Here is a 144,179-nt window from a genome sequence, read left to right as displayed (position 1 = left end):
GCACGAAGGCAAGGCTGAGCTGCTACAAAATGTTCAGGGCACAACTGTACTAGAATTATGATCTCCCCATTACTGAGGGGATCTTACGTAGACCCAGGGCAGATTTGTAATTTCAGATAGGGCTGCAGTGAGTTTCTTTAAAGTCCTTTCTTTTGTGGTGATAAGTTTAGCTGGATTTTGAATGGTGCTGCTCTTTTGCTCATCCTCCTTCTCCAAAATCCACTGCTCATCCCAAAGCAAAGAACCCTCTTCCCTTTGCTGATCCAGAGACAGTGGACACAACCCCCTCAGTCGGATGAACAGGGAAAGCATGCAAGAGTCAACTAGGTGCTCTTTGCTTGTTTCCTATGTTTAATTGGAAACACCTTCATGAATATTTAAAGTACACTGCAAAGTGCTGATTCATTTTTAAACAGTCCATGAGATGTGCAAATGGAAGGAAAACAGGAACTTGGACATTAGACGAGAGACAATGGACAAGTCTCTAAAGGATTCCAGCCCTGAGTTTGGTGGGGTTAAGTCAGTCTTTTAAACTCAGTTACACAATATCAGTGAAGCAAAGAGCTCTGCCAGGTCTCAAAAAGGATTAGATACTTAGATGGATAAGGATAGCTTTTACCATAGCTGCAGATGCTATCAATCCCATGCTTCAGGGCATGAATGGGTGAACAGCAGGGGCAGGAGGACATTTTCTCTATGATGTAGTGGCATTGTGCAGTGCTGCATTGGATGGAGGAGGAATTTGGGGCATAGTACCATCTAGTGGAGCCTTCTGATATTGAATAGGAAGTATTCTAGGGAGAAACACAGAAGTAGATAGAGTGAAGGGGTTTCTCTGAGTACTGTACTCAATCCAGTTACATCTATCCTGCTGTTGATGTAACAGTGAATCTAAAGTGCCTCACCAATATCAAAGACTCCCTGCTGTCTTGAGACCACAACATAGTGTAGGGTCACCTCCAAAGTGTCTGGCTTAGTGGCTGTCAGAGCAGGACACAAGACTGGACAGACCAATGGGGGTGGGGGAAGGATAGCTCAGTGGTTAGAGTGGTGGCCTGCTAAACCCAGGGTTCTGAGTTCAATCTTTGAGGGGGCCATTTAGGGATATGGGGCAAAAATCTGTTGGATGATTTAATTGGGGATTGGTCCTGCTTTGATCAGGGGGTTGGACTAGATGATCTCAAGGTCCCTTCCAACCCTGATATTCTATGAATAGTCCTAAACATTTCAGGGGAAGGGCAAAGCAGAAGGAGCTCACCCTGGCCTTGAGTTGTGATCTGCTATTGTAGTGGGTGGAACTGTGTCCACCCATGAGCCGGACCTATCATGAGGAAATGAAGAGGGAGGAATAAAGAATGGGGAAATTGTGCTATCCTAGCTCTGCAGCCTGTCTGGCTGCCAAAATAAATGGCTTGCAAATACCACCTGCACTCACATGTAACAAGCCAAGCATCGTGGCAGGCAATTACACACCAAAGGAGTCCATGCAAAGTCCTATAATGACTGGGGGAATCTCAGTGCCTGACATAGATTCTGGCTACACCTGGATCCAGCATCCACCTGTGAGGAATCTAGGGTGCAAATTCTTGAGACAGCCTGGCAGTCGTCCAGTCCAGAAGGGCAGTGGGACAGAATTCACTTAGCCACCCCAGCCTTTGGCTTCTGAAGGGAACTGGAGACATATGAAGGCTTATGATTATGGATAGGCTGCAGCCACACTGCTGTGCTAGGGTTGCCAGGTGTCTGGTTTTGGACCAGAACACCTGGTTAAAAAGAGACTTCAGCAGCTCCTGTCAGCACCGCTGACCGGGCTGTTAAAAGTCTGGTTAGCGCAGGGCTGGCTGGCTCCTTGAGGCTTCCTGGAAGTGGTGACATGTCATAAAATCATAGAATATTACAGTTGGAAGAGACCTCAGTAAGTCATCTAGTCCAATCCCCTGCTCAAAGCAGGACCAACACTAACTAAATCATCCCAGCCATGGTTTTGTCAAGCTGGGCCTTAAAAACCTCCAAGGATGGAGATTCCACCACCTCCCTAAATAACCCATACCAGTGCTTCACCACCCTCCTAGTGAAATAGTGTTTCCTAATATCAAACCTAAACCTTGTGAAAGTAGAATGAATTATATTGTAAAAATAAGAATGGATTAAAGAAATGTTGTATGTACCTTTAAGCAGAAATAAGAAATGTTGAAATACAGGTGCCAGGAAAAGAAACATTAGGCATAAACAATGGTGCTAATGGCGAAACATTAACAGAAGATGGGTAATAGTTAGTAAGGAAATAAGATATGCATGCCTAGCCCAGGTAAACTTATCTGATTCTGCTTCCTTTGTTATCTTAAGTTCTCACCCTTTATCTGTATAAATAAGATAGTTTGTGTCTTGCATGGTGCTCACATTATCTGGGTGTTATTAGCAGAGCGCTGTGCTAATAAAACAGAGTGGTCTGACAAACTGTGAGTCCTGAGTCTAACTTTGACAACCTCCCCCACTGTAACTTGAGACCATTGCTTCCTGTTCTGTCATCTGCCACCACTGAGAACAGCCTAGATCCATCCTCCTTGGAACCCCCCCCCCTTTCAGGTAGTTGAAGGCTGCTATCAAATCCCCTCTCATTCTTCTCTTCTGCAGACTAAATAACCCCAGTTCCCTCAGTCTCTCCTCGTAAGTCATGTGCCCCAGACCCCTAATCATTTTTGTTACCCTCTGATGGACTCTCTCCAATTTGTCCACATCCCTTCTGTAGTGTGGGGGCCAAAACTGGACACAATACTCCTGGTGTGGCCTCACCAATGTTGAATAGAGGGGAATAATCACTTCCCTTGATCTGCTGGCAATGCTCCTACTAATACAGCCCAATATGCCTCTGGCCGCCTTGGCAACAAGGGCACACTGTTGATGCATATCCAGCTTCTCATCCACTGTAACCCCCAGGTCCTTTTCTGCAGAACTGCTGCTTAGCCAGTCGGTCCCCAGCTTGTAGCGATGCATGGGATTCTTCCTTCCTAAGTGCAGGACTCTGCACTTGTCCTTGTTGAACCTCATCAGATTTCTTTTGGCCCAATCCTCCAGTTTGTCTAGGTCACTCGGGACCCTATCCCTACATCACTCCCTCATGCACCCTACAACCCCCTGTCCCTTAAAAACAATGAGGAGTCCCTTAGCTTCTAGGTGGAGGGGTGGCCAGGGGGGCTCCGCACGCTGCCCCTACCCCGAGCTGAGGGGGTGGCACCTGAGGGTGAAGGCAGCACGCAGAGCTCCTTGGCCATGCTTCTTCCTAGGAGCCAAGGGACATGTTGCTGCTTCTGGGGAGCTGACTGAGATAAGCGCCGCCCAGAACCTGCACCCCGCACACCCTCCTGTATCCCAACCCCCGTTCCAACCCTGAGCCCCATCCCGCACCCAGACTCCCTTCTGGAGCCTGCACCCCAATGCCCTGCCCCAGCTCATAGCCCCTTTCCACACCTAAACTCCCTCCTGGAGCCCACACTCCCTTCTGCACCCCTACCCCAGCCCTGTGCCCCCTCATGCACCTCAACTTCCTCCTGGAGCCTCCACCCTGTACCCCTTCCCACACTCCAACCCCCTGCCCCAGCCCTGAGCCCCCTCCTGTACCCAAAATCCCTCCTGGAGCCTGAACCCCCTCCTGCACCCCAACCCTGGCCCCAGCTCGGAACCCCCTCCTACATGCCAAACCCCTCAGCTACAGCCTAGAGCCCCTTCCTGTACCCCAACCCCCTCATCCTTGGCCTTACCCAAGAGCCCGTACTCCCAGTCAGAGCCCTCACCCTGCCTGCACCCCAAGCCCCTTCCACACTCTGAACCCCTCATTTATGGCCTCACTCCAGAGCCTCCACCCCAGCGCAGACCCTCCCATACTCCAAGCCCCTGCCTCAGTCTGGAGCCCCCTTCCACACTCCAAACTCCTCGGCCCCAGCCTGGAGTTCCCTCCTGCACCCCCAAACCCCTCATCCCTGGCCCCATCCCAGAGCGCTCACCCTCTCATGCACCCCAACCCCCTGCCCCAGACCAGACCCCCCTCTTGAACCCTTAACCCCTCATTTCTGTCCCCATCCCAGAGTCAGCATCCCCAACCAGAGCCCTCCCTCCCTCACGCACCCCAACCCCCTGCCCCTGCCGAGAGAGTGAGGGTGGGAAGAGCAAGTGACAGAAGGAGGGGGGATGGAATGAGCAGGGGGCAGGGTCTTGAGGAAGGGAAGCAAAGGGAAAGGGGCCCAGGCAAGGGTGTTTTGTTGTGTGCGATTAGAAAGTTGGCAACACTATTTTGTGCCCAAGAGCTCCAAACTTTGGGCAAGTTCAGAGCTTGGTCTCAGAGATGAGGCACTTAGACCCATCTGTAACAGGATGTTCAAAAGTGAAGTCTCTTTTCTGAGACAACTCCCCCCCTTCATTGACATGTATGCTGGCATGCTATTGTAGGGTAGTTCATGGGTCCTTGGCTGCACACACCAGTTTGTTATTGTAGGGTTACTAGTGAGCACTTACTGCATGTTGCTTTATTCCCGTGGCAGCTCTCTGGACATGAAGCTGTTCCTAGGAAGCCTTTATTATGAGAAAGAAAGACATCCAGAGTTTTACGTGGACTTTACGTCTCAGAAAAAATAAACCCAGTGTCACAGTTTGGGGGACACAGACACCATGCTGAGGCTAGGAGATAACGTAGTGATGGGTGACGAGCCAGAAAATTGTGGTACCGAATATCTGATAACCTCCACCGCCAAACAGAGATTAATTACTCTCCAGAACTCACAGCTAATGCTGCAGCTAGTCCTGGCTAACACTAGTGCTTGCGACATTGCAAAAGCAAAGAAGCTGCAGGAGAAAGTGCTGCCCAGGGAAGCCAGGGAGCAAAACTTATTTAAATAATTAATATAACTAATTACCCTTGATAACGCCAATTGCAATCACTTCCTATTCATTGTTCTGTCTTTGTGGGAGCCAGGAGGTTAGATCTCCAACCAGCTCAGTGCTTCTATATCGTGATGCCAACTTTTCCCAATCTAGCGCTAAACATTTCCCAAAACTGGTGAAAAATTCCCAGATAAAGTTTTTTATTTCAAAATCTCAAGGGAATGTAATATGTGTTTTTTAATAGCTATATAATATATATTATATCTAAATTATTCTTATTCATTCAAGATTTCACATTTATTATAATTTTTATATGTATAGACATGTTTTTCAATTTTCAATTTATGTTACTTATACAGTAAATAAAATATTTAACACATGATGAGTAGGATTGAAATTATAGAAAACAAATTTGTATTTTACACAAATTTCACTATATAGTATTACTAGGGCCAGCTCTAACTTTTTTGCCACCCCAAGCAAAAAAGAAGAGTGCCGCTCCACCCTACCCGCCCCCCCCCCGGAGCGCCGCCCGAAGCCCCACCCCCTCAGAACACTGCGCTGCTCTAAGCCCCCCCCGGCACCGTGCCAAGCCCCCGCCCTCCCTCCGAGCGCCACACTGTTCTAAGGCCCTGCCCCCCCTCTGATCAACATGCCAAGCCCCCGCCCCCCTCCAAGCGCCGCGCTGCTCTAAGCCCCGCCCCCCATGAGTGCCGCGCCAAGCCCCCGCCCCCCCTCCGAGCGACGCACCAAGCCCCTGCCCCTCCGGGTGCCGTGCCAAGCCCCCGCCCCCTGAAGCCCTGTCCCCCCAAGTGCCCCATGCTGCCCAAGTGCCGCCCTGCCCGAAGCCCCACCCCCCCTGAGCACCGGCAGCAGAAACAAAAAAAAAACCCTCCAGCGCTGCCCTGAGGAACCAACAAAAAACCCCGAGCGCCACCCTGCCCCAAGGTGCCACCCCAAGCACATGCTTGGTCAGCTGGTGCCTGGAGCCGGCCCTGAGTATTACAATACAAAAGTATTAATAAGTACAGCATGTGCCCTGCAGTGTACTGTATATTAAAGTTACTTTGAAAAAAATAAAACGTAAACATATGATTATAAAATAAGATTAAAAAAAGCAAACAGAACAAATAACACTCTTTTTTTATATAATTCTCCTTGTTATAATCTCTGGGTTTTACTCTGGCAGGAATGCTCTCCCGTTGTTTTTGTTTCGACGTGGACGGATCTTTGTCTACACCTGCAGTCCTCTTCCTCTTCTCACCAGCCTTACCGGTCTCTTTATTCATTTTTTACGTTAGCTAAAAAATGGAAAGAGATCTCTGAAATAATGGAATGCAATAATTAGTATAACGTATATTTCAATTTATATTTAAATCAAAGAAGGGAACATATTATATATTATTACCTAACACAGTAGGTATTTAATATTTGCCTGTAGGAAGGTGCTGTTACAAATTTATGAACAGCCGAATGCTCTGGTCCACATTCTCTGTGCAACTGCAAGCACAAAAGACAAAATTTTAGAGATTTAATGACAGATCAAGAAACTAATCATAATCAGTAAATATTGCAATATATTTAATTATTGGAAGAAACCTTACCTAGAAGATAAATTTGATAACCATCTCCTCATTAACCGCCAGCCAGCTGTTGCTGAGGTTGGTTTGTTGTGAGTGCATGTGCGCACTTGTCACTTCACTTGTGCCATCATGATATAGTACGTTGAAGCACCACCAATAGGAGAACGGCACAACCCAATTATGAAAATCACGTGACAAATATTCACCAATGGAAGAATGCATTTTGAGGGAAATTTAAAAGAAGTGCAAATATTTTACTTTTTATGAAAACTTCCCAGGATTTTTGAGATTTGGAAAGTCTTTTACTTTTTATGAAATTTTCCAAGGATTATTTAGGTTTTGAATGAAAATTCCCAATTTCCCAAATTGAAACATTTCACTCAAAAATTCCCAGATTTTGGGAAATTTCCCAGGATAAAGAAGCACTGCACCAGCTGCTTGGTGAGTTGGCTAAGGGAAGCCCAAAGGAATTCAATTAACAAGCAGTCCCTGATTGGATTTTCCATCCTGGCAATCACTCCAGAAGCCAATGAAGAGGAAAACATGCTTGACCCCGGCCCCGCCCTCATTCCACACCTTCCCCCAAGATCCTACCCCTGTCCTGCCTGTTTCTGACCCCACCCCACCTCTTCTGGCCCCTACTTCACCTTGCCTCTTCCCACTTTGTTCCACCCCCTTCCATGAGTGCACCACACTCTCACTCTCGCTCCTCCCTCCTCACCCCCAGAGTCTCCTGCAAGCTGAGAAACAGCAGAGGGAAGGGAAGGCGCTGATAGGGCTGGTGGGTACTCAATGCCCACCATTTTTCCCAGCCCCATAGCACCCCCAGAGTCGGCACCTATGATGTTATCATCAATCATGTTTATTACGGTAGCGCCAAGGGAGCAACCATGAGTCTGGGTCTCCAATGCGGTAGGCACTGTACAGCTTGTTTGCAATGTGCAGCCAAGCTCGCCTGGGCAATGCTGCCTGGCAGAGCTGAACCTGACCCCCACAGGATTCCAGTCAAGGAAAGCACACACTAAACAATCCAACAAATAGCTGTGAATTGGCTATTGCAAAGCCTGGACTACCTCTTCCCCCCCCGCCCCCCCCCGGAACTACATTTAGCCCTTGAGAGTCCTGAAATGCCATCCTTGGAATCATTTCTCAATAGAAAAGCCTGGCACTTAGGAGGGTGTGGTGCCATAGCATTGGTTGCCTCACCGTTGTTTATCCTTGGGTGTACAAATGCCTGTTCATGTCACTAGCTTCCTCCAGGGTTTGTTATTTCAGCGCTGTTCTTCCCATATGCCAGTAGATGGCACACTTGAGGCAAAGTGGAGCTTTTCTGCTATTATTAAGATGCAAGACGGTGCTGCCTTGTTGGATGTTAAGCAAAGAAGAGTTAGGCCCCACTAAGTTTAGTGGCTTCTTCAAAACCAACATCATCTACCTGGTGGAAGGAAGGCCACACACCCTGTCCAGTGCACAGGACTGGATTTGCAATCATCCCCCAGGGCAAACAAACTGAGGGGCCTCCAATAGTGGTTTTCACTCAGGATCCTGCGCAGTACCATAGGCATGTAAAAAGCACATAGGCCTCTCATCCGATTCCTTGTCCAGACTCCTTCCCAGACATTTTGCTGTGTATCCTGCAGGCTGCACTTACAGCAATGAGGGAGATGAATTAATGAGCAAGGCAAAGTGGATAATTACATGTTTTAAACTTGTTGTCTGTAACATACGTTTCTGGAGTGCCTTATTTATAGGGAATGGCTACAACCTTCTAAATAAAGCTTGGAACTCTGGAGTTATTCTGAGGAGGACACAGATTTGCTGTCTGTGAGAGGCTGGATCGTTCCCAACTGGCACAGCACTGAGCAGAAGCTAAGCATTCTTCCAATGCATTAAAGTCACACACTGGGCTAAGGTGACTGTGCGCCTTTGCTGTCTGCTGGACAGAATCAGATCTGCTCATTTGTGTGCCATAGGCCCCATCCTTTTTACACCGACTGGAGAGTCACCTTTAGCTCAAATGTTTGCTTTGGGAGCAGGAGGATTTGAGTAGCACTAAGAGACCCTAAACAAGCCCAAACACTTCTGGCCTGGGATCAGAAATCGGGTGCTTCTACTGCCTCCCCTGACAGAGAGACAAAGGGGGGGAGGTAAGGTGCACTAATCACAAGGCTGCCATGCCCTGCAAGCCCCTATCACAACTATCTAGATACAGAGTATATATGTGCCTACCTTAACAAACCTATGGCAGGGCCGCCCAGAGGATTCCAGGGGCCAGGGGTCTTCGGCGGCGGGGGGCCTTTCCATTCCGGGACCCGCTGCCGAAGTGCCCCGAAGACCCGCAGTGGGGCCCCCCCCCCCGCCACCGAATTACCGCCGAAGCGGGACCCGCCACCGAAGTGCAGCCCGGTCTTCGGCAGTAATTCAGCGGCGGGGGGGCCCCGCCGCGGGTCTTCGGGGCACTTCGGTGGCGGGTCCCGGAACGGAAGGGCCCCCCGCCGCCGAATTACCGCCGAAGACCGAGCTGAACTTCGGCGGCGGGTGCCGCTCCGTCTTCGGCGGTAATTCGCCAGCGGGGGGTCGTTCCGCGCCGGAGCGGAAGGACCCCCCGCCGGTGAAGACCGGAAGCGAAGAAGCTCCTGCGCCCGGCCCCGCAAGAGTTTTCCGGGCCCCCCGGAGCGAGTGAGGGACCCCGCTCCAGGGGCCCCGAAAAACTCTCGTGGGGGCCCCTGTGGGGCTCGGGGCCTGGGGCAAATTGCCCCTCTTGCCCCCCCTCTCTGGGCAGCCCTGACCTATGGTCTAAATCGACAAAGAGGAGTAGGGAAAATAGAAATACAGAGGGGGTAAGTGACTTTGCCCAATGTCACACAGCAAGTCAGTGGCAGAGATGGGAACAGAGCCCAGCTCTCCTGAGTCCCAGTCCCATCATTATTCCTATCTCTGCATGGCCACTATGTACAGCAGCATGACAACTGTGCAGTCTTCATAGATTCCAAGGCCAGAAGGGACCACTGTGATCGTCTGGTCTGACCTCCTATACAGCAAAGGCCAGAGACCTGCCCAAAACAATCCCAAGATCCAATCTGTTAGCAAAACAGCCCATCTTGATTTAAAAATTGCCAGTGATGGAGACTCCACCACGACCCTTTTTCCAATAGTTAATCACTCCCCCTAGTAAAAATGTACACATTATATCCAGTCTCAATGTGTCTAGCGTCAACTTCCAGCCAGCAGATCATGTTATGCTATTCTCTGCTAGATTAAAGAGCCCATTATTAAACATTTATACCCTTTAAGCTTCTGTTTGTTACGCTAAATAGACTGAGCTCCTTGAATCTATCACAATAAGGCAGGTTTTCTAATCCTTGACTCACTCTCGGGGCTCTTCTCTGATCCCGCTCCAATTTATCACCATCCTTCTTGAGCTGTGGGCACCAGAACTGGACACAGGATTCCAGAAGCAGTTGCACCCATGCCAAATACAGAGATAAAATAACCTCTCTGCTCCTACTCAAGATTCCCTTGTTTATGCATCCCAGAATTGGTTTAACAATTTTGGCTACAGAGTCACACTAGGAGCTCATGTTTATCTGATTACCCACAATGACCCCCACAATTGAATCTATTTCCCTATGTTAAGTTCTCCTCACACCTTCTATGGGCCATCTTAATTATCACTTCAAAAAGTTTTTTTTCCTCCTACTGATGATAGCTCATCTCAATTGATTAGACTCTTCCTGTTGGTATGCATACTTCCACCTTTTCATGTTCTCTGTATGTATAAATATCTCCTGTCTGTGTGTTCCATTCTATGCATCCGAAGAAGTGAGCTGCAGCTCACGAAAGCTCATGCTAAAATAAATTTGTTAGTCTTTAAGGTGCCACAAGTACTCCTGTTCTTTTTGCAGATACAGACTAACACGGCTGCTACTCTGAAACCTATCTTTTTCAGAGTCACTTAGGTCTCTTAGATTTGTTCCTTCTATGGTATCAGTACACATGCCAATCTTGTATGATCTAAAGTATGCTAAGATTATTCAAGCAACATGATGCAGTGGGGGGAAGAGAGAGTTTTATTCATTCGCAGTGAATGTTGAGGGCTGAGTGCCATCATTACAAATGAGGGCAAAGTGCAACACATGCTCGCTAAGTCTGATCATGGTTGCGAGCTTCAGCCACAAAGACACAGCCCCAGAGCAGGCCTTAAGAACCAGTCCTGCAGATATCTCCTGTGAACATAGGCCTAGAATACAGGGAGCAGCAATTAATTAATTACAGGATGACCAGTTCTTTATGCACCTATCTATAATGTGTAGGAAGAAAAGCTGCATGATCATGGGGAACTTCAATTTGAGTGACACACACTGCAGGTCTCATGCTGCTAGAACTAAAACATCCTTGGAATTTCTAGATATTATAGACAACAATTTCCTAACTCAGTAAGTGTTGCAACCAACAAGGGTGAATCCTGTACTGGACCTCGTCTTGGTAGACAAAGAGGAGCTGATCACAAAACTAAAAGTTGAGGGTAGCTTAGGTACAAATTATCATGACTTAATCACATTTATAATGTGCAACCAGAATAAAGTTCAAACCAAATGATATATATGTGTTTGATGCTTTGAGAAGACTAATTTCACAATGCTGAAAACAATTATGTGCCAAATCAGCTGGGAGGAAGTACTTAATCAGAAAAATGTGAATGATAATGGAGAATTGCTTAAGAACACTATACTAGATGCCCCAAAAGCCACAATCCCATAACTGAGAAAGAAGGCTTTATTGGTTAAAAAGCAATCTGGTTTAGAGGGGAAGTGAAGGCAGCTATACAAATATATATGTAACAAATGAAAGAAAGGGGAATTGATAGTAATGAGTATAAATCAGAAGCTAGCAATTGTACCAAATTGATCAGGGAATCCCAGGACACAAGGAAAAATGTGTGGCCAGCAGAGTTAAGGACAATATGAGTTTTTTAAAGTACATTAGGAACAAAAAGAATCCTAAAAATTGTATTGGTCCGTTACTAGATGGAATTAGTAGAATTATCAATAATAATGCAGAAAAGGCAGAGATGTTCAATAAATATTTCTGTTCTGTATTTGTGAAAAAACAGATGATGTAGTCATCTCATATGATGACAACACTCTTTCTATTCCACTAGTATCTCAGGATGATGTTAAAACAGCAGCTACTAAAGTGAGACATTTTTAAATCTGGAAAATTGACATCCAAAATTTTTAAAGAGCTGGCTGAGGAGCTTGATGGACCATTAATGTTGATTTTTAATAATTCTTGGAGTAATGGAGAAGTTCCAGAAGACTGGAAGAAAGCTACTATTGTGCCAATATTTAAAAAGGGTAAACGGGATGACCCAATAATTATAGGCCTGTCAGTCTGACATTGGTCCCAGAAAAGATAATGGAGCGGCTAATGTGGGATCCAAATAATAAAGCATTAAAGGAAGGTAATATAATTAATGTTAATCAACAATGAATTATGGAAACTAGATCTTGTCAAACTATTTGATATCTTTTTTGATGAGATTACAAGTGTAGTTGATAAAACTCACAGTGCTGACTTAGATTTATGTAAGGTATTTGACTTGGTACTGCAAAACATTTTGATTAAAAACTAGAAAGATATAAAATTAACATGGCATATATTAAGTGGATTAAAAGCTGGCTAACTGATAAGTCTCAAAATGTAATTGTAAATGGGGATTCATCATTGAGTGGGTGTGTTTCCAGTTGGAACCCCACAGGATCGGTTCTTAGCCCTATGCTATTTAACATTTTTATTAGTGACCTGGAAGAAAACCTAAAATCATCAATGATAAAGTTTGCAGATGACACAAAAATGTAGGGAGCGGTAAATAATGAAGAGGACTGGTCACTGATGCAGAGTGATCTGGATTGCATGGTAAATTGGGCTCAGGAAAACAACATAAGAACAGCCATACTGGGTGTGATGCTCTGTACCTTGGGGGAACACCCTACACTCCCATATTCACCCTTATAATATGATTGTGCAGTATCTAATGCAAAGTTTCTCATGTCGTGTGTCTTCGGAAGGCTCATGATGCACTGAGCATTGTTGTTATAGTATTGTTATAGTAATTGTTGTTATAGTAATGCTATAGTAATGTTATAGGTTGTAATTTTATGTATATAGTTATGAGGCAGAAAATGTGTCCTCATGGCTTAAAACAAGCCCAGGCAAAAACTCTCCAAGAGCACAGGGGCAGTTCACACCTCATCAGGGCATGTATGGGACAAACCCAGCCCAGCCTCACAGGAACAAAGGACACTGGCCTAAGCAGCAACAAACGATCTGTTGGACTCTCGTGTCAGTTACCCCCCCTTCCTTTGGTCAGTTTGGGTCTATGATGAGGTAATGCTCACCTGACTCCGGGGGGGGGGGGGGAGCAAAGCCAAGAGGGAAGAAAGAACATGATAAAAAGGAGAGACATTTGCCATGCTCTTCCTCCCTCTCTCTTCCAACATCATCTACAGACACCACCACCAAGTGACTGAATCACTGATCAAAGGTTAGAGCCTGGCTGAAGGGCAACCAGCCAGCCTGTGGTGAGAAGCATCTAAGTTTGTAAGGGCATTGAAAGTGTTAAGATCAGCTTAGAATGCATTTTGCTTTTATTTCATTTGACCAAATCTGACTTTTTGTGCTTTGACTTATAATCACTTAAAATCTATCTTTGTAGTTAGTACATTTGTTTGTTTGTTCTACCCGAAGCAATACATTTGGTTTGAAGTGTGTCAGAGACTGCCCTGGTACATATCAATTTCTTTGTTAAATTGACGAACTCATATAAGCTTGCAATGTTCAGCGGGCATAACTGGACACTGCAAGATGGAAGTTCCTAGGGTTGTGTCTGAGGCCAGAGATATTGGCTAGTGTCATTTGATTGCACAATCCAAGGAGCAGCTTACCTGCTAGAGGCTGTGTGTGAACAGCCCAGGAGTGGGGGTTCTCACAGCGGAGCAGGGTAAGGCTGGTTCCCAGAGTCAAGGATTGGGGTGACCTAGCAGATTACCGGTCCAGATAACATCAGACTGGAATGTCACATTGGGTCAGACCAAAGGTCCATCCAGCCCAGTATTCTGTCTTCCGACAGTGGACAATGCCAGGTGCTTCAGAGAGAATGATCAGAAGAGGTAATCATCAAGTGATCCATCCCCTGTCACCCATTCTCAGCTTCTGACAAACAGAGGCTAGGGACACTTCAGAGCATGGTTTTGCATCCCTGCTCATCCTGGCTAATAGCCATTGAAAGACCCACATTCCACAAGCTTATCTAGTCCTTTTTTGAACACTGTTATAGTCTTAACCTTCACAACATCCTCTGGCAAAAAGTTGCACAGGTTGGCTGTGCATTGTGTGAAGAAATACTTCCTTTTGTTTGTTTTAAACCTGCTGCCTATTGATGCCATTTGGGGACACCTAGTTTCAGTGCTATGAGAAGGAGTAAATAACACTTCCTTATTTACTTTCTCCACACCAGTCATGATTTTATAGACCTCTATCATATCCCCCCTTTGTCATCCCTTTTCCAAGCTGAAAAGTCCCAGTCTTATTAGTCTCTCCTCATATGGAAGCCGTTCCATACCCCTAACCATTTTTGTTGCCCTTTTCTAAAGCTTGAGTAGTTTTGTATCATCTGCAATTTTGCCATTTCACTGTTTACCTCTTTTTCCAGATCATTTATGAATACGTTGAACAGTACTGGTCCCAATACAGATTCCTGGGGAGTCTCCATTCTGAAAACTGACCATTTATTCTTATCCTTTGTTTACTATAAGAACATAAGAATGGCCATACTGGGTCAGACCAAAGGTCCATCTAGCCCAGTATCCTGTCTTCTGACAATGGCCAATGCCAGGTGCCCCACAGAGAATGAACAGAACAGATAATCATCAAGTGATCCATCCCTTGTTGCCCATTCCCAGCTTCTTTTAAACAGTTACTGCTCCATGAGAGGACCTTCCCTCTTAACCCAGGACAGCTTACTTTGCTTAAGAGCCTTTGGAGAGGGACCTTGTCAAAGGCTTTCTGAAAATCTAAGTACACCATATCCACTAGATCCCCCTTGTCCACATACTTGTTGACCCCCTCAAAGAATTCTAGTAGATTGGTGAGGCATGATTTCCCTTTACAAAAACTATGTTGACCCTTCCCCAACAAATCATGTTCATCTATGTGTCTGATAATTCTGTACTTTACTATATGCATTTTAATATAATGTATGCAGTTAGGAACAAAGAATGTTGGCCATATTTACATGATGGGGGACACTGTGCTGGAAAGCAGTGACTCTGAAAAAGATCTGGGAGTCATGCTGGATAATCAGCTGAACACAAGCTTCCAGTGAAATGCTGTGGCCGGAGGGGCTAATGTGATGCTGTGATTCTGGGCAGCATAAACAGGGGAATCTGGAATAGGAGCACAGAGGTTATTTTACCTCTGTATTTTGCGCTGGTGCGACTGCCACTGGAATCCTGTACCCAGTTCTGGTGCCCACAACTCAAGAAGAATGTTGATAAATTGGAGAGGGTTCAGAGAAGAACCATTAAAATGGTTAAAAAATTAAAAACATGCTTTATAGTGATAGACTTAAGGAGCTCAGTATATTTAGTTTAACTAAGAGAAAGTTAAGGGGTGGCAATCACAGTCTAAGGCCTGGTCCACACTACAGAGTTAGGTCAACATAAGGCAGCGTACATTGACCTAACTCTGTAAGTGTCTACACTAGAATGGTGCTCCCACCTACGTAACTTGTCCACTACACAGACTAAATAACTCTACTCCACGAGAGGCATAGCTCTAAAGTTGATGTAGTTAGGTCAATGCAGTGTTAGTGTAGACACTGCACTGCTTACATTAACTGTTGCTGTCTTTCAGAACCCATCACACCAGGGCCGGATTTACACTTTCAGTGCCCCTAGGCACAGCATCTTCTGTGCCCCTGCCTACAGCTGAGCTCCTTGTTGCACACAATTTTAGAAAGGTAAGGTGCTCCTAGAATGCTGATGCCCCTAGGCATGTCCCTAGTGTGTCTATTTGGATATCCGGCCCTGCGTCCCACAATGCTCCACACTGGCAGTTAAATCATTGAAAGCGTTCCTAGTAAGGATGCTCACCGCTGACAGGAGGAGTGTCGTGTGGACATGTAAAACTGATTCAATTACTGTGGTGGCTATAAGCCTATGTTTCTTAGGTCGATTTAATTTTGTAATGTAGACTTGCCTGAAGTATCTACATGAGGAGAAAATATTTAATAACAGGCACTTCCATCTGGCAGAGAAAGGTATAGCACAATCCAATGGCTGGAAGTTGAAGCTAGACAACTTCAGACTGGAAATAAGTTATACATTTGTAACAGTGTGAGTAATGAACCATTGGAACAATTACCAAGGGTTGTGGTGTGTTCTCCATCACTGGTCATTTTTAAATCAAGATGTGCTGTTTTGCTAAAAGATTGGCTCTAGGGCTTTTTTGGGGGCTGTTCTCTGGCCAGTGCTATACAGGAGGTCAGACTAGATTATCAAAATGGTCCCTTCTGGTCTTGGAATTGATGAATCTGTGAATTAAGCTCTCCAGACCCTGCTGACCATGCATCAGCCATCAGCAGCACTCCTCATCTGCTTGTGGATGAAACACCTAGCATTGCTGAGTCTGCGCTGGCACTGCTCACCCACACAAACTGAGATTGGTTGCCCCTCTACCTCTATACTGCCCAAATCCAACCTCTGAGGGGCAGGCTTGGGGAGACAGGCACACTGCCTCCATCCTCCATACATTGCTATTTTAAACACACAAAGGTTTCCACACTGAGCTCCTGAGGTGAGTGGGAATGGAGCTACATTTGATCCATCCATGTCACCTGGGTTTATCACCCCAGCCCCCTCCCACCATCCTCATCTATTTTTATCTTGACTTGGTAGAAGAGGGAGAGCTGGAGGTTTGGACAGATGGCCCTTTGGGAAGGCCTGGGAGAGAATCCTGGATTTGGGTAAGAGGGCAGGTGCCGAGGGTCCTGGCATTGGGGAGGGGACATATCGCTAGAAGGTGGGCAGAGGGGCGTGGAGGTGGAAATTCTTTGTTTCACTCTATGTCCGACTCTCAGCTGATGTAAATCGGCATGGATCACCTAAAGCCAGTGGAAGTGACAATGATTTACACCTGCTGTGGATCTGGCCATGGTATAACACTGTAACACGGTGGGAGAACAATACATCAGTGCACAGACAATCCAGGAAGTTTTTGGAAAGTGTAGGGGACAATTTCCTGGTGCAAGTGCTGGAGGAACCAACTAGGAACAGGGCCAGCACTTCCATTAGGCTACCCTAGGCGGTCACCTAGGGTGCCAGGATTCAGGGGGCGGCATTTTGTTCGCTCCCATGGGGCGCACGGGAGCTTCCGGTTCTGCTCCTGTCGCGCCGCCGAAGGACCTTCTGCCGACGTGCCGCGGAAAACAGCGGCAGGCAATTGAGCAGCTCAATGATTGCTGCTGTTGCCTGCGGCATTTTGGCGGAGGGTCCTTCTTTGGCGGCACGATGGGAGTGGAACCGGAAGCTCCAGCGTGCCCCGTGGGGAGTGCACAAAATGCTGCCCCCCGAATTCTGCTTAGGGCACCGTTTCTGGTGCCGCTTCTGACTAGGAGCAGAGCTCTTCTTGACCTGCTGCTCACAAACAGGGAAGAATTAGTAGGGGAAGCAAAAGTGGATGGGAACCTGGGAGGAAGTGACCATGAGATTGTAGAGTTCAGGATCCTGACACAAGGAAGAAAGGAGAGCAGCAGAATATGGACCCTGGGCTTCAGAAAAGCAGACTTTGACTCCCAGGGAACTGATGGGTGGGATCCCCTGGGAGAATAACATGATGGGGAAAGGAGTCCAGGAGAGCTGGCTGTATTTTAAAGAATCCTTATTGAAGTTGCAGGAACAAACCATCCTGAGGTGTAGAAAGAATAGTAAATATGACAGGCGACCATCTTGGCTTAACAGTGAAATCCTTGCTGATCTTAAACAGAAAAAAGAAGCTTACAAGAAGTGGAAGATTGGACAAATGACCAGGGAGGAGTATAAAAATATTGCTCAGGCATGCAGGAGTGGAATCAGGAAGGCCAAATCACACTTGGAGTTGCAGCTAGCAAGGGATGTTAAGAGTAACAAGAAGGGTTTCTTCAGGTCTGTTAGCAACAAGAAGAAGGTCAAGGAAAGTGTGGGCCCCTTACTGAATGAGGGAGGCAACCTAGTGACAGATGATGTGGGAAAAGCTAATGTACTCAATGATTTTTTTGCCTCTGTCTTCACAAACAAGGTCACTCCCAGACTACTGCACTGGGCAGCACAGTATGGGGAGGAGGTGACCAGCCCTCTGTGGAGAAAGAAGTGGTTCAGGACTATTTAGAAAAGCTGTCCGAGCACAAGTCCATGAGGCCAGATGCCCTGCATCTGACGTGCTAAAGGAGTTGGCGGATGTGATTGCAGAGCCATTGGCCATTATCTATGAAAACTCATGGCAATCGGGGGAGGTCCCGGATGACTGGAAAAAGACTAATGTGGTGCCCATCTTTATAAAAGGGAAGAAGGAGGATCAGGGGAACTACAGGCCAGTCAGCCTCACCTGGAAAAATCATGGAGCAAGTTCTCAAGGAATCAATTCTGAAGCACTTAGAGGAGAGGAAAGTGATCAGGAATAGTCAGCATGGATTCACCAAGGGCAAGTCATGCCTGACTAACCTAATTGCCTTCTATGATTAGATAACTGGCACTGTGGATAAGGGGAAAGCAGTGGACATATTATTCCTTGACTTTTGATACGGTCTCCCACAGTATTCTTGCCAGCAAGTTAAAGAAGTATGGGCTGGATGAATGGACTATAAGGTGGATAGAAAGCTGGCTAGATCATTGGGCTCAACGGGTAGTGATAAATGGCTCCATGTCTAGTTGGCAGCCAGTATCAAGCGGAGTACCTCAAAGGTTGGTCCTGGGGCCGGTTTTGTTAAATATCTTCATTAATGATCTGGAGGATGGCATGGATTGCACCCTCACCAATTTTCAGATGACACTAAACTTGGAGGAGTGGTTGATATGCTGGAGGGTAGGGATAGGACACAGATGTACCTAGACAAATTAGAGGAATAGGCCAAAAGAAATCTGATGAGGTTCAACAAGAACAAGTGCAGAGTCCTACACTTAGGATGGAAGAATCCCATGCACTGCTACAGACTAGGGACCGAGTGGCTAGGCAGCAGTTTTGCAGAAAAGGACCTAGGGGTTATAGTGGACAAGAAACTGGATATGAGTCAACAGTGTGCCCTTGTTGCCAAGAAGGCTAATGGCATTTTGGGCTATATAAGTGGGAGCATTGCCAGCATACCTGGGGATATGATCATTCCTCTCTATTCGGCATTGGTGAGGGCTCATCTGGAGTACTGTGTCCAGTTTTGGGCCCCACAGTACAAGAAGGATGTGGAAAAATTGGAAAAAGTCCAGCAGAGAGCAACAAAAATGATTAGGGGGCTGGAGCACATGACTTATGAGGAGAGGCTGAGGGAACTGGGATTGTTTAGTCTGCAGAAGAGAAGAATGAGGGGGGATTTGATAGCTGCTTTCAACTACCTGAAAGGGGGTTCCAAAGAGGATGGATCTAGATTGTTCTCAGTGATAGCACATGACAGAACAAGGAGTAATGGTCTCAAGTTGCAGTGTGTTGGAAATATTTTGCTAGCTTGGCAGCTGGTAGTGTGGGAAGCTAAGATGTTTAGGTTTTTAGGAGATAGTGTGGGAAACCTAAGATGTTTAGGTTTTCAGGTTAGGTTACTTAAGTTGTGAGTTTTGTTATGAGAAGTTGGCCTTGGCTAACTTCTCTCTAGCAGGCATAATAGGATAATAAATTAGAAGCTGCCTAGGATGATGTTATCCTATGAAGTTATAGCAGTGCTTGTGTGTATTTTGTTAACCAATTAGCAACTGCTTGCTTGCCTGCTTCAAGAGTATAAAGATGTATGCTGGAGAGAAATAAATGACTCTGCTTCCAATCACATTGACTGCTGAGCTTTGTCCACGTCCGCCATGCGACACAACAGCAGTGGGGGAGGTTTAGGTTGGATATTAGGAAAAACTTTCACTAGGAGGGTGGTGAAGCACTGGAATGGGCTACCTAGGGAGGTGGTGGAATCTCCTTCCTTGGAGGTTTTTAAGGCCAGGCTTTGCAAAGCTCTGGCTGGGATGATTTAGTTGGGGATTGGTCCTGCTTTGAGCAGGGGTTAGACTAGATGACCTCCTGAGGTCCCTTCCATCCCTGATATTCTATGATTCTATGAACACATATTTGAAAATGAATGGCCTTCATTCAGCTTGGGCATAAACACAGGAAAAATGGCAGCTGCACTTGTTTAGACCAGGGCTGATTGCACTCAGTGTTCCATTCAGTCTGGTGTAACGTTAGCTCCAAGATCAATCAAACACCATTTGCAGGGAGGGGCGAGGGGATTACAACCATAGGCAAATGTGAGATGGAAATGAAATAAAAGCTTGAGGCTGCAATGCCTGCGCTAGATCCCAGCCAGTGCTGGGAATATCTGCAGTTGCAGGGTGTCAATAGAGTAGGACAATGAGAACATTAAACAGTCACCCCGTTTGGGATCTCCCTAACAAATTCTGAGCACACTGCTTCCAAGGTGCTGCAGGGGCATAGAAATCCATATCTGGGATTTAAGGTGATCTGGGAAGAGAGATATTACATCTTGCTCCTGGGAACTTATCAGGGGACATCCAGGATTTGCAATGTCCCACGGATTGCCAGATTTACAAAGCACAGCAATGCAAAGCACAGAATTGAGTGGATGCCCACCAGACTCACAAGAACCGAGTTCACTGCATCAGGCCAGGGCCAGGGCTGTCCTTACCATGAGATGAACTGAGGCAGCCGCCTCAAGTGCCAGACTGTGGGGGGGCACCACTAGGACCCAGAGTGTAGAAAATTGTGTCTGCTGCTGGTGCATATGTATTCTCTCTGCTCTAGATGCACAGAGATGGTGGAGTGCTGCGCTGGAGGAAGGAGGGCACAAGAGACATAACAGGGAGGCATGAGAAAAGGTGAGAGGGAATAACAGAAAGCAGCAAGAGCTGCAGGGAGAGAGAGGAGGAGAAGCGTCTTATGCAGGGCCGGCTCTAACTTTTTTGCCTCCCCAAGCAAAAAAAAAAAAAAAAAAAGCGCTGCCCGCGGTAACCCCCCTGCAAGCACCATGCCGCAGAACCCCCCCCCCCGCGAGCGCCGCCCAAGCCCCTGGCCCCCAAGTGCTGTGCCGCTCAAGCCCCCTGCCCCTCCCGAGCACCGCGCCGTGCCACCCAAGCCTCCGCTTCCCTGAGTGCCACACCCTGCTGCCCTGCCCAAGTCCCCGCCCGCCCCGAGTGCCACCCCGCCGAAGCCCCCCTGAGCGCCGCACTTCCCAAGTTCCCATGCCACCGAAGCCCCTGGCCCCCGCGAGTGCCACACCGCACCGCCCAAGTCCCCGCCCCCAGAGGGCTGCCCGGCTGAAACAAAAACAAACAAACCAAAAAAAACCAACCCTCCAGCACCGCCCGGCCGAACCAAAAAAAAAAAAAAAAACTAAAACAAAACCTGAGCGCCGCCCCAACCCAAGATGCCGCCCCAAGCACGTGCTTGGTCGGCTGGTGCCTGGAGCCGGCCCCGCTCTTATGTACCTCTCTAGCACCCCCAGGAGCCTGGACTGATTAACACCAGCTTCTCAGGGAGCTTTCTGTTCCCTGCTGTTTCCCTGAACCCACTTGAGGAGAACAGGCAGTCAACTGAAGTAGTAGGAGCCAGTTAGGCCCTTAAGACGCTGATATCTTCCCTCACTCACGCCCTGCTATCAGACTGCTTATTTGTCTTCTTCAACTGAGTGTTGAGAGCCACTATAGCTGGCACAGAGCAGCAGTCATGAGTGAAAGAAGAAAACGTCCCTCTGGGGCAGCATTCAGAAAAAGAAAGAAAGCAAAGGAAGCTTTTCTATCTAAGCAGGAAGGCGCTCTTCTGAGATACAGACACAAATGTTCACGGTGAGCCTTCCCGCCCCAGTGAGGATGTGAATGGTGAGGAGATGCCTGATCTTCCAGTTAGTCAGAGTGCAGGTGATGTGGCAGCTACTGCAGCATCCATATCTCCATCTCAAATGGATGTAACCATGCACATTCCTGAAGAAAAGTGTAGATCAGAGAAGAGTGTGCTGGAGGTGCAAGAAACAGCTGCTGCTGAGTTTAATTCCTTAAGTCTAGATGTATGGTATCCTCCTTCACTTCCCATCCTAAATGGCCTAGTGTTACCACATGATGTTAAACAGCTGCTGTGCTCCAGATAGCTACATTTCAGTGTATATAGTTAATTTCCAAAGCACACTGAGATCCTTCAAGAGAACAGGAAAGATGTGTAGGGACAGTAAATGATTGTTGGGATTACTCACAGAGGAAAATGACTCTCAGGTACCAAGGTTTGCCAGCAATCAAAACAACAACTTTTTTTCCTCGTTTCAACAAAATCTGACACTGGCAGCTGTGGATCCGTACCAGTCTCCAGATTTCTCTGCAACTCCCAAGTTCCATGTTTTGTATATTACATCTCTGAATGCCATGTCCCTGGGGCATCAGGATTTGTGTTGATCAGAAGTGTCACAGGATAGCTTTACCTTTCTGAAGTCTGCTCTGAAGCTATTTCCAAGTCAAATTGGGAGGATCAACCTTCCATCCTAGTGATCAAGAAAGACACAGAATGTCAGAAGAGTTTTGGAAATCCATGCCCAGGACCTTGGGCGCAAACAGATGCAATGAGATCAGAGCAAAACCCTCTGGAAAAGTTCCCCTCCTGTAATAGGTTTAAGGTTACAATAATAATAATAATGACAGCTGGAGTGCTTTGGTAAGCAGGTGATAAGAGCATGGTAAATGATGTGGCAAAAAGTCAATCTAAAGAGTATATTGCTCAGGAGGGAGGGAGGCAGGCAGGCAGGCAGGCAGGGGTGGGTGGGAAATAAGATTTCAGAAGCTGAGAGTCTGAATTAGCTGATGGAATACAAAAGCTGCTTAAGTGGTAACTATTATAGTTTGCCCTCAGGAAAACCAAAGAATATTTAATAGCAATGTCATGGGGATAGTGCACTGGACTGGGATTCAGGTGACCCTAGCTTCTGTTTGCCAGAAGCTGGAGTGGACAATAGGGGATAGATCACTCAATGATTGCCTGTTTTGTTCAGTCCCTCTGAAGCATCTGGCAGTGGCCACTGTTGGAAGACAGGCTTCTGAGCTAGATAGACCATTGGTTTGACCCACTGTTGCGGTTCTTATGACCTGGGTTCTGTTCCCAGCTGTGCTATGGGACCTTGGGCAAATCACTTCCCCTTTCTGTGCATCTGCTCCCCTTCCTTCCTTCTTATGTCTTGTCTATTGAGACTATTAGCTCTTCAGGGCAGGGGCTTTCTCTCCTTATGTGTTTCATAGTACCTAGCACAATGGGGCCCTGATCTCAGTTGGGCCCTCTAAGTCCTACTGTAATAATACTTAGCTCTCATATACCATTTTTGATCCATCAGTCTCAAAGTGCTTTATAAAGGCTGGTCAGTATCATCCTTGCTATCCCAGAGGGAAACTGAGGTTCAGAGAGGAGAAATGGCTTACCTGAAGTCACCCAGCAGATCAGAGCCAGGAGCAGAACCCAGGGCTCCTAAGTCCCAGTCCAGTGCATTAGTCACACTGCTTGCACGGTTGCTGCTATGCCCTGTGCTCATTGGCCCTCATTTTTTAAAATCAACTGGCCTGGGAATATGTTGTGGGAGCCAGGAAAGGTGACACTCATAAACTAACTATGAAAGGGGCTGACTGAGAGGGGCTGAGTATGCAGTCTGTGGGATCTGTGGTGCTCAGCACCTCTCACACTCAGTAATAATATAAAGAACTAGCATCCTGTTTGGACAACTATGTAGCTGTAACTAAAACTTCCCCTAGTGTCCTAGGGATTGGGATGAACCCAAGCCTATTTGGTCACCATTTGGGAGGAACCTGGGATGGAGGCTTGGTGGGATTCAGGTATGCCAGAGTCAGTGGGAGGAGCCAAGAAGGGAATGTCCTTGGACATTACCCAATGGTTTCCATCTGTCCCTTACAATAAATCTAAAAGACCCTGTAGAAACTCAGTCTTATCTTCTACAGTGCTTCCCCAGACCTCAGATATCTTTTGTAATCCCTAACATCCACCTTCCCTTCACTGGTGTGGGGCAAGGAACTCACAGGGGGCAATGGTGTGGCCTGTCTCCCTGCTGGAGGGAGACTCTGCAGGCATTCTAGTATTGAGACTTCAAGAGCTCTTGATCCTCATGCTTCAGAGTATAAACTGATCATCAGCGGATGGACTCAAGGGTCAGGGCACAATCTGCCCAGGGATCTTTGCCTTCTATCAGGGATTTGTCACTTCAGGAGGCAGGAAACAAGTTTGGATGGACCCATGAGCGGATGTGTCATGGGAATTCCTATGGAATGCCTGTGCAAAGGTGTAGGATGCTTTCCAAGTGTCAGGAAGGGGAGAGGGGTGAGTGTCAATGGATATATGTTACTTTATGGCAGCTGAGAATCTGGCCCACAAACCCCAGTGATGCCAGAATGGCTGGATACTATTAACCCCCTGTCCCAACATGGTTGGCCTCTCTCCCTTGTTTCTCTTTCAGAACTAAGGCCCACAACCATGACAAATGTTGGCTTTGTCTTTAGACCAAATGGTGTAGTTAAAGCCTGGAATGTGGTGGGTGTTTACACCATGGGGGCGGGGGGGTAGGGAGGGTATAAACACATAGTGAGTAAAATGAATAGTTTTGTTTGCTCTGCTTCTTCTAATTTAATAGCCTCTGGGTGAGCAATTACTCTCTGTAACAAGAGCAAATAAGCAGCATTAGGGTAATTGGTTGAGTGTTACTGCGCTTTGTGTTGCATAATGCAACATTAGGACCTCAGCACTTACCCTTAAAAGGTACCTTTCTCTTCTGGTCTCAAAGGATGGAGAGCCTGTCTCCTGCTCTTTAGTGTACATTACGTGTTCTCTCTCATCCAGTAGGTAAGCCACAGAGGAAAGCTGCCTGCTGTTGTTGAGCTAACACACAGTCTCTTAACTTCAGTGGCAGAAGTATTTTCTGAAGGTCTCAGGTTGCAACAAGAAAGCAGGAGACTCTCTTGCTTTCCCAAAACATCTCTGTTCCTCCTAGCCAATGGGGCAGTGCAATAGCTGAGGGTAAGAATAATAGTCATTAGAGGTGGGACAGAGAAGCACAGTTGAGCTCTGGCTTGGGACTTTCTCAAAGGTTTTGGGAGGGTGGTTGGCTGGAGCTGGGCTTTTGGGTTGTAGAGAAGGGCCCAGCTGTGATGCTTGGATCTCAGCTTCTTTGGAGTTTGGATCTGGGTTTCCTCACACTGGAATGTGGCAATGTTGGAAAGGTCACACTGTCCCAAGAGGACCTGACACAGCAAGTTAGGGGAAGAATCCAGGGCTGGCGCTTCCATTTAGGCGACCTAGGCAGTCGCCTAGGGCGCCAGGATTGGGGGGGGGGGCGGCATTTTGCCGGGAGGGCGGCAGGCGGCTCCAGTGGACCTCCCGCAGGCGTGTCTGCGGAGGGTCCGCTGGTCCTGCGGCTCCGGTGAAGCATCCGCAGGCACGCCTGCGGCAGGTCCACTGGAGCCCCGGGACCAGCGGACCCTCCGCAGGAACGCCTGCGGCAGGTCCACCGGAGCCGCGGGAAGCGGGACCGGGTAGAGCCGGCCCTGCGCCTAGGGTGCCAAAAAACCCTGGTGCCGCTCCTGGAAGAATCACAATAACTTCCAGTGCAACAACAACAAAAGACACAGCCTCTCAAAAATGACAAAGGGACACAAGGATAGCGCTATATTCTGGGGCATGCACAGGGGATGAAAATTCTAGAGACTCAAGTCCTCTCTAAAGAAGGCTCTGGCACATATCTACTCAAAGTCAGACCTCTGCCATCTGTGTTCTCAAGGTCAGAAGCTTCAGCCCTACCCTGACAGCCCCAAAGACCTCCAGTAGATCACCCCTCCCCCCATTTTAAAGGCTGGAATACTAATGATATAACTTTGAGTAGCATTTTTGGGCTGACCACTGCATTTGGCATTGCTGACTCTGAAGCCTTATTGATAGATGGGTGTATTGATTAATCTCTGAGACTGCAGTGATTAAAGATTCTGTCTCTTGGGGGCTACAGCATTATAACTATTGTCAATATTATTAAAATAAGATACCCTAGGAGCACACCAGACACATTTCCAGTTCATTACAAGTCCCTTTATGAACAAATTCACTAAACAGATAAACAATCCCACCAACATTAAAATACAACAGACAGAGAGGTAGTGCAAAGTATTTAGCTATCTGTCCTGTCTCCTGCTGGGGACCCTGGAGCGTTAGTTACTATCATCTTCATCATGACTATCATCGTGTGGTTGTCATCCTGATATCTCCCTATGTGTTTCCCCCCCAGCACATAGGCCAGCAACATCTTTTATCCTGAGTTATGCTTATGCCTGCCAAGTCTCATACATACAAATAAGAGTGTTAACCCCTTTTTCCTTATTTGCACTTCCACACCCCATACATTTTGGCATGTGTGACATTCCCCTCTGGTGTTATCTGGACCGGTGATCTGTTAGGTCACCCCAATCCTTGACTCTGGGAGCCAGCCTTACCCTGCTCTGCTGTGAGAACCCCCACTCTTGGACTGCTCACACACAGCCTCTGGCATGTAAGCTGCTCCCTGGATTGTGCAACCGAATGACACTAGCCAATATCTCCGGCCCCAGACACAACCCTAGGAACTTCCATCTTGCAGTGTCCAATTATGCCTGCTGGATGCTGCAAACTTATATGAGTTTGTCAATTTAACAAACAAATTGATATGTACCAGGCTTGTTATCCCAAAGGGAGTCTCTGACATGCTTCAAACCAAACATATTGCTTCAGGTAGAACAAACAAACAGATTTGTTAACTACAAAGATAGATTTTAAATGATTATAAGTCAAAACATAACCAGTCAGATTTGGTCAAATGAAATAAAAGCAAAATGCATTCTAAGCTGATCTTAACACTTTCAATGCCCTTACAAACTTAGGTGCTTCTCACCACAGGCTGGCTGGTTGTCCTTCAGCCAGGCTCTCCCCTTTGATCAGCGCTTCAGTCATGTGGTGGTGATGTCTGTAGATGGAGGGGGAAGAGAGAGAAAGAGCATGGCAAAGTTTCTCCCTTTTATCATGTTCTTTCTTCCCTCTTGGCTTTGCCCCCACCCCCTTTCAGAGTCAGGTGAGCATTACCTCATCGCAGTCCCAAACTGATGAAAGGAAGGGGGGTAACTCACTTGAAAGTCCAACAGATCCTTTGTTGTTGCCTAGGCCGTTGACTTTTGTTCCTGTGAGGCTGGGCTGGGTTTGTCCCATAGATGCCCTGATGAGGTGTGAAATGCCCCTCTGCTTTTGGAGAGTTTTTTCCTGGGCTTGCTTTAAGTCATGGAGGATACATTTTCAGCCTCATAACTATATACATGAAATTATAACCTATAACATTACTATAATATTATTAGCAGCAAAGAGTCCTGTGGCACCTTATAGACTAACAGATGTATTGGAGCATGAGCTTTCGTGGGTGAATACATGCATCCGATGAAGTGGGTATTCACCCACGAAAGCTTATGCTCCAATATGTCTGTTAGTCTATTTGGTGCCACAGGATTCTTTGCTGCTTTTACAGACCCAGACTAACACGGCTACCCCTCTGATATATAACATTATTGTAACAATAATTACTATAATATCACTATAACAACAATGCTCAGTGCATCATGAGGCTTCTGAGGACACCAGACATGTCAAACTTTGCATTAGACACCTAAGGATGAACATGGGGATGCTGGGTGTTCCTTCGAGGTACACAACATCACAGCATGCCCTGCACTTCACAGATCATCCTCTTATTTCCGCTTATTCTCATAAGCATCTATGTAGACAAGTGCCCCTGGCAGCCTGTGGTTACTGCAGAATTTCCCGTGAGGTGTCTTTCAGTCTAGATGAGTACATTATGGCATATTTTCCTGAACACCAAGCACTGGCACATTCTTTACAGTAATCTTATAACTTTACTGGTACAGGGTAACTCCTAGGTCACTTCTTCATGTCAATCTTTCGGCTAAGTGGCTTAGCCGAAACCTTACAGGCCTCAGCCTTTGTAATGCAAGGCCCGGTACAAACATTACCCAGTACAAACATTACTCAAATGCTTATCAGTCTCATACTCATATCACAGTATCCTACTTCAATCTATCATCACACATTAATTAATTATAATTAACCACAACAATAAATCCCTCTAGTAGATTCGCTATGGCTTCCAAGAGGGACACCCAAGGAGCAGCTCTGCTCCTCCTGTTCTACAGTAGATGTACCTCACTAGTGATTTTCCAAGGCAGCCTCAAATAAAGCACTGATAATAACGCAGCCAAGAGATCACCACCATGGTGCAGTTCACAACCAGGAAGAAAAAGCACCTTTCAACTGTGCCAAAGTACTGGGATAAAAACTGTTACACAGCCTTCTTTGGGTGACCACTTGTCCTGAAATGCATAGTTCAAGTCTCAGTCCTGGGCTGAATGACTCTGGGACAGCATTTTCCCCAGATTTCAGCAGTGCCACTCCACACTTCCCCAAGGTTCAGGGGGTGGCACTAGCCACTTCATGGGCTGGGGGGTGTGGGCTGAGGTGGGCCTTAGGCCCCTCTTGCCATGTGGACTTGCTCCCTGCTTCTCCTATCCCCACTAGGCTTCAGCCACATAGCCAGTCCAGAAGCTGGAACTGGGTCATGGTAAGAGTTGCCCAGGGAGCCTGGGCCACTGTGGGGAGCCCCAGACCCTCCATCTTCCCTGGGTGCTGCATCCTGGGGGGGCAGGGACATGGGCTGGGGACTGTTCTAAGTCACAGAGGCCTGGACTACCTGGGTGGCTCTTACCATGGCCTGGCTTTGGTTTCTGGCCTAGTCAGGGGGTGGGGCCTTGGGGTGGGAGGGAAAAAGGAACATGGGGTGGGTGTTTCAGGGGGGAAGAGGAGGAGCAGGTGATGAGGCCATGATGGGGGCAGGGCTCCTGCATGTGTCCCACTTTTGCCTTTTGAAAAGGTGGTGACCCTAAGCCTTCCTGTTTCCTTAGCAATGTGTGCAGTGTCCTAACAGTCAGCAGCTATTGAATGACGTGCATAGCTAAAAGCTATTGTTAGGCCTGAATAAAGATGTAGCACAAAACCAGTTGTGCCAACCTGACTGGAGTCAAGCATCTAGAGGTTTCTGGGTAATCTCAGAGTGGAAAATACTGAGAAGCAGCATTGTCTCACAAAGCCCTGGGAAACAGTGAGATCAGTGAAGGGGCTGGGACCAGCTGTGTTATATTGAGAAACACTGTTTGAAGAACTGATAAGACATACAAGCATCTCACAGTTCTGACTCTATCTCCTTGGTTTAGTGTTTGGCGTGTTTTAAGTCCCTCGCATTCCTAACCTTTGGCGCTTGTTGAGATATTAACAATTTAATGCTGTAGAGACTAGGCATGCGTATATATTAAAAGGTGTCTAATTTCTAGTTGTAAAACCAAAGGGGGTGGGTTGCTTTAGTGAATGATCTATGACGTAATAAAACTGTCTATATAAGCTAATACTAAGCTGTAAAGGGGGGCTGGCTGGTTCTCTTCGGATACGAGCTGTTCTTTTACTGACACGTGCACTTGTCAATAAAGAACTTTTTATCGGACCTTGCATGTGTTGCCTGTCTCTCTGCGGTCAGACAACGAACTTCGCTGTTGGGGTTCGAGTCCCCGACGCTATTAAAGCTGTTTTCTATGCAGTGTGCCTTTAAATTTCTACAGCACCTATCAGCTTCTCAGTTGGAAGATCTATTCTGGAGGAAAAGTTCAATTCAAGATGGCTGCTTCTACAGAGTGAGTCACACCCGCTTTGCACCTTCCCCTTGGAGACTTTACATTCATTCTTTCTTGTTTTTGTGTTCTCCTTCATTTAAAATAAAAGTCATCCTAATTGAAAGGATGCAGTTATGCTTCATGTATGGGAAGTATGGCCTTGCAAAGTGCATGCTTCTGAGAAAAAGGATTTATAAATCTGGAAGGAAAATGTTTTAGACTCAATAACATTTTCTATTGTACAGCTAGAGTACAGTTTTAAATGATCATAAATGTTCTCATTTTCAGTCAAGTTGAAATCAAGTCTAGGTTAAAACTATTTGTTCTATTTATTATTTGATGGACATCATCACTGGAACCAATTGAAAAATGGTAAGTATTATCTGGGAGAAAATAGAAAATAAATGTTGCAGGGGGGTGGGGGGTTGGAAACTTTTCCTGGACCTTTTTCTGTTTTTGATTAAATGGGGAAACCAGTTCTGTTTTTTGACAATTTAGAAAATTTCAACTGAAACAAGCTTCTTTCTTTCTGGGACAAAAAGCCATTTTTCATCAAAAAATTGACACACATTTTGATCTATGCTGCCTTTTGTCAAATAATTAAATTGATGAGCTGGATTTTCTGGCACTTGACCAGCCATTTTCAGACAGCTACTGAACAGAGAAAAGGGCTAAATTATTACAGCTACTATAATGCCCTCTTGGCTACTTACCCACCCTCCTTCCCTTCCTGCATCAGAACTTTTGACTCCTAATGTAACAGAAATAAGACTAATTCAACCAATACACTGTTTGCTGTGCTTTGTTTGCCTGGCTCAAAGCATGTGACAACAGGGATGTTGGATGGTTTATAACTATCATACCAATGTCCCAGCTAGTTAATTAAACATTAATGCCCCAGATCCTCAAAGGAATTTAGGTGCTGAACTCCCATTGAAATCAATGGGAGTTTGGCACCTAAATACCATTGATCATCAGGATCAAAGTCCTTTTATATATGGCCTAGTGGATAGAGCCCTGGACTGGGACCCTGGAGACCTGGGATCTACCCCAGTTTCTGCAGTTGGCCTGCTGTGTGATCTTGGGCAAATCACTTCCTTCTGTGTGCACCTCAGTTTCCCCATCTCTCATAGCCTTTAAGGCCAAAAGGGACTATCATGATTATCTAGTCTGATCTCCTGAGCAATGCAGGCCACAGACCCTCACCCATCCACTCCTGTAATAGACCCCTAACCTCTGCTGAGTTATCGACATCCTCAAATCATGGTTTAAAGACTTCAAATTACAGAGAATCCACCATTTGCTCCACTTCAAACCAGCGAGTGACCTAGGCCCCATGCTGCAGAGGAAGATGAAAAATCCTAGGGTCTCTGCCAATCTGACCAGTGGGAAAATTCCTTCCCAACACCAACTATGGTGATCAGTTAGACCCTGAACAGGTGGGTGAGACACCCAGCCAGACCTCTGGGAAAGAATTCACTGATGTAACTTGGAGCCCTCCCCATCTAGTGTCCCATCACCAGCGACTGGAGATATTTGCTACTAGCAGTTGTGGACGGGCCATATGCCATTGTAGGCAGTCTCATCATATCATGCCCTCCATAAACTTATCAAGCTCAGTCTCATTGGCAGCGGGTGGAGCCCCCCTTCAGGGGAGCTAGCTTCCAGCTCCGCCCATTCCCTCATGACTGTCACCTGATGTGCTGAGACTACCTCTGAGCCCATTTTTTCTGCCAGTTTGGGCCTCCAGAACCCTGACTTGTTGAGCCAGACACACCAGTCTGCTTAAACACAGACCCAGGGTCTGAACCACATGCCCCAAAGCTGCAGACTTAACTGAAAACAGCTTAAGAAGTGCTCCTGTTTCCAGCACCCAGACACCCAGCTCCCAATGGGATCCAAACCACAAATGAGTCTGTTTTACTCTGTATAAAGCTCATACAGGGTAAACTCAGAAATTGTCCACCCTCTATAACACTGATAGAGAGATATGCACAGCTGTTTGCTCCCCCAGGTATTACTTATTTACTCTAGGTTAATTAATAAGCAAAACTGATTTTATTAAGTATAAAAAGTGCCTAATACATTAAGAAACTGATTACAGATAAAATCTCACCCTCAGAGATGTTCCAATAAGCTTCTTTCACAGACTAGACTCATTCCTAGTCTGGGCCCAGTCCTTTCCCCTGGTGCAGTTCTTGTTAGCTCCAGCTCAGGTGGTAACTAAGAGATTTCTCATGACTGGAACCTCCTTTATTCTGTTCCACCCCCTTATATAGCTTTGGCACAAGGCAGGAATCTTTTGTCTTTCTGGGTCCCCACCCTTCCTTCTAAATAGAAAAGCACCAGGTTTAAGATGGATTCCAGTACCAGGTGACATGGTCACATGTCCTGGGAGACCCCAAGCCTTCATTCTCCCTGGCCTGACTCACAGGAAGCCTTGCAATTAAACAGAGCCATTAACAACCAGTTGTCCTAGTTGATAGGAGCCATCATGATTCCAAACCACCCTTAATGGCCCAAATTTCACATAATTACAATAGGACCTCAGAGTGATATTTCATATTTCTAGTTTTGGATACAAGAATGATACATTTATACAAATAGGATGACCACACTCAGTAGATTATAAGCTTTGTAATGATACCTTACAAGAGACCTTTTGCATGAAGCATATTCCAATTATATTATATTCCCACTCATTAGCATATTTCATAAAATCATGTGGAGTACAACATCACACACACCCCTTCCCGAAGGATGCCCAAGCACCCTCCACCCTATGGCTGAGTTGGCCGGAGGCCTGAATGCCCCCCCTCAGCCAGAAGAACCCCAAGCCCCTCATTTCCCCTGCCAGGAGGTGCTCCAGGCCCTGCCCTACCTGGAGAAGCCCTGACCCAGCTGCGCCACACATTCCCAGACCCCATGCCACCATGGGGAAAAGCGTCTTGGACTCTCCTCCATAAGAAAAACTTTTGCTATGCCCCATGCAAGTTCCAGGGAGGCTGAGGAGGCAGTATTTGCTACTCAGCTTCCTGGGTTTATCAGTAATCTCTGTGGAATCCAGGGAGATTGCTGATGAACCCAGGAAGCTGAATAGCATATACTGCCTCCTCAGCCGCCCTGGAACCTGCATGGGGCATAATAAAACAAAAACTTCCCCTGCCAAACCCTGCAACTGGGGGTCCGGCAGCGCCAGGGTGGCTGAGCCTCCCCAGGCCTATTATACCCGCCATCCATGCTCAGTCTTGAAGCCAGTTATAGACTCATAGACTTTAAGGTCAGAAGGGACCATTATGATCATCTAGTCTGACCTCTTGCACAACACAGGCCACAGAATCTCATCCACCCACTCCTGTAACAAACCCCTAACCTATGTCTGAGTTACTGAAGTTGTCAAATCATGGTTTAAAGACCTCAAGGTGCAGAGAATCCTCCAGCAAGTGACCCGTGCCCCACACTGCAGAGGAAGGTGAAAAACCTCCAGGGCCTCTGCCAATTTGCCCTGGAGGAAAATTCCTTCCTGACCCCAAATATGGCGGTCAGTTAAACCCTGAGCATGTGGGCAAGACTCACCAGCCAGCACCCAGGAAAGAATTCTCTGTAGTAACTCACCCCATCTAACATCCCATCACAGACCATTGGGCATATTTACCTTCTAATAATCAAAGATCAATTAATTGCCCAAATTAGATTATCCCATTATACCATCCCCTCCATAAACTTATCAAGCTTAGTCTTGAAGCCAAATATGTCTTTTGCCCCCACTACTCCCCTTGGAAGGCTGTTCCAGAACTTCACTACTCTAATGGTTAGAAACCTTCATCTAATTTCAAGTCTAAACTTCCTAGTGTCCAGTTTATATCCATTTGTTCTTGTGTCCACATTGGTACTAAGCTTAAATAATTCCTCTCCCTCCCTGATATTTATCCCTCTGATATATTTATAAAGAGCAATCATATTCCCCCTCAACCTTCTTTTGGTTAGGCTAAACAAACCAAGCTCTTTGAGTCTCCTTTCATAAAACAGGTTTTGCATTCCTCAGATCATCCTAGTAGCCCTCCTCTCATAGAATATCAGGGATGGAAGGAACCTCAGGAGGTCATCTAGTCCAACCCCCTCCTCAAAGCAGGACTAATCCCCAGACAGATTTTTACCCCAGTTCCCTAAACGGCCCCCTCAAGGATTGAACTCACAACTTTGGGTTTAGCAGGCTAATGCTCAAACCAGTGAGCTATCCCTCCTCCCAAATGCTGTACCTGTTCCAGTTTGAATTCATCGTTCTTAAACATGGGAGACCAGACCTGCACACAATATTCCAGATGAGGTCTCACCAGTGCCTTGTATAACGGTACTAACACCTCCTTATCTTTACTGAAAATACCTTGCCTGATGCATCCCAAGACCGCATTAGCTATTTTAATGGACATATCGCATTGGCGGCTCATAGTCATCCTGTGATCAACCAATACTCCGAGATCCTTCTCCTCCTCTGTTACTTTCAACTGATGTGTCCTCAATTTATAACCAAAATTCATGTTATTAATCCCTAAATGCATGACCTTGCACTTTTCACTATTAAATTTCATCCTATTACTATTACTCCAGTTTACAAGGTCATCCAGATCTTCCTGTATGATATCCCGGTCCTTCTCTGTATCAGAAATATCTCCCAGCTTTGTGTCATTCACAAACTTTATTAGCATATTCCCACTTTTTGTGCCAAGGTCAGTAATAGAAAGATTAAGTAAGATTGGTCCCAAAACCGATCCCTGAGGAACTCCACTAGTAACCTCCTTCCAGCCTGACAGTTCACCTTTCAGTATGACCCGTTGTAGTCTCCCCTTTAACCAGTTCCTTATCCACCTTTCAATTTTCATATTGATCGCCATCTTTTTCAATGTAGCTAATAATTCCCCATATGGAACTGTATCAAATGCCTTACTGAAATAGAGGTAAATTAGATCCACTGTGTTTCCTTTGTCTATGAAATCTGTTACCTTCTCAAAGATTTGGCACGATCTACCTTTTGTAAAACCATGTTGTATTTCGTCCCAATTACCATTGACCTCAATGTCCTTAACTACTTTCTCCTTCAAATTTTTTTTCAAGACCTTGCATACTACAGATGTCAAACTAACAGGCCTATAGTTACTCGGATCACCCTTTTTTCCCTTTCTTAAAAATAGGAACTATGTTAGCAATTCTTCAGTCGTACGGTACAACCCCCGAGTTTACAGATTCATTAAAAATTCTTGCTAATGGGCTTGCAATTTCATGTGCCAGTTCCTTTAATATTCTTGGATGAAGATTATCTGGGCCCCGTGATTTAGTCCTATTAAGATGTTTGAGTTTGGCTTCTGCGTAGGATATGGCAATATCTACCTCCTGTGACAATGTGGTTCTGGTGGGACCCAATTGAGAGTGCCAGTTCAGGACCAATTGCTTAAACAGGGCAGTTACAGCCCAAGGCTGGGGTTTTTCCACCTCTAAGGCAAACCAAACCAGCCAGACAAAGAGGACTTTGGTTTTACCCCACTGGCTAACCACAAGTCACACAAGCAATTCCCTTAGACACTCCAGTTTTCCAGTATCACTACCAGTGCCACTCGTCCTGGGAATGAATGGTTTTGAAAACCAACACCCCAATAAAAAAACGGTTCTCTCGATTCCAAAGAATCAAGCCCCAGACCCAGGTCAATATACACATCAGATCTTACCCACAACTCACGCTGTTGCCAATCCTTTAGAATCTAAAATCTAAAGGTTTATTCATAAAAGGAAAAAGATATAGATGAGAGCTAGACTTGGTTAAATGGAATCAATTACATACAGTAATGGCAAAGTTCTTAGTTCAGGCTTGTAGCAGTGATGGAGTAAACTGCAGGTTCAAATCAAGTCCTGAGTCCCCACTGGGATGGGTCATCAGTCCTTTGTTCAGAGCTTCATTTTGTAGCAAAGTCCCTCCAGAGGTAAGAAGCAGGATTCAAGACAAGATGGAGATGAGGCATCAGGCTTTTCCAGGTGTAAGAACCTCTTTGTCCTTACTGTGGAAAATTACAGCAAAATGGAGTCTGGAGTCACATGGGCAAGTCCCTGCATACTTTGCTGAGTTACAAGGCGTATCTGCCTTCTCTCAATGGGTCAATTGTGTAGCTTATGGTCCTTAATGGGCCATCAAGCAGGCTAGGCACAGCTAACACCAACTTGTCTGGGATGTCTCCCAGAAGCACAGCATAAGTTTAAAATACAGACAGTGTAGAGCCAATACTCATAACTTCAACTACAAAATGATACATACATATAGACAGCATAATCATAACCAGCAACCCATAACCTGGTCTTAGACACCTTATATGACCCCCTTTACATAAGATTTGGTGCCACTACAGGACCTTGGTTGCAGGGGCGACTCTAGCCATTTCGCCACCCCAAGCACGGCAGCATGCCGCGGGGGGGGGGGGCGCTCTGCCGGTCCCGCGGCTCTGGTGGACCTCCCGGAGACGTGCCTGAGGATGCTCCACTGAAGCCGCGGGACCAGCGGACCCTCCACAGGCACTTCTGCGGGAGGTCCACCGGACCCACCTGCCGCTCTCCTGGCGACCAGCAGAGCGCCCCCCGCGGCATGCCACCCCAAACATGCGCTTGGCATGCTGGGGCCTGGAGCCGCCCCTGCTTGGTTGCAACCATGTTCTATATGGTCCCAGATTATATCAATAATGTCACACCTCCATATCCTCATTCCCATTTGTCATCCTACCATTATCCCTAATCACCTCATTAGCCTCATTAAAGACTGAGGCAAAGTATTTGTTTAGATATTGGGCCATGCCTAGATTATCCTTAACCTCCACTCCATCCTCAGTGTTTAGTGGTCCCACTTCTTCTTTCTTTGTTTTCTTCTTATTTATATGGCTATAAAACCTTTTACTATTGGTTTTAATTCCCTTTGCAAGGTCCAACTCTACATGGCTTTTGGCCTTTCTCACTTTATCCCTACATGTTCTGACCTCAATACGGTAGCTTTCCTTGCTAATCCCTCCCATCTTCCACTCCTTGTAGGCTTTCTGCTTTTTCTTAATCACCTCTGTGATGCTTGCTCATCCAGCTTGGTCTATAACTCCTGCCTATGAATTTTTTCCCCTTTCTTGGGATGCAGGCTTCTGATAGTTTCTGCAACTTTGACTTGAAGTAATTCCAGGCCTCCTCCATCTTTAGATCCACAAGTTCTTCAGTCCAATCCACTTCCCAAACTAATTTCCTTAATTCTTTAAAGGTAGGCCTTTTGAAATAAAAAACCCTCATCCCAGATATATATTTTTTTATCCTGCCATCTAGTTTGAACTGAATTAGCTCATGATCACTCGAACCAAGGTTGTCCCCTACAACCATTTCTTCTATGAGGTCCTCACTACTCACCAAAACCAAATCTAAAATGGCATCCTTTCTTGTTGGTTCAGCAACTACTTGGGGAAGAAATCCATCAGCTATCGCATCCAGGAAAATCTGAGCCCTATTATTATTACCAGCACTTGTCCTCCAGTCTATATCTGGGAAGTTAAAGTCTCCCATGATCACACAATTCCCATTAGTGTTTACTTCATTAAAAACATTAGAGAGGTCTCTATCCATATCCAAATCAGATCCTGGCAGTCTGTAGCACATCCCAAGCACTATCTCAGGGGAGGCTCTAGTAGCTTTCTTTCCCAATGTGATTTTTGCCCGGACAGACTCTGTCTTATCCATTCCATCACTTATTTCTTTACAGTCTGCCTCATCATTGATATACAATGCTACTCCACCACCTTTGCCTTTATTTCTGTCTTTCCTAAACAGCACATAGCCTTCAATACCTGTACTCCAGTCATGACTACTATTCCACCATGTTTCTGTTATGCCTATAATATCTGGTTTCACTTCTACGCCAGTAGCTCTAGTTCCTCCATTTTGTTACCTAGGGGGTGGCCATCAGGAGAAATCTCCTAGCTACTACCTGAGCTGGAACAAGGGCTGTACCAGGGGAAAGGATTGTGCCCAGACTAGGAAGGCATCCAGTCTGTGAAAGAAACTTAGTGGGGGGAGGGATAGCTCAGTGGTTTGAGCATTGGCCTGCTAAACCCAGGGTTGTGAGGCCATTTAGGGAAGTGGGGTGAAAATCTGTCTGGGGATTGGTCCTGCTTTGAGCAGGGGGTTGGACTAGATGACCGCCTGAGGTTTCTTCCAACCCTAATATCCTATGATTCTATGATCTCGGAGGGTGAGATTTAATCAGTATTCAGTTTTATTACTGTACTAGGCTTAGACTTGCGTGTTTTATTTTATTTTACTTGGTAATTCACTTTGTTCTGTCTGCTATTACTTGGAACCACTTAAATCCTACTTTCTGTATTTAATAAAATCACTTTTTACTTATTCATTAACCCAGAGTATGTATTAATACCTGGGGTGGGGCAAACAGCTGTGTATATCTCTCTATCGGTGTTATAGAGGGCGAACAATTTATGAGTTAACCCTGTATAAGTTTTATACAGGGTAAAATGGATTTATTTGGGGTTTGGACCCCATTGGGAGTTGGGCATCTGAGTGTTAAAGACAGGAAAACTTCTTAAGTTGCTTTCAATTAAGTCTGCAACTTTGGAGCACATGGTTCAGACCCTGGGTCTGTGTTGGAGCAGACTGGCGTGTCTGGCTCAACAAGGCAGGATGCTGGAGTCCCAAGCTGGTAGGGAAAGCAATGGCAGAATAGTCTTGGCACATCAGTTGGCAGCCCCAACAGGGTTTCTGTGATCCAACCCGTCACAATCCCCATTTTACAGATTAATGACCTTGACATAAAAAGTGGGAGTGTGCAAACAAAATTTGCTGATTACACCGAGTTGGGAGGTATTGCCAATATGGATGAAGACTGGGATATCATACAAGAAGATTTGGACATCCTTGAAAATTGGAGTAACAAAAATGGGATGAAATCATCCTGGTTAATGGGAGCTATTAAGATTCCAAACCACCATTAATGGCCCACACTTTGCATAACTACAATAGGACCTCAGAGTTATATTTCATATTTCTAGTTTCAGATACAAGAGTGATACATATATGCAAATAGGATGACCACACTCAGTAGATTATAAGCTTTTTAATGATACCTTACAAGCGACCTTTTGCATGAAGCATATTTTAGTTACATTATATTCACACTCATCAGCATACTTTCATAAAATCATATATAGTGCAACATCACATGGATAATAATGATACTGACCTCTTTTGAGATCTATCCAGGAAAAGCGCTAGGTATAATTATTTATTCTGCCCTTCCCAAATCTGGGGGGAGGGGCAAAAATGACAATGAAGAACGAATTAAAAACATGTAACACGGTCATAAACGTCAATAACTAAAGTAGCTTGGTTCAAAAATTAGTTACTGAGGCCTAGATCCTCAAGGTATTTAGTCTCCTAACTTCCATTGAAATCAATGGGAGTTGGGAGCTTACATACCTTGAAGATCTGGGTCTTACTTATTAGGCCAGCTGGGTCAGGGCCTGGGAGCAAGGGCGATGACAGGAGGGTAAGGGAATACGAGGGCAGGACAACAGGGAAAGGGACAGACTCCCCCCGATGCAAGCCCCACTCGAGTCCAGCTACCGGCCCTGCCACCCTCTCCTCCGCAGGCCCTGGTCTACTACCCACCTCAGCGGCGGGGCCTGCACGCTCATCTGGGCATGTCGGGGGGGGGGCCTCCCCTGAGACCCAAGCAAAGTTGACAACGGTCATGAATGGAGGAGGGGTGACCCCAGCGACCAGGTGAGCAGGGCTGGTGGTGACGATAGAGCCGACACCCTTCCGGGTATTGGGGGTCCCAGATGCCCCTCCAAGCCAGGCCAGGGGGCAGTCACTCTGGACATGCCCCGCTGCCTGGCAGAGAAAGCACCAGGCCTCCCACGAAGAATAATAAACCCGGTACTGGGCCTCTCGATGAGTCACCAGAAAGGACCCCTCCAGAGCCTCCCCGTCACGTGCCGCTGGTGGCACTTGAACCTGCACCTGCCAGCGGAATGACAAAACATGGCGGAGGGTGGGGTCCTTACAGCCCAATGGAAGGGGGCTGAGGATGGATAGGGGCCACCCCAGGGTGGAGAGGAACGGCAAAAGGGTGGCATTGGGGAAGAAGGGAGGAATAGAGGAGAACACCACCATTATACCCAGGTTCTCCAAAGGCTTGAGGGGGACATGAATACCCTCCTGTAGCAGGGTGGACCCTGCTCCGGGGTTTTAAGGGGTTAAAAGTGGCCTGACAGAGCTGGGCTGAGTGGGAAAGTGGCTGCAGCTGGAGGCCACGCCCCAAACTGAAGCCCTGGGGCTTATAAGAAGCAGGGAAGCCAGAGCCCAGAGAGTCTCTCTCTGGCTCCAGAGAGAGATGGGCCTGGCTGCCTAGAGGCTGAGGCTAGAGTACCTGGGTGAAGCAGGGCTGGGAACAGGCTGAGGAGCTGGGGAAGCTCCAGCCTGGAAAGCCCCAGGCTGCGGCCTAGCTTTGGGCTAACGGGTACTGGGGGTTGCAGAGGGCAGCCCAGGGGTAGGACAAGGCAGCAGGTCCAAACCCCCTATTGCCTGTGATGAGTAGGCTGATACTGCAGTCTGCCCCAGGGTGTGGGGCTAGACCATGACTGTCAGTAGCCACTACTGAGGCAAGTGGGGATAGTAGCGTGGGGGTTCCCCTGGGAGGGGGAGACCCAGTTATAGAAAGAGGGGCACCGGGTCCAGGGAGGGACGCCGGGGCCAGAGAACAGGCGGGTCACCAGCCTGCTGAGGGCGCTCCAGGGCTGGACCGAGGGACATTCTGCGGCCAACCAGCAGGAGGCGCGGCAGGGGTGAGTACCGCCCGCTTACACCTCCCCACCGCCGAGCCCCTCTCCACTGCCTCCTGGGCAGTGGCCTCTGACACCAGGAAGAACACCACCTTCCCAAACATCTTAGAGGCCGCCACTACGGCCGTGGTCCCCACCACCTGCACATAGGTTTCTACGTGGGGCGAGGCCGACACCAGGAGGCAGCCGCCCGCCCCCCCCCCCCCCCGTGTCCCCTAGTGAGGTTGGGAAATGGGCCCAGGCCGCCGGGAATGGTATTCCGGGAGGTGGCTGGAGCAGACGGCGAGGCGGCAAGCAGAAGGGCGGCAGCCACCTGGGCGTACGCTCTGGGGGGCCTAAGAAATGGCACCCCCAGTGCTGGTGGAGGGAACAACAGGTAAGGGAGAAAGGGAGACTGCGGCCATTGACTGTGGCCCTGCACAGCGGAAGAGGGATCCATTGCCACAGGAGGTTTCGCCTTCCAGGAGGGGCCCTTGCCCTTTTTCATCCCCCGGCCCTTCCCACCGGCCGAGAGAGCAGACTCAGAAGTGGAGGCAGCAGAGGTCACGGCAGCAGCAACAGAGTCTCGGGAGTCCCTATCCGTGCCCACTGCCACCAATGCCTCATTGGCAGTGCTGACAGGTAACTCGGCAGCAGCAGTCGAGGCTGCCATCTCAAGGGAGGGCATGGGGGGAACTGAAAGGGACCTACAGGGGCAGCCAGGGAGGTCCCACCCCCCGAACCACCCACCACAGGAAAGGAAGGAGTGGGACAGCCACTAGGACAGGGAAAGGGAAACAGAGGGAAAGAAAGGGCGAGGAGAAGGGAAGGGAGGGAGGAAAATGGCTACCTCACCCCACCCTCTAGGCTGAAAGCAGAGTGGAGGGGCGCCCACAGAAAGGGACAGAGAAAGACAAGGGACACAACTCCAGCACAAGATGAAAAAAACCCAGCTCCCCCAGCTGCACTAAGGAAAAGGAGGGAAAACTAAGACATCATAGGGGAGTGTGCATCAGTGAAGGAGACAATGAAAAAAAAAAGAGGGGGAATCTCAAATGCCAGCAGCGGAACATGGGCAAGCAGGCAATAAGGGCAGACCGGGAGGGAGGGCAAGAAGCAAGGGGGTGGAATGCAGGGGAGGCCAAATCAGCTGTGCCTCAGGCATGGAACAAAGAACAAGGTGGGTTTAAAAACAACCAAACCAAAGAGGGGGAAAATGGGGCTGGCAACCATGCCTGCACCACAGGGCAAGGGCAGGACAAACAAGCTAAAAGTGAAATTCCTGCAAGCTGCATGGAAACTTTTTAAAGACACCATAATAGAGGCTCAACTTAAATGTAGACCTCAAATTAAAACAATATAGTAAGAGAACCAAAAAAGTGCCATCGCAGCTAAACAACAAAGTAAAAGAAGCAGTGAGAGGCAAAAAGGCATCCTTTAAAAAGTAAAAATTAAATCCTAGTGAGAAAAAGAGAAAGGAGCATAAACTCTGGAAAGTAAAGTGTATAGTTTACTTTTCATATAATTATGAAGGACAAAAAAGAATTTGAAGAACAGCTAGCCAAAGATTCAAAAAGTAAAAGCAAAAAAAAATGTTAAGTAAATCAGAAGCAGGAAGCCTGCTAAAACACCCAGTGAGGCCACTGGACAATTGAGATGCCAACATAGTATTCAAGGACGATAAGGCCATTGCAGAGAAATTAAATGAATTCTTTGCATTGGTCTTCACAACTGAGCATGTGAGGGATATTGTCACCTAAAAAAATGGTCCAGGTTTGGGAATCTGAGGAACTGTCCCAGATTGAGGTGTCATTAGAGGAGATCTTGGAACAAATTGATAAAGTAAACAGTATTAAGTCACCGGGACCAGATGGTATTCACCCAAGAGTTCTGAATGAACTCAAATGTGACATTGCAGAACCACTAACTGTGGTATGTAACCTTTAAATAATTTAAATCAGTTTCTGTACCAAATTACTAGGATAACAAATGTGACGCTGATTTTTTTAAAAAGGCTCCAGAGGCAATCCCGGCAATTACAGGCTGGTAAACCTGACTTCAGTACCCGGCAAATTGGTTAAAACTATAGTAAAGAACAGAATTGTCAGACACATAGATGAACAGAATTTGCTGAGGAAGAGTCAACATGGTTTTTGTAAAGGGAAATCATGCCTCACCAATCAACTAGAATTCTTTGAAAGGTCAACAAGCATGTGCTCAAGGGGGATCCAGTGGATATAGTATACTTAGAGTTTCAAAAAGCCTTTGACAAGGTCCCTCACGAAAGGCTCTTAAGCAAAGTAAGCTGTCATGGGATAAGAGGGAAGGTCCTCTCATGGATCAGTAACTGGTTAAAAGATAGGAAACAAAGGCTAGGAATAAATGGTCAGTTTTCAGAATGGAGAGAGGTAAATAGTGATGTTCCCCAGAGGTCTGTTTTGGGCCCAGCCCTATTCAACATATTCATAAATGCTTCGGGAAAAGGGGTAAACAGTGAGGTGGCAAAATTTGGAGATGATTCAAAACCAGTGAAGATAGTTAACTCCAAACAGACTGCAAAGAGCTACAAAGAGATGACTGGGCAACAGAAAGGCAGATGAAATTCACTGTTGATAAATGCAAAATAATGTACATTAGAAAACATAGTCCCAACTAACCATATAAAATTATGGGGTCTAAATTAGCTGTTACCACTTGTGACGGTCTATGCCCCTAGGGGCCAGAGTCTATGGAGCAGCCCTGGAGCAGCCTGGAGCAGCATGGCCTAGCAGCCAGATATCAATGGGGGTGGGGTGCCCACCAAGGGGTGAGGCAGCCCTGGTAGGGGGGCCCAGGCCCACCTGACTCCACCAGGCCCTGACCGAGGGCCCTAACAGTGGCACAGCATCTTGCCACTGACTCAACTAGGGGGTCCTACCAAAACAAGCTGAGGTTTCCTAGGTGGGAGGTACCACTCTGTCACCTTCCCTGGGTCACTTCCTACCAGTATCTGCATTGGGGTCTCCCATGAGCCTGAGGATTCTCCGTGGTCAGTTGGGCCGGTCGCTTCCTGTGGCTCCTCCAGTTGCTGGGGTTCAAGCGGGCCTGGGAAAGCTCTGATTCCCGGTGCAGGCAGGGGCTGTGGCTGGCCCTCCGCAAGAGCTTCCCAGGCAGGTCCTTCCCCTGAGGCCTCCAGCCCAGACTGAGCTGGGCTTCCTCCGTTTATACTGCTAGAGAATTTGGAGCATGCCCAGTCCCGCCAGGGAGGCGGGACTTCTGCTGTCAATAATATGGGCTTAACCCTGTTTGGGCTAGTGCGGGGCAGGCAGACCCCATCACACACCCTCCCCCTTTAGAAGGACCCCTGAGGACGGTCTGTTTCCGCTTCCTCACCTCCCTGTCTAGAAAAAAAATCCAAGTTAGCGTGGGTCTTACCCAGATGATGAAATATGCAGAAGTTGTAAGGTTGGAGTGAGAGGTACCGGTGCATAATCTGGAGGTTCGTGTCCTTCATGCTGTGTATCCACCTGAGGGGGGGCATGGTCCATGATCAATTTGAAGGTGTTCCCCAATAGGTATTAGTGAAGGGCTTCAATAGCCTATTTCACGGCCAGGGCCTCTTACTCTATTGTTGAGTAATGTTGTTCTCGAGGAAATAATTTGCGACTCAGGTACAGTACTGGGTGTTCTTCCCCCTCCAGGTCATGGGAGAGTACGGGCCCTTAGCCCGCCTCTGAGGCATCTGTTTGGAGTATGAACTCCTTTGTAAAGTTGGGGTGTTGCAGGCCATAGCCGATCCCCTTTCAGACCTGCTGAAGTCTGGTATGAAACGGCGATAGTACCCGGCCAGTCCCCATAACTGGCGTACCTGTTTCTTCATCTTGGGTGAGGGTGTATCCATAAGGGCTTGTACCTTATTGATTAGAGGATGCATTTTCCCTGCCCCTCCAATGTACCCGAGGTATGTCACCTCTTCCTGCCCGAGATGGCACTTTGCTAGGTTTGGCCGTGAGGGCCTGAACACCCCAGCAAGGTGTCGTAGGTGGTCCTCCCAGTTACTACTGTAGACTACAATGTCATCTATATAAACTGCTACATACTGATCATGAGGCAGCAAGATCTTATTCATCAGCTGCTGAAAAGTAGCTGAGGCTCCATGTAGCCCAAACAGCATGGTTACAAAGTGGAAGAGGCCGAATGGTGTTGGAAAGGCTGTTTTTTCCCTGGAGTTTGGCGTTAGGGGGATTTGCCAGTATCCTTTGGTTAAATCTAGGGTCAACAAATACCTCGCTCCCTTGGGTCGTTCTATGAGTTCTTCTACACGAGGCATTGGGTATGCATCAAACTGGAAGATAGCGTTGACCCTCTGGAAGTCGATACAAGTGGTCCCATCGGGTTTTGGGACCAGAATGATTGGGCTTCACCATTCACTCTTTGATTCCTCAATCACCCCCGTCTCAAGCATTGTGGCCCACATCTTCTGGGGCAGCGGCCTGTGGTGGTCCCTCACTCTCTGACTGGGTGTTGTCGTGGTGTGATGGCTCATAAGGTTGGTTCGTCCCAGGCGGGTTGATAGAATGTCGGGGAAGTCCCTAATGAACCACTGTATTTGCTACTGCTGTGCTGTGTGAGGCCTGCCCCGAGCATAGCTGGCCTTGGATTGGGGAGTTCCCCCACTGGGGGTCCAAGTTCTGGGCCCGGGGGTGATGGGGTGGTAAACAAGGCCTCTCTGGCCTTCTAAAGATTAACGTGATACATATGGGTATCCCTCCGTCATCCTGGCAGATGGACCTCATAATCTACTGGCCCAACCCGCCAGGTCACCTCGTAAGGCCCCTACCATTTGGCCAGGAGCTTTGACTCTGTGGAGGGCAACAAGAGCAACACCCAATCCCCCAGGTCAAAACGCCACACCTTAGTTCCTGTTATAGAGCCATTCTTGCATCTTTTGGGCCTGCAGCAGGTTCTCTCAGGCAAAAGCACCGAGGGCTTGGAGCTGCTCTTGGAGGTGTAACACGTACTGGGTGGTCCCTGAGTACTCATGTCTCCTGTGCCTTCAGTCTTCCCTCAGGAGGTCCAGGATCCCTCTGGGCTGTCCGCCATACAAGAGTTCAAAGGGCAAGAACCCAGTTGATGCTTGGGGCACCTCCCTTATAGCGAACAGCAGGGCTGGGGGGTCCTCCTCCATGAATTTCTGCAACACGGACTTCAGGGTACCATTAAAATGCTCCACTAGACCGTTTGTTTGTGGGTGGTAAACTAATGTCTGGAGTGTCCATATATTCAGGAGGCGGCACAGCTCTGCTATTAGTTTAGAGGATATGTTAGTGCTTTGGTCAGTCAGGATCTCAGTGGGTAGTGAAGATCTTCATGAGTTCAGCGGCAATAACTGGCACCGTGGCTGCTCACAGGGGAACAGCTTTGGGATAATGTGTGCGGAGTCCATGATCACTAGAATAAATTGATTCCCAGTGTGCCAACCAGATCCATCCTGATGCATTCAAAGGATAATCGACCACTGGCAGGGGTATCAGGGGTGCCCAGGGTACACCCTTCGGTCCAGCTCACAGGCATTCCAGGCAAGATGCACAATAGTCTCAGACCTTTGGTGAATGCTGGGCCAAAAAAAATGGTGGGCCACCCTCTGGAGGGTCTTTTCCCACCCCAGGTGTCTTGTCCAGGGGATTGCATGTGCTAACTGTAGGAGGCTTCATCGCAACCTCCAGGGGACCAACAGCTGAAGGAGCGGTTTGGGTGTCTGTGGTTCCTGTACCACCCAATATAGGCAGTCCCACCAGATCTCAGATCGGGGCTCCTGTGAATGTCTCCAAAGTGTGTCCTCCCCAGGGCCAGGGGCGGTGGCCTGCTCCCAGGCCCTACTCAGAGTCGGGTCCTCTGCTCCTGCATGAAATCTATATCTTGCTCCAGCTCTGCCTGCGTGTCTTCCACGGATGGGTGCCTCGCTGCACGGGAGTAGGTGGGAGTCTTACCAGCCATAGATGTCCCTTTCCAGGGGTCTGCCTGCAGTGTGTGTCTGAGCAGCCCCCTCCCTGGAGACCTAGCCCCTTCCGTTCATGGAGCAGGCAGTTGATACTTCTGGAGGATCTCCCTGAATTCTGGCCAGTCTCACCCCAGCACTACGGGGTAGGCCAATCTGGGGGCCACGCCCACATGGAGGACTTCCTTCCAATGGCAGATCTCAATCTTCACCCAGGCTATGGGATAAGGACAGATATCCCCATGGACACATTGTAAGTGCATCTGTTCACCAAACAGTTTAAGGTCAGGGATCAGTCCCTCCTGTATGAGGGCCTGACTACATCCCGAGTCCATGAGGGCATTTGCGTGGGAGGGTCTCTTCGACCTGTATGGGGACCACAAGCTTTTCCAGACCTCTTTTCCGAGCTCTGTGGCCGGCAACCCAGACTTGCCCATAGTTGCAGTCCAAGAATGGACATTCCCGCTGAAAATGTCCCTCTTGGCCACACTCCCAGCAGCGATCTCGGGCTTCCGTGGGCCCAGGACCTTCTTTTGGTGGGTGCTGATCACTTCAAACTGGAGTCCGGACGACCCTGTGTCTGGGTTGAGGGCTGAGGGCCTTAGTGAGTGTCGGGCAGGTGATGGACGGAGGTTCCTGGGCCTCCTCTCCCTGGGGGCTTCCCTTACCTCGCCCATCCCTTCTGCTTAGGTTTCCAGATCCTCGGGGTGGTGCCTTGGCTCCCTTGGCTGCCAGATAGTCCTCCATCAGGCTCACGGCTGCTGACAAGGTCGCCGGTCGGTGGCATTGCACCCATGCTCTCCATCCTGCTGGAAGGATCTAGGTGAACTGCTCAAGCACCACCATCTCCGCCACCTGGGGTTTGGTCAAGCCTTCTGGGTCCAATCATCTTCAACAGTGGTCGTGTACCTATTGGGCCTGTGGTCGAGCCCCAGGGAGGTACTGTTCTTTGCGGAGGCGCTGGCGATAAGTCTCCGGGATAATGCCAGCATGGTCTAATATGGCTGCTTTCACCCCAGGGTACTCCAGGGCCTCCCAAAGATCGAGGTTACGGTAGGCAGTCTGTGCCTGTCCAGTCAAATATGGAGCTAGCACGGTGGCCCAGTGCTCTGGGGCCCACTGGGTGGCTGTAGCGACCCACTCTAAAATGACCAGGAATGCCTTGGGGTCATCCCCTGGCACCATCTTAGTGAGGCTTATCGGCAGCCCCAACAAAGTCTCTCCGGATCCCGCCTCAGTGGGTGTGGGGGCTGGGGCTCCTGGCGGGTGTAATAGAGTTGCCACTTGCTGGACCATGCATTCTTGTTATACTTGTTGCTGGGCAGCCAACACCCAAAGGAGCTGCTGCTGTTGCTCCTGATGCTGGGTCATCTGCAGCTGCTGCTGGCTGGCCATCTGCTGTATCATCTGAGCCTGTTGCTGTCACTGTTGGCCACTTGCTCTTGCTGACTCTCCAGCATCCACTTTAGAAGCTTCTCGGTATCCATCTTAGATGGTGGTGGGGCTCCCATCATCTAGATTCCTTCCCCTGGACCTTTCAGCAGATCCTGGTCATTGCCCACATTCTCCACCATGTGTGATGATCTATGCCCCTAGGGTCAGGGCAGCACCCCAGAGGCCAGAGTCAATGGAGCATCCCTTAGATGCAGGGCAGCTTGGCATAATGGCCAGAGTCTATGGAGGAGCCCTTAGGTGCAGGGCAGCATGGCCTAGGGGTCAAAGTCTAGGGAGCAGCCCTTAGGTGCAGGGCAGCAAGGCCTAATGGCCAGAGTCTATGGAGCAGCCCTTAGGTGCAGGGCAGCATGGCCTAGCGGACAGTTATCAATGGGGGTGGGGCTCCCACCAAGGGGTGTGGCAGCCCTGGTAGGGGGACCCGGGCCCACCCAACTCCACTAGGCCCCGACCTAGGGCCCTAACAGTGGCATAGCAACTTGCTACTGACTCAGCGGAGGGTGGGGGGGGGGTTTCCTACCAAAACATGCTGAGGTGGGAGGTACCACTCCGTCACCCTCCCTGGGTCACTTCCTACCAGTATCTGCATTGGGGTCTCCCATGAGCCTGAGGATTCTCCGTGGTCAGTTGGGCCGGTTGCCTCCTGTGGCTCCTCCAGTCGCCAGGGTTCAAGCAGGCCTGGGGAGGCTCTGATTCCCGGCGCAGGCAGGGGCTGTGGCTGGCCCACCGCAGGAGCTTCCCAGACAGGTCCTTCCCCTGAGGCCTCCAGCCAAGACTGAGCTGGGCTTCCTCCCTTTATACTGCTAGAGCATTTGGAGCATGCCCAGTCCCACTGGGGAGGTGGGACTTCCATTGTCAATAATATGGGCTTAACCCTGTCAGTGAGGGGTAAGCAGACCCCATCACACCACTCAAGAAAGAGATCTTGGGGTCATTGTGGATAGTTCTCTGAAAACAACCACTGAATGTGTAGCGGAAGTCAAAAAAGTGAACAGAATGTTGGGAATCATTAAGATAGGGATAGTTAATAAGACAGAAAATATCATATTGCCACTATATAAATCCATGATACGCCCACATCTTGAATACTGCATGTAGATGAGGTCACTCCATCTCAAAAATGATGTATTGAAATTGGAAAAGGTACAGAAAAGGGCAACAAAATTGATTAGGGGTATGGAACAGCTTCCGTATGGAGAGATTAATAAGACTGGGACTTTTCAGCTTGGAAAAGAGACGACTAAGAGGGGATATGATAAAAGTCTATAAAATCATGACTGGTATGGAGAAAGTAAATAAGGAAGTGTCATTTACTCCTTCTCATAGCACAAGAACTAGGGATCACCAAATGACATTAATAGGCAGCAGGTTTAAAACAAACAAAAGGAAGTATTTCTTCACATAACGCACAGTCAACCTGTGGAACTCTTTCCAGAAGCTGTTGTGAAGGCCAAGACTATGACAGGGTTAAAAAAAAAAAGAACTAGATGAGTTCATGGAGGATAAGCCCATCAATGGCTATTAGCCAGAATGGCAGGGATCATGTCCCTAGCCTCTGTTTACCAGAAGCTGGGAATGAGCAACACTTGATGATTGCTTGTTCTGTTCATTCCCTCTGAAGCACCTGGCATTGGCCACTGTCAGAAGGCAGGATGCTGGGCTAGATGGATCTTTGATCTGACCCAGTATGGGCATTCTTATGTTCTTAAGTTCTAGTCCTAGTCTTAAACCATCTCCCCACACTACGCAGTGTCTCCAACCTCCACTCCCAGAATTAAGAAGCCTCCAGAACTGCAATGGGATCCTACCTTGAACTCTTCCATTGGTGATGCTTCCTGTTGGCTTGGTCAGGCCTTCTAGGCCTGGAGCCCAAAGCTACAGCCATGGAAAGAGACCCACAGTTTGTGGTGGTTCTGTGTATCATGTTGCTACCTGCCTGCCTGTTGACATCCCTAGGAAGGAGCTGGGCATTTCTCATTGTCACAATCAGGGTCCAGGGTGGGGTGGTCACAGTTCTCAGCAACTGCACCTGTATTTCCCCTCAGTGGTCCACAAGGGCACCTACTCTCAGACTCCCAGCTCCCTGGCTGTTGCCTCTCTTGGGTGGAGACCCACTTCTCTCTCCCTTCTGACCAGGGTGTGCCCAGGCTGAACAGTGCCCTGCCTTCCCTGTGTACTTCCCACCAAAGATAGGCTCCCTACACAGACCTGCTTGCTTCTCTTCCAAGACCATTAAAGAAGGACTTCTGCAGATAGAATTTACCTACTTTCTTCTACATTACAGAGAACACATAAACCCAATGAAAGACCCTACGCACCTATTAGTAAGCATTACCGAGTTTATCCCAACTCTCACAAGGGCTCTGGCAGAAGCAGTTCTTCACAACCCCAGGGGATTCTTTGTGGTTTCCAGTTCATCAGTACTTCAGCCCTGAACAAGCACCCAGTCTTATGGAGCCTGAGTAAGCCAAGTCCTTCCAACCCTTCACTAAGGACTGGGGCCCTCTGGGACCAGGAAACAGGCCGAGTCAGTCTAAATGCAGGCCTTTTTATCCAAAAGTCATTTCATTGCCTGTAGATCTGTGAAGACCCCCGTTTCAACCAGTCTATGCATATCTTCCATGGTAGTTAAAGGTGGATAACTGAAGACATTCATTAGCATCCCCCCTCCCTATTAGAGAAAGTGCAGACAATGCCATACCACCACAGCCACAATTGCCTTTTCAGTACAGTGGCCCCCAGAGGGGTTACCCCTAATCCGATATGGACTAATTTAACTCAATAAAGTTTATCCTAATTCCCTAAGGTTTGTTCAGGATATTCTGAGACATTGTCAGTCTGCCCCTGGGCTCTCTAGAAGCTCTGCGATAATATAGCACTTTTCATCCAAGATCTCCACCATCAGAGCCCCCCAGCAAGCCTGGCCAAGAAAAAAGCATTATCCCCATTTTAAGGGGCAGGAAATGGAGGCTGAGCAGTGACTGGTACAAGATAAGCCAGTGACTCAGTAATGGGACCAGAACCCATCTGACTCTCAGCCCCATTCCTCAGCCAAAAGGTTGTCATCTTATCCCCCAGCCATCATGAAGAGGGGCAAGGCTCCCAAAAAAATAAGAGCCACTGCAAATGGCCTCAAGACTGAGCTGATGGGGTGGCACTTGGCTGGTGGCGGCAGAGGAGGGCCAGCAGTGAACTGGGGTGCATCTCCTAGCTGACAGCAGGGAAGGAAATGCCATTTGCTAACAAATGGTCAGTACTAAAACCTAAAGTCAGTTTCATAAAATTCCAGCGGATTTTCATAGCAAATGGCTTTTTACGGGAGACACACACTGAAAAGAAAACACCTTGTGAAAGAAATATCAGCCAGTTGGCAAGTTCTGCTGGGAACCAGCCCATAGCGAGAGGGAGTCTAGGATGGGGGATGAAAGCACTTTGGGGGAAAGCACATGGGGAAGTGTCTCAAGGACGACTGAATAGGTGACACTAAAGAGGTTGGCACCCAGAGAAGGGAAAGAGACATACTTCTGGATTCAGGTTTGCAGGCATCCTGAAGTTCCTGGAAAGTGGCCCTCAGGAGGGGCGAGTCTATCAAATAAGGGGCCAAACATAATCTGTTACTGTCTGATGGGCTGTTACATGGCTAGTGGGGAAGGGGGGGGGGTGGGCGCTAACTGATCCTCCTTCCTGGCTGTGCCAGAAGAGACCAAGGAGCTAGCTGATGCCATCCAGGGAGGGGAACAGGGCCAAGGCACTGGGATTCCTCTACCAGCAGGGCCCCTACACATCTGTTAGAGGGCAATGCAGCTTCCCCCAACAGGGCTCTATAGAGGTGAATAAATGCCATGCTGGGATGCAATTTGCCATTTCCCCCTCACCATGATTGCCCAGCAGGAAGGAGACTGGAACCCAGAAGCAGCTGTCTGTTTGCAGCTCTGGAGCCCTATGAAGAGACCTTTCAGAAAGCAAAACCCCATCTCTATAACATCAGGGTTAGCTCCCAGCTGGTGCATGACTGATTACCAACGTGCTTTAATTTATCTTGTGCAAGCTTCATCAGACTGTGTACCCTCACCCCAACCTAAACAGAGACCAACATCAGAACCAAGCAGGCTCACAATTTATGATGTTGCATCTGGATGGAAGTTCAAATCCAACTTAATTTTGAAAAGGTTATTTATATCTTCAGCTCTCCCAGCTCCAGTTATTAAGACACAAGATGGGAGGGAGAAGAGAAGATGAGTGTCACGGAGTGTGCGGGAGTCAGGGCCCTGCAACCCCCACTTCCTGCGATTCACCGTGACTCTCAGCCAGCTAGTAAAACAGAAGGTATATTAGACAACAGGAACGCAGTCCCAAGCAGGGCTTGCAGGTACAACCAGGACCCCTCAGTCAGGTCCCTCTCGGGGGGGGGGGCAAGGATCTTAGACCCCAGACTTGGGGTTCCCTGCCTCTTCCCAGCCAGCCCAAAACTGAAACTAAAAACTCTCTCCAGCAGGCTCTCTTCCTTTGTCCAGCTTCCCAGGCAAAGGTGTTGACTCCCCCCCAGCCCCCTTCCTGGCTCAGGTTTCAGGCTCAGGTACTGTTCCTCACATAAAGTCATCCCCTGCTCTCCCATCCCCCATGCAGACAGTCCCCACAATGAGCAACAGCCGGGTTGTCTCAGGCGACAATGAGAGACCCAGGAAGAGCATAAGTGTTTGGCTGCAACAAACACACCACAGTGAAACTGTCAGGACTCACCTGTCCTTGTTCACAGCTGTTGAGCCCTGGGTGTGCTGTTACTCTGAGGTCATTTAGGAGAGATAATCCTTAAGCAGTTGACAGGCTAGCAAAATTCAAGATACAGGATGATGTGATCAGTGAATATTTTGGCTGTAGTGCTTTCCCCATCACTGAGGATTACTGAGATATTTGTGCACAGCAAGATCTCTTCCTTTCGTAGCTCATCCTGCTTCTCCTGGCACTAGACAGCACGGTGAGTAAATGTGATGGGCAGAGAACACAGGGCAAGCGGGCCCTTCATGACAAGGGAGCTGTTATGCAGCTGTCAAGTTACACTTGCCTGACAAAGGAGTCAGGCCTGAGAGGTGATTGCCTTGCTAGCACAATAAGCTGAAGACACCTTTGGCATAAGAACAAATGGCATAATTGGCTGTTCCACGTCCCAGGGTACCCAGCGTTAAGAAGCATCTCACCACCACTGCCCTTAGGATGAGAAAGGCTTATCTGTGCCTTTTGTGGCCCAGCTCCCTGGAACCACCAGCCCCTGGCACTATGAGCCCTGCCTCTCTGGCCTCGTTCTTTGTACGAATACAAACCACCAAGTCCTCTGCAAGTTTCCTGCAGCATCCAGCTCCTTTTCCACTGAACATGCACTAAATTCCAGGCCCGCTGTTACCAAAGGAACACTACACTGCTGCGGCCCAGCCGGAATTTAGACCACAGCTCCTCTGAACACACACACATACATATATTTATAGTGAAACAAGTGTAAGTTTATTATCTTTGTCGCTTTTATTATCAAAGAACTTCAAGTAATAGTGAGTAAGAATATTGGATACAAATGATTACAAAATCATAACAAGCTTTCTAGAGACTAAACCTAACGTTCTCCTCTGGTCTAAAGCTGCATCTCACCCTAAGTTCTCCCCAGCATGAAGCAAATTCGATATCCATTTACTTCCTAGCTGAAGGCTGCCAGGTGCATCATTGCACTTCAGATGTGCCAGAACAATCCTTGGATGCTCATTTCAAGGTAGGATACCCCTCCTCCCAGCAGTTTATCTCTTCTGTTACTTTTCTATCTTTGAAAATTTCACAATCCTTCATTAGCATGTGGTTCAGACTGGTTAGCGGAGGCCCACTGACGCATACAATGCATGATTGAGATGTAAACAGACAGAGATAAACATGACTTGCCTCAAAGAAAATGTGTTTTCCACCCTTGCTGGTGACTGTCCATTGACACAGACCTTAAGAACAGTGTTCAGTGTATGCACAACTCCTCACACAACATCTGTACAGGCGTTCTGAAATGAATGAGAAGGTAAAGGCCAGACCCTGTGGATTCCTGTAACCCTCATGCACCCCAATGCCTGCTGCCAGTTAGCATCAGGAGGTGCCTGGGTCACTGCCCGTCAATAAATGTAGACTGGAAGTTAGAAGCAGGTTTCTAAACATCAGAGGAGTGAGCAGCCCCCCAACAGAAGCAGGAGAAAGACAAACAACCTACCTGGTTTTAAGATGGAGCTTGCTAAGTTTATGAATGGCAGGGTTGCCTCTAATAGCCAGGGACTGGACTAGATGACCCAGGAGGTCCCCTCCAGTCATATGTAGGAGAGCTGCCCATGCATCAGACATGCCTATTCTCTGGTCCACACCCTACCCAGATTTACCTGAGCGTTTGTGAGGAATGGAGTGTGGTGGTGGGGAGCCCAAGGCTCACCCTCGCTCAGGTGCAGCTCCAGGCCCCAGCACGCCAAGCGCGTGCTTGGGGCGGCATGCCACGGGGGGCGCTCTGCCGGTCGCTGGGAGGGCAGCAAGCGGCTCCGGCCGACCTCCTGCAGGCGTGCCTGCGGAGGGTCTGCTGGTCCCGTGGGTTCGGTGGAGCATCCGCAGGCACGCCTGTGGGAGGTCCACTGGAACCGCGGGACCAGCGGACCCTCCGCAGGCACGTCTGCAGGAGGTCCACCGGAGCCGCGGGACCAGCAACCAGCAGAGCGCCCCCTGCGGCGTGCCGCCGTGCTTGGGGCAGCAGAATGGCTAGAGCCGCCCCTGCCCTTGCTCTATGTTGAGGACTAGGCTTCGTGCTTAACCTCAGTTCACACTCACATGCCACCATTAGAGTTGCCAACTTTCTAATTGCACAAAACTGAACACCCTAGCTCCATCCCTTCTCTGAGGTCCCACCCCCTGCCCTGCCCTGCCCCTTCCCCGAGGCCTGCTCACTACATTCCCCCTCCCTTGGTAGCTTGCTCTCCCCCACCCTCACTCACTTTCACTGGGCTGGGGTTGGGGTGCTGGATGGGGTGAGGGCTCTAACTGGGGGTGTGGGCTCCAGGGTGGGGCCAGAAATGAGGGGTTTGGGGTGTGGGAGAGGGCTCCAGGCTGGAGCAGGGAGTTGGGATCCAGGAGGGGGTGAGGGCTCTGGCTGGGGGTGAGGGCTCTGGGGTAGGGCTGGGGATGAGGGGTTTGGTGTGCAGGAGGGGGCTCCAGGCTGGGGAAGAGGGATTCAGAGTGTGGGAAGGGGCTGCAGGTTGAGGCAGGGGGTTCTGGTGTGTGTGGGGGTGATGGCTCTTGGGTGGGGCCGGTGATGAGGTGGTCATGGTGTAGGAGGGGGCTCTGGGTTTGGGGCTCAGGGCTGGGGCAGGTGATTGGGGCACGAGCTCCCTGTCTGCTCTGGCTCCACGCTGCACCCCAGAAGTGGCCAGCAGATCCAGCTTCTAGGCAGGGGGTTGGGGGAAGGAGGCGCTGCGAGCTGCTCTCGCTCGCAGGCACTGCCCCACCAGCTCCCATTGGCCGAAGTTCCTGCCTTAGACCTGCAGCACCATTGCCTGGACTTGTAACTGCCTGGTCGGCAGTGCTGGCTGGATTGCCAGGGTCCTTTTTCAACCAGGCATTCCGGTCGAAAACCAGACACCTGGCAACCCTAGCCACCATGTACACACCTGTCAATTCTGAACACTCATCCATTCAGGTCTCCCAGCAGAGTTCCTCTGGGCTGCATTCACTAGCTCCTTGGACTCTTTCACAGAGCAGTAGGCACTGTCTGGGGTTCCCCTTTGGGAACCAGACTGTAAACCTCTGACCTTTCCTCTCAAACTAGAGATTTTATTTGTTGTCCCCTGGAATCAATTGATCCCTGTGTTTTTTCTTGTCCTTCCCCTCTCATGGGGGATCCCCTTGGGGATCCGCCACATTCATGGGTACCAAATAGACACACACCTGGCTCCAGCCCTTAGCAATAGGGGACAAAGCGTTTCTGGTGTTCTCCTGCCATGGAAGTGCTCATGGCTTTGATGCAAGCATCACTCACTACAGAGCCTCCCGCAACACACACACACACACACACACCCCTCTGCCCCTCATATTCAGGGGTGTTGCTAACTTAGCAAGTCAGCAAGAGGCAGTCCTCCCATCCCACTGCTTTCCCCTACAGCTCGGCCTGCTTCATCACTTAGTGCTAATGAAAATAGCAGGAGGTCTTTGTTAGGTATGCTGAGGGGCCAGTGATCAATGCTGAGGCTCTGTGGTTTTAGAGATAACAGCTTGGCCTCTGCATACAATCCTGAGCCTCCTGGTGCCACACAGAAGAAGTAGGTCCCACTTGACACCTGACCCTCTATGTCTGGTCCCACTCATAGGACACACATCACAGCCTCTAGTCTCCCACTCAATCTGCTTGTGTAACCTGTAGTGGCAGAGCTCAGCAGTGAGGTAGAAGTGGCTCAGCACCACTCATAATGTGTCACAGACTGGTGCAGACTGGATCGTCATAGTATCTGAGCACCTGTGTCCATCAGCAACGATAAGCTTGTGATTCTTTGTGCTTTCTCAGCTGTCTTTCTCTGCTTGTGGTCTCAGACTGTAACTGAGAGCTCTGTGGGTCAGGGGCTGCCTTGTGTTCTGTCTGTCAGGCACTGCAATGGGGCCATCACCCAGGACTGTGGTTCCTAGCTGCTACCACAATACAAATACATAAGCTCCTTAGTGTTAGTACCACTGTTACTCCCAGCCTTGCTCCTGCCCCCAGGCATGTCATTGTGTATCAAGAAATACAGGGCATAGGCCATGCCCACCCCTGCCCCCAAAGACCTGGCGCCAAGGAACCAGCTTCTGCTCACTGCTGAGTTGCGTGAAGCCTGGCCCATTAGCCGTGGGACAAAATGAATCTTGGCATTCTGGTATCTCAGAAGGTATTTAGGGCCTTGTGGGGCACAACTCTGCATCTGTCTTCAGTGCACTAGTACATTGTTGGTATTGTGCAGACACTTAAATTCCTATGGAAGCTTGTCAAGCACTCATTCCTGACATGGGAGTCATAGACTTCCTGTGGTGGGCAACCCCATAGCCCATGTGCTGATGTCTAACTGATGCTCTCTCAAGGCCAGAACTCGCTCCCACTCAGTGCAGAGGGCTCCCCACTCATGGGGGACTGATTTGCATGTGTACTGAAGAGCAACAACTGTGTGCTACAGGCTCAGGCCCATCCAAGGACATCGCAGGCTCAGGGCTAGGATCAGACAATGCTAAATGGCTCCAGGGTTAAGTGCTGGGCTCCTACTGACTCATGACTTTCTTTGTTTTTAATTACAAGCTCCCCTCACACTGGGGATGGATTCTAATGACACTTGAGTTCATGTTAACAGGTCAGGCCTGGACGCTATCCAAATGAGACCCCCTCAGCACAGTTCATGCCTGCTTTTCCCTCCCCTACAGCTCCGCCACCCAAGGCCCAGTCATTAAGCCAGCCTTAAAGTGGCCATGAGATTGTTCATTAAAAAAACAGCTTCTGTTCACTGCTGTGGTTGGCAAGATTAATGGGAGATGCTCACTCTGCCTCTCACCTGGGAGCTGCAGCTCTTTAATTAGGGAAGTGATAAAATAATCATTATTATTATTATTATTATTATTAATCAACTCTTCTGCTGAGGCTGCTGTTACCCTCTGCTGTGAGGTGCTCTGCACCCAAGAATGTAAATTTCCTTTCCTTGTCTATCTCCACCTGCCCTTCCCCAGCACCATCAAAATTCCTGCAAGGCAGGGGCCTGAGCCAGTGACCAATGAAATCAATTGAAGCCTTCCTGTTGGCCTCAATGGGCTTTGGATCAGGCTTCCATGACATGGTTGAAGAGGCTGCAGCTGCATGGCCCTGAACAGCTTGTATGAGTCCAGTAGGTGTGAATGCTTCTGGACCACAGTCAAAGACCTCTCAGATTGCCAGTTGTGACTCCCCTGTATCCTTTCATATTTACTTCCTCAGAGAAACAGATTTTTCTTTTTTCATTTTTACTGATAACAACCTCCCTCTCTCCCCACCCCACCAAAGAAACTGTTTCACCTGTTGTTGCCAGTATAGGACTGGGATTGCTATGAGGGGGTGCAGATCAGGTTGGGTATGTACTGGCAGTATTGGGGCTGGGGGGCACAGAGAAGTGGGATAGCATGGAGGCTACGTTCCAGTTCAGGGCAAATAGTGCACCTGTATTCCCACTTTGTGGGTCACCAGGCACGTGCTTCAGGCTTCCAGCTACCCAGCTATCACCTTTCTTGGGCAGAGACCTGCATCCCTCTCCCTTCTGACCAGGTTGTTTTTCCTGGTTATACAGTTCCCTGCCTACATTGTGACATCCCCAGCAAGCCAGACTGCCCAAACAGGCCAGCGTCTGCTCTTTGCTTACTCCTCAAAGGCTCTGAACAACGCTATTCCAGCAGTTACAAGTTACACCCCCTGCCATTTCTAAGTCAGCACGTTTAGTCCTAAAGTAAAAGTATTAGAGAGAAAACTGTCACGGAGTCCCCGGGTGATGTTCTGGAACTGCTCCCCACAAAGCCAGTCAGGACTTTGGGGAGCCTCCTCTCCCTTGGAGAAGACTGTCTCCAGGGCAAGAAGCTTACACGGCTTCACCTCCTGGGTCTCTCCTTGGAGCATTCAGCATCCTTTGCCCCTCCGTGCACTTCCCACAGCGAGCCTGCCCTGGTGGGGTCCTGGGGAAGCCAGAGGGTCCTGCAGCCCCACTTTGCAGTCAAACATGACTCTTAGCCAGCCAGTAAAACAGAGGTTTATTTAGATGACAGGAACACAGTCCAAAACAGGTCTTGCCAGTACAGACAACAGGACCCCCTTTAGTTATGTCCATCTGGGGACCCCAGACCTTTGGGGATTGGACTAGATGACCTCCTGAGGTCCCTTATATTTTATGAATATTAGGGTTGGAAGAGACCTCAGGAAGTCATCTAGTCCAATCCCCTGCTCAAAGCAGGATCAAACCCAACTAAATCATCCCAGCCAAGGCTTTGTCAAATCAGGCCTTAAAAACCTCTAAGGATGGAGATTCCACCACCTCCCTAGGTAACCCATTCCAGTGCTTCACCACACTCCTAATGAAATAGTGTTTCCTAATATCCAACCTAAACCTCCCCCACTGCAACTTGAGACCATTGCCTTGTTCTGTCATCTGCCACCACTGAGAACAGCCTAGCTCCATCCTCTTTGAAACACTCCCTTCAGAGAGTGGATGGCTGCCTTTCTTTGGCTGGTGGTCTCTGGAGAGTCCACTTTGAACTAGCACATATGAGCCTGTCCAGAGGGGTTACAGCCTGAGTGAATGTGCCTCCTTCCTGAACTGTTTTTAGTTCCTGCAGGCCCGTAGCCACCTTCCCCCTTGGAATTCCAGACAATCCTTGGCCCACTATGGTGCATCATCTTATTACAGGAAAATCTCCCAAAGATATTGCACAAAGTTGCCAGATCAGGACTGAGTTGCATTGGCAAAGCTGGGCCCAAGGCTGGCCTAGCAGGTGGGCTGCTACAGTGATCTGGCAGAGCTGTGGAGGGGGAGACTTGTCTGCTTTGTGCCCACACTTGGCCCAGTCTCTCACTGCCATATACACTAAGTTAACATGCCTATCGGGAGAAGACCAGTGTACATGGTCAGCTCTTGGGGGAGCACATGTAACCACACACCTCCTGCATGTGCTGTTGAGAGAGAGTGAATGAGAGAGAGAGAGAATAGCTTATGCAGGAGAGGTTCCGCATTTAGCTCCAGAGATCCCAAGTTCAATCCTGCCCACCAATGACCAGGGTCTGTTGGTATTACACACACACCAGCCAATAGAAGGCAGATGCACATTTGATTCCCAGGAGGTTTCCAAGCAGAGCTCCAGTTTCAGCCTGCAAGGAGCATGGAATCAGAAAAAACACAGCTCCTCACCAAGCAATTGCTGCTGGATTAATGAGAGAGGGGCCCCATCAAGGAGAATTAGACCCAGGACTATTTTTGTGCCTTGCAGCTCCATTTGAGGGAGGGTGCTTTTCCCAGGGGCAGGCTTGCAGGGAATTTCTTCCACCTGGCAAGGCAGCAGGAGATGAGGGAAGGAGGATGAGCCTGAAGAGTGAGGACTCTGGATGAGGTAGAGGGAGAAGTAGCAGGGCAGGAAGAATATTCTGATGTTTAAGAAACAGGAGCATCACACTCACCGTAACCCAGGCCCAGCATTTCAGCAACTCATCCTGTTGCTCTGGGCAGTGACATGGCCCTCCAGCCAGGCCACACTTGCATCCACCCCCCTTCCAGGGGTACAGAGTCCAAACCAGGCAGTGTTCCACAAATCAAATAAACACAAGATCTTTCACCCCCCTCTGGGCTCATCTTCAGCTCCAAAGTAACAGGACATAAAACTCTCATCTCAGCTCTCTATAGACCCTTCACCCACCCTCAGACTGCAGAGTTCTGCCCCACTCTTTTTACACAGTGCTGCCTCCCAGGACTTTCTCCCAGCCCCCTCCCCAAGCAGCAGGTGTGTTAGCCAAAAGGGCTCGTTTCCCCCTGGAGCTTACCTAATTACACCAAGGAGGCACGGAGACTGAGAAGACAAGTACCATTTTCTTTATTGATCGATCAGCTGAGCGGGTGCTCCTCTCGGCTAGTGCCAAAGAAAGAGACACACCCCACATGGCCAAACGGGCCTACCTTTATACCCAGTAACAAACAACTTTGTTGACGTCTCATTTACGTTATTTGGCTGACCTATAGACCCTGTACATGGATCTATTAGGGGATAATTGGGTATGCAGGATACATATATCATTTTGTGGGGGCTACAAGATACATACAGCTGTTGAGGATACATTTGTCATTCTGAAGGGGAAACAAGATACACCCGTTGACCCTTTGTACTAGATGCTTTGGATACATACATGTGAACGCAGCTGCATACACTTGGGGAGCCAAACAAGCTGATAAGCAAAATAGCTGACATAGGTAAATACACGGCCTTCAGTCTAATAAGTTCTGTAAGCTTTCCAACACGGTTTGGGCAAGCATAGCATAACTTTGGTTCACTCAGGCCTAATACAAAAAGGCTTCATTAGCACTATGATTTTCCAACAAGGTGCTCAGGGTTTATTCACCCCCCAACCTGAAGCAAATACTCCCCAGCAACTACACACCACACCACAGAAACCCTAACCCAGGAACCAATCCCTCTAACAAACTCTGTTGCCTACTCTTTCCCCATATCTACTCTAGAACTGACCTCCCTGCCTCCAAGCTTTGGGAGAGTTTTAATCTAGATCTGAACACTTCAGCTCCAACCCTTCTCTAATCCTATCAGTTAGTTAAGTCCTCAAATGCTACCATGATGGACTGTGATGTAACAACCAATGTTTGGTAAGTAGGTAGGTAGATGGGTAGATAGCTATGGGAGCAGAGATTAGATAGCTAGCTAAAATGAGAGCTAGAATGTTATCAATATATTTTCCATAGGTGTATTTCTCACCCTTTTCAGGTTGGTGACTCCTTGTTTGAAGGCAGCAATGGTTGCGGCCCCCTGAGGTCTACCATAAAAATAAGAGGGGAAAAATCTATCCATGCTAACAATGTTAAGCATGTATCAGACAGAGAGAGTGTGTTTTGGGAGGTTGGTAGCCCGACATGTCTATTACTCTGTGACTATGTGACCTTGAACGGGGAGGGAGTTCCGGGAGTGTGATTTTCTTTGCTTTCGATTGCAATAACATTTTCAATACCTCATGACCCCCCATTGTCTTTCATGTCCCCTCCCCCACTCCTGGGTCACAACCCACCAGTTTAGAAATATTGTTCCAGATCTTTTGGTGTTTGACTCTGCCACTCTGCGGCAGGTGGGCTGTTATCAAACTCCCACTGACATCAATGAGCCAGGATTTCCTCCACAATATGGCAGATCATCCAGGACTTGCTGTGTATCCCATGCCAAAGTGAGCATCTCCCCTTTCTAATGATATAAAGTAGCTCTAGCCCAGGGGATCATGTGATTTCACCATCCTGGGCCTCCTGCCAATGTCTTTGTGGGGATCAGTTCCACATCTGCAGGGAAGAAGGAAATGTTTCACTGGTGGGTTCTTTTAAATTACAGTGACGGCCTGAAACTGCTTTAAGGTTGAAAATGGTAGAAGAAATCATGGTGGGACTCACTGGAGTGCAGGTGGTGTGGTCAGAGGGGAATGATAAATTCAAGTGATTGTATGGTGCTGTGGTTTGTTCTAGAGATGACACCACCTCTGGGGTTTGGCATGTGTTAGATAGCAAGTGAATGAGTGTTACAAATACTTTAAACACCCATTCATACAATAATTTTAAGACACTACAGTACTTTTGTGATGCTCTCCAGACCCGTAACCCACTGTGTTACTCCTCTGCCTTAGCAAGAGGGTGCTTTGCTGGAGATTAGACCATGCACCAGCTCTCTTCCACTCCTGTCTCTTTGCTTCACTAGAAAACTCCCTGAAACTCTGCCAATTTGAAGCTGGCCTTACAGGTGCCAATCAGTGAGCCACAGTTCTTGAGCTCCCCAGAGATGCCTCCCTGCAGTGTTCAGCCCCTCTCACTGGACAGTCACAGAAATGGGGACCAAAGACACCATGCACACACCAGTCAGGTAGTTTAACTGATGACTCACACTTAATTCAATGTAACAGCACTGAGATGGTTTATAGTAAAACTAAGAATAAGTGCAGCAATCTAAAAAGCAAGAGGAAGAGACTGGTCTGGTTATGAATGAAACAAAACTCACTTTCTAGTGCCTAAAACATAATTTTAGCAAGTTCCAATCTTTGCCTAAGCAGTTTCCTTACTTACATTAAGTTACCAGCATCTCCAGCCCTTCTGGCAAGAGAACCCAATGTTCACGGAACCAGAGGGCACTGTTCCCTCTGTCCTAAGTGATGGATAACTCAGGGGTGTCTCTCCTTATTTTTATAGTCCACTAAACCTTTGAAAAGTAAGCCCTGACAAAGTTCCTCTCCCCTGCAGTTTGTTCTTCAGGGTGCATTTGCCAAGCCCCTTCTTTCACCCTCCAGTCAATGTGCTTTTTAATAAGCTTGATCACTTTGTTTAGCTTAGATGCAAATGTCCTTTTCTTGCAAAGCTTGACCCTGGCAGACTGGTGAATCCACATTCCTTTGTCTAGGACAAACTTGTTTATCTGCTCTACTCAGATTGCTTTGGTCTGAAAATATTTTAGGAACATATTTCCAGCACACATACATAACTCCTTCCACGCTAACCATACATCACTCAATAATATTACTCAGCAGGCTTTCATAAAACACCTTAGTATTATACACGTTGATTGTATAATACTATTGTATACAATCAGTTGATTCAACTGTTTATTCTTTGGGGTTCAGACCCTCTGCTCTCCCCCTGGGTGTCTGGAACCCTGAGTGTCACAATCTTATAATACAAAAAGGTGCAAAATGTTATGATTCATTCATGTGCAGGTGAAATATGTCTCTGTGGGCAATGTAAATTGTTTTGGCTCCACTGACATCGTGGAAAATGTAAATCCCCTGAAGATCTTCCCCCACACATGGAAAACCTGTCCTTGCTCTGAGCCACAGACTTAGATGTGAGGATCCCCTGCAGGTGTAATCCACCAGGGAGCCAGACAGAAGTGCCAGTCTGTGAAGAAAAATGATCATTTAAACAGCCAAACAGAACTGAATCCCTTTCCAGGTGCAGAAGTAAAGCAGCATCAGGGATTTGGCTGCTGTGCCAATGATAGTGCAGGGTCTGTTAGCCCTTTCCTGTGTCTCTCTCCTGTGCTCTCTCTCTCCTTTGCCTTCCCTCTTGGGGGGGACCACTTTCCAAATCCATCAAGAGCTCTTTGATTGGCTTTGAGCTGCTCTCGGATGTTCCCGACACCTCTGGGTACAAATGACTTCCAGCAAATAGCAAGAAGCTTCCTTTGACTTGGCTGCTGGCTGGCGAAATCTCCTTCTGAGCGAAAGATGGGACAGTGTGTCCTTTGCAAGGATGACATGCTGCAGTTTGGTCTTAGATCCCAGGATCCATCCAACCCTGCAAGGATCCCCTCCCCCAAGCCCTTTCATATAAATCTTCCATGGTTTATTTGTCCATTCCTTTCCCCGGCACTTGACTCACCAATGGGAAATATATTGATAACATTCTATCTCTCATTCTAGCTAGCTATCTAATCTCTGCTCCCATAGTTATCTATCCATCTACCTACTTACTTACCAAATATTGGTTGTTAAATCACAGTCCATCATTGTAGCATTTGAGCACTTAACTAACTGATAAGATTAGTATCAGAGGGGTAGCCGTGTTAGTCTGGTTCTGTAGAAGCAGCAAAGAATCCTGTGGCACCTTATAGACTAACAGATGTTTTGTAGCATGAGCTTTCGTGGGTGAACACCCACTTCTTCGGATGCAAGCAGTGGAAATTTCCAGGGGCAGGTGTGTATATATAAGCAAGCAAGAAGCAAGCTAGAGATAACGAGGTTAGATCAATCAGGGAGGATGGGGCCCTGTTCCAGCAGCTGAGAACCTGATTGATCTAACCTCGTTATCTCCCTGATTGATCTAACCTCGTTATCTCTAGCTTGCTTCTTGCTTGCTTATATATACACACCTGCCCCTGGAAATTTCCACTGCTTGCATCCGAAGAAGTGGGTGTTCACCCACGAAAGCTCATGCTACAAAACATCTGTTAGTCTATAAGGTGCCACAGGATTCTTTGCTGCTTGATAAGATTAGAGAAGGGTTGGAGCTGAAGTGTTCAGATCTAGATTCAAGCTCTCCCAAAGCTTGGGGGCAGGGAGCTCAGTTCTAAGGTTCTGGTTTGCCCCATTCCAGAGCCAGTAGTCAGTTGTGAAGTTTGGGTTTGGATCTGAACAGAAATCCTGTATCCATACAGATATGCTTTCCCCCATATTCTAGATCATATACTGAAGCAGACTGGAAAGGAGTATCTAGACATGACTTCCCAGCATGTGCCATTATGGCTCACTGTGCTTCAAAGCAGCACCCTGGAACCCCCATATTCACCACTGTCATATTATTAGGATATATTTTGTACCAAGTATGCCTTGTGAGTATAGTTTTAAAAGTCTTTGTGATAAATGAAGGGGGGAGCGGTAGCTCCCTTTTATGGAAACCCATCCAGCCAGTAGCTATAAAATCCCTCTTAGTAGCTGTTCTCTAATTGCTCTACCTGTAAAGGGTTAAAAAGTCTCTCTGCTATGCATAGGTAAGAGGAAATGAGTGGGCACCTGGCCAAAAGAGCCAATGGGAAAGCTAGAACTTTTAAAAATTGAAACAAGACTCCCCTTTTGTCTGTCTGTTGTTGTTCTCCCGGGGAGAGGCGGACAAGACAGCAACTATGCTGTAAGAAGCTTGGGCCAGGTATGAAAAAATAATCAGCATCATACCTAGAAACTACTCATTTAAAACCCAAGATATGTAAGTAGATCAGGAAATGTCTAGGTAGATGTGATTAGGTTTTATTCCTTTTATTCCTTTTATTTTGTTATGGTTTATGGATTCTTCTGTGCTAACCCCAGGTGCTTCTGTTTTGCTTGGAACTTTTAAGATGGACCTCAAGAAAGCTATTCTTGATGCTTAATCCTTGTAATTGCTCTTTTAAAATATAGCAATACCCTGAGTTCCCAGATGTATTTTCTTTTTTTTTTAATTAATAAAATTTACCTTTTTTTAGAACAGATTTGGATTTTTGTGTTTTAGGAGATTTGTGCATGTGTTGTTTAATTAGCTGTTGGAAACAGTTGATTTCCTTTCTTTTTTCTTTCTCAGCTCTTCCCCTGAGGGGACGTGAAAGGGCTTGAAGGTACCCCACACAAAGGAATTCCCAAGTGCGCCTTCCTGGGCTCTCAGAGGAGTTCTGCATTTGGGTGGTGGCAGCATCAATCAATCCAAAGTCAGAGAAAAACCTGTAACCTTGGGAGTTTAATATACGCCTGGAGTGGCGAGTATTAATTTTTAGAATCCTTGCGGGCCCCCACCTTCTGCACTCGAAGTGCCAGAGTGGGGAATTAGCCGTGACAGTCTTGATCTATTTAATATTAATATCCTCTTGGATTGTATGTGTTATCATTGTATGGGAAGTTATGAAGCTTTGCTCTCTCTGTGTTACTGAAATGTATTGTGAGGTTGGGAAACACCCACAACCAATATTTCAGGTACAGCAGTGAAGGATCTAGACATGCTGATAACCCATTAAAAGGAATCCACATTCCTAAGGTCTATCCCAGGAACCGCATACTATGGAGGCCTCTGAGAAAAAGCACCTACAATGGGCACTGCTTCACTCACATCAAAGCAAAGGGTCTTTCCTGCAAGCTGGAAGTGACATCATCACTGGGCCTCATTCCCCCCACAACTCAACACCTGTAAACACATCTGGAGGACAAAGACTGAACTGGGGAGGTAGTCCCAGGTTAAAGGAGAGTTCCAGCCTGTGTATGGAAGATCTGTAACCTGCTTGTACTATCTATCAGGGTGAGAAACTGCTTGATTCAAATACTGTCTAGTTTATAGAACTCAGATTGCAATTTTACTTTTATTTCTTTGATCTGTACACTTATTACTTATAATCACTTACAACCTATCTTTCTGTAGCTAATAAACTGTGTTTTGGTTGAAGTGCTTGAGAAATCTGCTCAGGTTACAAGGGCTGGTGCATGTCCACTTTCTTTTGCGAACCAGCTGAGCAGCGAACAGCAGAGAGGCAAACAGAAGGAGTTTGCCTGGGAGTTCGCCTGGAGAGAGCTCTTAGAAGGAAGAGACCATGGATGCTGAGCGATCTGCCGTTGTGACCTGCACAGGATGCGCCATGTTTGTCTTCCTTCCACAGGATAGAAGCAACTTTGTCTGTACAAAGTGCAAGCTGATCTCCATATTGGAGGAGAGGATTCAAGGTCTGGAGAAACGGATATCAACCCTGCGTTCCATAAAAGAAAATGAGGATTTCCTGGATAGACGTCAGGATCAGCTTCAGTGGGCACAATGTTCTGAAGATTCAGAGCAGGCTACACAGCGGGGACAGAAGGCCAGTGAGGATAACTGGCGGCATGTGACATCCAGAAGAGGAAAGAGTACCAGAAACGTCCATGTACCAGAAACACAGATACAGGTGAGCAACCGTTTTCATGTTCTCTCCGCAGGTACTAGTGCAGAGAGTGGAGTGGATGATACATCTGAGGGAACAGAGCAGAAGGAGACTCCACTGATTGGAAGGCATGAGATGCACCATCCTAGGGATGGGGGTTCCCTGACCACCACTCCCAGGAGGAGGAGGAGGGTGGTGGTGGTCGGGGACTCTCTCCTCAGGGGGACGGAGTCATCTATCTGCCGCCCTGACCGGGAAAACCGAGAGGTGTGCTGCTTGCCAGGGGCTAGGATTCACGATGTGACGGAGAGACTGCCGAGACTCATCAAGCCCTCGGATCGCTACCCCTTCCTGCTTCTCCACGTGGGCACCAATGATACTGCCAAGAATGACCTTGAGCGTATCACTGCAGACTACGTGGCTCTGGGAAGAAGAATAAAGGAGTTTGAGGCGCAAGTGGTGTTCTCATCTATCCTCCCTGTGGCAGGAAAAGGCCAGGGTAGAGACCGTTGAATCGTGGAAATCAACGAATGGCTACGCAGATGGTGTCGGAGAGAAGGGTTTGGATTCTTTGACAATGGGATGGTCTTCCAAGAAGAAGGATTGCTAGGCAGAGACGGGCTCCACCTCACGAAGAGAGGGAAGAGCATCTTTGCAAGCAGGCTGGCTAACCTAGCGAGGAGGGCTTTAAACTAGGTTCACCGGGGGAAGGAGACCAAAGCCCCGAGGTAAGTGGGGAAGTGGGATACCAGGAGGAAGCACAAGCAGGAGACTGCAAGAGGGGAGGACTCCTGTCTCAGACCGAGAAAGTGGGACAATCAGCGAGTTATCTTAAGTGCCTAGACACAAATGCAAGAAGCCTGGGGAACAAGCAGGGAGAACTAGAAGTCCTGGCACAGTCAGGGAATTATGATGTAATTGGAATAACAGAGACTTGGTGGGATAACTCACATGATTGGAGTACTGTCATGGATGGATATAAACTGTTCAGGAAGGATAGGCAGGGCAGAAAAGGTGGGGGAGTTGCGTTGTATGTAAGAGAGCAGTATGACTGCTCAGAGCTCCGGTATGAAACTGCAGAAAAACCTGAGCGTCTCTGGATTAAATTTAGAAGTATGAACAACAAGGGTAATGTCGTGGTGGGAGTCTGCTACAGACCACCAGACCAGGGGGATGACGTGGACGAGGCTTTCTTCCAGCAACTAACAGAAGTTGTTAGATCGCAGGCCCTGGTTCTCATGGGTGACTTTAATCACCCTGATATCTGCTGGGAGAGCAATACAGACAATCCAGGAAGTTTCTGAAAAGTGTAGGCGACAATTTCCTGGTGCAAGTGCTGGAGGAACCAACTAGGGGAAAAGCTCTTCTTGACCTGCTGCTCACAAACAGGGAAGAAATAGTAGAGGAAGCAATAGTGGATGGGAACCTGGGAGGCAGTGACCATGAGATGGTCGAGTTCAGGATCCTGACACAAGGAAAAAAGGAAAGCAGTAGAACAGAGACCCTGGACTTCAGAAAAGTAGACTTTGACTCCCTCAGGGAACTGATGGGCAAGGTCGCCTGGGAGAATAACATGACGGGGAAAGGAGTTGAGGAAAGCTGGCTGTATTTTAAAGAATCCTTATTGAGGTTGCAGGAACAAACCATCCCGATGTGTAGGAAGAAAAGTAAATATGGCAGGCGACCAGCTTGGCTTAACAGTGAAATCCTTGCTCGTCTTAAACACAAAAAAACAGCTTACAAGAAGTGGAAGATTGGACAAATAACCAGGGAGGAGTATAAAAGTATTGCTCAGGCATGCAGGTGTGAAATTAGGAAGGCCAAATCACACTTGGAGTTGCAGCTAGCCTGAGATGTTAGGAATAACAAGAAGGGTTTCTTTAGGTATGTTAGCAACAGGAAGAAAGTCAAGGAAAGTGTGGGCCCCTTGGTGAATGAGGGAGGGAACCTAGTGACGGAGGATGTGGAGAAAGCTAGTGTACTCAATGCTTTTTTTGCCTCTGTCTTCACAGACAAGGTCAGCTCCCAGACAGCTGCACTCTGCAGCACGGTATGGGGAGGAGGTGACCAGCTCTCTGTGGAGAAAGAAGTCGTTCGGGACTATTTAGGAAAGCTGGACGAGCACAAGTCCATGGGGCCGGATGCGCTGCATCCGAGGGTGCTAAAGGAGTTGGCCGATGAGATTGCAGAGCCATTGGCCATTATCTTTGAAAAATCATGGCAATCGGGGGAGGTCCTGGACGACTGGAAAAAAGGTAATGTAGTGCCCATCTTTAAAAAAGGGAAGAAGGAAGATCCAGGGAACTACAGGCCAGTCAGTCTCACCTCAGTCCCTGGAAAAATCATGGAACAGGTCCTCAAGGAATCAATCCTGAACCACTTAAAGGAGAGGAAAGTGATCAGGAACAGTCAGCATGGATTCACCAAGGGCATGTCATGCCTGACTAACCTAATTGCCTTCTATGATGAGATAACTGGCTCTGTGGATGAGGGGAAAGCAGTGGATGTGCTATTTCTGGACTTTAGCAAAGCTTTTGATACAGTCTCCCACAGTATTCTTGCCAGCAAGTTGAAGAAGTATGGGCTGGATGAATGGACGGTAAGGTGGATAGAAAACTGGCTAGATGGTCGGGCTCAACGGGTAGTGATCAATGGTTCCATGTCTAGTTGGCAGCCGGTATCAAGTGGAGTGCCCCAAGGGTCGGTGCTGGGGCCGGTTTTATTCAATATCTTCATTAACGATCTGGAGGATGGTGTGGACTGCACCCTTAGCAAGTTTGCAGATGACACTAAACTGGGAGGAGTGGTTGATACGCTGGAGGGTAGGGATAGGATACAGAGGGACCTAGACAAATTAGAGGATTGGGCCAAAAGAAATATGATGAGGTTCAACAAGGACAAGTGCAGAGTCCTGCACTTAGGACGGAAGAATCCCATGCACTGTTACAGACTAGGGACCGAATGGCTGGGCAGCAGTTCTGCAGAAAAGGACCTAGGGGTTACGGTGGAAGAAAAGCTGAATATGAGTCAACAGTGTGCCCTTGTTGCCAAGAAGGCTAATGGCGTTTTGGGTTATATAAGTAGGGGCATTTCCAGCAGATCGAGGGATGTGATCATTCCCCTCTACTCAGCACTGGTGAGGCCTCATTTGGAGTACTGTGTCCAGTTTTGGGCCCCACACTACAAGAAGGATGTGGATAAATTGGAGAGAGTCCAGCGGAGGGCAACAAAAATGATTAGGGGGCTGGAGCACATGACTTATGAGGAGAGGCTGAGGGAACTGGGATTGTTTAGTCTGCAGAAGAGAAGAATGAGGGGGGATTTGATAGCTGCTTTCAACTACCTGAAAGGGGGTTCCAAAGAGGATGGATCTAGACTGTTCTCAGTGGTAGAAGATGACAGAACAAGGAGTAATGGTCTCAAGTTGCAGAGGGGGAGGTTTAGGTTGGACATTAGGAAAAACTTTTTCACTAGTAGGGTGGTGAAGAACTGGAATGGGTTACCTAGGGAGGTAGTGGAATCTCCTTCCTTAGAGGTTTTTAAGGTCAGGCTTGACAAAGCCCTGGCTGGGATGATTTAGTTGGGTTTGGTCCTGCTTTGAGCAGGGGGTTGGACTAGATGACCTCCTGAGGTCCCTTCCAACCCTGAGATTCTATGATTCTAAGTGGTGGACTAGGTTATATACTTACACTGGTCAGACTTCTGACCAGGGCAAGATGGTGTAGCTGTGGGGTGCAAGGCTTGGGAGCTGCGGGGAATTGGCTGGAGCCTCTCTATTGTTGGCTCATGAGTGGCTGGCAAAAGCATTCATGTAACTCAGGTGGGTGTGTCCCTGCCTGTGGATGTCTGTGTAACTGCAGTACCTGCAGAGGTTTGCAGCTTGTCACAGCATCATAGTCTGAGAGGGTGCCCTAGCGGGTAAGCCAGAGGGCTCAGCGGTACCCCAATTTCAGGTTGCACCCCAGGGAAACCGTCACACCCAGATGATACCTGGGCTCCATCTTTTCCAAATGTGAAGAGCAACCACAAATTTTCAGCCTAAAATTGTCTTTAATTTAGGTTAAGAAAGAATAAAGGTAAAGTACCCAACAAGAAGAGAGTACTGTGTGTGTGTGTATATGTCCCCTCTCCATCACAGGCTACAAAAGCTCTGGGAGCAGGCCAGAGACATGTCAAGAGAGCTGTTAGACATTTAAAGATGCAGTACCGAGGAAACAAAAATCACTCTAGCTTTGTAGATGTAAGAGCCACACATGCCTGCATGGTGGAAGCAAGAACTGATGGTTGGCACTGGCACATGAGCTGAGAATGCAGGCCTATGCTTCCTGTGTGGGGCTCACCTTCAGCACTATTGAAGCTGGAATCAGCACTGGACTGGGAGTTTTCTCGAAGGTGCACAAGACAGAGCACAATCCACTTGAAGAAGAAAATGTATCTGAGGGTATGTCTACACTACGGGATTATTCCAATTTTACAGAAACTGATTTTTGGAAACAGATTGTATAAAGTCAAGTGCACGCGGCCACACTAAGCACATTAAGTCGGCGATGTGCATCCATGTACCAAGGCTAGCGTCGATTTCCGGAGCGTTGCACTGTGGGTAGCTATCCCATAGCTATCCCATAGTTCCCGCAGTCTCCCCTGCCCATTGGAATTCTGGGTTGAGATACCAATGCATGATGGGGCAAAAACAGTGTCGCAGGTGATTCTGGGTAAATGTTGTCAGACAATCCTTCCTCCGTGAAAGCAACGGCAGACAATCATTTCACGCCCTTTTCCTTGGATTGTCTGGGCAGACGTCATAGCACGGCAACCATGGAGCCTGTTCTGCCTTTTTTCACTGTCACCGTATGTCTATTGGATGTTGCTAACAGATGCGGTACTGCAGCACTACATAGCAGCATCCCCTTGCCTTTTGCAAGTTAGCAAAGACAGTTACCAGCTCTACTATACCGTCTGCTGCCTTGCAAGTTGACAATGACAGTTACCAGTCATACTGTACTGTCTGCTGCTGTCATCGGCGCTCCTGGCTGGCCTCGGTGAGGTCAGCCAGGGGCGCATGGACAAAAATGGGAATGACTCCCCAGGTCATTCTCTTCTTTAAGTTTTGTTTAAAGGGAGAGTCAGTCCTGCCTAGAATATCAGGCAAGCCTACTGAAGAACCAGAGAGGCAAATGGCCGCTCCTGGTCAGAGCCCCAGACATCCCGCAGAAATAATGAGCTGCATGTCATTCTAGGTGGTGCCCCTGCAACAACACCACCCATTGCTTCCCTCCTCCCCCACCCCACTTGGGCTACTGTGGCAGTTATCCCCCCATTTGTGTGATGAAGTAATAAAGAATGCAGGAATAAGAAACAACACTGACTTTATTATCTCTGCAAGCAGAGATCAAAGGCGGGAGGGGAGGGGAGCCTCCAGCTGCTATGATATTCCAGGCAGGAGTGAATCTCCAGGAGACAAAACTTAAAGAAGAGAATGACTGGGAGTCATTCCCATTTTTGCCCAGGCGCCCCCGGCCGACCTCACCGAGGCCAGCCAGGAGCACTCACGGGACGACGATGATGGATATCAGTCATACTGTGCCGGCAGGAAGGGAAGGGGATGCTGCTGTGTAGTGCTGCAGCACCGTGTCTGCCAGCAGTATCCAGTAGACATACGGTGACATTGAAAAAAGGTGAGAAATGATTTTTTTCCCCTTTGCTTTCACGGGGGGAGGGGGAGAGATGGGAGGGGGCTGACGACATATACCCTGAACCACCCGCGACAATGTTTTTGACTCTTCAGGCTTTGGGAGCTCAGCCAAGAATTCAAATGGTTTTCAGAGAGTGCGGGAACTGTGGGATAGCTACAGTCGTCAGTTGCCCCTCCCTCCGTGAGCGTCCATTTCATTCTTTGGCTTTCTGGTACGCTTGTCTTAGCTCCTTAAGTTTCACACAGCACTCTGTCGAGTCCCTGTTGTGGCCTCTGTCCATCATAGCCTTGGAGATTTTTTCAAATATTTTGGCATTTCGTCTATTTGAACGGAGTTCTGATAGAACAGATTCATCTCCCCATACAGAGATCAGATTCAGTATCTCCCGTACGGTCCATGCTGGAGCTCTTTTTTGATTCTGGGACTGCATGGTCACCTGCGCTGATCAGCGCTCCACGCTGGGCAAACAGGAAATGAAATTCAAAAGTTCGCAGGGCTTTTCCTGTCTACCTGGCCAGTGCATCCAAGTTCAGATTGCTGTCCAGAGCAGTCACAATGCTGCACTGTGGGATAGCTCCCGGAGGCCAATACCATCAAATTGCGGCCACACTAACCCTAATCTGAAATGGCAATACCGATTTCAGCACTACTCCCTTCATCGGGGAGGAGTACAGATATCAATATTAAGAGCCCTTTATATCGAAATAAAGGGCTTTGTTGTGTGGACGAGTGCAGTGTTAATTCGGTTTAACACTGCTAAATTCGAAATAAACTCATAGTGTAGACCAGGCCTGAATGTTGCTGCACACAACAGCAATAGTGACTTGATTGCCACAGTCAAGCCACAAGCAAGCAGCCATCATAAGTGACTGTGTGTGCTGTGTGCCACTGCTGCCTTCTAGTAGCTGTTCTTGCCTGTAGCTATGTCACCCTCTGATGGATGTCTTGGAGAGATTGCAGCTCCATTACTTCTGACCAGATCTAAATGGAACTCAGAGGAGCTAGCCTTACAGCTCACTTCCCCCTCTACCAATCTGTTGGTGTGCTGGGTCGGTACCATGCACAGCCAAACCTGGAAGCAGGTCAAGGCTGAAATGCTTTGTAAAATTTGGTGGGTGTCCCAGAATGGGGAGAGGGCAGCGCTGGGATAATAGGTGAGCTGAAGTCGCAGATCAGGAGAAAGGGTAGGGTTACACTACAAAAAAGACTTGAGGCACTGAGTCTCAGAGCTTGGCTAAATTGACTCGGGTTCACGGGACTTACATTATGGGGCTAAAAATAGGACAGGGAGAGGTTAAGGCTCAGGCTGGAGCCCACACACTGAGACCCGTGCTCCTAGCCAGGTTTCAGAGACCAGGTGCCAGCCTGAGCCTGAATGTCCACACTGCTATTTTTGGCCCTGTAGGTGAGCCCAAGTCAACTGACCCAGACTCTGAGACTCCTGGCCCCAAGGCTCTGTATGCAATGTAGACGTACCCTAAGACACACTGGCGGAGTTAGGGTGGAAGAGCCAGATTGCAAGGGTGCTGCGCAAAGCTCGTGCAGTCTGTCACTTTTATAAGCACTTAAAATGAATCCACAAAGGTCAGATTTCAGTCATGAAGAAGACAGATTTCCCAGGCAGTCCCACACCTGCTCATATTTCAGCCTTGATGCAACCACACTCCCTGGTTCTGCTACAACTTATCAGAGACAGAAACCCCAGTTCACTCTTCAATACCAACTTCATTAAACAAAACAATAAACCCACAACGTGCTTTGAAATAAAAAAAAATAAAAAATGCATAAGCGAAGCAACCCCATTTGGAAGGAATAATCTTGTTAAAAATGTCAGCAGGGATAGAACATAATTAATACTAACAAATTCATTTCAGAACAGTCCCTCATTCACCTCAGAATAAATCAGCCGTTGCCACACAGTTCATTTCGTCTTCACAAAGAGGGAGATAAAAAAATCAATGCCATCTTTCCTCAGTGATATTGTGGCAGATACAAAGTGCAATTAACACAGGGACTTCCCAAGCACAATAAATCCTTGCCTTTCCCAAGAGGCTGCTAAGATGTGTATTGCGCTGACTAGGAAACATGCAGTTGATACTGTGGAGGGGACATAGATTGTAAGTGCTGTGGGGCAGAGACCATCCTTTTGTCCTGGGTTTGTATAAATTAGATGAGTTTGTGAACAAATAATGGATGGGGAGACAGAGAGAGGGGGGAGAAGCTAAATTGTCAATGCCAATTATTTATGATTCATAATTTGATTGTTCTGTATTTGTATAGTGCCTACTGCAATGGAGGCCTGATCCCTGCCAAACAATACAAAAATATGCCACCACCACAATAATAATTTGCCGTTGCTGTGTTTGTACAGCGTCTTGCACAATGAGGTTGTGGTCCATGCCTGGGCTCCTACACATTACTGCAATACAAAAATATCATAAAAGACTAATAACATTTATACACCTGAGCAGGGCAAATTCTGCAAGACACTGTTAATAAACATAGCTAGTGGAAATGTTTATGTCAATGCTAAATTTTGCATAAACTCTATTTCAGAGAAAGCACAGTGTTTCATGAAATCAGTTTGATTTCTCTGATACATTTGGATAGTTGATCTAAAAATTCAAAGCAAAAAATATTGATTTTTTATAATTTCTGGAAAAAAAATAATTTGGAGGAAAAATGTGGAGGAAAAAAACAAACAAACCGCTCTGCTCCCCCCTCCCCCTGGAAAATGGGAACAGAAAAAAAAGGAGAAAAAGTATCTTCCCAACTAAAAACAAATTTTTCAAAATGTTTATTTAAAAATTTCACATCCCAAAACAAATATTTTAATGAAAATGTTAATGAAAAATGTTAATTTTAAAGGAAATTATTCTCCAGAGTATTTTTGAATGTTTGAACTGCCTCTTTCAAAATATTTGTTTGACAGCTAAACTGCTAGCTACTTTGACTATGTTGGTGCCTCTTTTTAATCGCTGATCATTAACGTTTACACAAATTATTTTTTGTTTGCATGGATGTTTTGGGCATTGTCTATCTTCAATAGGAGACTTAAAATTATTACAAACTATGGACACAAACAAAGAAGTTTCCACACAGCTTGAATTACAACATTCTCTCTCTTGTTTACCTGGGGGTGGGTGCGTGGGTAGGGGGGTGCCTAGAGCTCTGTGCAGTCACTAGAGACATCTAGTGACTGAATAATATATTGCAAGTGAATATACAATTATAATTTTTGCTTCAAGTGTGAACAAAAATATGTTATTCAGTAGTCATCATTCTTGCCTTTACAATCTTCCAGTTGCCCAGTCATGAACTAGAAACAACACCACATGACTTAGCTGACCAATCACATGTCTTGAACACTGAACAGCCCCTATCTCAAGTAAACTGGCTATGAATATCCCACATGCTAACATTTGTTCACTTTACACATATTCCATTTGGCACAGGTGGGTATGTGGTCGAAGTTAAGACTCGTTCACAGGCCATTTCATAGGGCTAAACTTGCAGTCAGCATTATTCACAACAAACAACAACACTGGCTTTTTTCAAGATGACCCTGGATGTGGGAGTAACGGCAGGAAAGTGCTGTATGGGGAACTCAGCTTTGATTCCCAGGCTTGATCTTAAGCATCATGGGTGGTGGGTATCATAGGCTGAAGGAGGCAGTGCCTCCCCAAACAGCCTGACATGGACCCACTGACGCTCTGCCCCCAGGCCTTCTCCTGTAGTTCCACATGCTCTGCCATGGCCCAGGCTAGCTGGGGTTGGGGCTGGCCAGCATGCTGCAAGGACGCGGGGCAGCTGGTGCTGGGCCCATGCTGCCCAGACAGCGCTCAAACCAGTCCACCTGTCCATCTAGTGGATGGGGTGCTGCGGCCGTGGTGGGGGTGCTCTGGGCTCCTGTGGAGAAGGGGGGTCAGAAGAGGAGGGGGAAGGGACTCAGGCCCAAGGGGAGGGGGTGGGAGCTAGCCTCCCCCAATGGCCGGATCACCGGCCGCCCATGAAGACATATGCTCAATTCCATTCAATTTGATGCAATTTAAGCACATTTTTCAAGTTAAGGATGTGCTTAAGCACCCTGCCTGATTTGGGGCCCTGGAGGTAAGGCATAACAGAGAGAGAGAGGCGAGAAACAAATGGGCAGGGGAGGATGGAGTAATGGAACTAATGGCATGCTGTAGCACAGACGCAGTTAGACAAACCCCTGTCAGGCATGATCTAGGCATGTTTCATCCTGCCTCAGTGTGGGGAGATGGACTGGATGATATCTTGAGGTCCATTCCAGCCCCAAGTTGCTATGAGTCTAATTCTTCACCAATCAGGAGCAGCACTACCAACTCACTACCTGCCTCTCTGAGGTCAGATGGCAATCTCCCATGTGCATTTTGGCAGAGATGAGTTTTAAGGAGCAACTTGAAGGGGGATAGGGTGGCAGCTTTAGTGCTAGGATTTTCTAAAACCCACCATATGGGTTCATTCTGCTTCCCTCTGCCTGCAGCTTGCAGATCTCCTTGATAAGCAGGGTAAGGGCAAGATGAGAAGATATTGAATTGTGAGTAACGGGAGCCAGAGCTGTCAGAAACATAATCTTCTGTGTAATGAGAGAATGTTTTTGTTAGTGGGAGCAATAAGTATTCGGGCCCATGGCACTTCACAGAGATTAATGAGCAGCTCTGGAGACGTGATTGCCAGAGGTGGGATTGAGGGACTCTACACTGAGCCGCTCATTATTTTACAGAGCAGCCGCAGAGAGGGAAACATGAGCAAATTATTTTCAAACACGCCATTCAGAACCCCATTGTGCTCCTCAGTGCTATTTGTATATTGCAAGATTTGTAACAATTTAGGGTTTATTTTTGTTCTTTGTCCTTCTATATTTCTAGATCACCAAGACCACCGAATTGAAAAAAGTTCCCTGGTGAGCTAAAATTATTCCTTACTGACACAGAACAACTGGAAAGCAACATTATACTTAAAACTGGAAATGCTTAGGGATTTCCAGCTAGAGACACTTGGAGATATCTAATTCCATTAGCATTCTTCATCTGAAGCCTCAAAAACAGCCTTAACTCTGCCCCAACCCACCAGATGGAATTATTAGTAATAATACCTAGCTCTTATATAGCATTTTTAAACATTATATCTCAAACCTCTCAGGCATTATAATATCTTCAAGACATTTTCACATCACAACTTGATTGTTAATTATGTTAACTTCCAGATACATAGATGTCTATGGCATATGAACTAGATTGATAGATACACCAGCTTTGTTGTACTCGTAAGTGGGGGTTAAAAAAAGGAGACGCAATATGGGGAACACAGCTCATTGTCTTGTACTTGGTAGATCCCTGTGTGCTATGTAATGAAACAACAAATTGTTTCATTACATAGCACAACAATGGCAGTCCAGGCAGAAGGTAGTCGGTTAGGGTCTCTACCCTGCAATCCGGGCAAAGGAGCAAACAGCTGCGAGTCCAAGTCCTTTGTCAGGGCAGGGCAGCCAAGAGACTATGGCTTGAGCCTGTATTCAGGGCTGAGCAGCAAGAAAATCAGGCATCCTAGCTCTGGCAGCATCCTAGCTAGATGGCTGACAATCACAAGCTCCTTGGCCTAGAGAGGGGGAACAGCCACCCCAGGGGTGAGGTGGCAGGGGTAGGAGGACACAGACCCACCCAACTCCACTGCCTCCCAGCCCAGGGCCCTAACAGTGGCAGAGTTTCCACCACTGGGTCAATGGGGAATCCAGCTGCAACACGCTGACGGGGTCTCTGCAGCAATGGAGTCAGACTATTGTCGGCTGCCCCTGGGCCACTTCCTCTCCTCCCCTCGGGGGGTACCTGGATCCATAGGGGATCCTCTGATTTGTCTGGGTAGAAGGCCGGTGGCAGTCCCAGCAGTTCCTTGGTGCCTGGGTCAGCGGGTGGCTCCAGCAGCTCTGGCCAGACTTCAGCTCAGTGGAGATCCACTGCAGACTCCCAGCTCGGGAGCAGGCAGGAGGCGTCTGTCTCCTTCAGCAGCTGCAGCCCAACTGAGCCCCAGGACCCACCCTTTATACTTCCTGTTAAGCTCTCTGACTTCCAGGGGAGGGACGAGCATGGCCTGGCTTTACCCACCAGGGTTCACAGAGTGGTCCCTCCCGCTCTGGCTCAGTGGGAGGCCACTCTGTCTCACTACGATGTCCAACAGAATTTAATAGGGAAGAAACCAACCTATAGAAATGACTCTCTAAACCTAGAGAGGTTACTCGAGAGTCCGATCCCTTCTGTAGCATAACATAGCAGCACAGGCTTCTCTCCTGCATTCCATAGGCTGCTTCCCAAAGTCTGGAGACAGGTGAGCCCTTCCAGTCAGTTCTCTAGGACTTGCCCATGCAATCTCATTGGATGAGGGGCCAGATTCTGATCTTATCAGCACCCAGGACATTCTGGAGTAACTCTGCTGGCATCAATGGGCACATTCCTCTGGTCTGGCCGAGCTGGCTCAGGTACTCAGGGCAGTATGCCTTCCCACTCCTAGGGCCCCTCTGAGTCCAGTTCAGCCCCTGATGCAAGCGGGATCAGTCTTAGAGCTGCAGCTCAGCCCTACCTGGAGCAATCCCTTTTGTATGTTCGGTCTGAGTGTGGGAGATGGCTCCATGCCTGGTCCATGGTCATCACTGCCACATCCCTTGGGGCAGTCCCTGACCTAGCTTGGTTTCTGGGCAGCCCTTTTCTATCCTGCCATCTCCTAAGGAGGTAATGTCTTCTTATACATCCCTCCTCATGGCACCAACAGGAAACCCTTCGCTTCCCTTTGGCTATGGGCCTCCCATCATTTTTCCCTTGCTCAGCCCCTTCCCCGGGGCTAGTCTTAACCATACAGCTCAGGTCAGGGCGCTCCCTCCACAGGTGCCCCTGTCACCCACAGGCCCAACATGCCTGTTCCATCCCTCTTTGCCTCACAGGTGGGACTCTCTTGGGTTCTTGCTCTTTCCTGCTCTTTGCATAAGGCTTCTGTCCCCCATCCCAGCAAGGGCACTCTCTCTTAAAGTGTCCCCTCCACCCAGAAGTGTAACACTGCCCTGCTGGGGCTTCTGCTCTCCTGACCTTGGGGCCTCGCTTCTGGATCCTGCTCCCCTCCTGGATGATCTTGAGCAAATAATGCTGCTCTTCCTCTAACTGCCTCAGGCCTGCCTGCAGGTCTCTTTGTGCCTCCTACTGTTGCTGCTGGTTCTCTAGGGTCTGGCTCATTAGGGCCTAGATTCTTCTTGGTTGCTTATTTACTCCTTTCAGTGGGAGCAGCAACTCTGGAGTCCAGCCTGGGAAGGTACACCTGCCTTCTGCCAAAAAGGCCTCCACACACAGAAGCTCTATTGTCCCTTTGACCCAAGTGCCTCTGCTATAGCCTTTCCACTCCGCTTGTATCAGGGCAGCTTTAAGGGAATCTCTAACTCAGTCCTCTCCCCTCAGGGGTGACCCCATACCCGCATTCTACATCACATGTGATGCGATGGGACTCACCACCATAGTGCCTTCTGCTGGTCATCTTGTGGATCAGCTCCACAAGTTGGCATGCTGACTCTTGGTGCTGTCTCACCCGCCATCACTTCTGCTCCTGGACCTGTGTCACTCCAAGGACCAGGGCGTCCTCTTCAGGACACAGCCCTCCAGCTGTGCCAACTCTGTGCTCCCCACTTCTGGGGGACAGTTCCACAGTCCAGCCACTTCCTCAGTGGTGAGTGGGCGGGCCCGCCCACTATTCCAGGTCCCAGCCCAGGGACCCTGTAGATGGCAGCTGTGTCACCCTCAAACCTCTCAGTCTGTTTCCCTGGGCCACTTCCTCACAGCCCCAACACCTTCTTTGCCTTTGCCTCCAGGCCTCAGCCTGCAACTTCCAGCCACTCCCTAGCTCCCTTTCTCCCTCCAAGTAGCACTGCTCTGTCCAGAGTGCTGGCTTTCTTCCACCTACAAGGCAGCCAGTCTTCCCTCCTTGAGCTCCACAGAGCAACTGAACCTGCTCTGCCCTGCAGCTCTTCTTCTATGGGCCTGCTGGGCCCTGATTAGCTGCTCCTTGCAGCCCCTCTTCTATTAGCTGCTTTCTACACAGCCTTCCTAGGGCTCCATTAACCCCTTACAGGCCACTGTGGGGCAGACACTATCACAGAAGGCTTCTCCTGTCTGAGGTCCTTCCAACTTTTTCTCTCTTCACTGGCTTTTCTTATCTCCCAAATGAAGTGTTTCAGGCTGTATTAGCTCAGCTTCCCAATTCCCACCCAGGGAGTATCTGTTGCAAAATAAACAGCTCGGTGTCAGCAAAAATGTCTAGAGTGATAAAATGCAGCTCTGTGTTAATATTCACTGGACACCTCTGGAACATATTAGGGGCTCTGAATATGCTATGAGCAGATTTTCTGCTCCACCTGCCAACCTGAGCATTTGCAACACTGGCTGTGTTGGATTTTCTTTATCTAAAACTCTCACTTTGTTTTACAGCTGGCCTGTCTTCATGGGGAATGACAAAAGCCCTCAAACTTGGGGTGCAATTGAAGTGCCTCTCTCTGTTTTTAAACAAAGTATCTTGCTTTCCTTCACCATAATAGCAGCATGCGTTCCTGCAACATTTGTCTTTAATAATCACTGCCCGCTAAGGACTGTTGTGGCAGCCACAGGTACCACGGTTGATGGCATTGCACTTGCATCATGTAGGGAAGTTCCCAGATTTGGTTCACTCCTATTAATCCACAAATCTTTGTGGTGGCCCTGTGCGTGGCACCAGGTAGGCCAAAGCGTGCATCCCTTCGCATGTCAGTGGGGAATTTGAGAGCACGGTGTGCTGGGGTGTTTTTGTCCATCATCGCAACATGGTCAAAGAGCACACAACTCCACTTCTGAATACAGTGAGCAATGGAAGGAAGGCCAGATCGGTGCGAGACTGTGACATTGAGCACAAAGTCAAACCATTTTATCTTCAGGATTTGGCACTGACTGCGAACCTAGAATGACTCTAGCCACTCCAAGTTTGCCTGTGAGAGGGTCCAGGCTTCTGATCCATCTAGCAATACAGGCAGTACACATGTTTGATAGATCCTCAACTTGGTCTCTAAGAAAGACATTTTTATGTCCATAGGTGAGACATGGACATCATGCAGGAGGTGGCAAGACCTCCTCCTCAAAGAATGTTCAGTTTTCTGTGAATGTTTGAATTCTGCTTGCAGCCTAGATGAATTCATCAACATTCTCCATGGTACTCACCACCCACCTGCACTGGGGGTTCTGGTGGCCCAACTCCAAGCTTCTGGATCTTGGTGTTCTGCCATTAAATGTTCAACCCCACAGTGTGGGTGATGTCTTGGAGACTTTGGAGGGAAGGGCTGAAATTCTCTGACTTCTCCACAAGCAGAGCAGCATAGTCAATGGTTGATGAACATTTTTTGACCAACCTTGATTCCAATGTGTGGAGTGGCAAGTGCTAATATCCAGTCGATAGCTCGACAGAATAGTTCTAGGGTGAGAATGAATCCCTGCTGCACACCTAAGAAACATGGCAAAAGCCATGAACCAACATGCACTCTTGCACCAATGGTGGTGTGATGATTGCACACCAGATTCAGCAGAACATTTGGAACACCTTCCAGTGCAAGCCAAAATACTGACCTGTCGACTCAAAAGCTGCTTTGATGTCAATACATGCCCCGTGAAGCTGAGAAGCATTAAAAGATAGTTAGCAGCAACAATATGCCAGATGGGCGGCCTTCACTGGCACAGGCTGTCTGGCTGGAGATGTAGAGAGGAGCAATATGAAGAGAAAGGCATGGAGGACAGCCAGGAGATGGTGGCCAGAGAGATTACCCCTCCCATGCTAGTGGTTGGTGGTTTGATTTCCACCACTGCTTTATTAGGAGGTGAAGAATGGTCTTGTGGTTAAGCCCTGTGCAGAACTGTGCTCAAGTCATCCTCTGGGATCCTGGAGAAGTCAGTATGCCTCAATTCCTAATGGGTTAATGATCTTCCCTTTGCCTATTTAGCTCATCAGCACTTCAGGGCACACCTTGCCTGTACAATGTCCAACACATAGCTGTGAACAACCCAGGCAGCCAGAGCTCAGAGGGATGGGAGGATGTGGGAAGAGAAGAGGTGAAGCATAAAGAAAGCAGAGGCACCAGCATTCCAAGCAGGTGCTTGGGGCGGCAATCTGCAAGGGGTGGCAGTCCGTGTGTTTTTGTGGCCCCAAGCAGGGCTGGTGCAACCCATTAGGTGACCTAGGTGGTCGCCTAGGGCACTAGCATTTGTGGGGCGGCATTTTGGGTCCTTCGGCAGCGACCACGGCGGCCGGATCTTCGTCCACCCTTGTCATCATCGGCATTTAGGTGGAGGGACCTGGGGCAGGAGGGCACGGGGAGGAACACCTGCAGCAAGTAAGGGGGGGCGTGGCACGCAGGGGAACCGCTCCCCACCCCAGCTCACCTCTACTCCGCCTCCTCCCCTGAGCACGCCACCCTGTTCTGCTTCGCTCCCTCCCAGGCTGCGGCACCAAACAACTGATTGGTGCCGCAAGCCCGGGAGGCGGGAGAAGTGGAGCGGCAACGGAGTGCTCGGAGAGGAGGCAGAGCAGAGGTGAGCTGGGGTGGGGAGCTGCCGCATGGCTCCCCTGGCCGGGGGGAGCAGCCGCAGGGGGGGCACCTCAAGGCGGGGGGTAGGGGGCGACAGAGTGCTGCCACAGGGCTCGGGGGGGAACAAGGTGGAAGTTTCGCCTAGGGCATGAAGCATCCTTGCACCTGCCCTGGCCCCAAGCAGCGCGCCGAATTGCCGCAGCAGACAGCGGGGGCAGTCCGTGTGCTGTAGGGCGGCATGCGCGTTTCTGCAGCAGTGGCAATTCGGCAGCAGCTTCTGTCTTCAGCTGCCTGCGGCGGCAAATTGGCACACTGCTTGGGGTGGCAAAAACAGTAGAGCCAGCCCTGAGCCTAAGCTGGGGACAATCTGTTTGGTTAGGGAGGGAAAGAGGAAGAAAGAGGCAAGGTAGAGCATGTATCTCAGATGAGGGTTGATGCAAACGTGCCCCTGGCGAATGCATTGTGGCTCGTTGTCCCACTCTAGTGGCCAGACCATCTATATATGTTTATGAGTCTGCCTCTGCCCTACCATAGCTGGCTCTTTTGCTCAGAGGGTGGAGGCTCGTACTCTTTCAATGCATAGCTCATGGGTTCAATCCCTGCATGTGATGACCCAGCCGTATAGAAGCCTTACCCCTACTGACTTCAGCACCCCCAGGCCTCCCATTAAGTCACCCAAGCACCTTGCGGGATGGATGCCAGGGGAAGGTGACCAAGCCCATTTGGCAGGATCGATCTGTCATGCCACCTGGCTGGGGCTCTAGTGGCTTTCCAGCATCCTGAGTCACTCCAGCAGCATCTCCTGTCCATCCCTGTCACTTCTGAGGCGTGTCTCCTGCAGGGCGCAGGTGCCTGGCATGTCACTTGGAACATGCTGCAGATCACTGGGCAGCCCTGCTCCATTGCAGTTACAGTGCTTCTGCCCAGTCTTTGTTTATTTTGTTGGTACAGCGAGGCACCAGAGAACCTGCCATCTGCTCCCCCCACGGCATGTGAAGCAGCAAGGCAAAGAGAGCAGAGCAGTGGGGTTGGAATGGCCGCGGAAAGTGGAAGCTCTGCAGGGCGCTCTTGGCTTCCCCTCAACCCCTTAAATGAACGTGGGTGACTCTCAATAAAGCGGCTGCAGCAGGCTGGATATTAATGTGACATGGGCAGATCAGAACCAGCTTTGACATGTGTTAAGATTCCCAGCCAAATGTGAGTGGGCATTAGGCAGCACGATGGCTTTATGTACCTAGGTTCCCCCCCAAACCCCAGCATACTAGTGCTGCCCCAGGGAACTAGGATTCTCTCTAGTCAAAATGGGCCCCAACAAATACGATCAGAACTGATGGAATGGTCTGAGAGTCCTGGCACTGGACTAATTGCCTGATCCAGATCCCACTGAAGTCAACCAGCGTCTTTCCATTGCCTACCATGGGCTCTGGGGGCAGCCCTAGCAGCGGGTGTTGGAGGGCAGGCCATGACTGAGAAGTAGTAGCAGAGCTGGAGGAGGGGAATCTGAGGCAGAACAAAGCCTGTATGTAGACTAGTTTGGCAGGGGGCAGGATTGGTGCATCCAGTGCTTGGTCCCAGGGCCTACCAGGAGGACTGCTGTAGTTCAGCAGAGGCTCTGAACCACAGTAGCAAGAGCGGGCCACTGGGCAGGACTCAGGTGCACTGGCAGAGTTGTGGGGGCCCAATTCCGGAAGAACAGCAGGGGAGGGGTGCTACACAAGACCAAACTATATGAAAAAATTGAGAGAGTCTGGCGGAGGGCAACGAAAATGATTAGGGGGCTGGGGCATGACTTAGAGGAGAGGCTGAGGGAACTGGGGTTATTTAGTCTGCAGAAGTGACGAGTGTCGGGGGGATTTGATAGCAGCCTTCAACTACCTGAAGGGTGGTTCCAAAGAGGATGGATCTAGGCTGTTCTCAGTGGTGGCAGATGACAGAACAAGGAGCAATGGTCTCAAGTTGCAGTGGGAGAGGTCTAGGTTGGATATTAGGAAAAACTATTTCACTAAGAGGGTGGTGTAGCACTGGAATGGGTTACCTAGGGAGGTGGTGGAATCTCCATCCTTAGAGGTTTTTAAGGCCCAGCTTGACAAAGCCCTGGCTGGGATGATTTAGTTGGTGTTGGTCCTGCTTTGAGCAGGGGATTGGATTAGATGACCTTCCAACCCTAATCTTCTATGATCTGGGGGCACCAGTATTCTGTATGAGAGTGCACTGGCAGATCTCTGTAAGTGGAGCTACCAGCCCCCTCCCTTCCCAGGCACTACAGCAGGGAGCTTGGCTAGGATTTTGTGCCCAGCTGGGAGAAGGCTGCACACCCAGAAAAGCTGCTGCATCCTGCTGGGAAACCAGTGCAAACAGCACAGGATCCCAGTGGTGCCCCGGGGTGAAGAAAAGCTGCCCAAACAGACAGAAGAAATGGGATTAGGGGGCTGGAAAGCCCTGGTCTTTGAAGGGACCCTTGCAAGGTTACAAGTTGCCTATTTACCCAATAGAAGTTACTGGGCTGCTTGGGCCTAATTTATAGGCCTGATCCGAGATCCAAACTGGACCCAAGTCCACCCAACCTGACCCTGATCCTTCCCCCTGAATCTGAGTCAGCATTGCCACTGCCTTCTGCCCTGGAACATCTCTGGTCCTCCTGGGTGTTGAGTTAACCAATGGCAGCAGCCATGTGCACTGAGGGCTGAGTGCCCTCCTCCTGCCGGCCACCACCTCACTGTGCTGAGCATCCTGCCACACCTTGGCATGCTGTCTCCACAGTGGGCTGCCACGCCGACCTGAGCCCGAGAAGGTTCAGCTATTTTCCCCTGACTGGAGCTGACACGTAGTCAGGTCCCGTCGGGTTCAGGGCAAGGGGCAGGGTTCTAATAGAGGTGCCCACCACTTAGTTTGCCTGGGTTACTAACAGCACCTGAGGCTAGTAGAATCGAACCTTAGTCGCCTTCTAGTGCCACAAACTGTCTGCTCAGCTGGGGCATTCACACAGCACAGAGCCACAGCCTGCTGCAGCAATGGAAGTCCTCTTCATGCCAGGGGGCTTTGGCTCAGGGCCTGAGAGACAGGGTGAACTGCAGGTTCAATTCTGCCTGATACCACATGGGCGCACACACTGAGGGGTGGGCATGGCCCCAGGAATTACTATGGCGGCTTTATGCCATTCTCGCACCTCCAGGATTCGGAGCTGGTCTAGGGTTGGTGGCCCTCTGGGTGTACAACAGAGCAGCCCCTGCTGGGGGCTTGCTGCCAGTGAGATCCAGCTGCAGCCCTTTCCTCTCCAGCAGCAGTTGCCTATGTCAGTCCTGCCCCACCTCTGAACTGATAGATCCCAGGGGATGGGGGGCATTCCTTGGTCTGTTTATATTGCCAGGGTGGCCCAGCAGCCAGGCCCAGACTCTGATGGCCACTCCGGTCACACACACATTTATTGCTAACCCTTCTGTCTCTATGGATCTCCCTGAAGGAAGAACTCCTTCAGCTCATCTGGGACCTGTGGAGAAAAGGGGCTGGGTGAGACATTGATGAGATGATTCTCCCAGCGCTCCCATTCTGCCAGCACAAGCCTCTGTCCGTTACCTTGTCCTTGTGTTCCATGAGTAGTTTGTACATGGAGCAGGCTTTGGAGATCAGTTCATCTGCATCCAGGTCTATGATGTTCCCACAGACCTAGGGCGGGAAAGGAGAGCAGAGACACCACCAACCAGGGTGGAGCAAATAGGTTGCAGGAGGCTGCTCCCCCAGTGGCCGTTAGCTGTATGTGCAGTGCTTTTTCAAGCGAATAGGTATCACTGAAACTGGCACCATCACCCCCCAACCCTGCCACTGCTCAATACTTGGCTCTGTTGCCATGGTGTGCCTGCTGAATGTTCTAACCAGGGCAGGGGGTATCTGATGTGGCAGCTAGGACTGGGTGACTCAGCTCCCAGAGCTACCTGTATTGTCATCCAAGTCTGAGCACTATGCATTTTTGACATTTGCTTTACTTTTTTATTCTCACGTTTCCCATTCTTTATTTCACCCCCTCCTTCTACTTCCCACCAGGGATTACAATCATAGCAATGCAGGGCTGAAAGGGACCTTGAGGGGACATCTAGTCCAACCCCCTGAATTAAGACAGGACCAGGTAAACCTAGATCATCCCTGACAGGGTTTGGGAATCTCATGAGAGATACTGCTCTGATATGATACACAGCAGTCTCCTCTCCACTCTGCCCTGCAGCTCTTTGGTGCATTCTACGATGGGGAGAGGTGACCTGGTCCCATGAAAGCTAAGGCCTGGCTAAGGCCTAAGGAGTAGAGCTGAGTAGGAAACAGTTTTCTTGTCCTGTGAAAAATTTTGAAATAAAAAAAAAAAAATCTCATCCCACATCAGGCTGAACCAGAGAGACAGAGCCCCACCCCAGAATAGTCCAGGGGCTAGTCCCCTGGAATGTGACAGACTGTGGTTTCAGTCCCTGCTCTGCTGGATTGGGAGCAGGAACGTGACCCTAACTGTCCCAAGTGAGTGCTCTGATCACTAGGCTATTGATTGGTCTGAAGTGGGTCATTTGCTCCCTGTGGTTTTGACCAGAAATCCCATCCTGGACCTGAGTAACCTTCCCACCGAATGTCCAGTGGAAACTGGCCCTTTCCTGCAAATGTTTCAGTTTAGAAAACTCAGCATTTTTGTATGAAAAACCTGGGGCTCTATACCAGCTCTGCCACTGACTGTGGGGTGACCTTGGGCAAGTCCCTGTCCCTCTGTTTCACCTCCTGGCCCTTGCCTATTTAGATTGTTGGGCAGGGAGTGTCTCTTATTGTGCCTAGCACAACAGGACCCCAGTCTCTAGTGGTCCTACTGTAATATTAATAAAAAGTAATGAACATTCAACAGGACATGCCGGTCACTGAAGATGCTTGGAGAGGCAATGAGTTCAGGACAGTCTGGAGGAGGTTTAGACAACCATCCATGTTCATGGGTACTGAGTTGAACCACCTCATCTTTTAGACCATCTGCAAATTTTAGGGGTGCCAACTGCAAAACTAGAGGGGGGTCAAGAGAAGTGGCATTCATAAAAAGGTCATATTAGGGAATCTTAGAAATGAGAGGCAGGAAAGAGCTATTAGGTGTTGGAATACCTACAATTTCCCATAGGACGCTCCTCCACAGCCTCACAGATCTGACTGTCAGGAGAGTTGCTCTGATGTTTTCCTTTGCTGGCTTTCATCTGATGATTACTCCTATTTATTCCTTTTTTGATCATCCAAACAAGCCTTTTCCTTTATTGGTATTTCAAATCTTTAAATACTGAACCCAGCCATCACTCCTGTCCCTCCCCCACACTTCCTTCAGGGAACCTATCCTATATTACACATGCAAACCTACATTAAAAGAACACTAAGACTGCAAAGTTAAGTACTCAAACATTAGGATGGGCCAGAATTAAGGTTTCTGGGCACCCTTAATTGGGCTCCCCTTGTGTGTATGCATTATGATACAGTCTTTAATTATATGACCACATACTATCTTTTCCACAGGACCCCTGCCTCTTTTAGTAGGAGCTCCCCGCACCCCTCACCACCAGATTTCAAGTCCTAGTCCCAAAGCAGAAGGGGAGAGGAGGGGAGAGCTTCAACAAAATGGTTGTGAGAATTTTTAACATGGGCAAAACAATGTATCTTTCCCTAATCTTGTTATCAGAAATGTCTGAATAGCTTTTGCTGAAACTTTCCAAAAATAATCAGCCTGAGGCTGACACCTAGCATGGGAAATTTCAGCCAGAATAGTTACAGTTTGGCAAATGTATGAGCAAGTGTAAACATGGCCATATAAAAGAAAGCATTGGAGAACTTTAACTCCAGGCAGCACTACTAGCTCTGCCTATAATAAATCTTTCCTCATAAGTCCTCTTGAAGAATTAATTTGCTACATTAGGAAGGAACCAGGGATCTAGATTCTTAATTCCCATTTTTGACTTGAAAATTGCCCCTTTGTCCTTCCCCATCCATTCTCAGAGATTATAGCTTGAAACATTGAAATGGGACCTCTTCACAAAGGTCAGGCTAGGAATCAGATCTGATGCCAAGCTTCCTTCAAGTTCTCCATATCAGGATAGGACCAAGTTGTAGACTTTGGATCTGGTTCCTGGTCTGAACATTCCCAAAGCTCAGGGGGTTTAGGATCCTGTGTTCATATCTGGGCTCATGTCCACTAAAAACACTGAACTCACATTTGAGAAAAGTGCCACTTGACTATTTTGGAGAATGGCAACCAGGACAGGCAGAGCTCATGCTATGGAAGTGCATACTTCCCTTAGTGTTCCCTACCAATATGTCCTATCCATGAGCGAGGAGGCCCATCTCAGCAGGCTGAGTGTGTCCTTTCAATCACATTCATTGTTTGGCCTCTGCCAACAAGGGAGCTGATCCATACCATGCAGAAAGGTATGTCTGGTGATATAGCTAACTGTCCACTGGGACCTGGCCTGAGACCCATCAACTCATCTCACTCAGGGCACCAAACAGCAGCCTGATGGCAACAACCCTCTACTGCTATTGAGAAGGGCTGGAATTGAAGCCCTCTCCTAAAGGGGTGATGCAGTGCATCCCATTCCCCCCTCATCTACTGATTTCCTGGGGTGTTGGGGGAGCTATGTTACACACCAGGCTCCCTGTTGGCTGGCTCACCATTAAAATGTCATCTCCACCCATATTTTCGCGGAGGATTTGGTCTCTGACACTCTGAAGCATTGTGTAGGCCACGATCACTTGGAAATTTCTGCAGGGCATCCCCATCAGGAATACCTTGGAAGAAACAGACCATGGGCCAGAATCAGTGAAAAACATCAGAGGTGATTCCCATGCTCCACCCAAACCCAGCGGAATCTGAACCTTTTGTTTCAGGAACCAAACATGAGGAACTGGCAGCCTATAGTGCCTTTTATGCTGGAGGATCCCAAACTGCTCTTTTCATAGACTATAATCATAGAAAAGAAGCTGATCTTTTCATAGACTATATCTTTGAGATCACCGAGTCATCTGCCATTCAAAGGCAGCCACCTGTGTGATGGAACAAGGCAGCTATTTCAGAGCATGCAGCAACACTACACAAATAAATAGGGGAAATGGAGAAACAGTTGCTGCACATGAAATTACAGGAGCAATTTGGGGGGTGGGGACTGCATATATTTGGAAGGTTGGGCTTGTGGTTTAGGCACATGAATGCAACTGAGAAGAGCTGGCTTCAATTCCCACCTCTGCCACAGATTCCCTTATCCTCTTTGACCCTCAGCTTCCCATCTGAGTGTAAAGCAGGGATCAATTTAGAGGATACATTCTTAGGGAGAATGTATCCTCTAAATTGATCCCTGCTTTACACTGTCTCCTGCTATATGTACAGTGCCTAGCAAAATAGGGCCCTGATCTTGGCCGACAACACTGGAGCTAATGCTACTCCTCTTGCAAAATACGTAGTAGGGACTCTTTATCAAAAACAAGTGCCTAGGCCCTTGGCTTGACATCTCAGCCAAAACATGGCACCTCCAACAGCACAGAGCCCCCTGACTTGCTGGGTCCATGCAGACTCCACTATATTAAGCAAGTGCAAATTAACCATATACCAATATTGATCGTTCATCTTTCAATGAACTCATCCACTTAGTCTGAGCTGCATTTGCTGCTGGGTGAACTGATTCTAGGTTTTGCCCAAGGGCAAAGTGGCTTTTGATATCTCTTTGGAGACTCACTTGGCCAAATAATCTCATTTCCAGCATTGTCTGCGCAGGGTGTTCAGACACCATCCTCCCCATCCCAGACAGAATTTCCCCTTCCATGGCACAGCCCTGAGACCTCAGCAGGAAGGGTGAGCATGGAGAGAGAGCTCTGTGCAAATACCAACTGAGATATGAAAACTACCGGGGAGAGGGCCGGGAAATGAGAACACTAAGTGACTGGTTTGGTTGGGCAAGAATCTTGTTGCTGCAGCAATCCTCCCTTAGCCTTGGAACTTGGACACACACACAGGGCTTTGGATAGCTACTGGGGTAAAGGCGGTAGGCAAATTCTCAGCTGGTATAAATCAGCAGTTACTGATTTCAATGAGGCAGCATTGTCCAGTGTGTAGGGCACTGGGCTAGAACTCAGGAGATCTGGATACTAACCCTGGCTAACCTGTGATGAGTCTTGGACAAGTCTCTGTGCCTCGGTTTCCCTATTTGAGGTACTGATCCTTGCCTCATTTGTGAGAAGGTTTAAGAGCTATTGATGAAGAGCACTAGATGTTGTCATCTTTCAAGCTGAGGGGAATTACATGAGTGAAGACTGCCAGTGGACAAACCACAAGAAAGTCTCACAGATTCAGAGGCTCACTCAAAATATCTGAACCTCTCTGTAGAGCCCTGCAAATCTGCAGACATTCACTTAATCTCCGCAGATAGTGGAATGGATGCAAATACAACCATGCAGGGCTCTATTCACCGGTGGTGCCTGGCCCGCGGCATCTGACTTGGGCAGCCTGTCAGGTGTGGCACAGTTGGGCTGGTGGCAGCAGCCAGTGCCTGGGGCTGAGCAGCAGGTTGGAGTCAGGATTGTCCAGCACCTGCTCGCTGTGGCACTTCCTGTCCAGCAACTTGGGCCCCTCAGGTAGTGCCAGCATTCCCACCATAGCCCAGCCTGGCAGCTCCAGTGCCTCACCCCTCCACCTCGCTGTGATGCAACACCCACTGCTGCTGCCATGTGCCATCGCTCATGAGCCCCTGGGGAGCAGCACATGATGCGCAGCCCCTTCCTGCCAGCCGCCCCTTCTAGGGTTGCCAACTTTCTAATTTCACAAAAATGAACTTCCTTGCCATGCCCCCTTCCTCGCCCCTTCCCCAAGGCCCTGCCCCTGCCCTGCCCCTTCTCTGAGAGCCCAGCCCCCTTCCCTCCAGCCCCCCTCCCTCCGTCACTCACTCTCCCCCACCCTCACTCACTTTCACTGGACTGGGGCAGGGTGGTTGGGATGCAGGACAGGGTGAGGGCTCCAGCTGGGGGTGCAGGCTCTAGGGTGGGTCCATAAAAGAGGGGTTCAGGGTGTGGGAGGGGACTCCAGGCTGGGGAGCGGGTTGGGGTATGGGAGAGGTGTGGGGTGCAGGCTCCAAGAGGGGGCTCAGGGCTGGGGGCTAGGGTGTCTGGGGGGGGAGTTTGGGTGCAGGAGGGGGGGCTCATGGCTGGGGCAGGGAGTTGGGGTGGGGGCTACTGGGAGGGTATTTGGGTGCAGGAGGGGGTTCCAACCTGGGGTAGGGGGTTTGGGGTGCAGACTCCAGCCAGGCAGCGCTTACCTGAGGCAGTTCCTGGTCAGTGGTACAGCAGGGCTAAGGCAGACTCCCTGCTCACCCTGGCTCCTTGCTGCTCCCAGAAGCAGCAGGCATGTCTGGCTCTTAGGTGCAGGGGTGGCCAAGCGGCTCTGCATGGTGTGCACTGTCCACGCTTGCAGGCACCGCCCCGCCCCCAGCTCCCATTGGCCACAGTTCCCTGGGGCAGCACGCAGAGGTTCCCCGATTCACCTACACCTAGGGGCCACAGGGACATGCCAGTCACTTCCGGGAGCAGTGCGGCGCCGGGCAGGCAGGGAGCCTGCCTTAGCCCCACTGTGCTGCCGACAGGACTTTTAGTGGGTGTGGATGCAGATACAGGTAAACGTTGGCTAGTGGATTTTGGATCTGATTGCGGGTTGATCCTGGTGGATGCGGATCCACATTTTTGTATCCTTGCAGGGCTCTACCTCTCTGGCCTGCAAAATTGAGCCAGGGACCTCCCAAAATGCTATGCTGTCTAGTGATGTTTCCATTATTCCCATCTCCCAGTCCAGCTGGAAGATACCAGAAGAAACTGCCTCTTGCAGCTGTGGGAGCAAAAGAAGACTAGGATCATTCCATACTGATGCTGGACTCACTGGGCAAGGTTTTCCCGCCAGTGTGATTCAGGAGGTCAGACTAGATTACCACAATGGCTCCTCCTGGAGTTATGAAAATAAATTAGCTCAGGTCCCATCAAAGCCCAGCATAAGCTCACCCAAAGAATCACACATTTCTCAGCCCATGTGTCAGGTTTGTAACAAAACCTCTTCTTATGAGAAGTTTAAACAGCTCGGCCCTCTAGCCTTCCAACACCTGGAGTTTTCAGCACAACTGGTCAGGAAATGGGGTTTCATTTTACAGAAAATTTTGGCAAACACTGAAACTTTTCAACCGAAACCCAAAATATTTCAATTTGGAAATGCTGCTGCCGATGCCTCATGGAAGCTGTAATTGAGCTGCCTCATTCTCCCAGTCTCAAAAATCACCATCATCATTCCTAGACCTTGTTTAAGTGCTTTTCATCAACATGTCTCAAAGTGCTTTATAAACGAGGTTAATATCCTTACCCCCATTTAAAGATGGGGAAACTGAGGCACAGGGCGGGGCTGTGACTTGCCCAAGGTCACCCAGCAGGCTAGTGAAAAAGCCTAGAACTCAGGACTCCGAAGTCAAAGTCCACAGTTTTCTATAGGCCAGGCTTCCTAGGCAGACTTAATCTCCCACGATGCATCACAGTCTCCCCTCTTGAAGAGGAAAAGTAGTGCATAATGGGAATCCCTGGATATGGAGCATTATGAGACATGTAGACTCATAGAGGTCCTAGAGAAGAATGAGTACAAGAGGCAATAGAACTACAACTCCCATGTCGGGTCTCATGCGGGCTGGATAAAGCACAACAACCAATATGATTGCAAGCTGAATCATTTATTTTTCCCATGCACTTCCATTATATAGCTTTATTACTATTATCATACTAGTACTACACAGCCATTAATTGGCTCCCAAGGATTTGTACATCCCTAATACAAGCACTGCTTTCTGTTCATTGGCGGGCTGTCATGTTGTATAACTTCCTGATTTATTAACATGTTTACGGCCTTTCCTGCATGCGAAGACCAGACAGAACTGCGTCGAACCGGTCTCAACCGCCTTGCACACAACCTCGTCTAACCCCTCTTCCCTTGAGGCCTCATGTAACTTTCCACATTTCCATTTATCAAATCAGCATATGGGTGATATATTCCCACACTCCCATGAGACACTAGGACAGTATTACCAAATCAAACTGCTCTAGGAATTATTTTGGGGAAGTTCTCTGGCTGGAGGTCAGACTGGATTATTGCAGTGGTCCATTCTGGCCTTGGAATCTATTAAATATTTCAGCTTTCAGGAGATTGGTTTTTCAAGAATAACAAACAAAGAAAAATAATCAAAATTTCCCAAGGAAAGCAGCCACTTCTCATGAAGATTTTTTTCTGTCAAACAAACAAACAAACAAACAAACAAACAAACAAACAAACCCATCAAAAAACAACGTAGAGGGAACATTTGTGACCAGCCTTAGTTTCCAGTCCCACTTTGGAGTGGGCCATGTCATCAGTCTTCAATCACATTTGCTGCAAGTGGTGATTAGTTCATTGCCCTGGAGTTACATCCACTCTGGCAAGTCACTCAGGCAGCCTCTCTGGCTGAGAATCTTTGCCCTTTGTAGGGGGAAAGGAAAGTCACAAATGCCAGATATCCATCATGCCTCCAGGCACCAGGAAAGTCAGAGAATGTCAGAAAGCTCTCACCTCCCACAGTCTCCAGACATCATCAAAGGATTTGAAGACTTGCTGAAAGAAGAGGCAAAACCAGGGGAACAGTGACTGCACAACTCTGCTCTTCCCTTCTGGAGGATGAGAAAAGCAAACTCAGGTCAGGGACTGAGACACACCTTACCATCCAGCTTGTGCAGATATAAGTCAGAGAGTCTCACACTAGGGCACTCTTCTCAGTTGCTTTGTTTGCTGCAGTACATGTTGAGTTGCCACCTTTAAAAGTTGGTTCTCCAGAGCAAACATCCTGTTGCAATGCCTCGACATTTCATCACCATATTGCCAGCTCTCATCGTCATCAGGCAATGCAGCGTCAGCATGTAGTGACATTGTCACAGAATGGGATGCTGTTACATTGCTGTGCAACGTCAAGGCATCGTCATGGCAACTCCATGCTATGTCATAACAAGAGGATGTTACACAGGCCCCAAAAGATGCCGAGACTCTGACAACCCATCCCCATGATGTGTAGAACATGAGTCAATATTGGAGCTGTCCCACGGAAACTGGGATGTGTTGGCAACCCCAGTCATTCTCAAGCCTCCTAGTTAAACTCATGTAATGTCCCTGGAAGTGGCATGGAGGTACAGTGTAGGACCTGGAGGGGAAGGAAGAGCTTTGATTTTCCACCAGTAGATCCCTAAGGAAGCCAGGTCTGGCCTTTCTAGTCTAAGGAAAGGACAGCTCAGTGCAGGAAAGGAGCCTTAAAAGAGAAATTCCTGTCAGGGATGGTCTTGGTTTACTTGGTCCTGCCACAGCACAGGGACTGGACTTGATGACTTTGCATGGTCCCTTCCATCCCCACAGCTTAGTGATTCTATGAAATGCCAGAGGACCACTCCCCCTACCCATCTGTGTGAATTCACAAGATCGTGGTAGAGAAGGACAGGAAAAGTGGATGGGGAGGGTTGAGATTCATCATCCTGCTCCAGTGCCAAGAAATCCAGGATGTGGGACCTCTGCTCAGGGCCTGAGCCTCCATTCACTTGAGATGTGGCAGAACTAGGCAAAACCTGGTTCCTTTGTTTTGCTTCCAACACCTGGAAATTACACCACCTGAGCTCCAGTAGCATTTGCTTTGTGATTCTCTGGGTGGAGAAGGAGAGTAGCAGGACTTACCCAAGTGCTTTGCAAAGATGGGATCCATAAATGCAATCACAGCTTTCAGCATTATCAGATTTTTCCCGACCCCAATGTTCACGACACAACTGTGCTCCTGGAAGAGACAATGCAGGAAGACTTGGAGGACAGGAAGAGAACAGATGGCCCAGCTTGGCTACAACCTCCTGTTAAATCCATGAAGCCAAATTCATCCTTCCCATAATTCCATTGGCCTTTCCCCAGGAATGGATCTGGCCAGGGTTTACACTACCAAGATCTATGTGAAACAAGCCCCTGCATGAGTCACCAACTGGGTTTCAATCTGGGACCTTCTGAATTGTAGTATAGATCGCTATTGCTTAAGCAAAAGGTACACTCCCAGTAGCTGGTAGCAGCAGTAGGCTGTTACCCTCTGGCAGACCAGTCATTAGACACAAACTCCATGCACACTGTTGCTTATGTTTCTGTAAGCATGCACTAATATGTCTAGAGTTAAACATACATTAGATATAACCTCTGCTTGCATGGTGCTTATAGACACCTGGCCTGTGTGGTGTCCAAGGTGGTCTGTCTTTCTGAGACAGCCAGGGGGCGATGTATTTGGCTGGCCAACTTGGAGAGGTGCAATGCCCTGAGAAGCATGGTGGGAAGTCATGGTAAGGACAGCGTCTTACTGGATATTTCTTTGCAGCTTTCCTGGGGTGGCTTTACCCAACAAGGTGCCAAACTACAAAACCCAGGAGCCTCTTGGCTTCAGTTCTGGTAAGTTTGGCCTATTGGGTTAGTAGGAGCTAACAGTTGATTCCCTCCCACCCCTCATTCTGACTGTTTTGCCAAATTGCTGTTCAAGGTCTTCTGATGTTGCAACCACCTCCCCAACTATCCAGCTTCCACCAGCAGCCTGGACATCTCCTGCAGGGCTGGCTCAGCGTGGCTTGGTAAGTGGGACATGGGTCAAGTCACACCATTTGGCATACAGAGGGTGGTGCAGGGTGGCTGGGAGGGAAAGTTGAGTTGGGTGACATCACTGGGGATGTGTGGGTGGGCTTGCAAACCAGGAGGGGGCAGACTGGCCCTCTTCTCTCTGAGGTTTCTGCCATAGCTGGGTGTGGATGGTCAGGTCAGGCAGATTGCCTCCAGGAAGAGTTGCTGCAGGCTGGTCAACTGGATGGCTCAGTGAGGGCACAAAGCCAGGGCCCTACAAACCCTCTGACCTACTGTTTTCTGGAGGAAGAATTGAAACAGCCAGTAGACCTCATGTTCCTTCTCCACCAGCAACCGGAATAGCAGGAGCATCTCGTGGAACCCCTGCTGGTACTCTGCCAGGAGAGAGAACACACGGAAACACACCCATGCATACAGATAGACATATGTGCAAATTACTGCAGCAGTTCAGAAACACACTATGAAACAGCATGTCCCTGGGGATTAGGTTAACATGCTCACGGAAGCTCTCCTCCCACTCAATAACAGGGATTTGTGGGTGGAGCTCACCAACACAATGAAAGTCCCCACCCTCTTAAGTGAGGGAGGGGCAACAAATTCTGGAAATGAGCTGATCAGAGGGGAATGAAACACAGGCATGGGGTGCAGGTCACAGGATCTAACCCAGGGGTTCACTGCCCTGTGGAAGAGTCACATGGGCAGTAGTGGAGATCAAAGTCCTTTGTTTATCCATAGCTTGGGCAGTGCCATTGCTAGCTCCTCCCCTACTCCACCCCTGGGTCACAGCTCTGACTGGGAGGGGTCACCACTAGTGGGGACAGGGGAATTCAGTTCCAGTGACCCACGTGAGCCTTGGCCTCTTTGTGAGACAGTCTGCATGAGTTCACAGTTCCCTAACACCCTGTGAGATTTGCCCTTACACAGAACAAGAAAAAGTGTTTTCAATGCAGATTGTGGGAGCTTAGTTGGTCACTAGGGGGCAGGGACACCCCCAGCGGCTCACCAGAGGCCCCTCCCATGCTAATGCCAGTTGCTGGAACCCTGCCCCTCTCCCCCCCCATATCAGGCTGTTGTCCATCCCTGGAACCCTGACTGGGGGGGAGCGCAGTCCCCACAGGAGGCTGTTGCCGGAACCCTAAAGGGGGGGCCACACATGCTGGAATTCTGGAACGTGCTTCCTCCCCCCAGCCCTGCCTCCCCCCTGCAGGGGACTGATATCTCCGCTTACCCTCTCAGCATCTCACCCCACTTTTGTGATAAAAGAGGGCATTTGACCATTTTGCTCTTGCCAACTGATCAAGTCAGCAAGAGCAAACAGGACAAATGCCCACCTTTCGGAAAAAAAGTTGGGATGGCCTGGACAGGGCTTAAAAAAGGGACTATCCCAGCCAAAACGGGACGTACGGTCACTGTAAGCCTCAGAGACATGATAAGGATCCTTTGCCGATGCCCAGGTATGCCATTGCCCCAGCACTCACCAGCATCCGTGTTGCATACGTAACTTAACAGAAGGATCTTCTCCAGCTGTTTCTTGTCCACTATGGCATAGCCTTGTGCATCTCGGAGGTACAGTCTCTGCAGGTCAGAGTCTGTTGCGGGATAAACAGACATGTTTCCCTTATGGGGGCAGGGTGCCCAGCATCGCTGGCTCAGATCATGCAGCCCTCCTGAGGTGAAGGGGAGCTTATAGACTCCTTATTTTCTACTTGTTTGCTAGCTGCAGAACTATCCAAGGAAATGCATGTGATATTATGACTGGACATACTGAGACAGGTTCTTTGCCTGGCTCTGTTCCCTGTGCACTGATCTGGGTGTGGGAGCTGGCCCAATCTCCACTGCTGAGGATTTCCCTGGCAGGAGGGAGTCTTCAGTGGGCATACAGCTGGCACAGCTGGCTTCTGCTTCACCCTCTCCTTCTGGCTCTGGTTCAGAGGGCATATCAAAGGCAGACAGGGGCATGCTCAGGAAGTGAAGGGGAGGGGATGTGTCCAGATCACATTATGCTCTGGCTATCATCAGCTGGCCAACAGTCCTTGAAAGACTGATGCTAGCCTGGAGTGCTTTATCCTGCACCAGGATTGGGCAGAGAATAAGCGAGCCATAACCAGCTCCCCCTCCATACTGCACTGAGTGGAAAATTAATAAAGTGCAGAATCTGGCCCCTGCAATGCTTTTACTGTATGTGACTGGCCTGTGCAGAGACCCCGGGTATGGGTGTATTAGAAATGCCTACGATAGAATGGATGTTGTGGTAAAACAGCTGTGGTGAGGTGAGCTGTATGAAAGGGCTCTGAGCTAAGAATCTCAAAGCTGCTGATAGGTGGCAGGGTATTCTAGGTCCTCACTCAGTCCCAGCATGCTGGCAGTGCTACATCTTGAATATGAATGTTGGATTTCAGTAGGCTGTGGTACTGCATGTACCTCTGTGGGTTTATAACCCCTTAGTAACAAGAACAGTCACCAAGAAATAAAGAGAAGAGAAATTCCGCTCAAACAGGCAAACTCTTTGCTAGGTGAAATCCAAATCTCAAAATGTACTGCTGAGGGAAGAATACATTGGTCAAGTACCTGGATGTGCAGCACAACCTGCTGCTAATCTACACTTCTACAGCTGCTAATAACTCACCAAATGGCAGATAATGTATGTTACTTTAAATCAGTGTTCTGCATCCAGAATTACTGGTTGTGGGTCTTTCTGATTGGGTGCAAGTGGCCCGGGGGAGTGGCAAAGTAGGACCTTGGAATGTTGGAAAACACAACTTTTTCTAAGCCAAGCTGAACAGGGAGTTGCACTGGAACCACGACTGAACTTGGAAGAGACAATTGTTGGTATCCACTATTTAAGTGCATATCTGTTGACATAGAGGCAAAATGTGATTTCGTTTACACTCAGTTGGAGTCAAGGTAATAAAAACACATTCTGCTGAATGCATGACAGTTATCAGTGGTTTGCGGTTGAATTGGGAGAGCATATCTAGTGGAGTCCCACAGTCCTTGGTTTGATACTATTCAATATGTTCATTAATGACTTGGATTATGGAGTGGAGAGTGTGATGTTGCACCCCATAATACTTTATAGAAATATGCTTATGAGTGTAAATATGACATAACTGAAATATGTTTTATGCTAGATATGTCATGTAACATATCTTTGCAAAGGTTATGATCTACTGAATATATTCATCCTATTCGTATGCATGTATCATTTTTATATCTGAAGTTATAAGCGTTGGCTCTATGCTTGTATTTAAAGTGTTTTCTGTAGGAAGCACATAAGGCAGCTTTGGTCAACACAGTGTGAAGGGGTTATTCAAGTAATTGGGAATACTTAACTAACAATGGACTTTGGGAGACACCAATCCACATCTGAGCTTTCCTGGGAATGTTCAAACTAACATGTAAACAATGGCTTCAGCCTGCAAAAAGCTGAATCATTCATAGACATGTGACTTGCCCAGGTGGCTAGAGACCCCATCTTGTGGCTGTGATGTTACACAGAGAAAGACTATATAAGGCCCTGGAAACCCCTCCATTTTGTCTTCAGCTGGCCTCTCCACCCCAAAGAGATACCTGAAAGAAACTGGAACAAAGGACAGTAACTACGGGGGTGTTAGTGATTGCTGGACCCAGACTAGGAAGGACTCTAGTCTGTGAAAGAAGTTTATTGGAACATCTCTGAGGGTGAGATTTACCTGCATTTAGTTTCCTACTGTATTGGGCTTAGACTTGCGTGTTTTTGTTTTATTTTGATTGGTAATTCACTTTGTTCTGTCTGTTATTACTTGGAACCACTTAAATCCTACTTTTTATATTTAACAAAATCACTTTTTGCTTATTAATTAACCCAGAGCAAGTATTAATACCTGGGGGAGCAAACAGGTGTGCATATCTCTCTATCAGTGTTATGAGTTTACCCTGTATAAGCTTTATACAGAGTAAAATGGATTTATTTGGGGCTTAGATCCCATTGGGAACTGGGTATCTGGGTGCTAGAGACAGGAGCACTTCTTAAACTGTTTTCAGTTAAGCCTGCAGCTTTTGGGAGAGGTGGTTCAGACCTGGCTTTGTGTTTGCAGCAGGCTAGCGCGTCTGGCTCAACAAGATAGGGTACTGAAGTCCCAAGGTGGCAGGGAAAACGGGCTCAGAAGTAGTCCCAGCACATCAGGTGGCAGTCCCAAGGGGGTTTCCATGACCTAACCTGTCACAGAAAGTATGCTTATAAAATCTGCAGATGACGTAAAGCTGGGAGAGGTTGCAAGTACCATGGAGGAAGGATTAGAATTCAAAACTACCTTGACAAATTAGATTATTGGTCTGAAATAAACAAGGTGAAATTCAATACAGACAAGTGCAAACTAGTTCACTTAAGAAGGAAAAATCAAATGCAGAACTATACAAGGGGAATAATTGTCTAGGTTGTAGTACTGCTGAAAAGGGTCTGGGGGTTACTGTGGATCACAAACTGAATGTGAATAAACAGTGTGATGCACTTGCGAAAAAGGCTCATATCATTCTGAGGTGTATTAACAGGAGTATTGTATATAAGACATGGGAGGTAACAGTCCTGATCTGCTCAGCACTGGTGAAGCCTCAGCTCACCAAACTTTAGGAAAGATGTGAATAAACTGGCAAGAGTCCACAGGAGAGCAACAAAAATGATAAAAAGTTTTGAAAACCTGACCTCTGAGGAAAGGTTAAAAAAACCCTGGTCATGTTTAGTCTTGAAAAAAGAAGGCTGAGGAGGACCTAATAACAGTGTGCAAAGATGTTAAGGGTTGTTGTAAAGAGGATGGGGATCAATTGTTCTCCGTGACAAGAAGCAATGGGCTTAATCTGCAGCAAGGAAGATTTAGGTTAGATATTAGGAAAACCTTTCTAACTGTAAGGGGAGTTAAGGTCTGGAACAGGCTTCTAAGGGAGGTTGTGGAATCCCTGTCATTGGAGTTTTTTAAGAACAGGTTGGACAAAAATCTGGGGATGGTCTAGGTTTACTTGGTCCTGCCTCAATGCAGGGGGCTGCACTAGATGACCTCTCTTTGTTCCTTCCAGTGCATTTCTATGACTCTATGATTTTTCTAAGGCTCTCCACCAGGATGGAGAAACAATTGCTTCTAAAGTATCCACCCAGTCCTACCTCGGTGCTAAGGCTCCTTCCTGTTTCAGCTGGATGATTTATGCAGCTTACAAATCAGTGTAACATTAGGTTTGCAGTATCGTTTAATATTCCCTTTGTTGTACAACTGGGAGAAGACTAAATGGGAATCTGAATATAATAATGCTAATCACTTTTGTAGTTCCTTTCATCCACAAGCAATTGACCCCAAGGGGATTTCCAGACTCCTAGTCTCTCTCTTACTACATCTCTGTCTAGTATCTTTCTTTATTTAACTTTCTCTCCTTGGGTCACTTGACCCATCTCTGAAATGCTGATGGCTCCAGGAAAAGATGTGGAATTCATTAGCTCAAGCAATCAAATACTGCAGTTCAGGACTAGAAGAATGTCACAAAGTGGAACTGCAGGGGGGGAGTTTAGGTAAGCAGCGATGTAATTACTTGAGTTGGAATTTGGCCAGGACACCAGGGTTAACACTACTGCTCTTCCCAATAGCATCATGGGACTGTTAATGACTATCAGTGATCAGGACCTTGGTTTTACATCTCATTTGAAAGACAGTGCTTCTGGCAGTACAGTGCCCCTCGAACAGTGTCAGGGCAGTAGTTCAAATCATTAATGACACAGAAATCATTAATGACACAGTGATACCTAGTGAATCATAACAATAATATTCCTGACTGCACCTGGAGATTTGCCTCCAGATAAAGTTACGTCCAATACTGCTAAACAGACGAGATGGAAAATGATCATGCACCAAGCTAAGCTGATCTCTCCTGAGTAAGGCTTGTGCTCAGGTAGAAGAATGAAATCAAACTACAGGTGTCCTTAGACTTCTGAAAGGCAAATAGATCACAGTACTTGAGCCATTTGAGTCAGAATCTCCAGTGAAGGGTGATCACTTGAGTTTAGGAAGATCCATGTGACAAGGGGCTAGCAACCTGGCAAATCACATTGACTCAGCTATCTGCTGCCCTCCTGCTCCTCTACCCCTGGAAACACCCAATTCAACCCCTGTGACAACTTACTGATGAAGCTGCGGATCTGCATGAAGTCCCTGTGCTCTGTCTCCAGTAACGGTTGGATCTTGTTATACATGTTGCACAAGGCCTGGTAACTTTTCCTGAAAGAATGTGGGAGGTAGCTATTGAGAACACGCTGCAAGAATGGAACATAATGTCATAAGGGATTGGTAAGAGTTTTGCACCATCAGAACCTGGTGAATGAAGATTCACAGTAAATGAAGGAAATCAGGGGGGTAGGAAAGAGGGAGTTGATCTGTTTTATTTAGAAATTGTCCCCAGTTTTGCAACTACGTTGCGAAAAATGAGCAATTTTACCAAGATTTTAATTTTGGTTGTCTAGCTAATATTGCAACGAACTGGCATGTGCATGCGCACCACTACCCTCTGCAGACCTGTCCAACTTCGTATTGGTAGTGCTGACAGCCTTGTGTGGGTCATTGGCAGTGGAGATTGAATGCGGGACCTCTGGATCTTAATATATGAGCCCTACATCCTGAGCTAAAAGAGCTGTCTCTTCTTGACACTGCTGTGGCAGGCTCATCAATCTCCAGCTGACCTAGCCACCACAAGAGGAGGACAGAATGCATAGTTTACACATCCTAAGTCCTATACTGCTAACAACTGATAGAGATTCTCCATTAGTTCAAGAGCTAAAAGGCTGTGCTTTAGGAGCAGGAAGATCTGGGGCCTTATACTCAGTTGGTATCTAGCAGAATAGTGTTCTGAAAGTCAGTCTTTTAGATTATAGACTGCAGGTCAGGAATTGTCTCTCTTCTACATTTGTACAGCACCCAGTACAAAGGGGTGATAGCACTATATAAATATTTACTATTACACTGATAACAAAGTGGCTGCTGGACTCTCTCCCAGCTGTCACTGTGAAGTTCTTAGGTGCTCTGGCATCAGCAACCTGGGTGGAAGGCCAGAGTTCTCCATGTAGCAGTTACAGTTTGGCAGGGAAAAGGGAAGGCTCCAGAAAATGTTTCAAAATAGAAATTCTAAAGGTAACTGCAGCATGCAGTGGAGTTAGACCCAAAGTTGGGTCACCATAGGAAGACAAGCCACTAGCCCCTCCCCATCTTCTTCTAATCACACCTCCTGCTGGGGAGCCATCTTCAATGGTAACTGTCCCCACCCTTTCAGAGTGGCACTCTGTCCACTCCACTCCACTCGTGGCTGGTCACACATGCAACAGAGGTCTTGGGTTTGCTCCCTGCTATGTCTGACCCAGTCACGGCCTGGAAATCTAGGTGTCTCTTCCACTCATTTATCGTTATTCTTCTGCCATGGTAATAACTCCCTCTCCACCCTCATTTCCCTTGGCAGAGCTCACCTGCAGTTCCATGGAGCAATATCAACATTTTAGCCCTACGCTCTGCTTGCACATTTAGGCTTTTCCCTCTGGTCTCTTTCAAGGCAAGTGCTAATGATCAGAGGATTCTGGAAACAAACTGAGATGCAAAGAAGCTGACAGCTGGAGGTCATCTGGGGAGCAACTTGTGATGTCAGTAGGGTTTCAGGGACAGACTGCTGCAGGATCTGATCCCTAAGGCTTGACCTCAGATGTGTTCACATTCCCACTGAGGCACAGTTGCTGCACCTGTTTCTACCCAATCCATGTCTCACCTCTACAAAGTAATGGTCCTGAGTGCATGGAAAGGTGCAAAATCCACCATGCAACTGCAATGGAGCCACTGAGCCTGTTATTAAAACAGCTAGAACGTACATCTCATTTATGCTAAGGCCATTCCATACCACTCAGCTTCAAGGGGACAGAAAGGGCTCTCAGAACATTCCCTCCTGAGCCAGTGCAAAGCTGGCATTGGGGCTGTGCCAGGCCATAGCAGGTGACTCAGGGACATAGTTGGAATGCTCAGTACTACAGCTGGTCTGTTTTCTAAGGACTATAGGAGGCCCATGGGAAACAGAGTGTAAGTTGGAGCAGGCCTGAGGCTGGAAAGGAAGAAACCAAAAGAGAAGCTCAGCACAGATGCTGTGGGATCACACCCTTGGGGCTGGTACCTGTGGACAATGAGGGTCCTGACTTTTGTCACCAGATTAAGAACCTGTTTTAATTAAATCTGTTCTACCACATTCAAAGCTGACGTACGTGTGGCCCATCAGTATCTGCAAAGCCACCACCTTACCCTGTTAAATCCCTCTGTGGAACTTAGCCTTCATCGGGGTGCACTGGGTTGGCAAGTGGCAAGCTGGGACAGATGGGTTTCTGCTCAATTGTGATATCTCTTTCTCCCAACCCATTCACCCTGGCGTGTCTGTCTCGTCTCCCTGTGGTGCCCTCTCTGACAAGTGGACTGTGAGCTCTCTTTGCTTTCTGTCTGCAGAGCTCCCAGCACAATGGGGCCTTGATCCTTGCCCGGGGTTCACAGATTCTACCATAATCTGCATCATCATCATCAAATCTTCAGGGCTGCCTGTGAAACCACCGGCTTCAGCTGTATATCTTCTGAAGTCTGATATAGAAGGACACTACAAACAGATAGATCCATACCTCCTCATACTGTCAACAGTCAGCCTCTCATCATGCGAACTCCTCCAGGAGTAGTAGCCAGTGAGAAACTTCCATGCTTCTGATCTCACTGCTGGATCCAGACCCTGAAAGGGATGGCAAGGTGAATACAGGGGGCTTTTATTGGCACAAAGGGCAGTTGGGCACCCACTTCCCAGGGAAAGTTCTGCAGTCTCAAACCTCTGAATATTTCCTTAAAGGTAATAATTGGAGATATACCAATCTCCTAGAACTAGAAGGAACCTTGAAAGGTCATTGAGTCCAGCCCCCTGCCTTCACTAGCAGGACCAATTTTTGCCCCAGATCCCTAAGTGGCCTCCTCAAAGATTGAACTCACAACCCTGGGTTTAGCAGGCCAATGCTCAAACCACTGAGCTATCCCTCCCCCCATATCCCTCCTTAGTCCTCACGTCTTGGTGTTTGGCCATAAAGTGAGATGGTCACCATTTTTGGGTCAAAACGTTTTTTGGATGGAAAACATCTTTTTGATGAAAACAGAATTTTAGCAAAAAAATTGAATTTGATTTTGGCCTGATTTTTTTAATTAAAAAAATAATTTTAAGGGGGGGAGGGAATGAGTTTAAACAACTCTGGTATACAAGCAAAATCCTGGGTAAGTGGTTACTGATTGTTCTTACTGAAAATGGTGGTGTAAAACTCAAAAGTTTCTTGGTTTTTACTCTCAGTTCTTTCATCAACAAAACTGAAACGTTTTCACAGGAAATTTCAAAACAAATCTTTTAAAAATTTCCCATGACAAATAATTGGCATTTTCCAATTGGCATAACTAGGGCTGTCAAGCGATTGAAAAATTAATTGTGATTAATCGCATGATTACAACAATTAATAATGATTATTTGCACCGTTTAATTGCACTGTTAAACAATAATAGACTACCATTTATTTAAATATTTTTGGATGTTTCCTACATTTTCAAATATATTGATTTCAATTACAACACAGAATACAAAGTGTACAGTGCTCACTTTATATTTATTATTTTATTACAAATATTTGCACTGTAAAAATAAAAGGAATAGTATTTTTCAATTCACTTAATACAAGTACAGTAGTGCAATCTCTTTATCATGAAAGTTGAACTTCAAAAATGTAGAATTATGTACAAAAATAACTTCATTCAAAAATTAAACAATGTAAAACTTTAGAGCCTACACGTCCACTCAGTCCTACTTCAGCCAATCGCGCAGACAAACAAGTTTGGCTACAATTTGCAGGAGATAATGCTGCCCGCTTTTTGTTTCCAATGTCACTGGAAAGTAAGAATAGGCATTCACATGGCACTGTTGTAACCGGTGTTGCAAGATATTTACGTGCCAGATGACCTAAAGATTCATATGTCCCTCCATTCCAGAGGACATGCGTCCATGCTGATGACAGGTTCTGCTTGATAATGACCCAAAGCAGAGTGGACCGACATGTTCATTTTCATCATCTGAGTCAGATGCCAGAAGGTTGATTTTCATTTTTGGTGGTTTGGGTTCTGTAGTTTCTGCATTGGCGGGGCCAGCTCCAGCATTTTTGCCACCCCAAGCAGCGGAAAAAAAAATAATTAAAAAGCCACAATCGGCAGCACTTCGGTGGCAGCTCAACCGCCACCGCTTCATTCTTCGGTGGCAATTCAACAGCAGGTCCTTCCCTCCGAGAGGAACTGAGGGACCCGCCGCTGAATTGTCGCCAAAGAGCCGGACATGCCGCCCCTTTCCTTCGGCCATCCAAAGCACCTGCTTGCTGCGCTGGTGCCTGGAGCCAGCCCTGTGAATTGGAGTGTTGCTCTTTTAACTCTTCTGAAAGCATGCTCCACACCTTTTCCCTCTCAAATTTTGGATGGCACTTCAGATTCTCAAACCTTGGGTTGAGTGCTGTAGCTATTTTTAGAAATCTCACATTGGTACCTTCTTTGCAGTTTGTCAAATCTGCTGTGAAAGTGTTCTTAAAATCAACATATGCTGGGTCATCATCTGAGACTACAGTAACATGAAATATATGGCAGAATGCAGGTAAAACAGAACAGGAGACATACAATTATTCCCCAAGGAGTTCAGTCACAAATTTAATTAATGCATTATTTTTTTTAACGAGAGTCTTTAGCATGGAATCATGTCATCTGGAATGGTGGCTGAAGCATGAAGGGGCATACGAATATTTAGCATATCTGGCATTAAAGACATTGGCTGCAAAAGTGTCATGCGAACATCCGTTTTCACATTCAGGTAACATTGTAAATAAGTAGCAGGCAGCATTATCTCCCGTAAATCTAAACAAACTTGTTTGTCTTAGTGACTGGCTGAAAAAGAAGTAGGACTGAGTAGGACTAGGCTCTGAAGTTTTACATTGTTTTGTTTTTGAGTGCAGTTATGTAATAAAAAATTCTACATTTGTAAGTTACACTTTCACTATAAAGAGATCACACTACAGTACTTGTAAGAGGTGAATTTAAAAATACTATTTTTTGTTTATCATTTTTACAGTGCAAATATTTGTAATAAAATAATAATGTGAGCAGTGTACACTTTGTATTCTGTGTTGTAATAGAAATCAATATATTTGAAAATGTAGAAAAAATCCAAAAATATTTAATAAAAAAATAGAATACCAATTGAAATTTAACAGTGTGATTATTCGCGATTAATTTTTTTAATCACAATTAATTTTGAGTTAATTGCATGAGTTAACTGTGATTGACAGACCTAGCCATAACCCTTCTCTGGGCAGAGCATAGCCAGAAGCTCAGAGCACTGCAATGGTGATTTTTGAGTCACAAAGTGAAATCTTGCAGCACAGGCACAAGGAGAACAAAATGAAAAATATGCAGACATCAGATTTTGTGCAAGTTAACTGAGGTCAGTGGAGTTGTGCAAGGGAAGATAGTATCTGCAGGAGCTAGCACAAGATCTAACTACTTGCATTTATGGCTGAGCACTAAAATTTCTCACTACTGGCAAAGCTGAAGGGGAACTAGGACATTGTCACAGTTCTCTGAAAAGGTGCCAGGTTGTCCAGAGTCAGCTCAGGTTTCCATGGCTGCTTTGATGAAAATTAAAAGCTATTTTTACTGGTTTTTAAAAAACAGGTTATTTTGTGATAAAATATGTTCTCTCTCACTGGGCAGAAGTGAGTCATTTGTAAACAAACTCCAAAATGCAAACGCCAAATAAGCATAATGGCTATATTGGAGTGGGCCAGGAATTCCTGTGTTTTACTGGGAAACCAGTGAAAAATTAATATTTTTCACAATGATTTTTTTGTCCAGTGATGCCCAAAGTTGAAACGATCAACGACATTTCTTCTAAAAAATGCTTGGATTCCAAATCGTCATAGCAACCTCAGCATGTGATACCTCTAAGGTCTGATGGCCAGCGGATGTCACCAACCCTTCAGATGGATTAGCTGTCCTGAAATGAGCCTTAATCTCCTCTTAATCCCTGTATGGAGTTTGGTGTTGCTGAAATAACACCAGATCCTTCCTTGTGAAGGAGAAGGTTCATGCCTCCCCCTGGAGGATGCTCCTTGCCTAGGGAGAAGTGTGGCTGGCACAGAGCCAGTGTAGCTGCTTCTACATCATCCTTCCCTGCACCAGTTGCAGAGGCTGTGGCCTGGGGAAAAGATGTGTGGAAGGGGCATTGCATTGGCAGCAGACTGCTCTCGCTTACACTGGTGGAAGGATCCAGCCTGGCACCAGTATGGCCTCAGGATTGTGGGAGGATACAGGAGTCTTGACACCACCTTTGTGCCCCGCCTGAGTGCTTCTTTGCTGCAGCTGGAGACCCTGCCTCAGGTCTGGGGCACACAATGCCCACCCTGCATAGCCCTCCCTGCTGACTGTCACATTTGAGAGCAGACCCTGCTCACCCTGTCCAGGATGTTGGATGAAATAAAATCCCGAGATTTCACCAGGTGGCCACTCTCATCAAAATACCCTTCCCACTCAGCCTTGTCGATAGGCATCTTCTTCATCCCCTAGAGACAGAAAGAGATCTCAGAATTAACTCAAATCAAGAATTAGGTGAGCACAGGGGGCCCATTTGGCCTTAAAAATCTCTGAAATCCAGAGAGATATCAACTCCAGGTCCCTCCTGCTGTGGATGTTAAACACTCAGGGAAAATTCCAGAATTAGTGCCCAGCATCCTAGTCAAATTCCCTCTTAGGCAATTGCACTGTGCTTACCTAATTCTCTGTGCACTTCAACTGGAAAGTTATTATCCTTCATGTCCTGGCCTAAATTGCTATGTACTGTTGTTCTGTGCTATTAAACAGCTGCTATGTTTCACCCCAGAGATGGCTGCACTTTAGTAGCGGGTAAAGCTCGTCTCATCAAGAATTTATAAAGTCTTCTGACTGCCTTCAGGATGACAGTCTGTTATAGCCTTAGCTCCAACTCTAGCCATTTATGCTTTTAGTTCTGGAAGTCCCTGGTTCAATCCCCAGCATGTTGGCTTTAAGCTCTTGCTTTGAGATCAAGAGGTATGGGGTTCCATACAGAGAATATTAGTGATGGAAATATATTCTATCTCAATTCTTCCACGGTTCCTCTTATAATAGGCTTGTGATCTCTATTTTCAAGACAGGAAACTGACGCATAGAGAGTCAAAATATCTTGATGATACAGGAACTGAGGGCAAAGCAAGCAGTTTGTCTCAGGCTGAGCAGGGCTGTTGCAACCATTTAGGCAACCTAGACAGTCGCCTAGGTCACTAGGATTTGGGGGGCGGCTTTTTCTTCGGCAGCGACCACGGTGGCCAGATCTTCGGCCGCCGCCGGCATTTAGGCGGAGGGAGATGGGGCAGGGGAGCGCGGGGAGGGCTGCCTGCAGCAAGTAAGGGGGGGCGGGCATGCAGGAACTCCCCGCCCCAGCTCACCCCTGCCCCGCCTCCTCTCCAAGCACACAGTGGCTGCTTCACTTCTCCCGCCTCCCAGGCTTGCGGCGGAGAGTGGGGAGCTGCTGTGGGGGGCGGGGGCACCTCAGGGCAGGGGCTCAGGGACAGGGGAGGGCGCAAGGTGGAAGTTCGCCTAGGGTGTGAAACATCCTTGACCGGCCCTGAGGCTGAGACAAATATTGCTCTGGAGGAAGCCCCTTGCCTTTATTAAACTATCCTTATTAGAGGCACCATGGCTGGTTTTCTGGGGCTTGCTCCAACTGCCACTGAGGTCGAAGGGAATCTTTCCATTAATCTTCCTGGGCTGTGGATCTATACTCTGGTATGGAAGTCCACTTGAATAGGAGAGGATGCACTTACCAGCAGAGATGAGAGAGATTTGATTAGTGAGACGCTCACATGTGGGGAGATGGTTTCCATAGCCCTTTCCACCTGCCCTTGGCAATTCCCACCAGAGCCCTGCAAGACAGGTGGGCATATGAAACCAAACAAGTTGAGGGTTTTGTAGCACGTTTTTTTAAGTGTGGGTTTGGTTTTTTTTAAAGGTTGTCCTGTCTCTGCCCACTCCAAGAGTCCTGTAGAGGTGGTGCTTCCTCAAGAGCAGAAAGAGACTGAGCTGATTGCTGATAGTTGCCACGATGTCATAGTGATATGAGGTCACTCATCACAAAGGGTTTGTTTGTATGGATCCCTACAAAGGACATTCTATAACAGCTTGTCAATGCTGATTCTCCACTCTGGCACTTCGAGTGCAGAAGCTGGGGGCTCACAAGGATTTTAAAAATTAATACTGGCCACTCCGGCTGGTATTAAACTCCCAAGGTTACAGCTTCTCTCTGACCTTGGATGGATAGATGCTGCCACCACCCAAGTGCAGAAAACGCCTTTGAAACCAGAAAGGCACACTTGGGAATTCCTTCCTGTGGGATTTAGTTGGGTTTGGTCCTGCTTTGAGCAGGGGGTTGGACTAGATGACCTCCTGAGGTCCCTTCCAACCCTGAGATTCTATGATTCTATGATACCCTCAAGCTCTTTCACCCCCACTCTGGGGAAGAGCTGAGAAAGAAAAACAAAGAAAAATTAGCTAGTGTCAACAGCTGATTAAACAGCATATGCACAGACCTCTTACGACACCAAAAATCCAATAATGTTCTTAGGTCCATCAATGGCTATTAGCCAGGGTGGGCAGGAATGGTGTCCCTAGCCTCTGTTTCCCAGAAGCTGGGAATGAGTGACAGGGGATGGATCACTTGATGATTACCTATTCATTCCCTCTGGGGCACCTGGCATTGACCACTCTCAGAAAACAGGATACTAGGCTAGATGGACCATTGGTCTGACCCAGTAGGGTCATTCTTATGTTCTTAAAAAAGGTAAATTTTATTAAAAACAAAGAAACGTGGCTCTTTTGGTCAGGTGCCCACTCCTTTCCTTTTACCTGTGAGCTTGTTAACCCTTTAGAGGTAAAGCAAGTAGAGAACAGCTACTAATGGGTTTTATAGCTAGCTGTCTGGCTGGCTGTTCATAAAAGGGAGCTACCCCACTTTCATTTATCACCGCCCCCCCAAATCACAGATGGTGCCAGCCAGCCTGGTTCAAGTTGGGTCCACACCGGCTGGGATTTCTGTCTGGAGATTTAGGAAACAGAGTTAATAAGATACATGCACCTCTAAGTTTACTACTAATTACATGAAGAACTAAATAGTACTTTTCATATTTTAAGGACTACAATGACTTAGAAAATGGACATTTTTACCCGGCTGATTCTGGGAAACTTTCCCAGGAGAGTGCATCAGTCACTTCGTTAGAGGCTCCTAAAATGTGTTGTATTTCAAAATCAAAGTCTTGAAGAGCTAAGATCCACCAAAGAAGTTTTGTTAGTCTCTTTGAATGTGTGAAGCCACTTCAGTGCAGCATGTTCAGTCTGCAGGTGAAACTGACGTCTCCAAATATATGGGCATAGCTTCCCTATAGCATACACAATGTCTTAACATTCTTTTTCTGAGACTGGCCAGTGGCTTTCCCTCTCAGAAAGTTTTTTTGCTGAGAAACACAACAGGATGGAATTGTTGATCTGGTCCTTCCTGCATTAAAACTGCTCCTACACCGCACTCAGATGCATCTGTGGTTACGATGAACGGTTGGTCGAAGTCCTCGGCCCTTAGTACAGGGTGAGACGTAAGCGCTGCCTTAAGGTGGTGTGACAAAGTTCCTCCTCTACCTTGGTGGGTCCTGCGCTTGTTGGCGGATTTGCTCACCTCAGTGATCTTCCACTCTGGTGGAACCCACAGTCTGGGTCAACTCCTCCTGTGTCTGATCAGGAGTTGGGAGGTTTGAGGGGAACCCGGGCCCGCCCTCTACTCTGGGTTCCAGCCCAGGGCCCTGTGGATCTCAGCTGTCTATAGTATCTCCTGTAATAGCTGCATGACAGCTACAACACCCTGGGCTACTTCCCCATGGCCTCCTCCAAACACCTTCTTTATCCTCACCACAGGACCTTCCTCCTGGTGTCTGATAATGCTTGTACTCCTCAATCCTCCAGCAGCACACCCTCTCACTCTCAGCTCCTCGCGCCTCTTGCTCCCAGCTCCTAACACGCACACCTCACTGACTAACTGGGAGGCTTTTAACTAGTTCCAGCCAGCCCTTGATTGGCTTCAGGTGTCCCAATCAATGTAGCTATCTCCACTGCCTTCTAGAAAGATCTTAATTGGCCCCAGGTGTCTTGATTAACCTGGAGCAACTGCCATTTGGTTACCATGGTACCAGGGATTTGTTTAGCCTGGAGCTAACATACCTGTTCCTCACTACTTTACTGTAGCCATCTGGCCTTGCCCCATCACAGTGGTTAAAGGCTTTCTGATACTTCTCAGTCCTCTGAACTGCATTTGGCTGTTTTTTCCTGGTCAGGTCTGTCAGTGGGATGGCAATTTGGCTGTAGTGTGGTACAAATCGTTGGTAATATTCAGTCAAGCCCAAGAAGGATTGGACCTGCTTCTTTGACTTAGGAACAGGCCAAGTTTGGATAGTATTTTGTTAGCCTGTAGGGGGTTGATAGTTCCTTGATCCACCTGCTGTCCAAGGTACGTTACCCTGTTTAGGTCTATTTGACTCTTTTTTTTTTTTTTTTTGCCTTAACAGTTAATCCTGCCTCCCTTATGCACTGGAAGACAGCTTGGAGGGGTTTCAAGTGTTCTGCCCATGAATCTGAGAATAGAACTACATTGTTAAGGTAGGCAATTGCAAATTCCCCAAATCCAGCCAGAAGGTTATCTACCAATCTCTGGAAGGTGGCAGGTGCATTTCGCAGTCCGAAAAGGAGCACATTAACTTCATACAGCCCTAAATGGGTGATGAAGGCTGACTTTTCCTTGGCTGGGTCATCTAGCGGCACTTGCCAGTACCCCTTAGTAAAGTCTAAGGTGGAGACTAAATGAGCACATCCCAGTTTCTCCAATAACTCATCTCTGCATGGCATTGGATAGTTGTCTGGGTGAGTTACAGCATTTAGCTTACGGTAGTCCACACAAAAGAGTATTTCCCCATCTGGTTTGGGAACCAGAACCACTGGAGAGGCACATGCACTCTCAGAGGGGTGGATTACACCCATCTGTAACATGTCCTTGATCTCCCTTTCTATTGCGGTTTTGGCTTGCAGAGCCATCCAGTAGGGTTGGGCTCTAATTGGGAGAGCATCACCTGTGTCAATGGAGTGGTACGCCCATTCTGTCTGTCCTGGGGTGGCTGAAAACATTGGCGTGAAGCTGGTGCACAGCTCCTGGTGCACAGCTGCTCACACCCAAGGGTTATGGAAAGGCTCACCTCTTCTATGCCACTGTTGCTTTTTCCTTCTCAGTAGACTCCTTCAGGTCACTCAGTGCCGTCTCTCTCCTGGGCTGTAAACTGGAGAACCTTGATTTCTCAAGAATAAAAGGACTTTAGAAAATTAACATGGTATAATTTAGGTTTTAGGGTAGGGTCTGGAAACGCTATGAGGTAATTAACAGCTCCCAGGCACTCTTGGACCATAAATGGCCCCTCCCATGATGCTTCCATCTTATTGGCCTGGAGCACTTTCAGGAGCATGACTTGGTCACCTATGCTGAAGGAACGCTCTATGGCATGTTTATCATACCAGGCCTTTTGCTCTTGTTGAGCATCCTGTAGGTTCTCGAGCAAGGGCTAAGGAGTCCTTGAGGGTGTTTTGCAGGTTGGTTAGAAAGTCCAGAATGTTAGTTCCTGGAGAAGATGTAACCCTCTCCCATTGCTGCTTCACCAACTTTAATGGCCCCTTAACTTTGTGGCCATATATGAGTTCAAAGTGTGAAAATCCCAAACTGAGATGTGATGCAGCCCTGTAGGCAAAGATCACGTGCTATAACACCCAATCATTGGAGTGCTCATTCACGAATTTACGTATCATGGCCCCCAAAGTCCCATTAAACTTCTCCACTAGGCCATTTGTTTGGTGGTGGTAAGGGGTGGCAACCAAGTGGTTCACTCCATGAGTTTCCCAAAGACGTTTCATGGTCCCTGCCAGGAAGTTAGTTCCCAAATCCATAAGGATGTTTGAGGGCCAACCTACCCTGGCAAAAATGTCTGCCATTGCCTGGCTTATGCTTTTAGCCTTGGTATTGCCTAGGGCTACTGCTTCTGGCCATCAGGGGGCAAAATCCATGAAGGTCAGTATGTACAGCTTCCCTCTGGGTGTCTTCTTAGGGAAAGGACCCAGAATATTCACAGCTACACACTGAAATGGAACCTCACTATGGGGACTGGCTGGAGAGGGGCCTTGACCTGGTCTTGGGGCTTTCCCACCCTCTGGCATACCTCACAAGACCGGACATAGGTAGGAACATCCTTGCCCATTCCCTCCCAGTGAACTGACTTCCCCAAACGGTCTTTGGTTCTGTTCACCCCAGCATAGCCACTAGGGTGATCATGGGCTAAGCTTAAGAGCTTTTCCCTATACTTAGTTGGAACTACCAACTGTCTGTGAGGATGCCAGTCCTCCTTCTGCCCACCAGAAAGGGTGTCCTTGTATAAGAGTCCTCTTTCTATAACAAACCTGTATGTATTGGAAGAGCTAAGAGGCGGTGGGTTGCTCTGTGCTGCCGTCCAAACTCCATTGAGGTTTTCATCTGCTTCCTGCTCTGCCTGGAACTGCTCCCTTGATGCTGGAGACATTATTTCCTTGCTGGGTTGTGGACTTGGGCTTGGCCCCACTGGAAGCGATGCAGATGATGAGGGTGTCTCCGTTGATTATGAACCACTCTCCGCTGGTGCACTAGGTTGTATTTCAGCCTCTGGTTGAGCTTCTTGCACCAGTTTTGCTGCTGCAGGTGCAGGCTTTGTGGCCCCCTTTGGTGCTGACTCCCCTGACTCTGGTGGCGTTGGACTGCACCGCCAGTTCCGATCCTTGGGCTGGTTCGGGCTGGGTCCCAGGAACTGGATCTACAACTGCTGCTATAGACTCTGGTTTGGGGTCTGGTTTTGCCACCTCGGCTGGGTCCCTGTAGGAGGCTCGGGAATGGAGTTAGGTGTGGAGGCCTGTTTAGCCTGGCTGCAGGTGACTATCCCCACGCATTTTGTTAGCCTCACGTGGTTGGCTAAGTCTTCTTCCAGCAGCATGGGAATGGGATAATCATCATAGACTGCAAAAGTCCATATTCCTGAGCAGCCCTTGTACTGGACAGGCAACTCGGCTGTAGGAAAGTTAAAAAGTTGACCTTAAAGGATTGCACCATCACTTGGGCCTCTGGTTCGAAGAGTTTGGGGTCCACCAGGGATTGGTGGATAGCTGACACCAGTGCTCCAGTGTCTCTCCACACAGTAATCTTCCTCCTGTCCACACTCACAGTTTCCCTTCGCTCTGGGAGTATTTGGGAGACATCTGGGCCTGAAGGCTCTTGGTGGGACTCTGGGGTGATGAGTTGCAGTTGGCTGTTGCTCTTGGGGCAGTTGGTCTTCACATGCCCCAGCTCATTACATTTAAAGCATCGCCCAGCTGACAGGGGGCTGGGGTGAGGTGGGTGGTTGGAGAGTGGGGTGGTGGGACGAGAGGGCATCTGGGGTCTCCCTGGCTGTGTGGTGGGCTCCTCCTTGCGAGGTGGGGCTTTGGGCTGACCCTGATGGTGGGGTATCCTCTCGGGTTGCCCCTTCTGGTATCCACACCAACTGTTACTATCTTTTTTCTTCTCCACCCTCCACCCATTTGGTTTCACTCTCCCGCACCTTGATTACACTTTTGGGCTTGCTATCTAGGATGTACCTTTCTATTTCCTCAGGAACACCCTCTAAGAACTGCTCCGTTTGCATTAGGAGAGACAGATCTTCCAGAGATTTAACATTTGCTCCTGATATCAAGGCATCCCAATATTTTACAAATGTGGTAGGTGTGTTGGGAAAATGTCACCTCTGGTTTTCACCTTAGGGCTCTGAACCACCATTGGGCATGTTCGGGTATTAGCCCCATTTTAATTCTGGCCTTTTTAAAAAAAATTCATACCTGTTCATGTGTTCTTTAGGCATTTAAGCTGCCACCTCTGCTAAGGGTCCACTGAGTTGTGGTTTCAGCTCCACCATATACTGGTCTGGAGGGAGGTTGTATCCAAGTCAGGCCCTTTCAAAATTTTCTAATTTGTATCATCTGTATCATCACCTACCTTGTATCACCTACCCATTTCTTGGAATGGGGAGCGGTACCTGGAGAAGGACTGTTAGGGTTACCTGTTGGACCCAGCTTAGCCCTTTCCAGCTCTAAGCGCTTCAACTCTAATTCCATCTCCAGGCGCTTCACCTGCATTTCTGCCCCCAAGCGCTTATCCTGTCTCCTCTCCTCCACTTCCGCCTCCAAGCGTTTCATTTCCAAGTGCTTCGCCTCTCTCCTATCCCACTACTGACACCATGTCAAGGCTGATTCCCCACTCTGCAGAAGGTAGAGGCCCACAAAGATTTTAAAAATTAATAGTGGCCACTTCAGGCTGGTATTAATCTCCCAAGGTTACAGCTTCTCTCTGACCATGGATGAATAGATGCTGCCACCACCCAAGAAAACCCCTTTGAAACCAGAAAGGCACACTTGGGAATTCCTTCCTGTGGGGTACCTTCAAGCCTTTTCATCCACCCTCTGGGGAAGATCTGAGAATGAAAAACAAAGGAAATCAGCTGTTGCCACCAGCTAATTAAACAACATAAGCACAAACCTCTTAGGACACCAAACATCCAATACTGTTCTTAAAAAAGGTAAATTTTATTAAAAACAAACAGAAAGAATATACATTTGGAACTTAGGCTTTTGCTAGATTTAAAAAACCCTCATAACATTTAATCAAGAATAACCTTCTTGAGGTCTAGCTTAAAGGTTACAAGCAAAACAAAAAGCATTTGGGGTTACCACAGAGGCATCCACAAGCCAATAAGAAATAAACAGAAATAACCCTAATTACGTCTTCTTAGACAGTCCCTAATTTACATTTCTGGGGTTTCAGATAAGCAATCTTTAGATATGATCTGATTGTTTTTCATACCTGGCTTTCAGCTTCTCACAGCATAACTGCTCCCTGTTCCCCTCTTTCCCGGAGAACCACAACACACAGACAAAGGGAAGTTTTTTCCCAATTTTAAAAAGTTCTAGCCCTCACATTGGCTCTTTTGGTCAGGTGCCCACTCCTTTCCTTTTACCTGTGGGCTTGTTAAACCTTTACAGGTAAAGCAAGTAGACAAAAGCCACTAACAGGGGTTTTATAGCTAACTGGCTAGGTGGGTATCGATAAAAGGGAGCTACCCCATCCCTTCATTTATCACAGAGCTTATCTCTAGACACTGCCTCAAATTATACCCCAGCCAAGGACTTAGCAGTGACTAACTTTGTCACCCTCTATTGGGTTGCTGATGACCTGTTTACAATGGATCAGGTCAGTCTTCTGCCATATTCCATCTACAATGTGATTATGAGGCTGTGTCAACTGCAGCAGAATTGTTCTTCTTGAATTTACTGTACAGTTGGGTTCCAGACTCTCAGTTAAAAAAATAAACCTGAATCAACCTTAAATTTAAAAAGAAGAAAAATTGAGTCTCTCCACACTTACAGTTACAATACTAACTTGCCAAAGGTCAAAGGAACAGAAACCCTTGCATTAATGTTTGCCTGAGTCTGCAGGAAGCCTGAACCTGATCTCAAAGGTGTAAACCGCCCTATCATTGGGGTATTAACAGACCTGCTAGGGATATTTTAAAGGGCAAAGCTCAACTGTGGATCATCTGGGCAGGAACACAGCTGTTACAGGAGGTAGGCCTTTTCCCATAAATATTTTATGAGAGTGGTAAGTATCATTACCCTCCTTTGACAGATGGGAAAATGGAGGCACAGAGAAATGAGGTGAGGCAGGAGTCACTGGCTGAAGTTCTCTGGCCTGTGTCACCAGTAGGTCAGACTAGATTATCATAATGGTTCTTTCTCGTCTTTGAATCTATAGATATGTCTACACTGCACACTTCTTTCGGTGGCATGTAGGGTACCGACCTGGCTAGTAATACCTAGCATGGGTATCAATAGCAGTGTAGATGGTGAGTCATGACTTAGGCGAGTAGAGTAAAGACACCCCTGAAGCCTGGGGATATGTATCCTGCATGGCTCTCTACTTTCCCAAGCCATGTCTCCCTGTCTACACACGATTTTTAGTAGTGTAGTGTCTTGCTGCTGCCCCACTGCTGGAGCCTTTCCCTGACATGTGTTGCTACACACCACAGTGTTGACACAGCTTGCTTTTCACGGTGGCATGTAGCTACCCTAGGGAGACCACTTGTCTGCTTTGGTCTCTATCTGGCTCTGGGACAAAACTGGACCTGGTTTTGTCTGATATTGGATGGGGGACACCATTTTTAAGAGCGTGCCACTCTTCCCCCTTTCAGCGTGACCTCAAAAGCACTGTTCATGTGAGGTCACACCTACGTGGGTGGAACAGTGCACTCATACAGATGGCACCCCCCCATCCCGTACAATGTAACCTTGCAGACACAGTGCATGTGAGGTCACGCAATGGAGTCACACCAGCAGGGGTGGGCCCATGCCATTCCCTGAAGTACTGGAATGTCTGGTATTGTGGGAACATGTAAGCTACAACTTGCCTACATGCCACCAGCACTGGTGTGGAGAGTAGACATAGCCTATGGATGGATCAGTAATTGTCTCCCTTTTAGCTAGTCTAAGCAGAGGGGCAGAGGACTGCATGGGGCATGAGTCTAGCTGTCCCTTCTCACCCCTAGAAGCCATCCTTCCAAGGGAGAGCTGAGAAATGTGCATCTTGGGGGCAGGAGAATAGTAGGAGAGAAAGGGAAGCTCTCTCTTTCCTCCCCCTTCAGCTGTCAGATTAAATACCTGAGCCAGATCCTCAGCTGGTGTAAATCAGCACAGCTCTACTGACTTCTGCAGAGTGGGTCTGAGTTGCACCAGCTGCTACTCTGGTTCCCTGCGTCTCCAGAGATGCCAGAGCAAGTTACAAAAGGGTTGACAGAGTGAAAAGAAGAGTAAAAGAGATGAGTAAGATACCTGCAAACTCTGGGGATGGCTAATGGAGAAGGAGAACTTGGTTAATTACGTGCTGTGAAACAGAGCCACTCCAAAATGAATTTTTAATGAAAAAATTATGCACTTTCCCAGCTATTTCACAAAGAAAAGTGAAGCTGGGGAGATGTCCCCCAAAACTGTGACTTCTGGGCATCACACATACCACAAAGTGACGGGCCAAACTTTCTGCTAATATAAAACTCTTGACTTCAGTGGAGCTAGTCCTAGCAGACAACTGAGCTTCATATTGACTGCAACAGAGCTAGGCTAATCTACTCACTGATGGTCTGGACCCTTAAAGTAAAGCCTGGGACATGTGAACTTATGTCGCCACAATGGAAGAAATTGTCTGAGCCAGTCCCTGCGAACTGAAACCAGCGCCATTTGTCATAGAAGGGTCAGTTGCAGGTTGAGTTGAGTTTTGCACTTAAAGCAGGTATACAATTCAGTTATGTCATCATCCTATCAAATCCCAAAGGATGTAGCCTCCTTGCAGATCTAGCGCCTCCAGGATCCATCTATAGCTAGGTCCTTAAGGAGGTCTGGATGTGCAGTCAACATCCGCCACTGGCGATCTTATCACACCACTGAAGCTTTTGGTGCCCATGTGATTTATGGCCATGTAATGATATTCCCTGGTCATCCATCCTAATAAAATATATACATCAGGAAAGTTGTCAAAAACAAGTAGCGCTGATAGAGGTGGTTGCTGGGTTTGGCTATTAATATCTTCATTGCTCATCTCATCCTGCCACTTAATATGGAGCAGCTGACAAAGGCCCCAAGCATTGTAAACATCAATTCAGTGCTCATCAGCCTTCCTCAGTGTCCATGTTTCACTGCCAAGCCACAGAGTCGGTAAAACCGGAGTCTTTTGAGCCACAGGTTCATAGTATGCTTGATGCCCTCGTGTCTTCACAGAGAGCACTGAACATAGAATCATAGAACTGGAAAGGACCTTGACGGGTCATCTAGTCCAGTCCCCTAGACTCAAGGCAGGACTAAGTATTATCTAGACCATCCCTGACAGGAGTTTGTCCAACTTGCTCTTAAAAATCCACAATGATGGAGATTCCACAATGATGGAGATTCCACAACCTCCCTAGACAATTTATTCCAGTGCTTAACCACTCTGACAGCTAGGAAGTTTTTCCTAATGTCCAACCTAAACCACCCTTGCTGCAATTTAAGCCCATTGCTTCTTGTCCTATCCTCAGAGGTTAAGAAGAACAATTTATCTCCCTCCTCCTTGTAACAACCTTTTATGAACTTGAAACATGCCAGCAGCTGCTGCTATCATAGAATCTCAGGGTTGGGAGGGACCTCAGGAGGTCATCTAGTCCAACCCCCTGCTCAAAGCAGGACCAAACCCAACTAAATCATCCCAGCCAGGGCTTTGTCAAGCCTGACCTTAAAAACCTCTAAGGAAGGAGATTCCACTACCTCCCTAGGTAACCCCCCTCATTCTTCTCTTCTGCAGACTAAACAATCCCAGTTCCCTCAGCCTCTCCTCATAAGTCATGTGCTCCAGCCCCCTAATCATTTTTGTTGCCCTCCGCTGGACTCTCTCCAATTTATCCACATCCTTCTTGTAGTGTGGGGCCCAAAAATGGATACAGTACTCCAAATGAGGCCTCACCAGTGCTGAATAGAGGGGAATGATCACATCCCTCGATCTGCTGGAAATGCCCCTACTTATACAACCCAAAATGCCATTAGCCTTCTTGACAACAAGGGCACACTGTTGACTCATATTCAGCTTTTCGTCCACCGTAACCCCTAGGTCCTTTTCTGCAGAACTGCTGCCCAGCCATTCGGTCCCTAGTCTGTAGCAGTGCATGGGATTCTTCCGTCCTAAGTGCAGGACTCTGCACTTGTCCTTGTTGAACCCCATCATATTTCTTTTGGCCCAATCCTCTAATTTGTCTAGGTCCCTCTGTATCCTATCCCTACCCTCCAGCATATCAACCACTCCTCCCAGGTTAGTGTCATCTGCAAACTTGCTAAGGGTCTAGTCCACACCATCCTCCAGATAGTTAATGAAGATATTGAACAAAACCGGCCCCAACCCTTGGGGCACTCCACTTGATACCGGCTGCCAACTAGACATGGAACCATTGATCACTACCCGTTGAGCCCGACCATCTAGCCAGTTTTCTATCCACCTTACCGTCCATTCATCCAGCCCATACTTCTTTAACTTGCTGGCAAGAATACTGTGGGAGACTGTATCAAAAGCTTTGCTAAAGTCCAGAAATAGCACATCCACTGCTTTCCCCTCATCCACAGAGCCGGTTATCTCATCATAGAAGGCAATTAGGTTAGTCAGGCATGACTTGCCCTTGGTGAATCCATGCTGACTGTTCCTGATCACTTTCCCCTCCTTTAAGTGGTTCAGAATTGATTCCTTGAGGACCTGTTCCATGATTTTTCCAGGGACTGAGGTGAGACTGACTGGCCTGTAGTTCCCTGGATCTTCCTTCTTCCCTTTTTTAAAGATGGGCACTACATTAGCTTTTTTCCAGTCATCCGGGACCTGCCCCGATCGCCATGATTTTTCAAAGATAATGGCCAATGGCTCTGCAATCTCATCGGCCAACTCCTTTAGCACCCTCGGATGCAGCGCATCCGGCCCCATGGACTTGTGCTCGTCCAGCTTTTCTAAATAGTCCCAAACTACTTCTTTCTCCACAGAGAGCTGGTCACCTCCTCCCCATACCGTGCTGCAGAGTGCAGCTGTCTGGGAGCTGACCTTGTCTGTGAAGACAGAGGCAAAAATGCATTGAGTACACTAGCTTTCTCCACATCCTCTGTCACTAGGTTCCCTCCCTCATTCAGCAAGGGGCCCACACTTTCCTTGACTTCCTTCTTGTTGCTAACATACCTAAAGAAACCCTTCTTGTTACTCCTAACATCTCCGGTTAGCTGCAACTCCAAGTGTGATTTGGCCTTCCTAATTTCACTCCTGCATGTCTGAGCAATACTTTTATACTCCTCCCTGGTTATTTGTCCAATCTTCCACTTCTTGTAAGCTGTTTTTTTGTGTTTAAGACGAGCAAGGATTTCACTGTTAAGCCAAGCTGGTTGCCTGCCATATTTACTTTTCTTCCTACACATCGGGATGGTTTGTTCCTGCAACCTCAATAAGGATTCTTTAAAATACAGCCAGCTTTCCTATATGAGGATACACAACTTTCAAACCTCCTTCAGTGCTGTTTGCAATGCTTCCCAAGTATTTGACAACTCAGTAACACTGTCCCACAAAGTAACAATCTTCCTTAGCTTGTACCAGGGGGGTCTGTCTGCTGAAGGCAAGCGATGACGCAAACTGAAAGCAGCCATCACTTCCACAGTCCATTTCCAAAAGAGCAGGCTCTAGCATTCCTCACTTTTGACAGGAATCGCCTGAAATAGATTTGGCCTTTGCAACCTGCATGTCACAGCCTGCAGGTCAATAGAGGAGTTGGATTGCACTGGTGACTAGGGCTCTGTCTACACAATATAGCTTTTTCAGTAACGAGTGTGAAGAGATGGGAGCCCTCACTGATATAACTGTGCAGGCAAAAGCCCCCTAGTTTAGACACTGCTTATAGCAGCAAAACTGAACTGGGATAAATGATTCCAACAAAAGTACCATTTTGCCTCTATCAGCTGCATTCCCACAAGGCGTGCTTCATGGGATAGTACACTAGTGTAGCTATACTGGGAAGGGCTCCTAATGTAGGCCTAGCCTAGGACTTTCCAGCTTCCTTATTATCAAGTTGCATCCCCCCCGTCCCTCCACCTTGAAAAAATAAGCTCCAGTCACATTAGATTTAAATAAGGTCCAGTCACGTTAGTCATGTAATGTGATCTACCATGTCACCAGTCCAGCAAGGCAAGGAGGATGAATGGAGGAGAGATGAGAACAGTGCTATGTCTGGGCTGGATTCTAATAACCTTACACATATTGATTACCTCTTTATTTCACAAGACGTCAACAGGATTTCTTATGAAGCATGCTGCTATGTGTTGTACATGAGGGTATGATAATCTGGCCATCCATGCAATTATTTACTGGCATTATGGTAACACCTAGGAGCCATAGTCATAGATTGGGACCCCACTGTGCTGGGCACCATGCAGCCACAAAACAAAAAGTCAGACCATGTCCGAAAGAGCTGAAAAACAAAGGATACACCCAATGCTTCTCACCTGAAAAAACAGAGGATCCAAAGAGACTGCAAGTCAGTGAGGGTGTGTAGCAGGGTGACCCCCTGCTTCGGCTCAGAGAGGTTTAAAAGTTGCCTGACAGGGCTTGAGAGCGGTAGTTCTCAAGACTGGGCTAATGGAGGAAGTGGCTGCAGGTGAGGCCACGCCCCAAACTGAACCACAGCTGGCCCCTATAAAAGGCCAGGGAGCCAAAGGCAAACAGTCTCTCTCTGCCTTCAGAGGGAGATGGGCCTGGCTGCTTAGAAGCTGAGATAAGTACCTAGGGTGAAGCAGGGCTGGGGAAAGGCTGAGGAGCTCTAGCCAGGAAAGCCCCAGGCTGCGGCCTAGCACAAGGCCAACGGGTACTGGGGGTTACAGAGGGCAGCCCTGGGGTAGGCCAAAGCGAGGGCAGCCCAGGGGTAGGCCAAAGCAGCAGGTCCAAACCCAACCCTGCCAATGATGAATAGGCTGATACTGCAGTCTGCCCCAGGGTGTGGGGCTAGACAATGACTGACAGTAGCCACATACTGAGGCAAGGTAGGGATAGAGGGTGGGGGTTCCCTGAGACAAAGGGGGAAGCCCAGAGCGAAAAAGGGTTACTGCCAGGGGGCAGCACCCCAGAGAAAAGGGGCACCGGGTCCAGGGAGGGACACGGGGGCCTGAGAACAGGTGGATCACCAGCCTGCAGAGGGCGCTCCGGGGCTGAACAGAGCTAATTCCCAGAGTCACCAGCAGGAGGCGTCGCAGGGGTGAGTCCGACCCGTTACAGGGTGAAATATGCCACTATCCATTACACCATCACTCTGGCTAGCACTGTCTCATCCCACTTGCCTCTAATTAATCAATGTGATGATGGTGAATGGAAATCAATGGTGCCAGAACTAGTGGAGGGGCTGCATAATGGACTCTATCCAGCCAAACTCAAGAGAGTTTTTCTTAAAAGCCCTGATTTTGGGGTCATGTGCTTAGGTGGGACAAATTGAAGCAACGCTCCCCCAATATATAGAACTGAACTGTGGAAAATCCAAGGGCTTTGTTTGCACTACGAAACATAACCATGTTCAAACCATTAAGCTAGGTGACCTGACCCAGATCATGGCTGACCGATCATGGTATACAAGCATACCTGACCCAGATCATGCAAGCACATCTCAGGTGCAGAAAGGCACTGACTAGCTGTGGTTAAGCCCTAGGCCTGGAAGGCATAACCCATCACTAGTTAGCATACAGAGCATGACCTTTCCTTGCTCAGTATAATGCCATTAAGTGGCTCACTAGACATTGAGTTGGCAGGGTTATCTGGTGAACAAGGGACTAGACAACAAATTAGGAGATCTGGGGTCTGTTCCAGGCTTTGACGGTGACCCTGGTCATGTCACTCCACCTCTCTGAGCCTCTATTTTCTTTGTCTCTCATGTCTATTACTGTTAGCATTTCAGGGTCAGGGCTGTCTCTCATTAGATGTTTATATCACCAGGAACAATAGGACCCTAATCTCAAATGAATTTCCTAGTGAAGATAAGGGCCTTGTGAGAAAGAAAGAAAGTGTCAGAGGAAAAAAAGAACCGAGGAAGCACTTTGCAACCCTTTGTCCTCCCCTTTCTAATAAAGCTGTCATTGTTATAAAGGCTGATCTATGACAAGTGCAATCTCTCAGGCAGCATATTGAAATACTCCCTGGGAGATTTCCCCATCCACTCCCTGTGCCTGACATCTACGCAGACCTAACAGGACCTGTTTTCCTTCTGTCAAGCAGCACGGCTCTTCAACAATCACGATGCAATCTGAACTAGCCCCTCAATCATCACTGGTCTTTTGCTTCCCTGCATGAACTGCCAGAGCAGTCATGGAGGAAGGGTGCCTGGCTTCAGATCTAATGTGTCTATTTTGCAGATATCATTTTTGGTCAAGTTAAAACAAAATAAAAATCAACAGATGGTGAATATAAGTAATTGTATGCTTGAAAGAGGCTATATTTTATTTACAGACAAAGAAAAGTAGCGTCACCTTGCCTACTTGAAATCAAAGATTTATTGGCAAGCATTTGCATGGCTCATCAGCAGTGGAGTGGAACAGTACTGTGATGAATTGACGGTAATACAGTCACTGTTCTCTCCCCCTTCCACAAACACATGTAAATAAATCTAGCATTTCCAGGAAGATTATGATACATTCAATATATATGATGCTATCCTTTTCAGAAGCATTTCTTGTTTGAGATCTCAAAGTGCTTTACACATACTGAGTAAGACCTTCAGCTGGTGTAAATCAGTGTAGTTTTATCCACTTCAATGGAGCAATGCCGGTGTACACTAGCTGAAGGTCTGGCCTGCCATGTCACATCATATCCATGAAAGGTAAGAAAGTACCATTAGTTCCCTTTAACCCAGTGGTCCCCAAACAGTGGGGTCCTCCCCATCTAGTGGTCCAACTCCAGCTGTTAGAGATATTTGCTACTAGCAGTCGTTGATGGGCCACATGCCACTGTAGGCAGTCCCATCATCCCATCCCCTCCATAAACTTATCAAGATCAGACTTGAAGCCAGTTCGGTTTTTTGCACCTACTGTTCCCCTTGGAAGGCTGTTCCAGAACTTCACTCCACTGATGGATAGATGAATAAGAAAAGACATGATAGAAGTATGCAAAATAATAAATGGAACAAAGAGGGTAAATTAGGTGCTGCTACTTACCCCTTCTCATAGTACAATTTCTAATATACTTGTCTGACAAAATCATTTTTCCCAACAATAAAATGTTTTCTTACAAAAAAATAATCCAAGCAGCTCTAATTCTGAATATTTCTTCTTGCAGGTGGATCAAAATATCTTCAAGATTATTCATTAATGAGTAAGGCTAAGAATTTGTCATGGATATTTTTAGTAAAAGTCACAGACAGGTCACAGGCTTCCATGAATTTTTCTTTATTGCCTATGACCTGTCCGTGACTTTTACTAAAAATATCCATGATAAAATGGGAAGGAGCTGGGCAGATGTGGGGTGTCTGGGAGCTCCAGGAGCCCCTGCCACTGTGGGGGCTCGGAGCTGCTGGGTCCCCTTGTTGTCACACAGCCCCCTACTCCATCACGACAGCAGGAGTTGCGGGGTACTCCTGCCACCCATGGCAACTCAGAGGTTGGGGGCCCCGCTGCCTCAGGCGGTGGGGGTACCTCTCAGCTCCCCACTGCTGTGGGAGGCGGAGGGACCCTGCAGCTCCCAGCCGCCGGGCTGAAGTCACTGAGGTGTTTGGAAGTCACAGATTCCATGAATTCCGTGATCACTGTGACAAAACTGTAGCCTTACTAATGATGCATTTTAAACCTATGAATTGTTGGCAAATATTTTCCTTTGATTAATCATAAGTAGGGATGTAAATATCCTTTTAAAAGTTACCTGGTTCAATGATTACAAACCATTTAACTGGTTAACTGATTAAAGGGAGAGGGTCTGGGGTCACTCCCGCTAGCGCGTGGCTGGGGTCATTCTGGCTGGCCAGGGCTGGGGACAGGGTCACTCTGGACAGCCTTTGTGGCTGGGGCTAGGTTCAGCTGGCCAGCCCAGGGCTGGGGGCTAATGGTTAGGGTGGGTTAACTGGTAAGACTAATGCGTACCAGTTAACCATTTAATATTTTACATCCCTAATCATAAAGGCTCAGATTTTCATAACTTCATTATCATTAGTTAGACTCACAGCTCCACTGGGATGTTGGGAAGTGTTAATCCCCGTTTTACAAAGTGGGAGCTAAGGGTAGATGAAGGGCCAAATTTTTAATGATATTTTGGTGCTTAACTCTCATTGAAATCAGTGGGCATTAGGTGCCTAAATACCTTTAAAATTCTTCTGCTAATATAACCCACACACCTCCTGGGTGTGGCGTTCTGTCCCATCTAGTGGCACTGAGACCGCTGAGAGAGAGAGAGAGAGAGAGATTAATGAGTTTGATCTACAGCCAGTTGGCTTTTAGCTCATGTAGTAGAGCAGGCTGCACAACATGCAGCCCGCGTGGGCTCACTGTGTGGTCTGTGGGCAAGTGGCGGGGTGGGGCTGTCGGGTTTGCCCAGGGCCGGTGCAACCATCCGGGATTTTTCCTCCCTCCCCCTCACACAGAGTGTGGCGCAGCTGATTGGGTACCTGGGCCTGATTTAGCAGCTCCCATTGGCCTCAACCAGGCAGAGTTCCTCCCCGCTCCCTCCTCCCACTGCCTCAGTGTTGCATCATAGCACTCTGCGGGGGAGAGATTGTGTGCTCAGGAGCTTGTTTGGTTTGGCTCCACGTGGAGCCAGCGGCTGAAGTGGCATGGTGGCAAGGGGAGTCCCGGGGGGCAGTCAGGGAGCAGGAGAAGGGTTGGATGGGTCAGGAGTTCTGGGGTGGGGGCTGTCAGGGGGCAGGGGTGTGGAGAGGGATTGGAGCAGTCAGCGGATAGTGAGCAGGGGGAGGGTTGGATGGGTCAGGAGTTCTGGGGGGGCTGTCAGGGGTGGGAGGAGGGTTGGATGGGTCGGGAGTTCTGGGGGGGGTCTGTCAGGGGGTGGGAGTCCTGGGGGTCTGTCTGAGGGCGGGGATGTGGATAAGGGTTGGGGCAGTTAGGGTGTGGGGGGGTTTCAGGAGGAGGCAGTCAGGGGACAAGAAGCAGGGGAGGTTGAGGGTTCTGAGGGGGGTGGGAAGTGGGAGGGAGTGGATGGGGGCAGGGCTCTCACCCCATCCTCTTTTTTTGACTGTTGAAATATGGTAACCCTAAAAAAGTGGTGCCGTGGCTAGGCAGGGAGGAGCCGCCTTCCGGATGCACTGGAGAGCCAGAGTGTCGGCTTGCAGGGGTGGCGAGCCCCAGCCATGGAGGAGCCAGCACGGCACAGGGGGGCAGCAGCCCTGCAAAAGCGGTGGCACCGCTAGGGGGAGCAGCCGTGCCTCACCTCCTGCCCAGGCTGCGGCCTGGCACACACACACACACACCCGGGGGCTCCTGCAGGCTGCAGCAGATGCATGCGGTTGGTGGCCCCTGTGTACCCCCCAGCTTCCCTCTTGCCACGCTTGGGCTTTGCGGCTCCTGGGCATTTGAGCCACCCGGGGCGTGGGGCCCTGAGCCAGCTCCAGGAGGGGCAGCGGCGGTGGTGGCTCACGCTCCCGGGAGCCAAAGAGCCCGAGTGTGGCAAGGGGGCAGCCAGGTGGGGAATGGGGGGCTGGTGACCACATGCATCCGCTGCAGCTTGCAGGAGCCCCCCCAAGGGGGGCGCCGGGCCACAGCCTGGGCAGGAGGGGTGGGGGGGCGTGGCTGCTCCCCGCTAGCCACGCCACCACCTTTGCAGGGCTGCTGCCCCCCAGTACCGTGCCAGCTCCTCCATAGCTGGGGCTCGCTGCCACCACAAGCAGGACGCTCTGGCTCTCTGGTGCCTCCAGAAGGCAGCTCCTCCCTGCCGAGCTGTTGCAGCAGCCCAAGCCCGGCAAAGCCAGTGAGTGGACTCGGGACAGGGGCCGCCGGGGTGGGGTGAGGAGGGCTTGTGGGGGGGCCTGTGCACCCTCCAGGGGAGTTCAGGGGGCGGGGAGGGGGGAACCTGGTCTGCGGAGCAGCCCCTGGGCTCGGCTGTCCCCTGGGCTCGGCTGTCCCCTGGGGTCTATAAAGGCTCGTTGGCATTTGCCCCTCAATGAACCGATGTGTGGGGGGCTGAGGGGCACAAGGTGGAAGTTTCACCTAGGGTGCAAAATATCCTTGCAGAGGCCCTGGGTTCTCTCCATGCCTGGGAGGGCCTCACCTCACAGCCCCACAAGCACGTGCTGTGCTCCAACTGCCCTAAGGGCCAGAAGCACACGTGTCTCCGTCTCCCGCTCCCCCCGCCTGGTACACAGTGGGTGCATTACTTCTGGGGCCTGCTGAGGTGGGAAGCGCTGGGCATGAGGCAGAACCGGTAAGTGCCGAGCAAGGGGAGCGGCGCCTGGCCTGGGCTCGAGTCGCAGCTCGTGGGGGGGGGGGGAGAATGGTCCAAGACCCGCCCAAACCCCTCCTTCGGTTGGAGGTGGGGCAGGGCAGCTACTGCGCTGGTTGCTCCCAGGGCAGCCTCTGTAGTGATGGGGCTGGGTTTTGAACTGTCTGTGGGCAGCCAGGAAATCCCCGGGGGAGAGGGGTGTGTGTGGGTGGGTGTGTGTGAGACCTGCCCTACCCCAACTGCTGCCCCTTTCCCTGGTCCAGGGACCTTCCCTGGCCCCCATCACACTGCCCTCACCCCCCAGGGCTCCCTGCGGTCCCTGTGTTTGTGTGTTGGACAGTCACATCCAATCCCTTCACACTGCCCCTCTTTCCCCTCCCCAGCTTAGTTCATAGCCCCAGAAAATCCCTTCAAACTGTCCTCCTTTTCCCCTCCCCTTATTTCGTGGGGGGATTACAAACCGAGCGGGCAGGCGTCACTGGGGTGTGTGTGTTGTGTTTCGGGAGGGCTGGGGGAGTGGTGTTTTTGGCAGCGCTGGGGGGGTTGGGCCCTCAGCTGTTTTCTTTGGAGTAATATGGCCCTTATCACTTTGAGTTGTGCAGGCCTGTGGTAGAGGCTCATGCACTAAGTTCCAGAGGTCCCAGATTTGAGCCCATCTGCTGACAACAGGGGTCTGTTGGCGTTACACTAAGAGTACATCTACACTGCAAGTGGGAGTGAGCCGCTCAGTTCTGGCAGACAGGCTTGCGCTAGCATGGCTTGAGCTTGTGCACTAAAACTAGCAGTGTGGATGTTGCAGCTCAGGCTGAGGCTCATGATTTTGAGCCCAGGAGGTCAGGATGGCTTAAGGGCCTGCGCCACACGTCCACACTGCTAGTGTTAAGTAGCTTGCACCACGCTAGCATGAGTCTGTGTATCTGGGCTTGGAGGCTCTCTCTTAGCTGCAGCATTGACATACCCTCTACAACTTGTCCAGGACTGTGTAAAATGTCAGTGGCTAAGCTGGGACTTGAACCAATGTCTCCTGAATTCTAGTCTGGAACTAGATCATCCTTTTTCCCTCCAAAGGAATTTCAGCTGCAAATAAGTGGCCAGATTTTCAAATGAGCAGAGCAAATTGGGTGCAGCGATCTTTGAAAATCTGGCCATGAACATCGCTAAGGGAGCTACTGCATTATTGAAACTCTGGCCCTTATTTAAGTGCTTAAACAGCTGAGCCCTTGAAAATCTAACCTGACACTCATTTGAAAATCTGATCTCTAATGTCACCTCACTTCTAGAATGGAGAATGATCTTTTATAATAGCAAACAGTGAATATTCTTGGTCATAAACAAGTGGGCAGGCGACTAGACTCAATGACCCAAGAGATCCCTTCCAGTCCTACGTTCCTATAGGTACCCTTGTGATTTGTGTGTTTGCATGAGGAATGGCTATTCCCTGAATGTCCAGATGTACAAAAATGTGTTAGTGTAAATGCTCCCAAACAGCAACTAATGCAGATGCACAAATGTGGACAAATCAATCAGTGGTAGAACTGGGCAAAAAAAAATTGACAAATTGTTTTTAATCTAAAAATGCATTTCGGGACCCCTGAAACTATTGTCGATTTTGAGTTGAATTTGATTAATGCTTTTGGTTAAAAAATTTCAAATGAGTCAAAGCAGTTCATTTAGCCTTTTTTTGTTTCAAAATGGTGTTTTTATTTCAAATTTGGTCAATTAAAAACAAAAGGTGAAAACACCTGAAATGGCTGAATGTAAACAAAAAAAACTAAAAAAAAAAAAAATTTTGAATCAACTAGAAATACTTCAGTCTTTTCAAAATGCTGCTGATTCAATGAAAATTTTCAAAAAATGTGTTTCAACTCAAATTGAACTGCAAATATTAGCAGATGCTGTTTTCCAAGTTCCAATAAGAACACAGAGTGTGTCATTTTTGAGGACTTTCCACTTGACCACAATATTATTTTCTTTTATGTCCAATAATTTAAAAAGAGAACATTTTTATAGTCATTTCCCTATCAACAACCAAGTCAATTTTCTTTTGTCGTGTAAGGGTCCGTGTACGGGTCCCCTTGTCAGGTGAGGGGTCGCTCTTCGCCCTCTCAGGTGCGGCTGGGAGCCAGGCCGCCTCACTACAGGAGGCTGAGTAGCAGTTCTGGCTTAAAGTCCACGCCCTAGATCAGGGCGGGGCAACAGGCAGTAGTCCTGGGCTCAGACCCTCAGGCAGGGGCTCAGCAAACAAACAGTACGTTAAGCCCGAGCCCTAGGTCAGGGCGGGGCAACAAACACCAGTTCAGAGGCTCAGACCCTCAGGCAGGGGCTGAGCAAACACACAGGAGTTCAGGGGCTCAGACCCTCAGGCAGGGGCTGAGCAAACACACAGCAGTTTAAGTGGGAAAGCCCCAAGCCCTGGCTCAGGGTGGGGCAGCAACACAGGTACAGGGCTCAGACCCTCAGGCAGGGCTGAGCAGCAGTTCAATTTGTAAAGCCCCAAGCCCTAGCTCAGGGTGGGGCAGCAACGCAGGTACAAGGCTCAGACCCTCAGGCAGGGCTGAGCAGCAGTTTAAGTTTGTACAGGGGCTCAGACCCTCAGGCAGGGGCTCAGCAAACAAACAGTACTTTAAGCCCCAGCCCTAGGTCAGGGCGGGGCAAACAAACAGTAGTCCTGAGCTCAGACCCTCAGGCAGGGCTGAGCCGGAACTGGTAAGTCCAGGCTTCTATGCCTTAGTGTTGGGGTGAGGGGGAGACTGCCATCCGTGAGTGGGGGGTGGCAGGGGGGACGTGGGCCCACCCACTCCACCGTGTCCCAGCCCGGGGCCCTAGCAGCAGCGGGGATCCGCTGCAGTCAGTGGGGATCCTGGCCGCAACACACTGACATAGGCTCAGGGTCGGCTACAGCCAGACTGGGGTCGGCTATCCCCGGGCCACTTCCAATCTCCCCCTCTGTTGGTACCTGTGTCATCGTGGCTTCGGCAGGGGGGTCCACCAGCATCGGTTCCTCAGGAGACAGGTGCACGGGTGGGCTCGACTCCTCCTCAGGATAGCAGGAGCGGGGCAGGTTCGGCCAGTCCTCCTCTGGGTACCGGGCTCAGGGCAGGCTCGGTTCAGCAGGAGCTTGGGCACCAGCGTCCGTCCGTCCTCTCCAGCGGCCAGGGCCTAACTGAGCATTGGGGCTGGGCCTTTATACTTCCTGTCCCGCCCCTTGACTTCCAGGGGGCGGGGACAGGCGGCGGTGACTCTGCCCACTTCGGCGGCTGTTCTGGCTTGGCCCTCTCAGGTGCGGCTGGGAGCCAGGCCGCCTCACTACATGTCCTTAAAAGAAACCAAAGTAAAATCCATATTTTATGTCAGTGCAGTAAAAATCAAATTGACACTCATTCCTTAAACTTCTCTAGCCCATGCAACAGTGGGAATAATTGGGACACAAAGGATATAGACATATGGTGCTAAATTCAGCCCTTCTACCAGCAGGTCACATTATTATTGACCTCAACATCTTTTAGTGCCCCCATGGCTGAATTTGATGGTAGAATATACCTAAATACAGACCTGATCCAATGTCCATTGAAGCCAATGAAAAGACTCCCATTCATTTTAATGGGCTTTGGGTCTGGCTTAGTGAGTTGTCTGCATGTGCTCGTCGAGTGATTCTCAAGATGGGGGCTGCAAACAAGTGTCAGGGTGTGACCACTACACTACCCTTCCCATTCTGCTGACTGGAAGGGGACACTGTCTCGATCCCAGATAGATATAGAGTTAGCGTGACCACCTTCTCAAAAGGCAAAAGCAGAATACATGCAGAAACCCGTCCCCTCTGTCGCCCTGCTCCTGTTCCTCCTCTTCCCTAAAAGCTCCGCTCCCTGTCCCGCCTCTTCCCCCAGGGAGCCCTGGACCCTCTGTCTGCCCTGGGAGGGGGTGGGTGGGGTGTCTAAGAGTAGCCCCTGACCTGTGTCCCCACCCCCAGGGTGCGCCACCCAGGGCAGGTGGAGAGTCTGGAGCTCCCCAGAGCAGCCTGGGCTTCCTGCACAGCAATTACCATGGTCCAGCTCCAGCTTCTGGCCTGTCCAGGGGGCAGGGCCTCAGGAGGGAAGAAGAGGTGCAGGGGTGGAGCCTCGTGGTGAAGGGGGGCTAAGGCCCACCTCAGCCCCCGCACCAGGAAGAGGTTGGCACCACTTGGCCACGTGCAGAGCAACGCTGCCGGGAATCCCAAAGGCATTCAGCCCAGGACTTGAACTCTGCATTTCGGGACTGTCCTGCCCAATTCGGGACAGGTGGTCACCCAATGTAGAGTATGAGGAGTGGAACTGGAGAAAGAAAGTCACGTTTCAGGAGGGACCTACTTTGGTGTGACATCGGAAGCTCGGAGTCAGGAATGCAGATAGAGGCCAGGCTGCTATCTCTGAAAGTATAGAATACCAGTATGTATCACTGGCCAGTCAGCATACTTAATAAAGATCTCTTTCCTACAACTCTGCCTGCCCTATACATCACTTATTACTAATGAAAGAAATGGAAGTGGAGCCCGAGGGAGTCTTGGTATGGAAAAGGGGTCAAGATGTGAGAACTAGGGCTGGGTGACATTTTTTGGCTATAATTGCTTTCCACCTAAAAACGAAGGTTTCAGTTAATCAAAATATTTTGTGAATTTGTGTCAAATTATCAAATTATTTTGGTTGGAAACCCCCCTTTTTTTTTTAAAGTTTCATTTTGACATTTTCAAAGCAAACCACTGTAATTTTCCAGTTTGAAATGACGTTTCATTTCTAATTTGATTTCATTTTTATATTTTAAGGTAAAAAAAAAACCCTTGAAAACAAAATGTTTCATTTGACCCCAAGTGATTTTTTGTCCCAATTCTTTTGCTTTGTCCAAAATTCACAAAATTGTTTCAGTCAACCCCAAACTCCCCTGCTTCTAATTTGGCCAGCAAACCAAAACACTGCTTATTCAAACAACTCTACTGAGAACCAGTGGTCTAGGACTTAAATTGGTTTTTAAACTGATATAGTTAAACCTGTCCAAACTCATATGTAAATACTCTGATTTTGGATTAAGAGAGACTTATATGAGGTGAATTTAAAACTGCTTCCAACTGATTTAAGCAAAATGAAGAAAACCAAACTCAAAGCATCTACACAGGGATTAGCACCAGTTTAACTATATTGGTCTAAATTCACACCTTAGGCAGTGATGAGCTGCCAAAATCTTAACAACGGGTTCCCTATAAAAAGTTCTGATTTAACAACGGGTTCCCTATAAAAAGTTCTGATTTAAGGGATGTGCGACAGCATGTATTTTTTGTACCAAGAGGGTTACCATACGTTCATATTTTCCCAGGAGGTGATTAAGAACCGATAAGCCTGACATGTCCAGGAAAATACAGATGTATTTTAACCCTACTTAAAGTTCTTTTTTAAAAAGATGGGGCTGAACTAGAAATGAGCTCCGTTTCACATGTGTGGGTGGTGATCAGGGACAGTCTCAATTTTTGGGTCTTTTTCTTATATAGGCTCCTATTACCCCTCACCCCCGTCCCGATTTTTCACACTTGCTGTCTGGTCACTCTAGGGTGTGCACATGTGTGGGTCCCAGCTGCTTCCTGCCCCCCCCCCTCATTGAAGCAGGTGTGCAGGGTTACTGCCCTGGGAACTGCAGGGCACCAGTGGATGTGGGGCTGGCTGCAGATAGGGGCGTGGGGCAGGGCTAGCTGGAGGCAGGGAGTGACACAGGCTGGCTGTGGGCAGGTGATGCAGACGGGCGGGCTGCGGGTGGCTGTGGGCAGGGGGTGGCTGCGGGCGGCTGTGGGCAGGGGGTGGCTGCAGGCAGGGGGTGGCTGTGGCAGGGGGTGCAGGCAGAGGCTGGCTGCGGGCAGAGGGCGGCTGTGGGCAGAGGGCGGCTGCGAGCGGCTGCGGGCAGAGGGTGGCTGTGGCAAGGGCTGGCTGCGGGCAGAGGGCGGCTGTGGGCAGGGGCTGGCTGCGGGTGGGTGTGGGCAGGGGCTGGGGCAGGGGGCGGCTGTGGGCAGGGGCTGGGGCAGAGGGCGGCTGTGGGCAGGGGCTGGCTGCGGGCAGAGGGTGACTGTGGGCAGGGGCTGGCTGCGGGTGGCTGTGGGCAGGGGGTGGCTGCGGGCGGCTGGGGGTAGGGGCTGGCTGCGGGCAGGGGGCGGCTGGGGGCAGGGGCTGGCTGGGGGCCGGGGCTGGCTGTGGGCAGGGGCTGGCTGGGGCAGGGGCTGGCTGGGGGGTAGCTGGGGGCAGGGAAGGCGGGGGAGGGGCGCAGATACTCACAGGGGGGGGGTCTGGGAGCAGCAGGAGGCAGCAGCAGGAGTCCCAGGGCCAGAGGTCCGAGGAGCAGGAGCAGCAACAGGGCCAGGAGGCAGCTCACATGGCTCTCGCAGCACAGCGCAGCGCCTCCCGGCGGCCGGGAGGAGGAATTACAGGCTTCCCAGGCAGAGCCCATCAAAGCTTCCCTCGCAGGGAAGCTAGTTAACAAGCGGTTCTAAAACCGCTTCTAAATTTAACAACGGGTTCGCGCGAACCGGTGCGAACCGGCTCCAGCTCACCCCTGACCTTAGGTTATATTGGGGCATCTTTGCCATGTAAACAAGCCCCCAGTCCTTTGTAACCTGACAATGTGTGCTTACAGGCATGCATGTGTGTTGGCGTGCTAACAAAGTGGTTGTGTTGGTGTTTAAACTTTATTATAGGGCTGATTCTTCCCTGACTCGAACATTAAAGAAGGAAGGAAGGGTTATATTAAGGATATCTGGGTTTGGGTGTATGGCCCCATATATAGTTGAACCCTGAAAGCTAAAACTATGTCCAGCTTTTTTCAGACTCGATCCCCTGCTGCAGTTTTCCTCGCTGTGGAATATGCATAAGAAGCAAGTTCTTTAAACATTTAATGTGCCACATCAGCAGCAGGACGGTGGAAAAGTTAAAATTCTGGAACAGCCTAATTTTCAGTCTTTTGAGACAAAGCTCCATTAATCTTTCATATTCTCTCGCAGCCTTGTCACCAATTTGTTCTGATGTGATCAGCAAACATGCTAATGTAAAAGATGGGGAGGGGAAAATTTAGTGAAGTAGGAAAAATAATGCACTGAGGCGTGGTCATAAGATCATCCATGACAGGCACATCCATCTTATAGGTCCCAATCCTGTGGGGGAAGGATAACTCAGTGGTTTGCACATTAGCCTGCTAAACCCAGGGTTGTGAGTTCAATCTTTGAGGGGGGCCATTTAGGGATCTGGGGCAAAATTGGTCCTTGGTCCTACCTAGTGAAGGTAGGGGACTGGACTCAATGACCTATCAAGGTCCCTTCCAGTTCTATGAGATGGGTGTGTGTGTGTATATGTGTGTATATATATATATAAAATACACTAGCACCCTGTGCCCATGTAGAGTTCTACATACTGTACTAGCTGACCCAATTCCACCATAGAGAACAAATATGCTCCTAAGTTCATTTGTTCAACTGCTGCTCCCAATCAATCTTATTAACATCCATTTCCCATTGCTCTAGCCTTTTCTCACTGTAGATACTGAAAGATGATATTGTAGGATTTTTTTTTCACAGGCATTCAACGTCTATAAATACTGTCAGCATAGATGCTTCAATCTTCTGTGTTACTGACTTTCACTACATGCACTTTGCAGTCATAAATTAATAGATTCCAATACCTGAAAGTACCATTCTGATTATCTAGTCTGACCTCCTGTATAAAAAGCTGCCCCAAAATAACACCTAGAACATCTCTCCTATGGAAACATCCCATCGCGATTTAAAAGTTACCAGTAATGGAGAATCCACCACATCTGTAGGTAAATTGTTCCAATGGTTAACTATACTCATTATTAAAAATGTATGCCTCATTTCCAGTCTGAATTTGTCTAGCTTCAGCTTCCAGACACTGCAAGCTTCAGCTTCCAGACACTGCATTGTTATACCTTTCTCTGCTAGACCAAAGAGCCTTTACTAAATATTTTTCCAAAGTAGCTATGTATAACGGGGCTCAAGTCATCCCTTCACCATCTCTTTGATGAGCTAAATGAATTGAGCTCTTTAAGTCAATCACTATAAGACAGGTTTTCAATCTTTTGATCATTCTCATGGCTCTTCTCTGAACCCTCTTCAATTTATCAACATCCTTCTTGAATTGTGGACACCAGAACCAGACACAGTATTCCAGCAGTGGTCACACCAATGCAAAATTAAAAAGGTAAAATAAACTCTCTGCTCTTACTCCAGATTCCCCTGTTTATGCATCCAAGGATCACATTAGTCCCTTTGGAGTCATGCAGTACCAAGTCAAACTCCTTACAAAAGTGTAAGTATATGACATTAACACTATTAGCTTTATAAACCAACTATATAATCTCATTAAAAAAAAGATATCACATTAGTTTGACAGGGTCTGTTTTCCATAAGCCTATGTTGATTTGCATTAATTATATTACTCTCCTTTAATTCTTTATTAATCATGTCCCATATCAGCTACTCCATTACCTTTCCTGGGATTGATGTCAGACTGAAGGCTTTGCTTCATTTGAAATGCGACAGTATAGACACTACCTACTTTGAGGGGTGGGTTTCTCCTTTCAGCTGAGGTAATCCACCTTCCCAAGAGGTGGTAGCTAGGGTGATGGAAGAATTCTTCTGTTGACCAAGTGTTGCCCATATTGGGAGCTAGGTCAGCACAGCCACATCTATCTGGAGGTGGATTACCCCAAGAGATGGAGCTATGTTGATATAAGTTCCTAGTGTAGATCATCCTGACAAGCATATAATTACCTGGATCCTCTCGCTTACTCTTTTGAAATATTGGCATAACTTTGACACAAAAAGCAGACACACTGGTTTTATAGCCCATTACAACAACTTGCAACACACCTTGCTGTCTACTAACCCTCCATTGTCCTGTGACAAAACTGCAGAAGTTTTAATTGCCCACTAATTTTAAGTGGTCACCTACAACATGTGTGAACCCCTTATGATTAACAATCTGTCCCATCTCACATTTAGCTTAGACACTCTGGTTTCCTTCTCCAGACTTGAGGAAGAGCTCTGTGTAGCTCAAAAACTTGTCTCTTTCACCAACAGAAGTTGGTCCAATAAAAGTTATAACCTCACCTACCTTGTCTCTCGCAACAAAATATTGGCACTCATCCACAAGAGTAGAATGAAGGATATTCTGTTTTAAAAAAATCACTCACCACTTGAGCTAAAGAAAAACCTTCATTAGCTTCTAGTAGTATTAGATCTTACCTTTTCAGAAAGCCTCCAGCCACTTGATGGCAACAAAACTGTCAGTTTGCTTCCCCTTTTATTTCTCCTTCCTGCAAATATTCTAGCAAGCAAGTTTACTGACAGGAACCTTGGAAATAGCAAAATTTAATTAGCTATTGCATATTATTCAGGAAAGCAATTTTTTTTCTCATAACATGCATATTCACAATAGTTCTAAGAGTCAAACTCACCCAATCAGGGGGTGGAAAACACAGCATGTGACCTACATGCACCATTCACACTAAGTGAGACAGGTTAAATTTAGAAAACTAATTGCTTGCAACTAATTTACAGAGCAGAATTTAGTTGCAGATGCTATTCAGTGAATTGTTTAGAGGAATGACCGCATGTAAGAAAAATCCATCTCTCCATGGCCACTTTATGAATAGGGGGGAAAAAAAGATAAATTCACTGAATAAATTATGAGAGCTGGTCAGGAACTTTTTGTCAGAAGATGCTGATTTGTCAAAACTGAAACTTTAATCATAAAAGTTTCACAGCTCCAGGATGGAATTTCCAGTCAAAATCAGAGGGAGGGAGATAGATTCATGGCAGAATAGCCAATAGCCCGGTGGCTATGGTAATCCTTCTTTCGTATGGCAATAACAACATTTTCAAGTTGATAGAAAGGTTTGAAATACGTCTGAAGGCTTCAGGAGATGCCCAGTGCTATACCTGTGCTATACCTCCTGGAAATTAACACAATGGGACTCTTGCTCACAATATTTTCAATGATTTGGAGGTCTCAGCATTTGCACGATGGTAAATCCTTCATTATCCATTTGTGCATCAGGTGCATCTTCTATATGATGTCCTGACATGCTTACTGGTCATCCTCTGTCTTTAGCAAAGCACAAGACCAGGTGGTTCGGCCACAGCATCATCTATGATGTGCTTGTTGTTTATATCACACCCTGCCCATTGCATCTGCCATGTCTCTTCTGGACTGAAGTTGGATGACAGAAGAACGTCTCCAGTCACCCACAATGGCCAGAACTTAGCATCTGGGATGTGGGAGTGTGTGATTCAAGTACCTGCTCCACCTGATGTGAAGTAGGGACTTGAACCTGCATCTCTCACACCAGTCCCCTAACCACTGGGCTACTGGCTAGTCTGGAATGAGCACTCAATGTTTTCAAAGGTCTCAGTTTCATCCTAATGTGGAACAAAACCAAATGCTGAAATCTCAATAACATTTGCAGAGTAGAATTCTTATTTTCCTGCCAGCACTATAAATGGTTTGTGAAGACATTCTCCCAGCTTTAGTTGTAGCATGTGGTTGCTTTTCAGAGTTGATATGAAAGTAAACAATGATCACTGTCCAGCTTATAAGCCCCTCAGCACCAATGACACAGAGAGCTCCTTCACAACTGACCTCCAAGCAGGCTCCATGTTTATAGCAGAATCACCACCACCCTGCCCCCAAACACACACTTTTGGACCCAGAAGGAGCTTGCTTATGGACTGAAATTCCTGCCACTTGTCTAGACAAAATGGGTACATCATCAACAGCCAGTATATGTATGTGACATTTAGGGCCCATACTGGGACACTGTGTTTGAAAACACACCCTTGCAGATAGCAACACATGCCAGAAATAGAACCCAGACCTGCTGAGTTCCAGGCGCTCGCCACTGGACTACACTGTCAGTCCCAATACAGCTTAAGTGTTTTGCACTTTAACTCAACTCTCCATGGGTTTTGTTGTTGTTGTTATTCTTACAATTATGGTAAGCAAATTTCACTCATCTCAGTAGGTTGGGAATGAATTCACAGTTTACAAGCTTACTACCTGGCATTGAGGTCATTAAATATTTATGTAACCCTTCTGCCCCTCTGAGTTGGCAGCAACAGGGGCCGGGTTCAGTATCCAGGGGTTCCGTTTCAATAACGCAATGCAAAACTGGCTTGAGCCCCCACCCAGTGACCTGGGACAATTACATACCATCCCCTGGGCACCTCTAGGAGGTAATACTTCCCCTCTTGCAAGCACGGAGTCTGAGTGTAGCAAAATCCTTTTAATAAAGGAGGGAAACAATGCGGCATCATGTTGGGGAAACACCACAAACGGGATTCATAACACAAACCATGAGCAAAAGACCCACCTCCAAGGAAGTTTTGGCAGTGTCCTTTTCCCCTCAGGGTTTTAAGTCCAATTACCCCAAAGTCCAACAACCCAAAAGTCTCTGTGCCTGGTCAGTGCCGCCCCAGAGTTCAAAAGTTTATCTGCAGAGTTTTAACCCCCCAGCCTGGGTGGAAATGGGGGGGCACACAGGGTATTAAGGGGCACCTTACATGGTCCAAGGCCGATTGCCTCAGCTCTCTGTGGAGTTCTGCTGCAACCATCACCATGAATGGCTCCGCTCTACCAGCCACTCTGCTCCTCCAGCCGTCCCATAAGCCGATCCAGCCGCCACCGCAAACTGCTCTGCTCTGCTCCGCTCGCTGTTCCATGGGCTGCTCCAACCATCCCACAAACTGCTCTGCTCTGCCAGCCACTCCACTCCACCAGCCATCCCATGAACCTCTCCAGCTGTCCCCACAAACTGCTCAGCTCCACTCACTGTTCCGTGGTCCACTCCAACCATCCTGCAAACTGCTTCGCTCTGTCAGCTGCTTAGCAATATATCTTCAGGCTCCCCCACTAGTTAACAGTGATCTCAGCTCAGTAATTTTAGCTCTTTTAGTGATTTCAGCTTGTAGTAAAGGTACCTCAGTGCTGGAGCACTATTGGCCAAAAGTGAATTCAGCTCAGCAACCTCTAGCTAGACTCCTAATGGAATAAAAATTATCTCTGCTATTCAACAGTGGAGAGACAAGGTAATACAATTGGTATTCCAGACTCTCAAAAGGGGACTTATACTATCAAGTACACATACCTACCCCCAGTCTCCCTCAATTCACTAGGTTTTGGAACCCATGTCCCTTGTCTAGTGAGTGCTACTTAGGTGATGGTGAGACCCTCTGTCATAAAACAATTTCATTGTCCTTGATTCGCATAATCAGGGTAACAACACTTTATTTCTCCTGCCCCAATAACAGAGAAACTGGGGATCCCATAGCTGCCAAAGTGACCATTTGGGGCAGCTGTGGGCTCATGCTAGGCAGGGTGGGTGTGCCTATGCAAACAAGATCAGCCCTTGAAGTTCTTTTCCACACTCACCATAATTCACCACCAGATGTCAGGGTAGAGCTCATCCTGACTCTGCTTACATCTATCATTTTATCCATTTATAGGGCTTCTAAATACTGTGCAGTGAACAGTACATTCATTACACTCCAAATGAAGAACCACCCTCCTGCCTCAGCCAGACAGACCCCAAGCATCTGGCCAAGGGAAATCTGATAGCTCTTAGACAGGTGAGTGCCAAAGGAAAACACAAAACATATAAAAACCAAGTGAAGAACCCAAGGACTGTATTCTGCTCTACATAATGGACCAAATCCACAGCTGGGGCATAGCTATGCTGAAGTCAGCAGAGCTATGACTGACTTGCAGCAGCTGAGGATCTGATCTATTGCTGGGAGGACATTCAGGAAAGAACTGCAGGGCTGGATTCCCTAGTAGTTCTCCAACAGCTTTATGCCTGTCTGGTAATGAGTAGCAGCTGTGAACATGGCTGCAGTTGGGTTTATGGTCACTTTGCAGCATTGGGAAGATGAAACACAAATTGTATCAGGGAGTCTGGTCCTGAATTTACAACAACAAAAGGGAAGTGGAGAGTAGTTGTGGAAATGTAACCATGGAAGGAAAGTCAAACCATTTAAAATGTGACCAAAGGAAATGCCTTTTCACACACCCTATATAGTTAACCCATGGCACTCATTGGTGCAGATTACTGAAGCCCTGCATTTTCTGTCTTTAAAGTAAGAAAAGATGAAACAGATGAATCAACCTCACTAGTTTGGATCAAGCTAAGAAGAGCTGCTGATCTTTATGCTTCAGGCCATAACCTGGCCACTGGCTAGGGTCAGGAGGGAATTTAGCCCTCTATGAATATTGGGCCATCATGTCTCAGTGGGTCACAACTGAGAATACCAAATTCAGGACAAACTGCTGAGAAATAGGGCAGACACAGCCCAAAACTGGTGGTTATTCTTCCATAAGATATACCAAACCAGTAACAAAAGTAAACTGTCTTACCACACTGTCTAACAAGTCATAAATGCAGCCTCCTTAAGTATTCCAGTCCTTGTTTCAACACCCAGACACCAGACTTAATGATAAGTCGTTATTTAAAACTAATGTCATCAACCAAAGGGTTCTTCTGATTCTGAAGGACCAGCCACATACCCAGGTGAATATATAACTCATATCTCACCCAATAATCACGCTGTTGCCAATCCTTTAGTATTTAATATCTAAGGGTATTTATAAGAAAAAAGAAGGAGATGAGAATATAAACTAGTTAAAGGAATCAAATACATACAATAATTGCAAAGTTCTTGAATCAGGCTTGTAGCAATGGTGGAATAAACTACTGGCTTAAGTCAAGTCTCTGGTTGCTTCCAAAAGATTGGAAGGTCCTCAGTCCCTTGTGTTAGAATGCTCCCATTAGTGTAAGTCCATAGTCCAGAAATTAGAGCAGGAAAGAGGCAAAATGGTGATGCTCCCAGGACCTTTTATAGCTTCTGCCATGTGGAGGGAACTTCATTGTTCCAAGAAAGCCCTCAGCACAGTTTGTGGAAAAGTACAGGTACAAGATGGAGTCCAGTATCACGTGAGCTGGTCACATGCCCTTTCATGCTTCGATGAGTCATAGCAGCCATTAGCCATATTCTGGCTGGAACATGCATAGAGAATT

The 144,179-nt window shown here is 48.1% G+C and overlaps 1 protein-coding gene and 3 long non-coding RNA genes across 5 annotated transcripts; all 4 read right to left on the bottom strand.

The window, feature by feature from the left end:
* Window positions 1-6,017: 6,017 nt before the first annotated feature.
* On the bottom strand, window positions 6,018-7,793 carry LOC120373003. The gene is made up of 3 exons (XR_005585316.1): window positions 7,665-7,793; window positions 6,284-6,375; window positions 6,018-6,197 (listed from the first exon to the last, which is right to left on the bottom strand). It is a non-coding gene; the product is annotated as an uncharacterized LOC120373003 (long non-coding RNA).
* A 14,217-nt stretch (window positions 7,794-22,010) lies between these two features.
* LOC120372940 lies at window positions 22,011-43,475 on the bottom strand. 2 transcript variants are annotated; one of them, XR_005585285.1, is made up of 3 exons: window positions 43,304-43,475; window positions 24,486-24,746; window positions 22,011-22,227 (listed from the first exon to the last, which is right to left on the bottom strand). It is a non-coding gene; the product is annotated as an uncharacterized LOC120372940 (long non-coding RNA). The 2 variants fall into 2 exon arrangements; XR_005585286.1 differs by lacking the exon at window positions 43,304-43,475 and adding an exon at window positions 26,650-26,693.
* Window positions 43,476-86,575: 43,100 nt separating this feature from the next.
* On the bottom strand, window positions 86,576-111,039 carry TBC1D21 (TBC1 domain family member 21). Its single transcript, XM_039492219.1, has 11 exons — window positions 110,776-111,039; window positions 109,390-109,497; window positions 105,502-105,605; window positions 102,993-103,087; window positions 98,330-98,440; window positions 97,125-97,225; window positions 95,925-96,021; window positions 94,782-94,879; window positions 89,840-89,956; window positions 86,750-86,839; window positions 86,576-86,663 (listed from the first exon to the last, which is right to left on the bottom strand). The coding sequence occupies exons 1-11, from the start codon at window positions 110,833-110,835 to the stop codon at window positions 86,619-86,621; spliced, it is 1,026 nt and encodes a 341-aa protein (XP_039348153.1). The 5' UTR covers window positions 110,836-111,039; the 3' UTR covers window positions 86,576-86,618.
* A 5,276-nt stretch (window positions 111,040-116,315) lies between these two features.
* LOC120373765 lies at window positions 116,316-128,054 on the bottom strand. The gene is made up of 3 exons (XR_005585701.1): window positions 128,001-128,054; window positions 117,522-117,555; window positions 116,316-117,343 (listed from the first exon to the last, which is right to left on the bottom strand). It is a non-coding gene; the product is annotated as an uncharacterized LOC120373765 (long non-coding RNA).
* Window positions 128,055-144,179: the final 16,125 nt, after the last annotated feature.

This window comes from Mauremys reevesii, linkage group 10 (assembly GCF_016161935.1).
Source record: "Mauremys reevesii isolate NIE-2019 linkage group 10, ASM1616193v1, whole genome shotgun sequence".
NCBI lineage: Eukaryota > Metazoa > Chordata > Testudines > Geoemydidae > Mauremys > Mauremys reevesii.
This window is presented reverse-complemented; position numbering and strand designations above follow the sequence as displayed.

What these genes read in the sequence shown, in the direction of transcription:
- TBC1D21 (XM_039492219.1), bottom strand. Translation starts at nt 110,835, where the DNA reads ATGGAAACCATCTCCCCACATGTGAGCGTCTCACTAATCAAATCTCTC. An exon ending in AATCTCTCTCATCTCTGCTG is followed by an intron (nt 109,498 to 110,775) that starts GTAAGTGCATCC and finishes TTCTGTCTCTAG; the next exon opens with GGGATGAAGAAGATGCCTAT. An exon ending in CATCTTTGCAAAGCACTTGG is followed by an intron (nt 94,880 to 95,924) that starts GTAAGTCCTGCT and finishes CTCATCCTCCAG; the next exon opens with AAGGGAAGAGCAGAGTTGTG.